The sequence below is a fragment of the Podarcis bocagei genome, assembly GCF_964188305.1.
Source record: "Podarcis bocagei genome assembly, chromosome: 2".
Lineage (NCBI taxonomy): Eukaryota > Metazoa > Chordata > Lepidosauria > Squamata > Lacertidae > Podarcis > Podarcis bocagei.
The window spans coordinates 101,529,725-101,632,218 of record NC_138126.1 but is presented as its reverse complement, the minus strand read 5'-3'; the positions used below and the strand labels follow the sequence as shown (position 1 = coordinate 101,632,218).

General features: G+C 45.4%; 5 protein-coding genes and 3 long non-coding RNA genes across 13 annotated transcripts; 5 read left to right on the top strand and 3 right to left on the bottom strand.

Annotated features, from left to right (window-relative positions):
- Positions 1–5,569: 5,569 nt before the first annotated feature.
- On the bottom strand, positions 5,570–24,760 carry P4HB (prolyl 4-hydroxylase subunit beta). Of its 2 annotated transcripts, XR_014005464.1 has the most exons (12): positions 24,505–24,760; positions 23,236–23,442; positions 19,143–19,276; positions 18,516–18,653; positions 14,533–14,637; positions 14,171–14,296; positions 12,967–13,167; positions 10,546–10,666; positions 10,188–10,369; positions 9,753–9,839; positions 9,336–9,411; positions 5,570–6,621 (listed from the first exon to the last, which is right to left on the bottom strand). XR_014005464.1 is itself a non-coding variant. In XM_081184865.1 (11 exons), exons 1-11 carry the CDS (start codon positions 24,668–24,670, stop codon positions 6,538–6,540), a joined length of 1,551 nt encoding a protein of 516 aa, XP_081040991.1. In that variant the 5' UTR covers positions 24,671–24,759; the 3' UTR covers positions 5,570–6,537. The 2 variants fall into 2 exon arrangements, 1 of the variants encoding a protein (XP_081040991.1); XM_081184865.1 differs by lacking the exon at positions 9,336–9,411 and having other exon boundaries at positions 24,505–24,759.
- Positions 24,761–41,601: 16,841 nt separating this feature from the next.
- On the top strand, positions 41,602–87,967 carry LOC308582081. The gene is made up of 2 exons (XR_014005480.1): positions 41,602–41,669; positions 87,777–87,967. It is a non-coding gene; the product is annotated as an uncharacterized lncRNA (long non-coding RNA).
- ARHGDIA (Rho GDP dissociation inhibitor alpha) lies at positions 51,984–69,959 on the bottom strand. The gene is made up of 6 exons (XM_081184893.1): positions 69,839–69,959; positions 56,598–56,802; positions 55,516–55,599; positions 54,153–54,229; positions 53,970–54,033; positions 51,984–53,611 (listed from the first exon to the last, which is right to left on the bottom strand). Exons 2-6 carry the CDS (start codon positions 56,785–56,787, stop codon positions 53,412–53,414), a joined length of 615 nt encoding a protein of 204 aa, XP_081041019.1. The 5' UTR covers positions 56,788–56,802; positions 69,839–69,959; the 3' UTR covers positions 51,984–53,411.
- LOC308582079 lies at positions 57,266–60,078 on the top strand. The gene is made up of 2 exons (XR_014005478.1): positions 57,266–59,381; positions 59,776–60,078. It is a non-coding gene; the product is annotated as an uncharacterized lncRNA (long non-coding RNA).
- Positions 70,064–73,056, top strand: LOC308582074. The gene is made up of 2 exons (XR_014005470.1): positions 70,064–70,586; positions 72,100–73,056. It is a non-coding gene; the product is annotated as an uncharacterized lncRNA (long non-coding RNA).
- Positions 72,473–77,123, bottom strand: ALYREF (Aly/REF export factor; the record flags this gene model as incomplete). 2 transcript variants are annotated; one of them, XM_081184878.1, is made up of 6 exons in its annotated part: positions 72,473–73,238; positions 74,420–74,591; positions 74,896–74,959; positions 75,231–75,378; positions 76,396–76,527; positions 76,893–77,123. In XM_081184878.1, 6 exons carry the CDS (start codon positions 77,121–77,123, stop codon positions 73,224–73,226), a joined length of 762 nt encoding a protein of 253 aa, XP_081041004.1. In that variant the 3' UTR covers positions 72,473–73,223. The 2 variants fall into 2 exon arrangements, with proteins under 2 accessions (XP_081041004.1, XP_081041005.1); XM_081184879.1 differs by having other exon boundaries at positions 73,184–74,591.
- Positions 77,089–82,054, top strand: ANAPC11 (anaphase promoting complex subunit 11; the record flags this gene model as incomplete). 4 transcript variants are annotated; one of them, XM_081184894.1, is made up of 3 exons in its annotated part: positions 77,089–77,407; positions 80,773–80,916; positions 81,002–82,054. In XM_081184894.1, the coding sequence occupies 3 exons, from the start codon at positions 77,089–77,091 to the stop codon at positions 81,145–81,147; spliced, it is 609 nt and encodes a 202-aa protein (XP_081041020.1). In that variant the 3' UTR covers positions 81,148–82,054. The 4 variants fall into 4 exon arrangements, with proteins under 4 accessions (XP_081041020.1, XP_081041021.1, XP_081041023.1 ...); XM_081184895.1 differs by having other exon boundaries at positions 77,324–77,432; XM_081184897.1 differs by lacking the exon at positions 77,089–77,407 and adding an exon at positions 77,439–77,618.
- Positions 87,968–91,187: 3,220 nt separating the features above from the next.
- Positions 91,188–92,473, top strand: NPB (neuropeptide B). Its single transcript, XM_081180985.1, has 2 exons — positions 91,188–91,480; positions 92,167–92,473. Exons 1-2 carry the CDS (start codon positions 91,205–91,207, stop codon positions 92,293–92,295), a joined length of 405 nt encoding a protein of 134 aa, XP_081037111.1. The 5' UTR covers positions 91,188–91,204; the 3' UTR covers positions 92,296–92,473.
- Positions 92,474–102,494: the final 10,021 nt, after the last annotated feature.

The following is a 102,494-nucleotide window of genomic DNA, read 5'->3' as shown; positions in this document are numbered from 1 at the left end:
TTTGAATAAGCAAGAATATTATGTGGTGGAAATGGTGGAAACTATGAATGTATGCATTTCCTCTTTTCAAAAACATCAATGCATTTCCACCAATTTCCCACTTCAAGTGCTGCCATCTCACAATATGAAACTGGGCTCAGATCCCAAACGTAACAGCAAAGGGTCGTATCCCATCAGGTAGACACCTTGTTAGCCACTCTGATTAACTTCAGTGTGTCTCCTCCATTATGACTGGCACTGGATATAACCCTACGTACCCTAGAAAGGCATCTCCCAACCTTGGAAACTTTTCTTTCTTCAATCAGCCAGCTCAGGACAGAATGGCCATTCCCAATGATATCTGTGCTCCTGCCCCTTTAGAACTGGCCACCAACCAAAAAGCATCCACATCAGAGCAGCCAGATGAGAAGAGGTTTATCTTCCCTCTCTTCCTGAAAAAATATGCCAAGTGTCTGACTCTGTAAAAATAAACTAGAATAAACTACTTTCCTTGGGTACCTCAGCAGGCACTGGATGGTAAACAATGCAACTGCAAGGAGCAGTAATGAGACATCCCACAGCTCTGCTTTTGTTATTCTGGGTTTTGTAAGGAACCCCCTGTTTACAGACACTGTGACAATGAATAAAAGCATGTCCCATTTGCCTTTGGTATTACAAAGCATGAGAACACTACACAATGAGATCAGGATGAGCAAATTACTGGGCTAGAAACTGGCTTTTCATCTCAGAATGAAGGCAGCTAAAACCAACAACCCAAAGACCCATAGCTGGCATGGAGGCCTTATTTCATAAACTAGGCAGACATGGAGCCCTTTTCATATATAGAACTTGAGATGCAGGTATTCCTCATAGCAATGATTTGAAAGTTTGCCTTCTGCAGCTTGAAATGAGAGACATCCTGCTAGTGTCAGAAACTAAAGTGACATATTGGGCAGGGGACCAATGCTGTCACACAGCTCCCCCTGCCTATGGGCCCAACCCTCGGCTCTTACCTAGCCTTGGATCAGTGTACATTTTACACTGTCATTTGAATACTGCCAAACACATTTGTGCATATTTGCATATATATATTTAATTTTGCTGTAGAAAGCCATTTGAAACAATCTACAAAGCAGACCCTATTTTTGGAGGTCCTAGCTTGCCTGGCATCCCAGCTGAGCAGAGCGAGAAAACAGCCCCGCAAACAAGGTCTCCTGCCTTCCCTTCAATCAGCATGCAGCAACTTGTTTTCCTTTGCTAGGGCTGCTGTCGCTCCCCATCATGTGACAGAATTACATATTTGCTTACAGAAATATTTTTCAGCAGAAGCAGCCAGCAAGCACAACACCTGTCAGGATTCTGTGCATATGACAGGTAATAGCTGTTCAGTATATGCGTCTTTGAACACCATTTCTTGGAACGAGAGGGAATTAAAAGCTTCCTGACCTTTAGAATGTTTTCTACACTGAGAATCCTCAACTTGCCCAATGGCTCTGTCCTTTGGCAGGCTGGGCAAGGTTCTTCTGCACACACAGGATTGGGCAACAGTATCCAAGTACTGCTTTCTGGTAATGACCTAGCAGGTGAGAGAAGAACTACAGAAATAAGGTGCTTCCAAGACCCCAACCCTCTGAGTCGTTCCAGAGCACAATGTTCAATGATGATACTAAATGTCTCAGAGATCAAGAAGAATTCACAGGGTTGCAGGGTTTCTCTCCCAATAAAAGTGATCAGTCAGTGTGACCAAACCTGTTTCTGTAGTAAAGCAGCCTGAAAACAATTCTGAAATTGGTCTAGGAGTGATCATATCAATTTCCCTATCTTGCCATTTTAAAATGAAACTAGGGCCTCAACAGAAGCAACAGCCATGCTGCCTGAAAAATCCCCCAGATCATTCAGAAATACATCAGATTTGATCTCTCTCTTGGGTCAGTGGGGTGATAATCACCACCAGATCCTTCCCCAATCACTCAGTAGCAAAGGTGATATTTAGGGCATGACCACCAGTATGTGTTGGGTGCACAATTTATTGAGACAGCCCTATGGTACCCATGAAATTCCAAGCAGGCCTAGGCACAACAGGCCCTGCATGGATCTGGAAGTCCCTCAGCACTAACGTTCTGAAATTCTCCACCAAGTCAGGCAGGTGGGTGGACAGGACACCAACCACATCCCTGTCCTGTATCTGCCACCCAACAGAGGTACAAACCCTCACATCCAGCTCCCAGATGGGCTGGCCCTTCTGGCACGAATGATGAAATTTAATGCAGCAAACACTACACCCCTTCCCTGTTGCTCCAATCTTGCCTGATACTGCACCAAATACCCAGATAGGCAACACAAGCTAAGGTCAGGGCCCTCCAATCCACCTACCCATATTTCAGTTATGCGCACAAGATCAGTCACCTCACCCATGATCAGATCATAGGTGAGTTGTTTTGCCTGGCATTAAGCAACAGCACTGGACAGGTAAGCATGGATACCCAGTTCTGTTGTGGAGGTGGCCGACCATGGATGACACTTATAACACAAAAGGACCAACAGGTGCAGTAGTTCCACTTAACTCAAAGCTCAAGTGATAATGGGTACGATATTGCTTTAGAAAGCACTCTTCAGTTGTGGGATTTTAAGCACATTGTTGCAGTGGAGCCACCAAACTGCCCAAGTAGCTTGGGGCACTTTTCAGAACATGAAATGCCTTTGGACTTGCTATCCAAATTCAGACCTAGCAACTGCATTAGCATCCTCACAATCTTGCCATTGTACTGCAGACTAGAGGGTTGCATGTATTAGTTTTGCCTCTGCAGGCCGAGTCCCAGCGCCTTAAAACTCTACTATATGAGCCCTTGCCATGTTGGCTGAATACAACAAATCCACTGGACATGGGGGTATGTGTTCCCTCCCTCTTTACATAAAGAGTAAATTCCTAGCATACGCAACCACAAAGATATGCTTGAAAGGTGAAATCTCAGAAGTCAGAGCGGTTGCTGAGTAAGGTCTCTAGAAGCCAGGGGAAGAGACTCAAGCCTTGAGGAGCTTCTTGATGCTGCCCAGGATGAATAAAAGAATTATGCAGCGTATGCGGTCATACTAAGTTGCCTAACTTGCCTGATTTATGTGGGTTACGGAGGTCAGGTGACGCAGAATGCAGCTCAGCTTACAGGGGACTGACCATCCAGGAGCACTATTACACCAGGGTTCCTATCCTGCACACCATTCAAAGAGTTGACCATGACGTACAAAGCCCTTTAAATAACTTGGTCCTTACATAACTTGCAGGTCACCCTCTCCCTTAAGAGGAAGCACTTGCCTTTTTTTTTTTTTTAAATCATCCTATCTACTTCAGCAGACATTAGGCACCTACTCTACCACTTACAGAATTCCTTCCCTGTAAAGCTTTGGAAGATAGTTTGGTAGTTTGAAATGCCTCTCAAGATGAATTTAGTTTAAGAGTGGGGAGAGAAACTTCCATTTTGTATTATTTGTATTACAGGCTCTGCCGGGAGCCTATAAAAGATACAAATTTGGGTTGCTCCTGAATTTTACCCTTTCGGTCAATAATGTAGACATTCCTCAGTCTCAAAAGGTACAAGCAAGCAGTTAGGGCTCTGAAAGATCAAGCTACTGTGCCTTTAACAGCCTTCAAGAGGATGTTGGAAGGGTCTGTCACTTCTTACAGAGGCATGGTTTCTTATATCTAATTCTGTTGGGAGTGACATTCTGTTCCACATCTGTTCTTAGAACCATGTTGGAAGTAGATCTAGGAAAGGAAATTTGCCAACACTCATGGGAGTTCTCCTGGTCTTCTAAACTATTCACCTACCTCCTCTAGCATCCAGTAAAATTCACTTAAAATGTACAGATGAGTGAAACTAACACAGTGCTACTTACTATGAACGCCTCCCTTGGTTCTCTTATAATGGCAATGGTGCCTACCTGAGAGGTGCCAGAACAGTTTCAGCTGAAAAGCCCTGGAACTATACCCTAGTGAAAATGTCACAAATCTTGTGAACACCCAAATCCTTCTGCTGGAGGCACTGTGAGGAATGTGGCGCTTATATCCATCCTTTGTGCCTTTGCTCAGCTGTAAAATCTATCTGGATACAGGTACTATAGAAGATGGGTGTGATAATTCATGGCCCAGTTTTAGGCTTTTCATGTTCTGATCAAACCAATAATCTCCTTCCAAAAGAGCTAGTTATCTTTATGCTGGTAGCCATAAGACTGAGTGTAACTCAGAACTGATTTTTTTGAGGGGGCGGGCGGGCTTGAAAATGTGGTATAAGTCCATTTTTTACTGCAGTTTTTGAAACATTCACACATCATTTAAAAGTGCAAAAAGGCAAATCTGGTCTTCAAGATTCTGCAGCTGTATGCTAGCCATTTTTAGCTCCCATGTCTGGTACGCCCCATTAAGCTCAGGTACCAAACCACAAAGTTTTTGCTTGGAACTATATGTAAATATTTCCTCTTCTTCCCCCCCCCTCTTCAAAAATAAATATGATCTATTACTATACTGTCTCCTTCTGCCATAATTTACATTTTATTACCAGATAGAATTCCCAATTTTCCAGGGACACAGCCTGCTCTACCACCTTATTCAATAGTACATACAGTCCGAGCTCATCTCCTGAGTTATAGCAATTAAGTGGAAGTGGAGAGAGTAAGGTCCCCCTCACTTGACTCTGTACATTTCCTGGAAGGTTGCATCTAGGGTTCCCCACCCACCCTACAAGTACAGTTTTGCACACAGCTGAATGCAGATAAAACAATTCAAGCATTTTTTGATGTATCAATGTTTAAATGTAGATTAGTTTTTTTATTATCTATGAACGGTTTGTATCATTCTATATTCCGTACTTAGTAGGTAATTTCCCACTACTGCCATTTTTCTTTAAGGTTTTGCTACCATATAGCATAAACCCACCCTCCAAATACTTGCTATTGGACTTTCATAAGCTGAAGTCAAAACAGCCAAAGATGAAAGTGATAGCATACCTCTGGAGAGTACCATGTTCGCTTCCCATGGGACATCCTGTTCTTCAGATACTGAAAACCTAAAGCAATACTTTGCACAAATTAAGTTACTTTGTTCAAATGTGCATTTGTGCAAAACAGATTTGAATTCTATAGTAAGAACATGCAAAAGGCTGGACAGACGTTTCCCCCAGGAGGGGGGAATATTTATCATGCAAGCAAGTTTCAGCAACAGAAAAAACCTTAAATCCACTTTCATCCCTCCTGGCCTAGATGAGAAAAGAGTTCTCATAGAATCATAGAGTTGGAAGAGACCACAAGGGCCATCGAGTCCAACCCTCTGCCAAGCAGGAAACACCATCAGAGCACTCCTGACATATGGCTGTCAAGCCTCTGCTTAAAGACCTCCAAAGAAGGAGACTCCACCACACTCCTTGGCAGCAAATTCCACTGTCGAACAGCTCTTACTGTCAGGAAGTTCTTCCTAATGTTTAGGTGGAATCTTCTTGTAGTTTGGATCAATTGCTCCGTGTCCGCTTCTCTGGAGCAGCAGAAAACAACCTTTCTCCCTCCTCTAAACCAGAGTTCAAACAAAACAGCCAGATACACAATATAGTATTAAAATCAACTTTTATTTGGCCAATGAGTTCCATACCTTTTAGCATCATAGACGCTCCAAACTAATTCCAATTCTGTCAACATACATTCTTGTCCTCCCATCACTCCTTGGCTCTCAAGTACCCCCACAAAAAAAACCTAGTTATTGAGTGTCCTTTTTGTTTCATTCTGGCAGGCCCTTTCCCAAACAGCTCTGTAAATGCCTGGGAGACCCATTCACAAAGCAAATGCGTAAAGAGCAAGTTGTATTGTTTGTTCAGGGGGCAAGGTGGCAACACCAGTTAAGGTTTTGCCTCAGGAGTAATTGGGTCCTTTCCCCCTCAAGGACAGTCTTTATGCCATCCTAATCTTTGGAAGAGAGAGATACATATACTGTTCAGCATAAAAGGGAAGCAAGACCATGCAATGAGTTAAGAGGACCTGCTCATTTCCCTTTCCACTGCCACCACCGTGGTCAGCCCAGTAGGTTCCTCCACACCGGAGCAGCCCAAAAAGAAATAGTAATTGAAAAACAGCCGAGACAGTATCCTAGACCCTGCTGGGCCAACAGCAGCTTATGACATTTGGACAAGTGTGAGTAAGTTTTAAGGCGGCATTACTGGTGAGGCTCCAAAGTGAGTTAGGCAATGGGACATGTTGCCGTTTCAATCTGCTTCTACCCAGATCACAGAACACTCTAGGAAAAGAAAATGTACATCACAGTGTGTAAAGGAGGGGGGAAAGAGAAGACCCAGCAGGGCTGGCTACCTAGGCAGATCCCTCTTCCAAACTGAAAATAATAATAATAAAAATTAAGTAGAGGAATCAGTTGACAGACAAGTTAGGATGAAGGGTTACTTTAGACCATTCCCTGTACTCTCAGATAGCATCTGCCTTCTGGTTCAAGTTGGTTCTGGACTTGCTTAACTGCATGAAGTGGCAGCCACAGTGTAGTGTCTGGGGATATGCAGATTGGACTTGTCTTTACAGTTCATCTTTTACAGTGTTTGCGTCATCATCGTCTTCTTCTGCATCTGGCTCTTCAGCATCCTCTAGATCTTCCAGATCCTGTTTAAATGAAGAAGCAAAAGCTTGGTCAGCTGCAACTTCTCTCACAGCCAGTGCCAAGGAGGCCAACACACAGTTAGGTCCTGCCAGCGCAGCTGTCATTGCCCTTAATAGCATGAGAAACTCATGTAACCGCCTCTATGCTCAGAACTTTGCTCCTCTGGCAGACAGAGTCCTGCCTCCCAAGATGTGCAGGCCAAGGAAAGTCCATGCATTCCATCAAGTCACTCAAGGCAAAATAAAATAAAAATGGAAACAACCTACAAATTTCCATATACCAGGCAGAAGGAACTTGTAAGACAATGGGGTCAACACCAGGTCTGTTGGCTTTCTGCTTGCCCTATACATCTCAAAATTATTTGAATGGATAAAAAAACCTGCTGTACCAACTTTAGCACATTCTCCATTTATATAGCATTCTGAATCAGATGAATGCTATCACATTTGAAAACCAAGTTGGTGATGTTAACATTTTGCTCAACCAAGAAGTGCGCAAAAGACCTCTAAGAAACTTACTTTAGAATTAAAACTTCATTAACACAACCATGTACAGTGGTAGCTCGGGTTACATATGCTTCAGGTTACAGACTCCGCTAACCCAGAAATAGTGCTTCAGGTTAAGAACTTTGCTTCAGGATGAGAACAGAAATTGTGCTCCAGCGGCGCGGCAGCAGCAGGAGGCCCCATTAGCTAAAGTGATGCTTCAGCTTAAGAACAGTTTCAGGTTAAGTATGGACCTCTGGAATGAATTAAGTACTTAACCCGAGGTACCACTGTACTGTTAAAGTAAAATCTGATCTCACTTTCACACACAAACACACCAAAAATAACAGATAAAGTGAAGCTGCGATTAAGGCAGCTGTTCCAGTATCTGTCTCTGAACTTTCTAAGCAAATATTAGTAGTAGCTCCAGAATAGGTATAATCATAGGAGATGATCCTGACAGGCCACATTCAGGTTCATTATCAGGGAAATGCTCCATTCACAGTAATAAGCAAAACAAGTGGAGATTCAGTCCGAATGACTGATGCAGTACTCTATACTGCAAATCCAATTGGCTGTTCCTTAGATTTGTGATCTAAACCCACCAATGTTCTGTTCTTTCTTCCGAAGTGTTGACTTTCAGTGGCTTGCAAAATCCTCAGTGATTTGCATACCCTCAGCCAATGATTTCATATACACTATGCCAGAGGTGGCCAACTCCCAAGAGACTCACAGAATGAAAAACTGGCAGTAATCTACCCCCTTTTGGGGGGTTCAGGTCATAGTTGTTGAGCTCACCAACAGATCGCTGAGGAAACAACAGCCTCACTGAGTAAACTCCATCTTCCATTCTGCAGATCATGCAGCAATGGAGGGCAGGGTAAGGCCGAATTCTATTTTACCAGCGCTAAAGAAAGGGACCCAGTGATCGACCACAATCTACCAAAACCTCCCGGGGATCTACCAGTAGATCACAATCAACCTCTTGGACATTCCTGCACCATACCATTCCACTGCATTGCCTTAAAGAATATAGACTGGCTACCAGCATACTGACAAGAAGCAAAGAATATAGGCTGTTATCTTCAACAACAGCCTATGCTGAATAACAGACAGATGTTCAGCACTATCCTTTTCTCAGCATCTGGTACCAATGCTTTTTGAATGGAGTACACACTGTGCTGTTGAGCTAGCAACTATGAAAACCCTGCTAGCACACTATTCTTCTCAGAATGAGAAAATGCAAAAGCACTTGCAAGAAATACACAGGGCCAGGCAACAGCCAACACAGCACCTCCAAAAATCAGCCGTGAGGGACTGGAATACCATTCACAGGAAGGACAGAATTTGTTTGCCTCCAATTCAATCACATTCTTCAATTCAAAATCTGTTTCCATGAAACCCAGATTCAAGGACCTGCTACAATCCAAGAAGATTTAATGGCCATTTTTGGCCAATTCCTTTGCTTATGTTTTTATACCCAAACTTCCACCGGTGACATCTTATAGAACACAGATTCAAAAGCTATCTGTCTTCAAGGTGTTGGAACCTGACAAACAACCAAACTGAATACAAATCCAAATTTCCAAAGTGTACAGAGATGATTAAGAAACAAGCTGAAGCAAAATGGGGCCGGCCAGCTCTACTCTGCCAGGTCTCAGCTACATGTTAGTGCCAGGTTTGTGCCTGAAAATCATATACGTGATAGCTAATCATAGTGTCTATCACCAAGATGCTGAATATCAAAGCCAGTTCACTCTTAAATCACAAAGCCTGGTGCAAAGGCTTAAGCTCTAAACAGGGACAAAGGAATCAAATCAGGATATAGTTTCTGTGTATGCATTGCTCATGGTCACTGTACCAAACAGCTGGCACCCTTGATAACTGTAGATCTAGAAGTGTAGTCTACAGAGCTTTAAATCACACAGAACCCACCATACAGGGTCCAGGAACATGCAGAGGTGCAAAGGCTGGGTCACCAGTTGCTCCCTGTATCCAATGGAAATGGAGGAATGACAGCCCTGAATGCACAGCAATTCTAACTTGGGCTATGAGCTTTCCCCCCCCCCCCCAATGTTCAGCTGCTACTCCTGCTGGGCAGCAGCACCCAGATAAGCCTAGCAGTGCTGCAAAGAGCCAGTAGCATTGCTAGCACAGCAACAGAACAAGCAAAAATTGTTACACATGCTGGCAGCAGCGACTACTTGACTCAAGCAAGAGGACACTCGCACCTGGTGCTGGGTGCTGGAGAAAGAGCCAACTCAGTGTAGGGTCATCTCTTGAGAACTACAGATAGTAGGGTCAACGCTGGGAAGAATGTAAAAAAAAGTCATGTTTCTTGAACATTTGCAGTTGATCTGGGAATGGTGGGGCTCTCACAGGCTGACTGCCTGTTTGTGTGGCCTGGTTAGTCCACATGGAATGGCAGGTATTCAGGAACACCCTTCCCCACCACCCCAGTTCATTCTGGGTATTACCAGCTGTGCTTTATTTACAAGTTGCTAAGGAACCAGCATTCTCGGCTGTCACAGTAAGCCCGAAGTAGCTTTGCAGGACAAAACTTCCCTTCCTCGGGGATTGCATCTGAACCCTGCCCTAAAACAGCTACACAGGCCAGTGCCCAACAGGGCCTGGGTTTAGATACTCACATCTTCATCTACACCACCATCCTTTCCGCCGCTTTCCAGGAACTTCTTAAAACCTTCCAGCGTTCTCTCGCCGTTGTAGTCTACAACCTGCAAAAGCAAAGGAGGAAGTGTGTCAGCAGTCGAAAGGCAAAGCTGGGCACTGGGGGCTGAAGAATCACTTTCTGAACAGCTAAGCAAAAAAAAAGGGATTGGAAAATTCACCTTCACCCATATGAGTCGAAGAAGAGCAGCCAGCCACTAGATTCCCATGATCGCTGCGAGGAGAGAATAGCCCGTACATGAGCACCATCCTCTATGAAGCAATCCTCCCCTCTACAATAGCAACAACCCCCTGTGAACCCACCCTCGGCAACTCAAACCAAGGCACACCCTGGGAGGGGAAAGAGAAACACCCAGGGGCAGCCACCTACACAGACTGACCACCGGTCTCCTCACCGTTCTGCCAGGGCCTGCGGGGAAAAACTTGAGGGTAGGGAAGCTGTGGACTTTCACGGCCTCCACTTCATTGGCTGTGGAGTCCATTTTGGCAATGATGATGTTTTCATGGTCTTTGTACGTCTCGCCTAGTTTATCCCAGATGGGAGCCAGCTGCTTGCAGTGGCCACACCAGGGGGCATCTGCAAGTCAGAAAGGGGACAAAACCCAGATTAGCATCTGTTCAACAAGAACCACTCACTCCTCAGTTCCAGTTCCTGCCACCTAAGAAACATTCTTCGCTAGCCGATCCTGTGCAACTCAAGACAGGATGCGCCGAGGTGCGAGTGCATGTGGGCTCAGCTACCGAAATACTTACAGAATTCCACAAACACGTTCTTATTCTCATCAAAGGCCACTTCTTCAAAGTTTTTCCCAACCAGAACTTTGACAGGTTGTTTGTCCCAGTCATCAGAAACATCTTGGCTCATCAGATGGGGCTGAAACAGACAAGCAAAAAGGAACCCACATGAAAGCAACAGCATGGAATGCGCCAACAGGAAACCCTCCCACCCACTGTTCCAAGACAGGGCAGAGCAACTGACAAAAGCCAGAGGCTATAAAAAGTCAGATTAATATAGACTTCCTCCTTCAAAGTCAACCCCCACCCCACCCAATGACCCAGCCATGTCCTTCATGAGCTGCTGCATGAAGGATGCGTGTTTACAGGGAGCTGGCATAGGCATGCTGGGCAGACAGAGCCCACTCTGCTTCAGTTAAAGAACAAAAGAAATGCATGGCAAGGTATATGTACAGCAAGCAAGAGGAGATGGCTGCAAGAGTCAGATTAGTTCCAATATTTTTACAAGAGGGAGTTAGGGCTGGGCGATATCTGGTTTTCAACATCACCAGCTAAACACAATGTCTAAAATAAAGATGGAGCTATGTACAGGCATTGGAGGGCTTCATGGTTTTTCATGCAGGATTATGTTTGCATAGCGCATGTACAAACACACACGAATACACACACACACACACACGATTCACAATATATTGCCAGGTCAAAAATTATGAAACTGATATCACAATACGGATTTATCAGTTTTGGACAATATATCACCCAGCCCTAGAGGAGGTCTAGGATGTTTTCCAGAGCATTTTAAAAATGAAAGTGACCTATTAGACCATTGTGTCAAAATTGTGTTCCAAGGTACAGAGCCAGCTGTCTTGTACAGAAGTCAGATCATTGGTCCATTCAGCTCCCTGATCTCCAGGGTTTCAGACTACCTCTCCCAGACCTACCTGGAGGTGCCAGGGATCGAAGCTGGGACATTCCACATGCAAATAGAGGGTTCTATTAAGTGTTCTATCCTTCCAACATGCTTAACATTCAATTTGTCTTGAAGGCCATCTGAAAAATCCCTTACAACTTCCCCTACGCTACATCTTTCATCTATCAACTGCTTTGAAACTCCCAACTCAAAACTGTTCAACCGTAGATCTACTTTTGCTTGAAGACTGTATCTCATGAATGTGAGGGGTCTTCAAACAGGCCAATGCTGAACATAACCTTCTCTGAGGTTAGAGGTCTTTGGAATGTTTCTATTCCTATCTGCTTTCCAGCACACAAACCATCCCTGTAGTTTTAAATAACTTCAAGTGTCTTTTCAGAAGTGAGGAATGCTGGCTATGCTACACATTAAAAAGGAGGAATATGTTACATCACCTATGGGACAGTACCACCTTTAGTGTGAAGGTGGGGGACTGCATGATTCAATGACCATATGCCCCCAATCTAGCAGAGTGCTACAGAGCAGAACAGAGTTCTAGCCTTTCCTTCTCCAGAAATGCACCAGCTTCCTATCTACAGAGTCTGATACGGGGGAAGCATATAGATATGTAACACTCAGCCTTTACAGCCAAGTGGCAGGGGCTTCGTTGACCACATGCTCGCACTCATATGTTAACAGGCTGACCAAAAGAGTACTACAACATGAATATGTATTAATACAACCTAGAATGTATTTTACCTTTTATGTCATGCAACACTTTACTGTCTATGTGTTCCAAAATAGATCTACCATAGTCCTGTATCCTATTCAAGAATGTCAGTCAAGCCAGGTATCACTCAATACTTTTTCTTCCCTATCATCAACTCAGCTTTCCCAATTAGAAAGGTCATCCTGAACTTTTAGCCTCGTTTAATAATCCCTTCCAGTTTTTCAAAGGACCTGCTGATTTTCTTTAAAGGTGTACTTGTCCAGTCGACTGAGTAATTAAGATGAAGGCTGCAACTTCACTGAACAGGAAAAGGAATAATGGGAGGCAAGGAAAGTAAATGAAATAGGCAGAGCCAAGAAAGAGCCCTGCAAAATTCAGGTGTGGGGCAGGACAAAAGCAGTAGCTGGCTCTGTACAGCTGCTTTCGTCTCCAGATTAAGATGGAAGCCTCCGAAGCGCTCGTGCCACGTGAGGTCAAGGCCATGCAGCCATTAAGGCAGAGGTAGTTCTTAAGGGCTGGTGATGCAGTTCTATGAGCAGCTCCCAGACTTGTCAAGCTCACTTTATCAGCATTTAAAGGCTATTTCCATACTGGCACCGTGCCCCACTGGCTTTGCCCTTTGGGCTTCTCAGCATGAAGTCTAAATACTGGGCTGCTGGACGTGCTGCAAAGCCAGCTTGAAAGACTTCGTGCCACGTGACTGTTCTCAGGTTTCGTGTGGTTCGTGCTGCGGGGATCGCCTCACATGGATGCCTGTCTCAAGAACAAAATGCAAAAAAGGAAGGGAAAAAAGAATTACCTTAACTTTGCCCTCCAAGAACTTATTGCAGAAGTCCCTGATGTTTTCTGGAGTCAGCTCTTCTGAATCCGGCTTGTACTTGGTCATTTCCTCCTCCAGGGTAATGAGGCGGATGGCAGGGCATTCCTCTTTCTTGAGGCCAAAGAACTCCAAGATCCTCTGGTTATCGCCATGGTCACTGTCTATGAAGATGAACAAGATCTTGGCGGAGGAGAAAGGAAGAACAACAGTGGAATTGAGGCATTAGACAAAGGCATGGCACAGGCAAGAAACTAGCTATTTAATGTCCTCCTTAAGTAACTATTCTTTCTCCTGCCACCCTAATTGTGTTTCATGCCCAACTATAAGCCTAAAGCAAGTTCTTGTCCGCTTAATAGTTGTCAAATACTCAGCTCAGTGGTTTCCAACCTTTCTGAATCCATGGCTTTACCAACCACAATCTTTCTGCAGCTTCCCTGGGGGAGTCACTTACACCGGGGTCCCATTACAGGGCTCGAGTCAGTGGGGACTCCCCCATTCTGCCCCTTTGCTTCATATGCCCCATTCTGTCCCTGCCATCTCCCCTGAATGTTCCTCAGAGTAAAAGAGAGAGATAATGCAGGAAGATATGAGCTTGCAAGTTAATGAAAGGATGGTTCCCCGCCCCCCAGGGCCCCCCTGAACATTCCTCAAGTCTCCCCAGGGTGTTTCAGTACAACCATTGACCAAGCTTATTCCATTCAAAGACTTCTTTCTAGAGTTGTCACCTGATTGCTGGGGCTATTCAGGAGCAGTCTATGCTGAAGCAGCTAGTGCTACTTTTCATGTTACTTATCTATATTCTGAAACTCCTATGATCCTAATCCATGTCCTCCCTGAGGAGCCGCAGTATTAGAACTGTACAGTCATACCTCTTGTTATGTTTGCTAAAGGTTAAATCTTTTCAGGTTATATCCCACGGCAACCTGGAAGTACCAGAAAGGGTTACTTCCGGGTTTCACCGCTCGCGCAGGCGCAGACGATCAAAATGACGTTGCGCGCATGCGCAGAAGCGGCGAATCATGACCCGCGCAAATGCGGGTTGCATTCTGCTCATGTTGCAAACGGGGCTCCGGAACGGATCCCGTTCGCAGCCAGAGGTACCACTGTAAGTGCCAGTGTTCACCACCTGGGAAGCCTAGGGAGCAAAGAAATGATTTTTAATACGTCACTTCCTGGTCCTCACCTTCCCTTTGAAGCTCTCTGCTGCTTTTTTGAAGTTATCCAGTTTTCCCTGGTAGTCTGTAACACTCTTGGGCAGGAACAACAGGATGTGGGTCTTGATCTCTCCTCCAAAGATTTTGGGTGCCGTCTGTGGAAGAACAAATAAATGCATGCTAGCGCCAAGAGTGTTACCGGTTGCCAAGATTATGCAAACTCCCCCCTCCCTCATTTACAGTTCATTCTACTTGGTATAATTTGTATGGTTAGAATTCTCCACTCCTGATTGGTAGACACAGATCAAGGTGTGGGTTAGGTCACCCAGCCAACCAACCAACCAACCAACCAACCAACCCACCCTGCCTTGCTAGAGAGCCACTTCCATACCTGTTCAGTGAATTCAATCACCAAGGGCAGTTGGTTTGATTTGATGAAGTTCAACAGATTCTCTTTTGTTATCTCCCCTTCATAGTTGTTACGTCCTTCATCAAACTGGAAACAAGCACAAAGGGACTCGTGAGAATAAATCAAGCCGACTTACGGTTGAGATCAATCAAGAGTTACAGTTGGGTCATCAGCCTACTTATCACCAAAACACAGGTTATGGGTGGACTGAGTGTCTGCCACAATTCTACAGGCATGCAGAATTTGGTATTGAGTAAATCATTTGGTTTCCTGAAAACGTCGGTGGTGGTTTAGGCTTCTAACCCTTATGTCTATGAAAAAATGTGTGCAAGTATGTAGGACTAAAGGCTGGCACAGCAAAACAGAGAATGGCTCAGTTCACATTCAATCCTAAGCCAAGCTATGGCTTGAACACACCTGACTACCAGGGATGAGATTGTGGCCATTTTGCTCCTCCTCCAGTCCTTCCGCCACTGCACTGCTGTAAACCAAAGACTGGTTCAAGCTCCCGTGTTATCCAAACCTGGGCTTGGATTCTTGTGGTGTATGAACCACGAACTCTGGTTCAAACACAACACTGAGCCAAATCACAACTTAGCTCACAGCAAATGCAGGAGGAGCAGAGAAGCAAAACGGCTCTCTCCAGTAGCCCACATGCCATGTCATAGTTTGGACTAGTATTACATGTAAAACAGGTCAATAGTTTGAGGAATGGGACTTTAGGGCCTAACATTTATCTTCTGCCACAACCAGGCTATTATTCAGATTTATGTAAAAAAGGAAAACATGGAGTCCAGCTTGCTTTCTATCCATTATTTCTCCAATTTTTACAAGTACAGAATACACAATCCTGAGTGTTATATCTGTAGGGCTCCCACTGACAAGTCTTGACACAAACTACGGTGCACATTTCACACTGCAAGCAAGGCACAGAATTTCTCAAGTTAAAATCCAGGGTAGAATCTCTGCCAAAGCTCTCATCTTACTAACAAGCTAGGATTCAAGGCTCCATAGGAGTAAACAGAGCAGTGACTAGAAAGGAGTTTGGGACTAAGTGGATTGCCAGATTCTTGTTATATACCCACTACCTCAAAAGGGGTTTCATCAATATTCTACAGTATTTTAAATACACAAATCTCAAAAGTCACAGAAGCAGGTTGCTCATTTCCTGGCAGGCAACAGGTTGTGCAGGTCTGCTGGAAGCAGATATATTTATCTGATCAACAGAACCACTAAAAAGGAGGTAGTGTCCTAGGCAGCAGCACACAACATGGAACCAGTAAATATATAGCAGTTTACTCAGAGGACAACACATCCCTGCAGGGCTATTGTTAGCCAAGCAGGAACAGAAGTCAGGAAGCACGCTATCATTCCTCTGCCAGGAATAATTTTGCTGCAGAGCAACACCTATTACTGTCCAGGTTCTCAAAATCTTTCCTGGCACCCTGGAAAGGGGCAGGGAGTAACAGACATAGGAGAATCAAGGTTATCCACCAAGAAGACATGCAAGGGAAAGCAGCGATCCCATTGGCTGGGCTCCCTAGCGACACAACTCTGGGGGACGCACACATAGGTCACTGTTTGAGTAACTTTTCAGGAACGTTATACAAAGAAATCTACTTCAAGACAACATGAAGCTTATGCAAAAGACAAAGAAACAAAAAGCAAAGTTGGGTAGTTGTAGTGCTGTGTTCAAATCTCACCTTAGCCATGAACTCAATAGGTAGCCTTAGGTAAGCCAGTATTCCCTCAGACACCGTATATATATAGTAAGAGCTACCTGCCTTCACATTGGCAGGTTAACCAAAAATGCTGTTGCCACATTCAGAAGTGTTTTATAAAATGCCAGTTTTTAATAGAACCTCTCCCTGAAGAACAGCTTATTAGAATGCACCTGGGAAGGAGGCACAAGTCAGCGTTCACAAAGAAACAAAACTTTAAAATGTGCAGCCTTACCTGGGACTAGATGTTCTACGGTTCTGCCAATAACCCCGCTGCTTATTTATGGGTGCTACATAAGACTTGTAATAAACCGGTTCCTGGCCTTCATGCACCTCCAGTGAGATGCATTTAGAACAGGCTTCCTCAACGTTGGCCCTCCAGATGTCTTTGGCCTACAACTCTCATGATCCCTAGCTAGCACAACCAGTGGTCAGGGATGATGGGAACTGTAGTCTCAAAACATTTAGAGGGCCTGATTTAGAACCTACCAGCTCTGCTTTTACTATACCCTGTAATCTTAGCAGAAACTAGCCAACTTAGAGATATCTCAAGATTCCAAAAGCAGTCTTGCCACAGTCCAGAGGATTCTGAGTGCCACTCTCACCAGCCCCAATGTTTAGAGGCCTGCTAGCAGAAGACCATACAAAGACTTTGCGAACACAACAGGGCTTTACTCTATGTGTTTGTGTGTGAACAATCCCCAGAACAACATGTGGGGAGGGGGGTATATAACTATCAGCAGGGAAAGAGAGGCAGGTCATTCCATCAGGCAAGCAGAAATTATCGTGCTGACAGAGCTATCTGCTTAGTGCTACACAGAATTCCTCCCAGTGCTTCACCACTTAACAGCTGCAGGGGCATTTCACGTCCTGTCCAATTCTGTAACTGCTTACACGGTTTCGTCTCATTCCAAACAATATTCCCGGGCATCAGTGAGGTCACTTCATGACACTCCAAGTTCTATGGGGCCATGTGCAAATGTGGTAGGAACAGATTCAAATATAGCATCTGCTGAAAGTTTGTTTCATTTTGGTTGGAAGCAAAAAAAAAATAAAAAAATGGCAGCACCAAAGAGTTAACCGTGTGCGCCTGAAGAGTTCAGAAGCTTGGGCAAGTGTCCTTTTGGCAACTAAAAGGGATTTGTTTTTACTTTGGCTGGTTGAAGTCTCAACAGCTCTGAGACTGAGGAGCAAGAAACGGAGAATAAGAGTGAGGAAAGTTCTAAGCCACTCAGAAAAGTACCCCCTTTAGATAGAAGAGCTGGCCAATCAGAAATTTACCTCCTATCCTTTAATAAAAGTGATGGCCAAACACAACTTCCCCACCCCCTTAACACATTGAAAGGTTTCGAAAAGCAAGTATTCAGCTTAACATGCCAAACACTTGAAGGTGGAAAAGACTGTTTGAAGCGGGGAGAATTGACCTTAAAGAGGCAGTCAGGGTATAATCTACAGGCTATAGATGCCTTTACAGCAGGAGAGAGCATGTGTTGCTCTACTCTTCTCAGGTGGAGAGAAGGGTATGGACACTGTGGGGTCTCCATCCACATTGTAATGGCGCTCATTCCCACTATCAAAAGTCAATGCCCGCAACTACAGTAAGTTCTGGAGGATTCTGGAGTCTGAGATTTCCTCCCTTAATGGTTGCTCCGCTGAGGGCCCCATACCTTTTGACATACATCTGAACAGACATAGCTATTATATTAACAAGGTTAACTTGCTGAATAAGCTACTAAGACTGCTTCTTCCTGTTCTGCTTTCACAATCCATCCAGTGTGCTTGGTTTCCACCAACAAGCTCAGCAATGGAAAGACTGGTTTTGTTCCAGAGAATTGCAATTTAAGTGGCAACGAGTCTTGCTGCCAATCATTAAGATTCTCTTGCCTTAATCATCTATACTGACCTTGAAAACAAAAGCCTGGCATCAGTTCCTCTTCACACTACCACTTCAGTTGTGATACTAGAAGTACCCTTTGAGGAAGCAACTGGGTTTTACAAGCTAAAGCCCATGCACTCTTATGATATAAGAACACTTCCAGGAGGGAAGGGGAAGCTGATGAGAAAAAATTCAAGTGATTTCCAATTTCCTCCTTCAAACCAAGTTTTTAGAGCACTATTTGGACCTGTGTGAGCTTTCTACAAATACAGTAACAGTGTGGGTGGATGTGGAATAGAAACATATTGGGGAAGCAGAGTGAAGCCAGCCAGACTTAGCACATAATGGGAATATTTTGCACCACTCACCTTCTTAAAAAGGGCAACTCCATCTTTGCTGAGCTGGTATTTGGCAAAGACATCGCTGTTGGAAGAGATCCCAAAAGGAATGTCATCAATGGACTCTGCTGCCAACAAGAACTGCTTGGCAGCATCAGATTCTGCATCCTAACAGAAAGAAGGAAGAGTTTAAGTTTTAAATACTCTACACCATGCCTTGATTTGATGCATGTTGCTTACTCAGTGATGCAAGAACAACAAAGAGCCAAGATGGGAAAAAGAAATTGGCATCATACTCTAAATGTAATTTCCCTGTGTCCACAAATTCCCCTCCCCGCTGAAATTGGGCACGATTGATTCTACTATAACCAATTGAACAGGTTCTGGTGTGCGATGCCCACAAGTTTCTCTGGTTTGCAAGTTTATTTATTCTATTTTTATCCCACCTTCCCCCTAAGAGCTGAATGTGCCATACATGGTTCTCCTCCTCCCCAATGGGAGGTAGCTTAGGTTAAGAGACTGTCTAGGCTCAGGGAACTTTGTGTTAGACTACCCATGGACCCAAACAGGTTAGCGAGCCCTGGTGTAATCTCTTCCCAGATAAAGGCCTCCAAGAGAGGTCAGCTAAAACAACAGTAACCAAGTGAAGCACTCTACCTTGAAGAACCCGATCACAGCAACTTCACTGGATTCCACCAGTTTCTCAGCAGCAGCTACATCTGCCAGGGCAGTGGCTGCTGGGCCTGTGCGTTTCTTCAACCAATTGACAATGTCATCTGCTTCCCTGCCAGCTGCAATAGGGGGGGAAAGACACATCAGAATCTCTCTCACGTTTAAGTTGGAGCACTTGATCTAATCACCCCAAGTGGAAACTCCCATTATTTCCTGGTTCAGAGGGCAAAGAGTTTCTGTTCACCTTTCTAGGGAGATAAACCACCATCTTCCCTTACCCCTTTGCCTTCCAAGACAAAGTTGCCACCAGAAGGTGCTATTGAGCACAAAGCTGCTTTACTTAGTGCAAAAAATATTTCATAGTAACATTTAAGAGCATGCTGTTTCTATCACCACTTTGGCGCATGTATATTTAGAGCTTGGGCCACATTATAATATCACTGATGCAAAACGTTCTGCAAGATGCAAGCATTTTCATGCTGAAGAATACCACAAAATGGTTGAGTGAAGAAAAAATACAGGAAGCAAGATTTTCTACCACAGTACCAAAGCTTAAAAGCAACAAATAGGTTTTTCAACGCTGTTAAAATTAGATCTGTATTTCTAACTCTTGGGAGGCTCCACCCAAAATTAGCTGCCTTTAGAATCTGCTTGCACTGATTATATACAATGCAAGCTGTTACTATGCCAATCTCCATTTCAAAATTCCCCAAATGTAAGTAATACGAATTGCCCTTCCCTATACCTGCAAACAGAAAGATTCCTAAAGGCAGGAGGGTAGATGCCTGCTCACTGTGACCATCACCCACATTGCAGGGGTGACAAGTGGAGCTGCAGCCCTGGAGCTTGAGGGTGGTGGTGCAGAAACTGTTCCAGTTTTATTGAGCTTTATTGATGAAACAACAGGAAAGAGACATACCCCAGCTGTAAGCTTTGAAGGGGGGAGTTAGGAACAGCCACCACCTTCACCTTCCACTACCTTGCCTCCTTCACTCCCAAAGTTTGCAGCAGGACAGGGGGAGCAAGTGATCGCTCATGATCTCCGGCAGTGCAAGCTCTGAGATAAGACCACCATCCTATGCACATTTACCTGGGAGTAAACCCCACTGAATACAATGGGATGTCTAAAAACATTCAGAGGATTGCACTGAAGGGGAGGGGCTAGATCCTGACAAATATGTGTTTTGGCTTGGCTAGCCAGGTTAGGTGAAGCTGGTACTGAGGACAGAGCCCTGCTTTCCTTACTTGGACATGGCCAAGCAGTGTGAGAAACAGAAGGGCCGTGTACTCCATATTCTCCAGGCAGCTCTCAAAACTCTGCTGGACCAAGCTATACACCCACCCACCAAGTCGAAAATGATGCCCAAAGAATTCAGTTCAAGATGTATGGGATTGCTTATTACAGCTACTTTTACCACACGAGAAAGAAATCATATAACCAAGTCTGTAACATTTAATGCATATATTGATACAGCAACCTGGGGGTGGGTTATTGCTTTTTGTTTTGTTACCATGCAATGTATTTTTGTGTTCTGATATTGTAAACTGCACTGCAATCCTTGGATGAAGGGTAGTTTTGAAATTTAATAAATAAAATAAACCTATTTTTTATATGCAAAAGGTAATAACTCTACCAGCACTCAAAGTGGCTGCACAGGCTGCCTTTCAAGAAAGCCAAAATCAGAGGCAGGACAGTCATACCTGTGGGAAAACTTATCCTACATGTGGCTTCTGTGGCTGCTGCAAGCTCTTCTTCCCATACAACGGAAAGCACTTCTTCTCCTATAACTGGAAGCTCATCTTCCCCTACAACTGAAAGCTCATCTTCCCCTAAAGCTGAAAGCTCATCTTCCCCTATAACTGAAAGCACTTTTTCCCCTACAACTGGAAGCTCATCTTCCCCTACAATGGGATCTAAGGATGGGGGACTGGCCATTGGGAGTGTTGCCCTCCCAATGCAGTTTTTCACCAGCACAAAAAGTTAATAGGTGAAGACCATTCAGCTTCCTAAATGAGATTTTTGTGCCTATTTCTAGGTGGCAGGCTCCTAAGCGTGGAGGGATTCTTCCCAACTGTCACCATGGAATCTTGGGAGAGAATCAGCAGCAATGTCTAAGGAACAGGCTTCTTACACCCCAACCCCACTTCTGAACCTTCCATCAGCCACCACTACCTTTAAAAACTTAAATATTGTTAATTTTTTTAACCTGTGTGATTTTTCTTTTTTAATATGACTAGGAGTTTTAATAACTCTTTTACCTTAAACCACAGGCCTTCCATTATGATATCTGGGTTAGGGAAAAGTACGGTATGTTACAATCAGCATAACCAACCATTCAGAATGATCAGGCATGCTGATCAGCTGTCTGCCAGTAGCTTTGTTGATAAAAGAAGTTTGTCTAGCACTTGTATCATCCACGTATATGGCACAACTCACAGAATCATAGATTGTAGAGTTGAGAGTGACCCTGGGTTTTATCTAATCTGATCCCCTGTAAGGCAAGAATCTCAACAAAAGCATTCAGATGAAGGACATGTCCCTGCCCCAAGGCTCTTACCATTTAGAAACAGATAAAGCTGGCAAACAAAGGAAAGGAAGGGAAAGAGGGATGGGGTAAACATGGGGAAAATTACATTTCAGTTACATGTATTAAAGGCTTAGTTGCAATGGTGCATTAGGAGTAGGGCTCTGTCAAAAGCTTCGTGGAAAAGTGATTCTGCAAATGGTTATGTAGGAAGGGTTTTGGGAGGCAGTTCAAGTCACAAGCATGGAGGAGCTGGCCAAGCAAAAGAGACAGGGAAAGAGATGTGGGAGGATGTGCCAGCAGTGAGGCAAGAGGGTCAAAGCTACTGAGAGCTTTGAAGCTGAATCAGGGAGGACTCAAAAGCAACATAGGGCTGCAAGAAGGGTATTTCTGTGCTCAGAATAATTTTGCCAAGAGTGATGAATATAGGCAAGATTATCAAGTCCAGAGAGCAGAAGCCTGGATGGATCAGAGGTTTTTTGCTGAGGGACAACAGGGAGGAGAGTGCAGGTAATGTTATAAAGCAGCTTTAGTCATCCGCATGTCCTACAGATACTGCTGGACTTCCACCTCAACCCCATTTTCCAACAAGTAACACGTGGAAGAAAAATTGTTACTATTTTTATCATTTATGACATGCTAGTGCCTATGCTTTTGTGTTTTTAAATGCAACTAGAGGTGCATGCTTGGCTCAGTTACACAAAACTGGGAATATGAAATATTTGATAAACTCTCATTTAGTTTTAATACAACTTCAAAAAATAGGACATCCATTTTATATGTAGGAAAGAGGCTGAAATAGCCTCTAGTGAATGAATGGCTATGACTGAGCAGCAGCATGAGCTCAGTGCCTTGAGTCACAGACTTCTCCTTCAAGGCTAGAATGCTGTTCAGAATACAGACACTGAAATAGTCACTGCTTAATAGATTTATTGCCTTTGGCTGTAGCCCTATCTACCTCTTCTTGGCAGCAAGCCTCACTGACCTCCATGGAGCTTACTACTGAATAGATATACACAGAATTGGGCTGTAAGGAATAAACAATGGTGAGGGAGGGTATTACATGCAGCAAATTGCTCCAAGAGCTGCAATTTTGCATTTGATTCCATCATATACAAAGCAAGGAGCAGATATATCCTAAGGGCAACTATTAAAAAGCAACACCAACTTGTCCTTAGTTTGTGTCAGGAGTTCTAAGCTAGAAATGTGAAACCACAGTACCTTATTCCTATTTAACAGATTATCCTTGTCTTTCTAGTGACTAAAATAATTACATGCAAGGACAAAGTTGCAAGTCCTCTACGAAAAACGTTTTTTTGTGGGACTATTTAGCAGACACCTTTTAAACTGGTGAAATATACATACAACATGAACAAACAGCTTAAAGGAGGCAGAGAACTATATGTGAACAACATGAAGTGAAAGCCAACAGTTTAGGCATCAAAACCAAGAAGTATCCTCTTGTGTCACTTTTGCTTTATGTTCCAGGTTTGGTCCCCACCCCCACCTCAATTCACATGTTCCAGACTTTTTAATAATTACCATAGTCTCACCTGTGTATTCTTTAGGGGATGATTTATCGCCATTTTTGAAGAATTTGATAGTAGGGTAGCCTCGAACACCAAACTGTTGGGCAAGCTCTGATTCTTCTGTTGCATCCACCTTGGCCAGCCGGATTTCTGAGTTGTCAGATTTCAATTTTGCTGCCGCTTTCACATACTCTGGGGCCAGAGCTTTACAGTGACCACACCAGGGTGCATCTGAAAAAGAGAAGTACTTAGTATCAAAGCAATTACTGTGCAACCCTCCAACACTGATACTTTCTATCAACAGGAATGCACCCACAACAAAACATTCCATGCAGATAGCATCCAAGTGACGGGTGGGGGTGAAAATTATGGCAAGGAGAGCTTCACTTTTGACTGCCCTGTAGTACTATAACCAGCACCTTTCCTATCACAAAATCCTAACTTGAAGTTTCCCCCTCTTCACCTATTACTTTACAAGCAGTCTCTGCAGTGGAAATGCAATGAGTAGGCAAGACAACAAGGAAGTCTAGAATATCTAGAAAAGCAAGAGACAGGCTCAGTCCTCAATACTGTTGCTCACTTGATGTAAATCTCTCCCCAGTGCATAGTTCAAAGTTTCTTGTTCTGCACTGCCGTCAGCAACAACCTGCAACTAGCACAGCACATCCAACTTTGGGAGTCTTCCAAGACTCCACTGAAGCCTCTTAACTTTACTGGCACGCCCCTTCCAACAGTACTCCTGGTACTATGGCAATGCCACCAACAGACATAACATGGCACAATGCTTTCCCCAATACTTGAGAGAGGTGCATTTCAAACGCACTTTGCACTCTTACAAAATCTTCAGCGGGCCCCTATGCTCTCCTGCATGAGACACTACCAGTGTTTCATAGCCAACTCGTAAGCATCTATCTATACCCCTATTTTCAAGGCTGAAAATATATAGCAACAGTAGCACCGGCCTATTCCATGCATCCGGGACACGCCAACAGCAAAAGACGAGCAAACGCCTACATGCCCCTCTTTGGGCTGGTAAAAGACATTACCGCAGCCGGCGCACGCCAGCTCTCGCAAGTCCCCTTCTCACGTGAACTGTGTAACGTCTGAATAGGCAGGGGTTGTTTCCCTAATGGCGGGGGGGGGGGTCGACCCGCTAACGTGAAAAAGCCTGTTCCCCATCCCTCCCCTAAACCGAACAAGGGGACCCCCCAACCTCAGTTCCCCCTCCCACCCGGCCGGCCTTCCCTCTCCACCCTCATCCGCTCTCCCCCCCCCCGGCGCCCCTCCACTCACAGAACTCCACCAGGATGTTCGGGTGCTGCTCCAACGCCCGCTCGAAGTTGGCCGCCTTGAGCACCAGGACGCCCTCGTCCTCCTCGATATCCGCGTCGCCGGCCAGGCAGGCCCGTCCCAGGAAGAGCAGGCAGAGGAGCGGAGACCAGAACAGAGCGGTCTTCATGGCGGCGCTGACAATGACGGCAGGATCCCAGGCGAACAGACCGGACCACGAAGAGGCGCCGCAAAAGAGAACACTCCGCGCCCGCCTCCCGCTTTATAAACCCGCCCTCTCTCTGCTGCGTCTATCGCCCATTGGCTGCTTCCGCCCTCCTACGCTTCAGCTCCCATTGAACTGGCGTGGAGCCTAAGGCCGCCCTCCGGTCCTGGATTGGTCATCTTTAAAGGTCGCGTCGCCTTTCCTTCCCCACTTCCGAACAGCCGCGAGAGTTTCCTTTGCTCCGCGGGCTTTGATTGGCCGTACCGACCTCTTCGGTGAGTGCGATTGGATAACGCGGCCGCTCTTAGAAACTCGGACCAGCCGTTTCTGATTGGTTGACCTCAACGAAACTCCCTCCTCTCCCCGCCTACTTTCGCCTCTCTTCTTTGGAACGTGGCATTCGAGAGATACGCCCGCCTCGCGCTGCGCATGCGTGTTTGAGTGTGGCATGGAGACCTCGTTCGTGTTTGATTCTGACTGGCCGCATTTAATGAGCGACCCGGAATTGAAAGCTAGCAAGGAACCAAGTGTTTCCGGGACTGTACGAAAGAGGGGGAGGCTTTTGCATAAGAATTGCTTAGATGTGGGCGGGGGAGCGGGGAACTCAAGCGAGCAAGTTTATTACGATGGGAAGTTCTGAAGTGTGTACTTCTGCAGTGCCTTTGTATATGCTTTACTGTTGCGAATTTTTTCTAAGAATAAGCGCATATTATATTTTTGTATTACCATTTTTATTATATATTTTTACGTATAACCTAGCATGTTTACTCAGAAGTACTATAGAACTCTCTTGAGGCTTAGGCTGCAGTCCTAACCCCCATTTACATGGGATCAGGCCCCACTGAATTCAGTAGGAATTGCTTTTGAGTAGACGTGGTTAGGGCTGCGGTGCTGGACTGAAAAGGAAGAGTTTTATTCTCTGCCTTCCTCTCCTGCTTTTTGACTTCACCTTTTACTGCTGCAAGGAATAATGTAGCTATATTACCTGAACAACTACCCCCCCCCCCAGCAATGAGGAGGAGTTTGCTCAAATAGAATTTGTTGATAAATAAAATACAAACATTTTGTGGTTATTTACATGGGAAATACATACCAGTGTCTGGATCATTTGCACTCCCATGTTGTCTGTGTTTCCTCTTCTGTTCCCTGGTTTATAATATAATATGGTAATTATAATAATGTAATGCATTTTATATGTCAATGTTTGAAAGGGCAGGGCAGCAAAGTGGCAGAACCAAGCCAAATAATTTCTAAAAAAACATTCCATCCTTTATACATTAGCATTTCCACTGCCATTCCAAAGACCTGTGCCACAATTGACCACAAGTGGAGCTCTGGGAGAGTGGTCTGCTGCAGGCTGTATGTCATATTGTTTATGCCTAACAGCGTAAGAGATGAGACAGCCAAATTTGCCATTATGTTTAGATTGAGAGTCAAGCTTCAGATCTTTACTAACTTAACTGGAAGAAAGTCCCATTGAAATCTATGTGGCTTATGTCTGAGCTGACATGCATTGTAAACTAAGACTGCAATCTTAACCTCACTCACCCAGGAGTTAGCCCCATTTAATTCAGTAAGGCTTCTGAGTAGGCACTGTGAATAAAATCATTGGGAGACAGCCAACATTAGTTATGCTCAGAGTAGATCCACTGAAATCAATGGACTTAAGTAACCTGATTTAGTGGGTCTGTTCTGAGTATGATATAATTGGATTTTACACAATGGCAGTGCAGTCCTATCTGTGTTTCTACATAAGTAATCTGGCTATATCCAATTGGATTTATTTCCAAGAAATAATTGCATTTAGAATTTCAATTTGCTTTTCTATTTTCAATTTGCTCTGCTTAGGTTTTTTATGCTAAACACAACTCACATTTTATAGCATCCTGTGTTTTTAAGGTGCTTAAGAAATAATAGCTGTTAAGTGGACAGCTGAGCTCTTGGGTCAATTAACATTTTTAACCATTTTTATGGTGCTGGAGGAGACTCTTGAGAGTCCCATGGACTACAAGAAGATCAAACCTATCCTTTCTTAAGGAAATCAGCCCTGGGTGCTCACTGGAAGGACAGATCCTGAAGCTGAGGCTCCAATACTTTCACCACCTGATGAGAAGAGAAGACTCCCTGGAAAAGACCCTGATGTTGGGAAAGATTGAGGGCACAAGGAGAAGGGGACAACAGAGGACAAGATGGACAGTGTTCTCGAAGCTACCAGCATGAGTCTGACCAAACTGCGGGAGGCAGTGGAAGACAGGAGTGCCTGGTGTGCTCTGGTCCATGGGGGTCACGAAGAGTCAGACACGACTAAACAACAACAACAAACCAATCATTTCCTTTGGTCTTAGATGAATCAGGTAAAATATGACAAAATTCCAAATCATGTAATTTTACACTAGCCACCTGCTGATAAACTTTCAAAAAACTTTCCCAAGTACTTAAAGTAGGTCAATTATTTTTCAAATTCCCCCCATGTGCATTTTGGTATGATACAAAGAGATGCCTATCATACAGAACTAGTGAATGGGTGTTTTCATTGTATAAATTTGCATGTCCAGGAACCTGAAGGACAATTGCATCAATGGATCATCCGTGTAGTTGACTCATCTTGCCTATTCACAATTGCCATCAACTTCAGTGGCATTGTTTGGCTTTGTATATGAATGCTGAAATAGTTGTGAGCTGTATAACTTCAGCAAAGTTTAAATGGATGTTTCTGCTGCTGTGCAACATGACCAAACATTTTTTATATTCAAAATATTTAGGCTTGGCAAAACCCAATGTAAGCAGTCCTTTGCACTGAGCTTCTAGACTAGTTTGGTTTTTAGACATTATTTTCTTTCTTTCAGTCTTGGTGTGTGTCTCTAGTGAGTGGGAAATTCCACATTGCTTCAGCCCCTGGAAGTCAGTATGCACACAGTAAGAATCTAGTAGTTTCGCCAGTTTAGGTAGAAATCCAAAGCTGGAGCATCTGTTTTGTGTACCTTACCTTTCTGCAAGACGTAGGATTGCTACCTGGCATTCTGTGTGGAATGGATGGACTCAGGGGACACAAACACTAAGCTTCTAAAAGTATAATAGCATTCCAGCAGCACAGGATTGAACAAGTTTGCAGCAGCACTATTCAACAGAGCATTATAAATTATTTGGGCACACCCAGGGAGAGTATTTCAGCAGGAGCTTCTAGATCCTTTGCCACCAGGAGTAAGCAACTCTACAAGTGGCAAAGTAATTACATATAAGTCTGGAAAGATCCCAAAGCTGGAAGGCTCTCAAATTTCTTCTAGCTTAAACAGTTTTCATGTCAAAATATTCCTAGTAGGAATAACAAATACAAATAGACTACATGCAAGTATATTAATGAATAGAGAAACCTCATGCTAACTTTGGTTAAAAGATCCTAGTTTTGGAAATAATTGTACACACACCCTGTACACATAGCTGTCAACTTTTCCCTTTTCTTGTGAGAAATCCTATTTGGAATAAGGGAATTTCCCTGGAATGTTGACAGCTATGCCTGTACAGTGGTCTTAACTTCTTTTAAAATGTTTCACTTGCTATGGATCGCCAGGGCAGAGTACAAGGAAGGTCTGCTTTGAACTGCACACTAAACTCTTCTAGGGCTCTGCTGCATTTCCATCATGATGTTGTTAACCCACTCAAATGTGGGTGTGTTTCTCTCAGCCAAGCTACTCTAGTTGTGCAAACAGGTCTCTCTTTCTTCATCAGGGTGTGTATGCTTGGGACAGAGAGGAGAGACAGCCTTGTTAGACTTAGTGCTGCTGGGACACGTCATCAGAGATATCCAGCTTTGCAAGATGCCCTCCCTGTAAACGCCAGCCAAAGGCAATTCAGCTCAAAGTCCTACCTTTATTTCTGTCTGATCCATTCATAGGACGGTGGGCCAGCCTGAGCAAGCAGACACCACTGGGTGGGGAAAGGAGTAGAACTAAAATGTGAGGCAGCTCGGTACGGTAATAAAGGAGTAAGAAAAGTTGTTATTTCAACCTTAGGAAGCCAATGCAGTATGTAATACAAAAGGGACTCATTTCTGATAAAACACAGGAGAGGTAGGGGGCTTGTATCATCACAACTGAGAATTTAGAGCAGGCAGGCATAACTGAAGCTGGGGCTTAGTAACCTGTTTTTTCTTCAAAACTATGGAGACTGACAAACACCTACAAGTATGTAATTCATGGATATGTTTGGCTTAGTGGGCGGAGGAAGCACAATCTGGAGCTTGATTCATCTTTGGCTTGTCTGTCAGGGGTCTGCTCAGAGATAAGCCCCTACAACAAGTTCAGTGAATCTCCCTTTCAAGTAGGTATACTTAGAGTCGCACTATTAAGAAAGCCACGGTGCACATTATGGACCTTCTTGCATTTTACTGCCTGCCTTCTAATTGTAGTACTCAGTCCAAGTGTAAGGTAAATCATTCCCTGCATAAAATTATGTAACAATTACTCTTCTTCCTTCATGCAGGCAAATCTGCAGTTAAGCAAATATTTATGCAGAAGGTGCATTCCCTTTCCAGAAGGGCAGTCATCACTATCCTCCTTTCCTATCCCTCCCCCCACCCCCAGTTTGTTTCCTGATTGTGAAAATCTAAACCAGTTCCCTATGTGGTGGCTTCCTCCTTTCTGGGTGGACGTGTCCCAGCCTGTTAGGTTAGAACCCCAGAGCCAGGGAACAAGGCCACCCGTTAGGAAGCTTGAGCTGGCTTGCTGCAATTGGTTGACTTATACTGCCCCTTTACCCTGGGCTGAGCTGTGGCAGAAGGAGATAGGGCTTTTACTCCAGTCTTGTTCTGTTGTTATCTTGCTCTTCCTAGGAGTAAAGTAGATTCTATTGGCTGGGTATAGATAAGGTTTGCTTATCAATCTAGCTGGAGGAACAGATGTTACTCACCTGCCCCAATGTCCAGTGGAACCTAGAATGGGTTTTCCCCTTGGGTGGATATCTTAGCTTGCTGTCTGCAAGCTTGCCCTTCAAGCTTTATTCCAGCCAGCCTGGCTTGCTTTCTTGAGCTTTCCCACTGCATTTTGTGTAGGCACAGCTGCTGTGGTTGCTCCCTCTTTTCTGACAGAGCTGCAGTGTTTTCAGTGGTGGCAGGAAAATATGTTGTAAATAGATCTCTATCTCTCTGGCTCTGTTTTTCATTCTTCATTTTTTTAACAGCTATTTATTCCGCTGTGGATTTATTTTTATGTTTGTTCTGTTTTGATCAGGTTTGTTTTAATTATTATTGTTATCTGAGCTGGGGGCGCCTTTCAGGGTGGATGAACAAGACAAACGTGTTGGGCTGGATTCTAGTAGGAGCCAGCAGAGTTATTGCAACCCCAAATCAGCTCTGGGGGGTCAGGAGAAACCCCCTCCCCCAGAAAAGCACACAGTGTGGTGCAAGGAGATCTTTCCATGTGGCAAGCAGAAATGCTTGTGCTCATGGAACTATCATAATAGTGTGACGTTGAGTTCAAAAGCACTAAGGAAATCCAACCCCGGTAACTGTATTCATTACTCTACTGTGGACTGGTGAACTTGTTGAATTCCTGTCTATTAAAGGCAAAGTAACCGTGTCATGAAATGAGGATCCAGGAAGCGTGTGACATACGAAAACAGGAACAATTTGCCAAACTGGATCAAGGCCAGCAGTCAGTGTGAAGAAGGGTGTCTATGCATGATAAACATAACCAAGGCTTTAAAATATTGTAAATGCTTTTCAGGGAAGACACTCCTGTGTGGAAAATGTTTCTAGTGGAATCCTGCAAGAGCGAGAACAGTGAGGAGAACAGTGACAGGAGATGTTAGCGACTGACCTAGAAACTACCGTATTTATTTCATTTTTGCCTGACATGTCAAAACTCAACAGCTGAAGTTTTTCCCATCACTTCACCTCCATGCCAATATTTTTCTTTTATGAGCTGAATTGCTCTGCATCAGGCCTGCTGTTAAAGGCACAGGAGCTGAGCTATCTCTGACTGGAGTCGGGAACCCCAGACCCAGGAGCCAAATGCGGCCCTCGTGGACTCTCTACTTGGCTGTCGGGAGCAAGCAGTGGTAAATCACACTGTGATCGTTGGCGTCAACTCTTTATTGGCAAAAACATGATCAGCACAGGAGGAGTGCCAAGCTTAATGAGCTCAGGAACCCATCTCTGGTAGGTCTTGCCCTCATGAAGCAGTTGCTGAGACTGAAGGTCCCTGCCTCCTCACATCTACCTAAGCCCCTTTCTCCAGGGTTTTCTCCAAGCAATTGGAGACTGCATCTGCACCTCACCGATCTATTCCCTGCCCTTTTCATGCCTCTTCTGATTCTAGGAGACCAAGGAGGAGAGGAGCTGGTCGCAGCAGGAAAGAAAGACTCCTATGCCTTTAGATCAGCCTGACTCATTTCTGCTTCTTGACCTCCCTCCTCCCACCCTCCTGCTTCAGCTTCTGCCTCTGATTCTGAACTTCTCTCTGCCACAGACTCTTCCAGCTCACTAATCCCCGTTGCCCCTTCAGCTTCTGACACCTCCTCCCAGTCTTCTCCCTCTGACCACCATCCATTCTCGGGCTCTGAGCCTTTGTTCCTTGGGGGTTCCCCCGCTGGTTCCTCTCACCATTCCTCAGTGTCCAGGCAGTCCATGACATCAACCTGCAGAACTCTCTCCAGGCCACAATCTCTCTTCCCCCTAGTCAAAATCCTTCACTGGACCCAGGTGTTTTTGCCTGGCTGGAACATGCCCCTTAAATGAACTCTTGCTTGTCTGGATAGAGGATAGAGGGGTGTATGAGTGTGTGTAGAAACTAAAAGTACAAAAAGAACATTTTATATTCATCACCCACTTTTGCCTTGCTCTGCCCACCACTGGCATGCGGCCCCAAGAAGCTTGCTTTTAAGGGAATGTGGCCCTCAAACTGAAAAGCACTCCCCACTCCTGAATTAAGAGATGTTTGGATAACTGTATTTCAGGCAACTGTCAGGGCTTTCCTATACAGAAAAGGTAAAGGGACCCCTGACCATTAGGTCCAGTCGTGGCCGACTCTGGGGTTGCGGCGCTAATCTCGCTTTATTGGCTGAGGGAGCCGGCGTACAGCTTCCAGGTCATGTGGCCAGCATGACTAAGCTGCTTCCAGTGAACCAGAGCAGCGCACAGAAACACCGTTTACCTTCCCACCGGACCAGTACCCATTTATCTACTTGCACTGGTATGCTTTCGAACTGCTAGGTTGGCAGGAGCGGGGACCGAGCACCCTGTCGCGGGGATTTGAACCGCCGACCTTCTGATTGGCAAGCCCTAGGCTCTGTGGTTTAACCCACAGTGCCACCCGCGTCCCTTCCTATACAGTACATCTACTCAAAAGTCAGCCTCATTGAGTTTTGTGGGACTGAATGGCCAGTACAGTGTTTTAGGATGAGCAAAGTGCCAATGATGCAGCCAGCATTACATTCCTCCGACTCTTTTGCCATCTCTTGGTTAGCACCAGGAATTGTGTGGATTCAGATAACAATGGGAATAGTAGACGGGAACACAAATAAACCAGTGTTACAGCTATTGAAGGAAAGTGTCTCAGCTGCAAGGCAGCTCCTTCATGTGCTGTGCATTTTATAGCCCAATCCTAACAATATTTACTCAGAAGTAGGTCCCACTAAATTCAGTGGGGCTCATTCCCTGGGGAGTGTGTTTTGGATTGCAGCCCTTGATTCACATCCATTGGGTATTTCTCTTGCATCACCTTCTCCAACTCACGCTTTAGTCACCAAATACAAATATTCCGCCACCCTTTCTCTGTGTGCAAGCATTAGGCTGGTCATGGTAACCAGGCTGTACTTTGGAATGGCTGGGCAAGGTTCACTTCTCATGTCCACTTAGAGCAGTCATTAATATTACTTCCCTGCGCTGTCATATACTTATGCAATACAGTGGTACCTCGGGTTAAGAACTTAATTTGTTCTGGAGGTCCGTTCTTAACCTGAAACTGTTCTTAACCTGAGGTACCACTTTAGCTAATGAGGCCTCCCGCTGCCGTCACCATGCGATTTCTGTTCTCATCCTGAAGCAAAGTTCTTAACCCAAGGTACTGTTTCTGGGTTAACAGAGTCTGTAACCTGAAAGCGTCTGTAACCCGAGGTGCCACTGTACTATAACAATACAAGTCAGAATGATGGGGAAGGGGAAGAAAAGCAAGCAAGCAAACAAACAAACAAACAGGGCAAGCAAAAATGCAAAGAAATAATTGGCTCTGCCGGTACATAACATATTGCAGCGTACAATTTGGAGGATTTCTGTTCCGACACATTTTCATTTGCTCGCTAAGTTGACAACAGAAGAATTTACCCCTTTGTGGACTGGTATCACTTTCAGCATCAGAACACACCCCCAAACTGCAGATGGTTCTGGGGTTGGTGATCCTGTAGCAGATGAGCATTAAAGCTGATGCAAATTGGCACTTGCATACAGTAATTGGTACCAACAAAGCACAGCAACATTGCTGATGATTGACTTCCAAAATACTATTCTGCCTTTCTTCAACTGCATGGCAACATTCCAATATGCCCGCTGTCCTTGTCAGCTAGTGCCTCTTTTCTGATATTCCCCCCGGTGAATTATTGCCTCTCCTTTATATAGGGATGTTTCTAACATTTTTGTTAGTATGTTATTAGAGTTGCTATTCTTCAGATCTCAGCTCCCTCCCCTGTGTTTCTCCCTGAGGTGCATCACTCCTATTGAGGCATCTGATGAAGACCTGCATTTTAAAATGAGCTTTAAAAATATATTTGTAAATGTTTGTATCTTTCATGCCAGGCAGAAACCAGCTGGGTGCTTTGGCAGATGTTTATCTTCCTAAACAGAGCCCCTCTGATTTGTATTAGCATTAGCAGGAGACGAGTGCCTCAGGGTTGTAAAAGGAAATTACAGGCTAGGAGCAAAAGATCACACTGACCATACAAATTACAGAATACAATCAAGCTGCAAAGACACAATTAAGAGTTGGTAAATAGTGAGATTTATTGTTTAACAGAAATACCCTGTGCCTCCCATTAAACTTGAGCCACATCTTCCTAAGGTTAAAGGGCAAAAGCTAATAGAAACAGCAGCTGGCTAGGAAAAGGAGTTGTAAACTAAAGAGGCTGCTTTCGAAGATGTTTTACTGAGTCCTTTTTACTTTGAAAAGACCTTTCCTTCTAAAAATCTATCTATGTTATGTATGAAATATATTGGCTTAAATGTAATTATGCAAAGGATTTAGAAAGTAAGAAATGTTAGATTCTTATGTTAGATTCTTATTTCATTGATGGTGTGTGAGAAGGTGAACCCAAGATCTCTGTTTAAGATAAAATTAGAACCATTAGCCATCTGTTTTGGAGTGAATAGGGTAATAGGGCAGCAGGGGCCAAAGGTTATCTGGTAATTAAGGTGCCTGGTCGAGGCAAATGTAAGATATATGGCTACTTGTCTGCCATTTATGGATAGAAGGAAATATAGCTCTTTGTCTCCCATAAAAGGTAATAGGAAATGGGTGTATCTTTTATGATTGGTTCTAGCAAACAGCCAATAGGAATTTCAACCAGGCTGATTGGACAGAGGCAGCCAGAAGAGGAGCAAGGGGGCTGGGCTGAGGGAATATAAGTGCTGGCCAACAGGGCTGGAGTGGGCAGAGCTTTGGTATTCATATACCACTGTGTCTCTCATTTATTTGTCTGACAAATAAATTATTATTTTAATTTCTCTATTGCTGCGTTGAATATTTCATTCTAGCTAAGCGTTAACCACAAGCGGGGTGCTACACTATTGCACACATACATACATCTAAATGTATTCATTTGGACACAAAATGTTTGTGCAAGCATTCCAGACTGCAGTCTGTGGACCACCAATGACCTTTGAGCTTTGTTCAGGTCTGTGACAAATCTGTCACAGGCATTAAAAATAAATATTATTATTATTATTATTATTAATTATTTATGCGCCACCCATCTGGCTGGATTTCCCCAGCCACTCTGGGTGGCTTCCAACAGAATTAATGATAATAATAATAATAATAAAGCGATAAGACATCAGACTTTAAAAGCTTTCCTGAACAGGGCTGCCTTCAGTGTCTTCCAAAAGTCAGATACAGTAGTTGTTTATTTCCTTGACATCTGATGGAAAGGCGTTCTACAGTGCGGGCACCACTACTGAGAAGGTCCTCTGCCTGCTTCCCTGTAACCTCACTTCTCGCAGTGGTCTACCACAAGTAATAATAATAATAATAATAATTTATTATTTGTACCCCGCCCATCTGGCTGGGCCTCCCCAGCCACTCTGGGCGGCTTCCACAGAAACCAAAAAACACTAAAATATCATACATTAAAAGCTTCCCTGAATAGGGCCGCCTTAAGATGTTTTCTGAATGTCAGGTAGTTGTCCATCACCTTGACATCCGATGGGAGGGCATTCCACAGGGCGGGCGCCACCACCGAAAAGGCCCTCTGCCTGGTTCCCTGTAGCTTCGCTTCTCGCAATGAGGGAACCGCCAGAAGGCCCTCGGCGCTGGACCTCAGTGTCCGGGCAGAACGATGGGGGTGGAGACGCTCCTTCAGGTATACTGGGCCGAAGCCGTTTAGGGCTTTAAAGGTCAACACCAACACTTTGAATTGTGCTCGGAAACGTACTGGGAGCCAATGTAGGTCTTTCAAGACCGGTGTTATGTGGTCTCGGCGGCCGCCCCCAGTCACCAGTCTAGCTGCCGCATTCTGGATTAGCTGTAGTTTCCGAGTCACCTTCAAAGGTAGCCCCACGTAGAGCGCATTGCAGTAGTCCAAGCGGGAGATAACTAGAGCATGCACCACTCTGGCCAGACAGTCAGCGGGCAGGTAGGGTCTCAGCCTGCGTACCAGGTGGAGTTGGTAGACAGCTGCCCTGGATACAGAAGTGACCTGTGCCTCCATGGACAGCTGTGAGTCCAAAATGACTCCCAGGCTACGCACCTGGTCCTTCAGGGGCACAGTTACCCCATTCAGGACCAGGGAGTCCTCCACACCTGCCCGCCTCCTGTCCCCCAAAAACAGTACTTCTGTCTTGTCAGGATTCAACTTCAATCCATTAGCCGCCATCCATCCTCCAACCGCCTCCAGGCACTCACACAGGACCTTCACCGCCTTCACTGGTTCTGATTTGAAAGAAAGGTAGAGCTGGGTATCATCCGCATACTGATGAACACCCAGCCCAAACCCCCTGATGATCTCTCCCAGCGGCTTCATATAGATGTTAAAAAGCATGGGGGAGAGGACGGAACCCTGAGGCACCCCACAAGTGAGGGCCCAAGGGTCTGAACACTCATCCCCCACCACCACTTTCTGAACACGGCCCAGGAGAAAGGAGCGAAACCACTGTATAACAGTGCCCCCAGCTCCCAACCCCTCTAGACGGTCCAGAAGGATGTTATGGTCGATTGTATCAAAGGCCGCTGAGAGATCCAGCAGAACTAGGAAACAACTCTCACCTTTGTCCCTAGCTCGCCGGAGATCATCAACCAGTGCGACCAAGGCAGTTTCAGTCCCATGATGAGGCCTGAACCCTGATTGGAAGGGATCCAAATGGTCCGCATCCTCCAGGCGTGCCTGGAGTTGTTCAGCAACCACACGCTCAATCACCTTGCCCAAGAATGGAAGATTTGAGACTGGGCGATAGTTGGCCATACTGGCCGGGTCTAAAGATGGTTTTTTAAGAAGCGGTTTAATGACCGCCTCTTTCAGCGGATCTGGGAATGTTCCCTCACAGAGGGAAGCATTCACCACCCCGCAGAGCCCATCGCCCAGCCCTTCCCGGCTAGCTTTTATAAGCCAGGATGGGCAAGGATCAAGGAGACAGGTGGTTGGTTTCACTCGTCCAAGCAGCCTGTCCACATCCTCGGGGGTAACGGATTGAAATTGATTCCATGCAACTTGACCAGTCAGGGCTCTAGCACTCTCCCGCCCCAGCCCTGCTCCCACGGTGGTGTCTAGCTCCTTCCGAATATGAGTGATTTTATCTGCAAAAAACTTTGCAAAATCGTTGCAGGAGATCTTGGGGTCTTTACAAGGCCCCGATGGTAAAGGTGGTTCCGTTAAATTGCGGACCACCTGAAAGAGTCTCCTGCTACTATTTTCTGCAGATGCAATAGAGGCGGTGAAGAAAGTCTTCTTCGCCGTCGCTATCGCCACTTGGTAGGCTCGACGTTGAGCTCTAACCTGTGTCCGGTCAGATTCGGAGTGAGTTTTCTGCCACCGACGCTCTAGCCGTCTCAACGATTGTTTCATCGCCCTCAGCTCCGAAGAAAACCACGGGGCTGTCCGGGCTCCATGCAATCGGAGAGGGCGCTTCGGAGCCAGACAGTCGATAGCCCTGGTTAACTCCGCATTCCAGCGGGCCACCAGGGAATCAGCTGAAAGGCCATCAACATGGGATAAAGCATCCCCTACCACTCTCTGGAAACCATTTGGATCCATTAAGTGGCGGGGGCGGACCATCCGAATTGGTCCCACCTCCCTGCAGAGGGGAAGGGTCGCGGAGAAGTCCAGTTGCACCAGGAAGTGATCTGACCATGGCACTTCTTTGGTTTCATTTTTACTTAGTGTCAGATCACCCACGTCGCTAGAGGTGAATACCAGGTCTAAGGCATGTCCATGACTATGAGTTGGGCCCAACTTATTCAGGGACAGCCCCATGGAGGCCATGCTTTCCACGAAGTCCCGAGCGGCCCCTTGTAAGGTCGTGTCGGCGTGGATGTTAAAATCCCCTAGGACGACCAGGCTAGGTGTCTCCAGGAGAACATCCGCCACGACCTGAAGCAGCTCGGGCAGGGAATCCTTGGTGCAGCGGGGAGGTCGGTACACCAAAAGGAATCCTGTACTGCCCCTATTGCCCAACTTCCAGAACATGCACTCAGAGAACTGGGTCTTCCCAATAGGACGCCTGGTGCAGACTAATGACTTCCTAAAAATCACTGCAACCCCCCCTCCCCGCCCACATGACCTGGGTTGCTGTGCGTAAGAGAAACCTGGTGGGCAAGCGGCAGCAAGGACGGGCCCATCTGTCTCATTCAACCAGGTCTCTGTCACACAAGCCAGGTCAAATCCTCCATCCACAATCAGGTCGTGGATGGCAGTGGTTTTATTCACCATTGACCTGGCATTACACAGCAACACCTTCAGGTTATGTGGGTTTCCCCTGTTGATTCCAGTATCCATCTGGTCAAGGCCAGACCCGGAGGCAGGGATAGTCTTCAAACAACGACTAAACCTGCCTCCTCGGTAATGACATGGTCTGGTCTTAGCGTAACTCCGCCTCCTGCCCATGATCACTGAGATCGGATGTCCCAGTGCTTCCCCCCCTGTGGAACTTGTCCCAGCCATCGTGTTGGCTGGGGCCTCACTCCCAGGCAGCCCTGATCCCGCCCCTTAAAAACAAAACACAAACTATACAGAACCAATAAAACAACAGAAAACAAAAACAGAACAATTACACTAAAATTAATCCCCAACCAAATATCCATTACACCCACCCACCCCCAGCAAGAGAAAAAAGGAAAAAAGAAATACAAATTTAAATTGCCACCGACTGCTTGAGGACATTTTAAAACACATTGGAACAGGGAAGCAATTGCAGAGCACTTCCCAGCTTCCCCAAAAGTTTGTTCCAAATAAGGGCCTGGGCCACGCCCCCAGGGCCAGTTGGAGAAGGCCCTGGAAGGGAGCAGGCCCTGCAGTCCTCACCCAGCCGATGGTCCGAGGCTTCCCTGCAGCAGGAGTCCCTTTATAGCTGGGAGAAAGGGCCTGGGCCACGCTCCCTGGGCCAGTTGGAAAAGGCCCTGGAAGGGAGCAGGCCCTGCAGTCCTCACCCAGCCGATGGTCCGAGGCTTCCCTGCAGCAGGAGTCCCTTTATAGCCGGGAGAAAGGGCCTGGGCCACACCCCCTGGGCCAGTTGGAAAAGGCCCTGGAAAGGAGCAAGTAGTCCTTGTGGGAACGAAATTCAGTTGGGGGACCACTCTGCTAGTGCACAGTTTCCTCCTCTCCACCAAACCATAACTACCTATCCAGTTAGTAAATCCCTTATCCCTTATCTCGTCTCTTATTGATAAACCCACTTAGAATTGCCTTTGGCTTGCTTTGCTTCAACTTTGAAAGCCACGAACACTTTAGCCCAGGCATCACTAACGGTTTTGGGGCTGTGGGCACATCAGCAAAGTAGATAAACTGTTGTGGGCAACATGCATGCACCGCAACTGTGCATGCACCCTCACTCTAGCTCCCCAACCCTGCACCCATAAACTAGGCTTGGAAAAACGTGCTTTTGCTTCTTCACTTTCCAGACGTGTGTGTGTGTGTGTGTGTGTGTGTGTGTGTGTGTGTTGGGGGCGGGGAGAGTGTCTTCCTAGAGTGTCCAGCTGCAACTTGCAACAGTTTAGCAAGAAAAAGCCTTCTGCTGCCATCAATAGCAGGCTTTTTTCATGCCTAACTGCTCTCCCTTTCTCTCTCTCTCTGAGAAAGAGAGCAAAAGAGCAAGAGATGACCCTTCTCCAGTGGCGTAGCGTGGGTTGTCAGCACCCAGGGCAAGGCAAGTAAATTGCGCCACCTAACCCGTGGATTTGCGCCCCCTAACCCTAACCCCCAGATGTTGCGCCCGGTGCGGCCTGCCCCCCTGCACCCCCCACGCTACGCCACTGCCCTTCTCTACTCAATTGTAGCTCCTTACAGTATTCAAAGTCTAATTGAACCAAGAGGGGCATTTTCAGCAAAGAAGGAGTCACAGCTGGGGAGGTAAGCCTTAATCCTCCCCTTCACAGCTGTGACTCCACCAAATCATAGAATCGTAGAATTGGAAGGGATCCCAGGGTCATCTAGTCCGCTCCACTGTCTTTAAACCTCTGCTTATAAACCTCCAAGGAAGGAGAGCCCACCACCTCCCAAGGGAATCTGTTCCACTGTTGAACAGTGTAAGTTCTTGCGGATGTTAAGCCAGAATCTCCTTTCTTGCAACTTGAAGCCATTGGTCCTATCCTCCATGTGGCAGCCCTTAGACCATGAGTAGGCAAACTAAGGCCCGGGGGCCGGATCTGGCCCAATCGCCTTCTAAATCGAGCCTGCGGATGGTCCGCAAATCAGCGTGTTTTTACATGAGTAGAATGTGTGCTTTTATTTAAAAGGCATCTCTGGGTTATTTGTGGGGCATAGGAATTCGTTCATTTTTATTTTTATTTTCAAAATATAGTCCGGCCCCCCACAAGGTCTGAGGGACAGTGGACCAGCCCCCTGCTGAAAAGGTTTGCTGACCCCTGCTTTAGACAGTTGAAGAAGGCTATCATATCTCTTTTCCAGGTTAAACAACTTATTGTAGCCAACAAAAGGCTTGTAGCCAACAGAAGGCTTCAAAGGAAGCTGATTATGGTGTGGGAAATGATCACAGCCAGGAAAGGGAGAATTAACATCCCCCATTTAAAAAAAAACCCCACAACCCTGTCCCACCATTCCTCAAAACCTAATTTTGAGGCAGAACAAGGAGGATGGGGTCCTGGGAGTGCATAGGGGCCCACAGGCACTATGTTGACAACCCTGCTTTCGCTTTCACTCATTGCGAAGGTGCTCACACCCAGGGGGCTTCTGCATTTTCTGTGTCTGCCTTCCTGCACTCCCATGGGCTCCTGAAGGCAGACTTGTTTAGATAAACACTTCCCTAGTATTCTCAGCTGAACCTGCTGTTTAATTGTTGTTTAAACTGTTTCACTGTTTTAATGGGTTTGTTTATTACACATTTTAATTATGGATGTTTCAATGTTGTGATGAAGCTGTTTTACTATGTATTTTTAATAATAGCTAGCTGCATTTTTATGATCAGTTTTATACTTGCTCGGTTTTATACTTGCTTTTGGATTTTTTTTTTACCTGTTTCTGCACTGCCTTTGTATTTCTTCTGGAAATAAAAGGAGGCATATAAATTATATTGCTATTGTTGTGATGGCAGTGGTTTACCTCAACCAAGCCCACTTCTTCAAGGTCTTTGTATTCATCAACAAAGCCCCATGCAACTGGATATCTGAGAGAATGAGCTTTGAGGTAACACAGCACAAACCCTGTTCCTCTTTCAGGAAAGAATTTAGCTGTTAACGGGTTTGCTTGATCAATAACTGACTTTTGTTGAGGGCAGGAAACCAAGCAGAAAGAAAGCCCACAGGAAACGGGTAACAGTTCAGTTAGTTGCCCACCACTGCAAAACTTAATGTAATGCAGATGAAATGGTGTGCTGTTTTTTTGTTTTTTTTAAAGTACCTTAAGCACTTTGGGACATGTTCACTGAATGCTGCTGGAATACCCCAAAGGATATTTTCCAATCAGAAGCATCCCAGACCCTGAGATTCCAGGGACCAAACCTGAGACATAGTGGAGGCCCCTGATGATGTCACAGGGGCAGATCCTGGAGACAAAGGTTAATTGGGAGAGCGGAGCAGAGGAGGACAGAACCCACCGTCCACTAAATGTCTGTGCTATAATTTGCAGCCAGCCCTGCCACTCCCAAACTGAAGCTTGCAAACTGCATATGCAGTCTTTTAAATTTTTTTATCTTTTAAAAATATTATTAAGGACACTGTCACCCACCTGGAGATTCAGGCCCTTCACTCACTACCTGGAGGTGAACTTGGAGACTTCAAGTCAGACCTCGAGGTCCAGCAACCATACCTTCAACAGACCTGACTTCACCTGCTTATACCGTAGTTTTTGCTCTATAAGACTCACTTTTTCCCTCCTAAAAAGTAAGGGGAAATGTGTGTGCATCTTATGGAGTGAATGCAGGCTGCACAACTATCACAGAAGCCAGAACAGCAAGAGGGATTGCTGCTTTCACTGTGCAGTGATCCCTCTTGCTGTTCTGGCTTCTGAGATTCAGCATTTTTTTTTTTCTTGTTTTCCTCCTCCAAAAACTAGGTGCGTCTTGTGGTCTGGTGCGTCTTATAGAGCGAAAAATACAGTATATAACTGCCTTGGTTCAGCTTGGAGGCATAAATGTGCAGGAACAGGCTTACATGTGGCTCTCTGTAACTGGATGATTATGCAACGACTCCCATGTGGCAAACCATCTCCTCACATCCTGACCCTCACTTGCACTGTCCTTTGTCTAGTTGTCAGGATTGTGGGCAAGATCCAGTCAGAAGAATTGTCAACAGCACCAATTAATTAGAAAGAATGAGAAGCCGGTTTCAATCCCTTCATCCCCCAAACGGATAATTGATCCTAGCTCTACTTACTTGAATAGACTCAGGGCTTTGTTTTTTGTGTGACAGTACTCACTGGCATAGAATATTGGCACTTATTTTTTTGCTGCCCATGGCAGCCATTTTGTGCTGCCGCCCACAGTACTTTTAGCTTACCAGCATTCATTCCCCCCACCAAAAGCACTCCAAAGACTACTTGATTTGGATTATCTCACACATGAGCCTGGATTGGCGCTAAAATATACTGTAATGATTTTACATTTATATTCTGAATTGCCTTGGGTGACTGGATAATCTGGAAAGGCTATCAGTTTAAAAATAATAAGTTGCAATATGCTAGCCTTGGCAAAGAGAAGGTGATGTGATGACAAGAGTGATGTTCTTCCAGCAAACAACTTACGGAAGGCTAAAAATGGGATGCTAAAACTGGACACCCTGATATCTAAACTACTCATTAATATGTATCCTCCTGATGTTGTTCAACTTGCATCAGCTGCAGTCAGCATGGCCAATGGTCAGGGATAATGGGAGTTATAGCACAGCAACATCTGGAGGATCCCCACATTTGCTAACCTAATAACAAGAGCATTGTAAATGGCAGTGAGATACAACTTGTTATATTCTGGTTTTCTTCTGCCATACATGATACACTAGAGATCTCTGAATGCACGCTTGGCCTAGGAATATATTCTGCATATTATAGCACTCAAAGGCTTGCAACAGATTATGCTAAACACTGTGTTTTATTTCCTGGCAGAGCAATAATTGAGAGGGCAACAAAAGGATACTGTTAGCCAAAGATTTTTTCCCCTTTATCTCAGCAGTTAATCTGACATTTTTTTTATTGCTTGCGTTTGGGTTGTCCTGTCCATATACGCCACCAGAGAAAAGTACCTCCTGTTCCTAATTAGTGAATGCCAACCTAATGAGCGTTGCCAAGCATCAGAAAATTGCTTTATTTATTCATGCATTCGTCTATTGTATTTATGCCTGAGCATATAGCCCAGTTGGGCTCTCAGTGCAGCTTACAACAAAGACAGTTGTAAAACTAATCTAACAGGCAGAATTTAAAATCAATCCTAAATCAATAGTTGAAATACTATTTTGGATACAATAAATAATAACTTTAGGTTTGGTATCAGGGATTTTTGCCAGATTAACCAGATATTTTTGAACTAGGCCATGTATCCACAGCAGTAACCAGAGGAGGGATGATCACTGGGAGGAGTGTAAAAAGAAGAAACTCCATGTTACACTTGCATCAGCATAACTGGACACCTTCATCTGCCCCTGCTGCAACAAAATATGTCTCTCCCATATCAGTCTCTACAGCCACAGCAGGTGCTGTAACTCTCCAACCGTTTGACTTCACCCATGAAGGTGCACTCTTCCATTGTCTCCTGTGACACACAGATGCCAACTCCCCATCTGCCTGCCATGATCCCATAACCTGATCCACCCTACTGTCTCCCCAGTTGTACTATACCAGGCACATCCAACTCCCAAGAGACTCTACTCACATTATAAAAATACTGGCTGTGATCTGCCCCCATTGTTATCAACAGGCAAAGTTGTTGAGCTTTTTTAAGGGAGCCAAAGCATTTGGGGGGGGGGAGATCTGTCGCAATCTACCACAGACATCCAGTGATCTACTGGTAGATTGTGATCTACCTGTTGGACATGCCTGGTTACTATACCAAAGCACACAAAGCTGCAGCCCTGGCCCAGCAAAAGTTACCAAGCTCCACTGCCTGAGCCCACTCTGTCTCTGCTCACTTACTTGCTCAAGTATTTATTAAAAAACACAAACTTACGGTCCTGGCCCTTATTTACTAGCAGCTGTCACACAGCTAAAGAGTTTCAGCAGGAGTAGCTGTATCAGTCTGTCACAGCAAAGAAGACAAAGAGTCTTGTTGTGGCACCTTAAGGATTAAGTATAACACAAGCTTTTCCATGTATCTGATGAAGTAAGCACATAGAATCATAGAACCAGGGAGTTGGAAGCGACTCCAAGAGTCATCTAGTCCACACCTCTGCAATGCAGGAATCTCAACGAAAGCGTCCATGACAAATAGCCAGACTATGAGACTTTATTCTGAGATAGCATTTGTTGTTAAATGGCCACAGGACTTTGGGGGCATTCAGATTGGTGAGGGTGCTTGGGGTGCAATAGAAAGCTTTCGTCTTCTTTGCTCTTTCCAACTAAAATTGATGATGACATCTTGTGTTGGCCCCTTAACCTTTGTCTGCTGGAATGCCAGGAAAAACCAATGGCCCAGTTCACACGTAACGCTAAACCATGGTTTATTTAACAATCCATGGCGTAACCATGAGTTGTCCCACAGACAAACAAGCCATGGCTTGTCCTCCAAAGTTTGTTTTGTTTTCCAGCTGCTCTTGCTTTATGCCTGTGTGGCCTGGTGAGTGAAGTGGAATGGTAAAACAAAACATGGTTAAGGAAGGGTGCTGGGTTCACATATAAAGCCAAGCCACAGTGAAAACACACCAAGCTTTGTAAAGCAAAAACCAACCAACCAACCATGGCTTCAGGTTGTGATTGGCTGATAGTAAACAAACCATAGTTAAGCTGCTGGGCAGGGTTCACATATTCTTTTGAACCATGGTTTAGTGTTGTGTGTGAACGAAACTATACAAGCCACATCAAACACAGCTACCTTCAGAGTAAACGTTTGTTGAACCTAGGAACAACATTATGTGAAGCTGTAATGGCATTGCTCTGGCTCAAGTTTAGACCAGTAGCCCTGCTGAGTCACGGGATACTTGGGAGATTGACAATGTCTCATGTGTAGAGAAGGGGCTGTTATGGGACAGAACATTCACACACTCACATTCATACATATATTAATAGAGAGCTGTGACTCAAATGCATATGTGTGTGGAATTGCAGGCTGTTGTGTGCAGTCAACACCCCCTTGCATTTATCATTGATGAGTTTCTTCTGGCACAGTGTCCTCAGAATGGCAGGCACCTTCTGGAGATCATTATGACTTCCAACTGCTAGTCAGAAAGCAGCAGGTAGAAGATTTGGCCACAGAATCAGTTTCACCTGTGATGTAGTACTTCACCTGTGATGTAGAGACCAGGAAGCTCCGCATGGTAAAGAAGGCAAGCGACAGTAGCAATTTTATCCATGGGAGAGGTTTCGGGAAACTGATTCTGTGGCCAAATCTACTACCCGTTGCTTTCTGATTAGCAGTGGAAAGACATAATGATCTCCCAGAAGGTGCTTGCTACTCTGAGGACACCGTGCCAGAAGAAACTCATCACTGATAAACGCAAGGGGGTGTTGATTGCAAGCAACAGCCTGAAATTCCAGGCACATGTCTGCATTTCTTTTTTGGAGTCCTAGCTCTGGCTTCCTTCCTCCCAAGAGGTCAGGATACCATACATGGTCCTGCCCCGCCCCCCTGCGACATGCAGAGCAAGTAACTCAAGACAGCCAAGCCACACATGATGTGAGTCTTATGATCAAGGAGTTATTCCCCTCCCCCAATTATTTTTCATCAAGGAATTAAACATATACAGTGGTACCTCTAGATGCAAACGGGATCCGTTCCGGAGCCCCGTTCACATCTAGAAGCAAACGTAATCGGCGACAGCACGTCTGCGCACGTGTGCGTCGCTTTTCACCGCTTCTGCACATGCGTGTGATGTCATTTTAAGCATCTGTGCATGCGGAAGCAGCAAAATCCGGAAGTAACGCGCTCCGTTACTTCTGGGTTGCCATGGAGCGCAACTCGAATGCGCTCATCCCGAAGCACATTCACCCCAAGGTATGACTGTAAAAGCTTTCAGGGGAAAACCTTCAGTTTCACCGGAATCACCCTCCCATTTCTGTGCTGCTCACCCAACAGTCACTCCCCTTCCCTTGCTGACCCTCTGTGCTGTAGCCCCCTCCCTCTTTTTCCCTAGGCACAACGTACCACAGCCACCTACCATTTTAGTATGCCCAGAGTCCTGGTCAAATTAACACCCTGAGTGGCTGGATCTCAACCGCATTGTGCTTTGCAGTGTGCCACCCAACAAGTAAATTTTCATTTATTAAAAAAGGAAGTTTTAAAAAAATCAGAGCAAGGCAGAAGGGAACAAGCAGATGGCTTTCATTTTGGGGGAAACCAGCCTCATATAACCAACATGCTTAAGTCTAATTAATGCATGGAGGGGTTGGGACCATAGAGTAAGCTGCCCTCCCAAGCTTAGTTCGCTTTGGGAGGCACTAGCTAATCAAGCCTATTGTTCACCCAGCTCCCCTCAGTCTACCAGAGAAAGTCAAGATGTGAAGAAGCTAAGCTGGTTGCTCCAGCTTACTTGCATGGCTATCACAAGCCGTTCTTCTGTTCCTATACCAATAATTTAGGAACTTTCGCCACTTTGGAACTAAGCTACGTTTTACTGCCTATGCAACCTACCTGTCTGATGTATGGAAAAGCACATGAACCTGACCTTGGAGACTTTGTAAGTAAACCATTTTTAACTTACTAAATGTGTGGTCTTTTCCTATGCCGGGGGAAGAATCAGGCTTTTTACCAAAGCACCCTAGCTCAGCTGAAGGAGCACTTTGACATGAAGGATCTTGGTGAGGTATCCAACTATCTTTCTCTGCAGGTGGAGAAGGACCAAGCAGGTAATTTTCTGGTACATCAAACACAGAAAATTGCTGATGTATTAACCAGGTTGAATTTGGTTGATGCAAACCCAGCAGACACACCGATGGTGACAGGTTACCAGGTAGACAGTACTGCTGAAGCGTTTTCTGACACAACGCTGTACAGATGCATTCTAGGCAAACTGAATTTCATTGCCAGGTGTTCAAGACCTGACATAGCTGTAAGCTGTAATCTGCTTAGCAGACATGCCAACAATCCTACGGTTCAGGATTAGAAAGCTCTGAAGCGCAGAAGAGCATAATTTACAGACTTTATTTAGCGTTGTACAGAACAAAGGAAAACATGACCGTTCTGTGTCAGCATCTCTGACCAACTGAAATCGAAAGGAATATCAGAACATAAACATCCTGTGAACAGGACATGCGCAGACTCTGTGACTCTCAAAGCCTGCTCCCTTTTAAGGTGGAACGGAAATATCCCAACAGAGGGGCCTATAGTGGAACTCACTTGGAAATACATATTCTAAAGGTCTAACGGTTTATATTTCTACACTTTACTTTGCCTCATAATTTGTGAGTTTAAATCTCTGCTGGGGTTCTCTCACCAAAGTGTACTTGCCCCAAACTTAGATCTTGGCATCCAGGTGTTCTCCCTTTTTATATACCTATTCTTTCATTGCACCAACATTTATTACATATGCAAACAAGTCGGAACATGGATACACCCTACCTTCATCACATTGCACATTACTGAAGGATGATTTGGGCTGAACATTGGGGCTCCTTGCAGGAGCGAATTGGGGCTGCTGGATCAGACATTGCAAAGCTCTGCTGTACTCCTGATTCTCTTCTCGTTGCAGTTGTTATTTTTTGGTAAAATAAAAATACGAATTTAACACGTTTAAAAAGCAGGGGGAGAGATAGGAGATCCAGGGCCTGGTGCAAAAGACCAGAACTTGGGCCACACCTAACAATGCCAGTGAGAGACAGTGACTGGTCCAGGGCCACATAGTTGAACAGCTTTGCGCTATGCTGTAAGTCAAGCACTGGAGAAATAACTGAATGTCGAATTTGAGAGAAATGCTGTTAACATAAAACGTCACCTGGTTTGCAAATGAGATGCCACTAATTGGCATCTAGCTTTGCAGGGCGAAATGAACCCTTAGGCTGTAAGCTAACCAGGCATGCAAGATTCCCGTGTCACCATCGTGCACTGCAAATAGATGCACTTCAGTCAATTTTTCCTTCTTCTTTATTTAACGGTATTAGTACTCCTTTGAAAAAAAGAGGGGGGGAGTGAGGGGAAGCAGTTCCCTTCTACCTATATAAACAGCAGTTTCCATTGTGATGCAAATACATATCCGTTGGAAAGTAGACCAAAAAGTTTCAAAAGTAAATGCCACAAGAGTCTGCGCCTTGAAATCAGTAGAGCAGCTGCTTCGCGTCATCGCGTTTCTTTGGCGAGAGGTAATTTGCCGCCGCTTGAATACCAACGCTGTTCTTCAGCGGCCTCTGGCGGCTACCTAGGAAACAACAGTGTTTATACAAAGACTGGCGTGACTTTTACTGTCCTGTTGTAAGGAGAACCAAAAGGACTGTGTTTGACGTAGGGCTTTTAAAGAGTAGCAACTGGCCTAGGATTTAGCATAAGTTTGATCTTCTCATCCACAACTACTACACACATACTAGAACACTGCTACAAACTTGGTTCATTAGCATCTGTGGACAAAATTCTTCTATGGAGAAACACTGAATAATTAAATCGTGATGTAGTACTTTGCTTCTCCTTTCAAGCATAAATATATGGTTATATGAGCTAAGTCCTTGCTGCTGTCCCGATACAGTCAAGGAACACAAGCCTCAGGCTTTCCTACATTTAAAATGACTGTGTGATACTGAATGTTCATATATACACCTTGCCCCCGCTCACTGCAACATTAGCTCAATTCCTATCAAAGAATTTCACATGCAGCAAGATTGATCAGGGGGACAAGGCTGCTCCATGGAAAAGGGAATATATAGCAGAAAACCAATCGAAAATGATTAGATGACCAGCAATAACTGGAGGATCCCCACATTTGCTAACCCTATAACAAGAGCATTGTAAATGGCAGTGAGAGAAAACTTGTTATGCTTGTTACGGTATATTTTTATGTTTGTATTTTTAAGTTCTCTGTATTCTGGTGTGTTTCAACGCCAACCAAAAAGTTGTGGTATCTTGGACTAACAAACTGCTTGGGCACTTCTGTAACTGTTAGGAAGCCAAGATTTGTTAGTCCAAGACACCACAACTTTTTGGTTGCTGTTGAAACAAACCAGAATACAGAGAACTTAAAAATACAAACATAAAAAAAAGAGTACAGATGATTCCATCATGAGACAAGGTAAAGAGAAAACATTCTATTTGGGAAAAGAACGTCTAAGGTATGGGAAAGGAAAAAAGCGAAATAAATAGAAAGGCTCAGTTTTGAGCGAAGGTGACAAATGTTTGAGTAAAAACAAAACCGTTGTATTATTGTCATAACGGTATCAAAATGGAATTGTATTTTGATGGAATGCGCCAGCTATACGATTGTCCTGCCACATAAGTCAGAAACAGCCACTAAATGGCAGCAGACTCCTGCAGGTCAGTGTCACCCCAGTAATGCACAAAATGATGGGTTCATTTTTCAGAAATGGTGATACATAAAACCTATTGGAACAAACTATCCCAATAAAAAGTAGAAACATTATTCCATCTTGGGATATAACAAAGTGGGCAGCAACCAAGAGATAAAGCACCAAGAGTTTACAAGTAGTATCAGTGTTTTCGTTAACAAATGTTTACAAAAAAATAGCTTTGGATCTAGTGACGCCTCTCATCCCATCATGAGGCTTATTTCCCTTATAGACATAGTGGCATTTCCACCACATGTGCCAGTAAGTCCTCTTTTGGGTACAGCCATGCCTATAAAAGAGTGGTGATTGCTTGTGTTATGCAGGCCAGACAGACTGGGATCAAAACATACTGGTGGACCGCTTTCTGAGTTTTCTCGTAACACAAAAGGTCCGAAGGACACAAAATTGGCACCATTTGAGAAGATTCACTTTTTATCTTTAAGAACTGACTCCAACCCATTTCAATTTTTCAAAGGGGAAAAACAGAGTCAAGAAATAAAAGTATGCATTACTAAGACTAGGTCTTTGGCATTACCCAGGGATGCCACAGCTTCAGGTCTTGAAAGCTTTTTATCTCCACCTCTTAAAACAGGTTGCAGATTTTCTCTTCCAAGAGAACTGCTGTGTGTTCTAAATCTAGAGAGTTCTCTCCCGCATTGTTTCTTTGTTCTTCCACCTGTCAGTTGGATGATTCACCAAAGAACACTATGGACCTGTTTAATCAGCAAGAGTTGAGAGCAAATACACTATGTGCATTACAACATGGGAACAGAACTTGCGCAGTGGGCTTGCTATCTGTAGGCAACTCTACATGGCTGCCTCCACAGGATCGTGAAGTCAGGTACTGATCGAGGTCCCAGTAAACAGGGTCCCTGCTGGGCCAGACCAAGCGACCATCCATTGCACCATCTTGATTCCAAGAAATTGGGAATGTGGGGACCCACATTATACAATTAGGAAACTGATCCAACTAGCTCAGTATTTTCTACGCTGGTAGTATACCCAGCCAGATGGGTGGGGTATCAACATCATCATCTCTCCAGGATTTCAGATGGGAATCTTTCCCATGGCTACCTGGAGATTCCAGGGCTTTGAACCTGGCACTTTCTGCATGTGAAGGAGATGCTCTCCCACTAAACCACATTCATTCCCCCAATGCTAAGACATAGGAAGCTGTGTTATACAGAGTGGCCCATCTAGCTCATACAGGCGGACATTCAGATGTCTCTGAGAAAACTGCAAGCAGGGAATGTTGGAAACCTGTTTTCCTCAGTGTGTCCAGCACCCAGCATTCATGGAAGACAAATGTCCACAGGCACCACAGGTCAGGTTCAAAGGCAGTAAAACAGCTGCTAAGAGGCAAAAAGCAGGGTAGTCCGCTCCATTAATGGCCTACTTGTAGACTTCTGCAGAGACAGCAACTTCTGGGTAAGGCTCAGTGGAGCTTCAGTCTGATCAAGAATTCATTTGTGAGCGCCCAATGATGGCAATGCCTCCAGCACCACCCTGACTTTTTAGTCCCCTTGTGTTGTACAGAGACAGCATTTGTGTTTACATATTCCAGCTTTCTCTTAAGGGGTCTGCTGAGGTTGCTTTGCCTGAACTGCCCCCTTCCCCCATCCATACACCAGCTCCAGGACTTGAAAAGAGTCTCCACATAGCAGCCATGAAGTGAAGAACAGGATCAGGCTACCTTCTTTAGGCTGAAAGGCTACATTCACTCGCAGTCCACCCTCCAGGTCCTGCATGCCAACAGTGGCTATGGCCACCCCACATGCACAACACACAGCCACCCACCCACTGGATTTGAGAAGTTGGCCATTTGCATCATTACACAGTAGAAAAACTCAGCAGAGACCCCCTGTATGGCATGGAAAATCAGCAGCTTCTACACTAGCAGCAAAAGGGATGCGGGTGGCGCTGTGGGTTAAGCCACAGAGCCTAGGACTTGCCGATCAGAAGGTCGGCGGTTCGAATCCCTGCAACGGGGTGAGCTCCCATTGTTTAGTCCCTGCTCCTGCCAACCTAGCAGTTCGAAAGCACCTCAAAGTGCTAGTAGATAAATAGGTACCGCTCCGGCGGGAAGGTAAACAGCGTTTCCGTGCACTGCTCTGGTTCGCCAGAAGCAGCTTAGTCATGCTGGCCACATGACCCGGAAGCTGTACGCCGGCCAATAAAGCGATATGAGCTCCGCAACCCCAGAGTCGGTCACGACTGGACCTAATGGTCAGGGGTCCAGTAGGGGTCCTTACACTAGCAGCAGGTATTCCTGGCATCAGATGGTGATGGCATGAATGCTCACAGGTCAAGCTGCAAGGAGCTGTTCCAATCAGTCTCCTTGCAGATGGTGCTAACAGCAATCCTCAGTCTCAAAAAGTGTCAAGGGTGGGAATCAGAGAGAAATCCCTTTGGCATATAAGGTATTCATCTATGGATTGTTGGGAAAGAGTCCCAAGTGAAATCTAGATTCCCAAGACATTTCCCCTTCACACGTTTGAGAATGTGCTATCAATAAATGGTATCACTGCAAAAGCTGAGTTTCCTAAGCCACCACTTGGCAATTCTTCCCTGTTGAGTCAGGGACAGGATGCTAGCGGCCCTTAAATGTTGTTGAACTCCCTGCTCCCATCAATCCAGCCAGCATTAAGCAAGGGTCAGGGACGGATGGGTGTTGTAGTCCAGCAACATCTGGAGGCCTTGGATGTTTGAGCCCCATTTCCCCTTACCACACCCCCACTGCTCACAGCAAGCTTGGAAGAACTTTGACGAGGAGGCGAAAACCATGTCAGTTTCAAGATTTTATTTTACCGTCAGAAAAGGGGAAGCTGATGATTCCAAATCTGTTACTCCAGATCTTTAGATTTACAGACAAAAACGCATCAAATCAATTTAACCCCAAAAAAAAAAAAAAATTCCTGCAAGGGACGGAGTGGGGAAGAGGAGTCGGGGGCAGAGACGTAGCTATGAAAGAGAACCGCGCACACACACGCTTGGTCCCAGTTCTAACACAAGTTTGGGACTCGCAATAGCCCCGCTGAGTTGGGCTGCTGAGCTGGAACGTGCCCACCTGACAAAACAGAGAGCAGGCCCTGCGAGGCCTCCTCTTTCCACGCCAGTGGGGTTTCTACTGGGGGGGGGCAGGGCTGCCCGGGCATCATGAAGGAGAAGCATCTAATCAAGGCAATAATAAATACTGACAGGCCAGGCACATGATTTCAAAGGCAGAACAGATACATAAGGCATTCACTGCTCTCGAATATTTGTCCATAGCAAGCTCTTTTGTTCGGATCAGGTGAGGAGCAGCTGAGCTGGGCCAATCCTTCTTCCAGCCCTGAAACCCAGGGACTGCCCTGGGACTGCAGGGCTTTGCAGCCAGTTTAGGTGTGACAGAACTAAGATGGAGATGACAGTGGCACTCGTAACTTCCACGCCCACCAACAGGCCCCACCTCCCTAGCTGGAAGCAAGCGCTTCTCTGGCCACAGGGAGCCTGTAAGGGGTAGCAGCTTAAGCCCTCGAGACATCAGCCTCAGCAGGGGGGTGGTCTGGCCAGAAGATGCAAAATCAGGAGGCGGGAGGGGGATGTGTTGGGGGACAGGACAGGAGCACATATAAAAAGTGTAACAAGGTTGGGGGGGGCCCTCCCTGGAGGATGTATGTTACACACATTAAGGCATCATGGTTACAGGAAACCATCACAAATGGAAAGCCGACCCATGTCTCCGGAGGAGAAGGGGCAAGCCATGAACATGATTGAGCCTGGAAACAATTGGGGAGGGACGGGGGGGGGGCAGCAGGCAGTTCCCAGCTCTGCATGGAATCAATTCCTCAGCGCCTTGCCCATCACCCAGAGACAGGAGTGCCTCCGAATCCTCTCCCCTGCAGGCAGGAATGTTGCTTCCCCTTCAGCACCTGCCTGAAATGTATTCAAAGTGGGTCAGAAGCAGCAGACCTCGTAATCGGGAGGCCAGAGAAAGGAGAGGGAGCACTTCCACCTCTGCGCTTGGGCCAGACAGTGCAGGTTTGGTCAATTTCTTTCAGTGATTCTTGGGAGGAAATATGTGGGGCGCTGAGCCAAAAGGTCTTCCTGATGAGCTTAAGAATGGGGAAGGGGGGAAGGGTATCCAATGCCAGCACTTTGGTACAGGGTGGGTGGGGGGTTTTTCTACTGTAGCCGCTGTCTGAGCAACTCTCAGGATTTGGCTAGGGAAGGGCTAATCCTTCCACTCCTTCTTGATGTTCAGGTTCCACTCCCAGGAAAGGTGGTCTGTCTTGTCGTCGTCTGTAAATTTGGATCGGATGTTGTAGCTGCCCCGAGCCAGCATGCCCTTGGGGGCTTCCTCCATGGGGGTCAGGAACTCGTAGTCTTCGGCCCGTGGCCCGTAGCTCCCAACCATGTAGTCAGTCTTGTCAACTAGAAGGAGAAAAAACAGACACAATACGTGAACCGGAATATCTGAAATACGCCCATGACTCTCCAAAGAGTTTTTGTGGGGAGAGGGAAGAGCCAGCCTTCCAAAGCCATTGGAATCACTCGCTGCTGCTGCTGCTGCCTGCATGGTTGGCATTCAAGCGGAAGCAACACATCCTCTGTATCAGCTCAAACACCAAGTTCCAGTTTTATTGAGGTAACGTTTCAAACTAAAAGTTGACAGAACGCTTCTGAAAAACCATTGCGAAGCCCCCTCCCCCCCTTTTTTTGCTCCGTAAAAAGCAAATGAAAGGTATGGGATCTACTGCACATGACCCCCCCCCCACTCCTTGACACTTACTTTTTACTCCTTTCCTGAATGTGTGCTGAATATACTTCAACCCCGAAACAATCTCTTTATGCACCTAAATAGACAGAGAATTCCATCAGCCAACATGCACTTTTCTCTGACACACAAAATCCTAAAGGCCAGAGCAATGTGCTTAGCGAACCGAAGGCTGACCAATATGACAAAAGACCTCACCCGAAAGGAGATTTTTAGCTGGTATTCAACACCTTCCTTCAGCACAAAGCACTGCTTCTTGAAACTCTCCAGGTCACCTGAATAACAAGGAGAAGGAAGGAATCAAAGACAGGCAAACTTTCCACTGAGAGTTTTAAAGCAAAGAGCAGCAGATTGATTTCCATGTACTATTAGCATAAAAAGCCCTTAACAACTTGGGACCAGTTTACCTACGAGATCCCTTTGCTCCACATGTGCCCATTTGATTACTTAGGATTGGCGCTACTGTGGGAGCCACATAATACCCATTCCTCATTTTTAAGAACTCAATTGTTTAGTGTGGCAGCACCTGCCCTTTGGAACTCCCTGCCTATTGAGGTCAAGCATTTGCCTTCACTGTACTCTTTTTGGTGCCTGCTAAATACATTCTGGTTTAGACAAGGCTACCCAGATGCTTAGAAATCTGGTTTAGCGTTTTAAATTTTATATGTTGTGAATGATTCACGATATCATTGTTTTATTTTTCACTGAGGTTTTTTTGGGTTCACTACTGGCACTACCTTGACTGACAGCACCCATGCATCCTTCTAGCCATGGAGAGTCAAAGCACGACCAGAATGAAAGAACACCAGAATGCCACAAGCCTAAACTGATGTCTGCTGTCCAGTTCAGACAATCCAAAGGCACGTATACTAGGCCATTTTGCAGGCTATTCAGCTGGCACTGCAGCACTCGGTAAAATGGCTGGGTTTGCACTGAGTCCTACCGTAGTCTAATATTTCCTTCTGTCCAAAAAGAAAGAAAAAGAGAATTGTGCATTCAGGTCCAGACTGTTTTTTCTTCTGGCAACCTGCTTATTCCAGCTGGTAGCTCTGCCACAACTCTGCAAACTGCACTCTCTCCTAGCCAAAGTCTGGCAGACCTTTCCCAGAATGCAAAGGTGCAGATGTGAAATGAGGCATGTGCCTTTGTTGGGTGACTGCTCTACCACTGGACCGGTAGGCTGTCTGAACAGCCAAATATAAATTTGGCTGCTCTGAAACTAAGAATTAGTTTATCTCATGGATCATTGCTGAGCCCTAAGATGACTTTAACACACGCCTATTCTGTAATAGGCAAGACGAGCCTTAAACCACATCACAGCAGCAACAGTGCAGGAAAAACTCTCTTCAAATGGCTCTCAGATCTGGCAATGACCTCTTCCCTATCAAAACTGGGTGCAAAGCAAATGCTATAGGGCGAAACTCTGTGTAGTAGTAGATGTTTGTATAGGGCTGGCTATCTGCAGTGAGAATGCAATGTATTGAGATAGAAAGATCCTCTGGTGAGCCAGTCTAGCCTACCTGTACAGGACCGATCATATATTCTGACTTAACCCACTAACCTGTGAGGTCCAACTCCAAGGGTCCAGGAGCAGTAGTGCAGACCAAAGTCAGTTTTGTTACCACCACGTTTGGAGTGCTGGGATCTGAAAGAGAAGATGAGGTATAAATACTAGAGAGTAAGAAGACCAGCCCTTAAGTATCTCATCTGATAGCTGCAGGCATGGGCTGAGAGCAGAGCAGCAAAAAAGCATGGCAAGTATGGATCCACCAATGTACTGCGCAGCAGTCAACAAACCTGCAACCTGGTGAGCCTTTGGGTTGTATCCAATTCAATTGCCCCAATAAGGACCTCTGCCTGTGCAATTGGGCTTGTTCTCCCTCCTTTCTCCCCATGCACCTCCATTCTGGGTTTTCCACCACCAGCTCCGCTGAGCGAATTTGGGGAGACTGAAGGGAAGTCTTATTGTGCAGGCCAAAGTCCTTGTGCTAACAGGTCAACTTCACTGGGTACAACCCTTTGTGTCTAAGTTTACTTAATGTTCTCTTCACAATTGGACTGTACTGAAAGCCACAAGTGGATCCCAAAACTGAGATTAAGAGGAAAGCTTTGTGCCTTTAACTCTCATGGTTCCCTGGTCCCTATAGTTTCCCACCCCCTACCCGCCTACCAGTACCTCTACTTATTCCCCACCATCTCAGGTGCTCCCCAAAAAAGTAATTAGCAGTGTGTGTGAGTATGTGAGTATGTGAGTGTGTGTGTGTGTGTGTGTGTGTGTGAGAGAGAGAGAGAGAGAGAGAGAGAGAGAGAGAGAGAGAGAGAGAGACACTAGAGAAGGCTTACACAAGTTTACTCCTGACTTAGTTCTGCTTACAAACCTGTAGAGTTTATTCAAAGTCTAAAGTTCCAGTTTGCAGAGACAATTCCCCCCTCAAGACCATGGATTTCAGGGCTGGGCAACTCCCAAGCTTCTTTCCTCAGGACATCAGCTCTTGGCTTAGACCAGATGGTTTCCACACCACATCCAAATGGAAGAGGGCCAAATACTTTTGGAGAAGCATGCATGTGTGAGAAAGCGGGGCAGGTTTCAGAAGGCCTGCTTCCCTCACACAGTAGGCACAAATACGTCCTCCAGGGACTCACCGACAGCAATGGCAACATTTCCCAACAGGGCCTCCTTGTACTTGCGTAAACTCTCATCATCCTTGTCCAGTTCCTGAATCTCCTGGATGCTCTTCTGGGCAGGGGGCTTGTAGTTGACAGAGTGCTCGTCCTCCTCATTTTCAGCTGCAATCTGGGCCAGCTGTTCGGGGGTAGGCTCTTGTTCAGCCATTTCTGCAACTATGACCTATTTGGGGGGGGGAGGGGAGAGAAGGAAGGGACACAAACAAGCACATTAGCTACGGCAACTTGGCTAGAAACCACAATGTCTGCAAGGGGAAAACCCTTGCCAAAGCTCAAGGAAATTCCCCAGGTGCTGTAATCCTTTAACTTTCTGAGATTTCTGTCTTGGTGCACAGAATTCCTGAAGGAATTAAAGGCACAGAGACGGAGGTTCCTAGCTGATATGCTCCCCTCCTCCTCCTCAAAAGAGGCACCACAGGATGTGAACCTTTGCACTTTGCCCCCTGCTGCTGAAGTTAAAGAGCTTCACTGCCAGACAGATGTTCTGTTCCACCTCACTCAGGAGCTGGAAGGAAGGGAATCAGCTGAGTGACAAGCTTGCTGCTCCACCCTAGTCTTTATCACTGCATGCTAGCTCCATTAGCCAAATTCTGCCCCGTACAAGCCAACGACCCCCCCAACTCACACAGCAGGCAGGCTAGGGCTGGCAGCACCTGCTGCCCGTCTGAAAGAGAAATGAAGCCAACGCTAAACAAAGCCAGCGAAGGTGGCTGCTGCTCTTGGCTGGGGTGGGCAGGCAGAGGGAGCAGTCATGGAGTGAGGTGGGGTAAGCTTCCTCCAGGCTCTCTCAGGACAGCGAATAGGAAGCTATTATGGTAACCATGGTTAAAGGAGCCTGCTCTCATTATAAAACCCGGTTCAGACACTCCCAACTCCTCCGCAGGCTACAAAAAGCCCTTTGAAGTTGCAACTCATCCCAGGGGGCTCCCTGGAAAGGTTAGAAATGATCTGAGGTGGTGTTCTCAAGCAACAGGGTTTCAAAGGCCTTGGAATTTTCCTTTTGTGCTGTTGGCAACCAGCAAGCTCGGGCCTCTTGTCTTTTTTTAAATAAATAAAAATGGTGGTTCAGGGGAAGTAGCTGTTCCGCTGCCACCAATTTTCTTCCTCTTGTGCCTCTCCTCTCCTCGGATTCACTTTGCATAAATATGCAGAGGTCAGAACAAGGGCTAAAATCACGCCAACAGCCACTACGCAGATGCTAAAAGGACCCAATGAGGGGAGAGTGGAGCGCACTTGAAACCTGGAACAAACTCCACACTAACCAAACTGATTAGTTGTGGACGGCCTGTTGCTTCCAAAGTACAATCTCATTTGAATAGCGTGAAGAGGGAGCAAGACAAGGCCCTGAGGAGCTGTGACAAACAATAAGTTGAAGTGAAGCCAGGTCTTTTGTCTCAAAGCATCACAAACGGGAAAAGAGCATCAGGATGCCAGATGAATCCTGCTAAACATTAAAAAAAACAAAAAACTTTGGCACTTTATTATGAAATCTTATTGGGTAACAAGGCAGAAAACAATATACTCCCCCCCCCCCTCACCCAGTGAGCTTTCAAAGGTCTTCTCTGCTCATAAAAAGCTGCATATAATGCAGCGGACATTGGGCCTATCTAGTTCAGGGCAGCCTACACTGACTGGAAGCAGCTCTGCAGGGTTTTTAAGCCTGCGGTCTTCCCCAGCTCTGCTATGGAGATAAGTCAGGGACTTTTTGCATGTTCTCCACCACTGAGATATGGCTCTTGAGTCCAGCCCAGCCCCCAACTGTGCTCTGAAGTTTGTGTACCTCCAAATTTCAGGACCAGACACCTGGCTGTAGGAACTGCCTCAACAACAGCAGTATTTGCTACTTAGTCCTCTTTGAGTGAAGCACCCGATCTTGCCTGCACCTGCAGGATTTGGATGAAGCAGCAAATCTCAAACTGGGCAAAAGTATGCCAAAGTCAATCAAAACTGTACAGTACAGTCGTACCTTGGATCCCAAACGCCTTGGTACTCGGACGTTTTGGCTACCAAACACTGCAAACCCGGAAGCGAGTGTTCCGGTTTGCGAATGTTCATTGGAACCCAAACGTCTGGTGTGGCTTCCACTTGGCTGCAGGAGCTTCCTGCAGCCAAACAGAAGTTGCGCTTTGGTTTCCAACGTTTTGGAAGTTGAACGGACTTCCAGAACAGATTTTGTTCGACTTCCAAGGTACGACTGTATTTCAATTTTCAGGAAGATTTCTCTGCCCTTGTATTTGATGGAGAACAAATGAAAATGGGGACAGAAATGTTTTTTCACTAATTATTCAATCAGGTAACGGACAGCAGTTCTGGAAGGGATTTGTTCATGTGGCTTACAATGTATCTGATGTTTTGTGATGTCATAATACGATGTCATAATAATTTTTCTAACCTTGGCACAAGCAGTGTTAGAAACTAAAATATATAAGCTAGGTGCCATACGGCTCCTTAAACCAAGGTTACAGTTGCCAAAACGGAATGTCTAGTTGACATTTTTTGGGCAAGACGGCTCTAAAGTCTTATTTTTCAAACGACAGACTGACTGTGATTGATTATTAGTTAAACATCTGGCTAGTTCGGATTACATTCTTGGGCTAGGTTAGGAGCTTTGTGAACTTACAAGAAGAAAAACACTTTATTTAGAGACAGTCCAGATATATATTGGCGTAATCCTACCTCTTTTTCTTAATGGTGACATGAACCATTCATAACATATGAACATTATTCACAACTGTGAGCAGGGTAAGTGAAGACAATCTACAACAAATTAACTATAATGTCGTTCACTGCTCCTGTTCACGTTGTAGAGAAAACATTTCGGTTCCTGAAATTCATTCTGATTGTGCAGATAAAATATAACCAATAGAATTGTACAGGATGGGGTATTGGTATGTGAAAACAGTCAAGATCCAAGGATCCCCAGGTGTGCACCTCCAGATGGTGATGTCAAGCGCCATCCTGTCACTCAGGCATCTTCACTTGGTTTCAAGTGGCCGACAATCAGATGCAAAATGCACCTGGCAAATTTTGTACAATGGCCACAAGTCTCCTTGCTCGTCCTGCTGAAACAGATATTAGCACAGCTAGCTCTCTAGAAAATGAAGCTTATGGGTTGTTGTTGTTTTTAACAATTAAGAGTAGAAATGCCAGGATTTCGATCAACTAACCAGGACTCAGCACAGCTGGAACAACTTTTTATTGGAAGGAAGAACTCCACAAAGATGGCTCAATGTGCAAAACTTTATCCTCTATCAACTGGGAAAGTACAACACATCACATAGGATGATCTGTGGCTTCCATCCGCAAGCATGCGTAACTCTCAAAGGGGAAGCAGACGTGGAAGGAACACTCCAAAGGGCAAACATCAGAAAACTCAACTATGTTTGTAACATAGGCCACTTCTGCACCAGACATATAAAGTATGATTACACCACCTTAACATTTGGTCCTTCCTACAAAGGGCTCTGGGAACTGCAGTTTGTTTAGGATGCTAAGAGCTGCTTTCCTCCTTTGCAGAGGTATAATAACTCACAACTTCCTGAGAAGAGGGACTGGCTGTTAAACCACTCTGGGAGTTGTAACTCTGGTTCCCAGGATTCTTTGGAAGAAGCCACATAAAAGAGCTTTAGTATGGTGCAGATGTGGCCTCCGTGACTATCTCTATGTCTTCAGTATAAAGAAACGCTTGCTTCTCCATAGCAAGTCTCCTCGATTTAAGCTTCTTTCAAAGAGACTGGTGTGGTTGTTCTACCTGAGTCCTTGAAAAGGCGCAAGTACTGATTTAGGGAGGCTAGGTATTACATGGACACAAACAAGTGCTCCAGACTTCTCATAAACACTGACATTTGCTGATGTACATGTGTTGTGAAAGGGCAGGGCTACAATCTTTTTACTAGAGCAGTCTTAACTACTACTACGATTTAAAGTTGACTGAACAAATACACTGACTCCTCACCTTTCACAGGGGAGAGAGTCAAAAGGCAGAGATTTCCAAGATACCAGGCAGCCAATACAAACAGTCTTCTTCATAAATATTCAGTAGCAAGGCATCCGCCAACATGTTCCTAAGCCAAGACAACTATGTTGAAATGAGCAACTAGGCACGCCCCACTTCAGAAGCTGTGTTAGAAACTCAGATATATAAGATAGGCACCAAGTGGCTCCTTAAACCAAGGTTGCAAAATTCACCCGGAGCCTGTCTAATTTTGAACACTGTTCACAAAACCAAGGATAAGGAATAGGAAATGACCTGGGGCAGTTACCTTCCAGAGGAGGAACACCAACCCAAATTGCCCCTGTCCCTCCTTGCATCATAGAACTGCAAAACATACTTCAGCAATCTTCAAAAAAAAATCCAGGAACTGAGGGAGACCTACCTTGGAATAAAAGGTGTAGGAAAAACTACAGTGGTACCTCAGGTTACATACGCTTCAGGTTACAGACTCCACTAACCCAGAAATATTACCTCGGGTTAAGAACTTTGCTTCAGGATGAGAACAGAAATCGTGCTCCAGCGGCGTGGCGGCAGCAGGAGGCCCCAATCGCTAAAGTGGTGCTTCAGGTTAAGAACAGTTTCAGGTTAAGAACAGACCCCAGAACGAATTAAGTTCTTAACCTGAGGTACCACTGTATACCGCGGAAGGGGAGTTGTGTGTAATCTGAAGGCTACACAGAAAAAAGCAGTTGTCTGCCCCCGCCTTGGGAGTTGTTTTCTTGTGTGCACACAGGGTCCACAAGGGGGGAAGCTGTTGGCGAGAAGCATTTTCCTCGCTCCAGCTGGAGTGCCCCTTGAAGGCACAGCGGCTGGCTGTCAGGACTGGAAGTATAAAATGATGAAGCCCTGCCCTACCACTGGAAAGCAGAAATGCCCCTCCCCTTCAAATCAGGAAGCTGGCTCGGGCCCCAAGGGTGTGACCACATGCCTTAGACGTTACTGAAGAGCTGCTGCCACTGGCACAGCTCAGCTGCTTTCCTATGTGGGTTAGGCCCACTTACAGGATTCTGCCTACATCCCACTTCTTTTCCCCTAAAGGCAGCCAAGAAGCAATTTATTGGGGGGGGGAGAGAGACTATCAGAAGTACCTATTATACCACCCACGCTAGCATCATGCAGTCCCAAGTTGTGCTGCTAGGCTCACTGTTGTCCCTGCTTCCACCCCAACCCCGTTAAAAGCAGCTAGTAGGATTCATGTGCAGTCTCATGAAAAATTCCCTGCCATACACAAACACAGCCACACACCACCTCCAATCCTGGAACCGACATCCACATTACAAGTATTGCTGCAGAGCGAGGACCTTGCCATCTTTTATGCACCCCAGAAAACTAAGTGAGGTACACAGCAATAGCAGCAATTATGAAATACAGGGATCGGGGCAATACACACTGAAGTAACCTTGTTAATAAACCCACAGGCCTACAAAAAATGTTAATAGCGTGTGGGTGTCTTCCCTCCTCTGGCAGTCCAAGGGGCTTTTGTGATGGGCACAGAAGAGGGATGTTGTGACTCTCCCATTCACTTGCCTGCATGCAATTCCTTGTTGCCTATGACTACCCAATTAATGCAAGGCTGCACTACAGAAAAGAGTCAGGCAGACAATGGGTCCACTTGGAGAGAGACACCATCGAAAACATCCCCACAACAGCATACCCATTTCTCCAAAACAAACTGAAGAAAATCCCCACAACACAGGTTCACACTGAAGAAAAAAGTAGGCAAACTATCCCAATCCCCATTAACCCCCCCCCCGGCCCATCACCCACATATTACAACACGAAGCACAAAACCTCCAGATAAAAACCTGGCACTGTCTAAAAGACTTCTATGAAAACAACAAACCCATACCAAAACAAGAAATACAAGCCAAACTAGGGGACACGGAAATACCTTGGCTACCACACCATCAACTACATGGCTTCTTAAACAATCCAGCAGTAAAATCAGCAGCGACTAGGCCCTTGATCACCTTAAAAACCTTCTCCTGGCAGCAGAGGGACATGGCAAAGGGATGGTATTCACAATATACAAAATACTGCTCCAAAATCCCACAAACTCCCTTAACGCAATCAAAGAGCAATGGGAGCATGACATAGGCTATGAAATTAACTCCACCCAATAGACTAGAATGTGGTCTAAACCTCCCTTTAAATCCGTATCAGCCAAAAGAAGGGAACTCACTCTGAAACTCACCTACAGGTAGTACTTAACACCACAGAAACTGCTGCTGATACGCCCAGGAACCTCACCAAGATGTTGGAGAGATTGCACCTCCACAGGCACATAGCTCCACATGTGGTGGGAATGCCCTAAAATCCAACCCTTCTGGACAGCAGTCCTACAAGAGATAGGCAAAATAACTAAACAGGTATTAGAACGCACCCCAGAACTGGCGCTACTGAACATCTTCCAAGATCATAATGACCACTCACATACAGAGCTTATATCCTAACCTACTCTCAGCAGCCAGAAGCCTCATAGCCAGACACTGGAGAGACCTGTGTGGAGTAAACATGGACCAATGGTATCAAATTGTATGAGAAAAGGCCTTACTAGAAAAGCTAACCGAAAAACTGAAACTGACACAGGGACAAATAGAAGAGGATGCCTTCACCCCAGTATGGCTCCCCTTTATCACATACACAGCCCAACAAGACAAGAAGAACCCACTGACAGAATACGAATCAGTCTGGCTTACCCGACCCAACAAGCCCTCTCCCCACCTCACAAATGCAAACAAACCCCACTGCAGCCAACCATAGTCACCAACCACACCCTGCCCCCCAATACCTCTCACTACCAAGGAAATGTAATAAACAAATAGAAAGAGAACCTGCCCAGTTGATTCTGACATAAAACCCCACACGTACACTGTATAAAAGAATATAAGCCTGACCACCCCACCCCTCTTCTCCCCAACCTTATACTGTACTCAACGCAATTGTCTCACAACAAATGTAACTGATTTGTAAGAAAGGCAAATGTTTAATAAAAATAAATTTAAATGGGGGGTGGAGAAAAGAGTCAGGCAGGAGCTGTCAGAACTGGACTGCATGATTCACCATTCACAAAGCAGCGCAAGCCCAGCAGCGGCACAGAATATGACGATACTTTGCCACCCCTGTCTCCCCGCCCCAGGCCAGAACGTTAATCCTCTAAAGACTTCTGTCGATATGAGGCTGGAAAGCCATTTCAACTGCCAGGACTTCCAGGGAAGGCAGACACCACAGCCTAGCCCCACCACACACGGGACTAGGCAGTCCTAGAAAGCAGACTTCGCTACCAGTACATGCAGATTTGCTGCAGGCAAAGGGGCCATGCAATTGTAGTATAACAGAGAAGGCTTTGAGGGGGGAGGGCAAGCTCATAGGTCCTTGCCAAGGAGCAGCTTCCCTTCACATCAGGTCACAAAATCCCTGCCTGCATTAAGAGGAGCAGCTTCCAATCAAAGAGGAAGGCCACTTTCTAACCAGCCTCTTAAGCCCCTTCCTTGGAGGAAGGGAGCAGTTTACTAAGGGTCAGCAGGATAAAGACCGCCTAGAGGGAACAAAGGCCCTTTATCGCCATTTCCAGGTGGCAGTCAAAGCAACACCAGCAGATTTGCTTTTAATCATGCTCTCAGACCCTCTGCTCATGAAATCTGCCGCAATGGCTGTGCCCAATACCAGAAATAGCCATTCAAGTTAGACTTTCCAGTTTTTCCAAGCACAGCAGAGGGGAAAAGTGGCACAAACTCTTGCAAGATTGGCACCACAGTATCTTAAGCAGCAGAGAGAACGAATTTTGGGTGGGTGGGGGAGACTCCCATGGAAATCACGCAGCGTTGTTCAAAGTCACAGTAAAGTAACTTGTGCTCCAAAGGACGGCCAGGGTTAGGCTGGTACAGCAAGGCCAAGAGTTTTGTACCATTCTAAAGCAGGACTGGGGAACCTGTGGTCCTCAAGACATTGGTGGACAACAACTCCCATCACGTTTAACCACTGAGCATGCTGCCTGGGGCTAATGGGTGTTGGCATCCAACAAGACTTGAAGGACCATCAATTCCTCACTCCTGCTTTATGGTGCCATGACGCCTTTCGATTCCAGCAAATAGCTAGGTGCAAGTCACATGAGCGAAAAGCCACATACATAAACTGAAATGCGAGCATCTATGTTTAACTACAGCAAGCTTTGTTTAGCTTCCCTTGTATTCACCCTGTCTATACTACTAGATCTTTCCATTATCGAACCACAAAATCATATGCAACAAGCTAAGTATTAGAACCTTTTGTACAACCTTAAATCTTCTACAGCAGAGAGCATGGGCAGGGTGATGCCTGTAAGCTTGCAGATACATGCAAATCATGGAATTTGGCATGAAAGCAAAAGCCAAAATGAATTCATTAGTGTTTAAAGCGCCAAAAGGTTTTGCTTTTGCTTAAACACAGATTAAACAAACACAGTTACCCCTCTTGTTGGGTATTACATTGTTTTAACAGTCATATCAGCACATTAAAAATGTTAAGGATCACCAACAGACCACAATAATATTTAGATACATTGGAACAATTTGTTCATACATGCATGCATAGCCTACACTAGACCATGTAGTGCTAACAGAGTTTAGGTCAAAGTTATGAGTGCATCATTTCAAAATTAGTTCATGTTTTCCACATGAACTACATTACACTTATTATTGGAAAATTATTCTATGCCATCTAGAATGAACAGGAAATTAAAGATGAAAAGAGCAAAAAAAGGGGGGGAGTTTATTTTAACGCTCTATTTGTGTCCTATCTGAACTGGAAAGTGTGCAAAGCTAGGGGGAGAAGATGGGTCAGAAAAAGGGGAATTAACTAGTACTGCAGCTTCAAGGACTATTTAGAACACTTCCCGTACTAATATAGAACTGACAAATTATCTAGGAACTGGAGCACCTCTAGACCTAAATATAGCTCTAGAGCAAGCAGGCATCCTCATGCACCTGAATTTGAGAGCCACTATCATGTTGACATGATTAACTCAGAGGGGTATAATAATCTGAGCCAATTTTGCATCTGAAGATTTCAGGCAGCACCTAAAAGTATCTGAGATTAAAAACAGCCAATTAGTAATACAGAAAAGCTTGCCTGCCCTCAAGTGATTAGGGTACTTAACTACATCCGTATGGTCCAATTCCCAATTGCTTTCACAGCAAATGGCTCTATATATTCTCTGCAGCATTAAAATGACCATCTCATTCCATGGTCAGCACAGACTGACCAATACAACACTGGTTATATCAGTCTGTTACATGCCACCCACTGGTCAGACAATGGGTCAATACAATGGTTCAGGGAGGGGAAACCTGCTTCACACACACTTTCATTCATGGGATAAAATCGCTATACTGTACAGAGGAAAGTAAATGTGTAAGCAATCTTTAGTATGAAAGGGTCAAAACTAATGCATTGGGCTCTATTATACAGCTAACATCTTTCAGGAGCAGCAGGGCAGCTTGTTTGCAACTGCCCAGCCGTACTGCTTGCCGGCACTGCTCCCAGTTTCTTCTACTGACAGACCCTCGCTACTCATCCAGCCTTTTCGCCCTTTGCAGGTTTCTAAAGGGAAGAAGGGGGGCTCAGAGAAGCAAAGACTCAAGGTCTTCCAAGAAAGCACAATCCACATCATTAATCAGACTGCCAGACAGACAGAGGAACATTCAGCACTGCAGGGAAGACACAGGGTTTTGCCACCAGGGAAATTTGCTGCTGATGAGCGGCAAGAACAGAAGCTCCTCACACGAATGGTCCCCAAGGCTGAACCACTAATTCACTTTGGCAGAAGGTTCCATCTGAACGAACTGGAGATCCCATTAGCCTTAGAGCTAATGCACTCTGCTGAGGTGAGGGAGAAAGGGATCAGTGGGGAGTTTGGATTTATCCTTTTTACATGCACAATTGAGCCAGGGGATGCAGGAAGCCATTGATTGCCAGATCATGTAACTCTTGCTGGTTTTGACCACATCTGTTAGCATTTCGTACAGAATTGAAAAGACTTTGTTGCTAACACATTCACAGCCTTTAAAGCTGGGAGAACAGCCTGATACAGAACTCTTTCACAAACTGGCATTTCATAGCCTCCAAGCATTGGTGAGCTTTGCTTGAGTGCTCTGGAGTTCTCATACTGGTGGAGAATTAGGCATGACAGACTCTAATCTGCATCTACCCACTGTACAACGTTCATTTGCCACAATGTGTTAGCTGATAGTACAAGTTTGCTAAGCTGCAGCATACACAAGCACTCACCATGGAAACAGAGCAGCAAATATTGACCAGAGTAAAGGCATGACAGGAGTCCTGGCTTTTACTGGTACTGCTACAGTGCCAATCTAAAACATTACGAAGCCCAAAGCCAGTAGATCACTGGTGCTGAAAGGTCAGAGTTGTGTGTTGGCTGAGCTCTGAATGCTGGAACTGAGAAAGTGAAGACCAAGCTGGCAGGACCCCTTACAGAATAGCGCCACAAGATTGGCAAAGCAGCTGAAGCAATCCAGTGTAAAGTAGGTAGATAGACTGGATAACTTGTAGCACACTGGCAGCTAGATCACTTACCAAAGATCCACTAATCACTGCTTGACTGTAGTCACTGAAATCCTTAATTACAATTCCTTTATTTCACCCACAGCCTGCTGAAAAGGAAAAAAAAAAACACCCTGTACCTTCCCTAAAGCAGAAGGGAGTCATCTTCCTTGCTGAGTTTTTTCATACAGAATGGCTACATCAAGGATAAAGCTTCTGCTTAGAGTGATTCACTGAGTATCAAGCTTGACCAGATTTCAGTCCCCCGGGACTCTCTGACCCAGGGGCCAATCTTGGCATTCTGGACTTCCCCATTTGGACAGTGAGGCCACCTTGGGCAAGCCACTCTTATGTACCTTACCCCACATGAGTAGGGACAGGGCTTAGCCAAAAGGGTGAGGTCTTGTCATAGTCTGCTTAAGCAGCTTCCGAAGTGCCCAACAACCAGCTGGTTGTAAGGAGTCAGAAGCCCTGCACAAAGCAGGAACACAGCACTAAGCAGGATCATCTTCCAACTTTGGTTTGCAGTGAAATAAGCTGCTGAAATGAAGTGGGAAGGGAACCTTGCTTTTAGCATCACCTTGCTGCCTGCTACTTCTCTGGACATCATTTGTGACTGTGACATGTGGCCTGTAGAGCCAAAAAGGTCCCCACCCTGAACCAAATATTGGCTGATTAGATGCAGCCTATAAGAGGAAGCCTACTGTGCAACCAGGCTGATTCAGGAAATGTAGCTAAGATTTAGTGCACTCTCAGAAAGGTTGCAGACAAAATACATGTTGCATCTAAGCAGCTTTACCCATTACAGACATAAAATTACTGTTAGAAGGAATGTTGTTTTACAGCCTTTTTCGTAATTTCCTCCCGAATACGGCATGAATTTATATTCTTATAACTGTTTGCAGGACTGAGAAGTTGGCACTAGATTTACACACACCTTACAGATAAGGTATGACTAACCTGTGCAGATAACATTGTGTCTCCCACTCTGCTACTAGTGGATGCTTTGACAACAGAACACTCCGTAACTAATAGAGTCCAGGTCTGTGGGTACCCATCCAGCATCTCTAGGTCTTTCCAAAAGATTGCTAGAAGAATAGATCAGCCATTTTACCCCAAAAACATTTTATGTGTCATTAATCCAGTGCGAAAAAGTGATACAGCCCTACCTATGGCAACAAAGCCCCACAAATGCATAGTGGTCAAATAAATCCTCTGCATCCAGTGACTTTTAGCCACAAATATGATCATGCTGCCATAAATATGTACCCTATTATCAATCACATCTTGCTATGGAATTAACATTAGCTGCATAGCATGCCGTTAGTCCATAGGATATGCATTTCATCCACATCTCAATGTGCAGACAATTAGTCCCAATGTTTCAATCCAACCCCTTTCTAAGGTTCTATAAGCAGAGCCAACACGAAGCATATACCATGGAGAGAACAGGCTCAAATTAAGGTTCTGTTAATAAAACAGCTTGAGTAGTGACCTTCTTTAGTGATTGCAATATGAACGATCACCCACACCAGGGCTTAATATAAAAAGGAGAGATGCTCTTCAAGCCTGTAGAGTGTTCACATTAAGACTCCCATCAGCCCTAAGCAGCATGGTAAGGGGTGACAGGAGTCCAACAACACCTGGATACCACCACATTGGCTTCCTCTGTGCTAAACCTAGAAACAGAAATATATCAACTCAGTCATGGATGAAATGGTACTCTCTGTACAACACTGAGCCCCCCTTACTCCAGGGGGGAAACCAGTGTCAAAATGCCAAGTTTTAGCTCAAATAAAGCACTGAGCCATACTGAAGCTCACCCATACTCTCTCATACAGCGACTTTCTCAAAGGCCTTGTGTGAAATTTCATGTCACGATACACCAAGGAGGCACTTAGAAAAATAATATTAACACACACTTGCTGCAGGCTTGACTTGAAGGAAATTGCTGAGGAAAAAAATAAGAGCTCCTATGGAGAAAAGACCAGGAAGCCAGGAAGTTGTGAAGGCCAGCAACGCCTACCTAAGCAGCTATAGAGCAGGTAGAGATACACTTTATGCCTATTCCAACAAAACAGACAAAGAAACAAAAGCAATTTATAATGGGAACTGGTCACTTATTATAAAGGAAGGCAGGAACAAGAAATCTGGGTATGAACAGAGTAAAAAATGATCCAGGATTAGCAATCAGAAAGGGAAGTTTATTCCCTCCCGCACCCTATGCGAGCAGGTGCCTACATGGCAGCACTAACAGGCACGGGAGACTATTAAGCGATGGAGAGAGATATTTAACTTGATCTAAGTAATAGCAGAATAAGGAGGAGAGGAAGTCAGCTGCAGAGCTCAATGGACGGCACCCCAACCGAGATATTAACGGGAGCGCGCAGAGGTCGCCCATTCATAACGCAAACCGGCCCTGAGGGGTGCGACTCCCACTAGGGCGGAAGGGAAACCATAAAACCGCCCCGGAGAGGCGACGGCGAGCAGAAACGGCGGGCAACCATCATCGCCAAAGCGAAAGGAGGGTGGGGTGAAGAAGCCGGATGGGGAGGGGGGAAATTCGGGAGAAAAGGAGGCTCCCAGGCACTGCAGCAGCAGCCCGCCCCCAACCCCAGAAGTCCCGACCTCAGCCGCAGCCCCCTTGCCCAGCGCCGGCCTCTACCTTGCGCCGGTGCCGCTGCTCCTGCTATTTCTGCCGCCACCGGTGACAAACGCCGCCCGCCACCGCCCAGATCCACCCCGCGCGCGCGCCCCCGCCCCCACACTTCCGCGATGCTCCCTTGGCGTCACTTCCTTCCACCGGCAGGCAGGCTATCCCGGCTGCCACCCGCCCTCCGTGGAAACGTCACGTCTGGTGAGCGGGCCGCGCATTGGCTTCTAAAGCGGAGGCGGGAAAAGGGAGCCGAGCCCGATCATAGAGAGAGCGCCCCAACTCCTAGAGTATCTACATAATATAGGGAGACGGGAAAAGAGGGCGGGGGGAAATCCCCCTTTTCCCCGCCCGGCGGCCATCTTGGGGTGGGAATGGCGGACTTTTGTCTCCTGTGCGCCGGGCGGATGACGCTCTTCCATTGTGTGCTTTAGGGTCCGAGGCCTTTTCTTCTAGCGCTGGAGGAAGGCAGAGGAGGAGGTGGAGGAAGGGGGCGGTGGCGAGGGGACTATGAGCGGAAGGCTCCCTCTTCTTCACTGCCATCAGGTTTTTGCAGCAGCGGCAAACGTTGAGAGTTCCCTCAATCCACACTACGTTAAGTGACCATCGCACCCTTCCATTGTTCCTCCTATGCATTTTCAGCTAACAGGAATTGTTTTTGCCACCTCCCCACAGTCTGGCTTTTAAATATTATGACCGAATTGCCCTCACCCCATTCCTTCCCCCGTCCTTGTTTGGCGAGCCTCGCTTCCTCATAAACGTAAGTATACTTAGGATTTCAGCGGTAAACACAGGGCATCTCAGCAGAGGATTAGGGTACTTCTCACCGCCATCAAATAAAAACTTTAAATTGTTTCACGCGGAGTTGACGTGCAAGAATACGATACACGGATGTGGAAATGCCGTTCAGCTTTTTGGGTAAACACATAAGAGCGGACCACTGAACAGTTAGGAACTATTAGGCGTAAGCAACTCTTAACGCTTTCTTAAATACAGCCTGCGTTTATGAAGGCATGATCCATTCCAGCGAGTGTTGGCTGCCCGATTAAACTATGCTGCCCGATTAAACTATGTCAATAGATTTTTATTAATTTGCACTACATGAACTGTGTGCCCACCCATAAACAAGTCCAAATCAGGCAATAGCCCACCACCTCATTAAATTTGTTTTTCAAGGAACAACAAACTTAATCCCTATGGTATTTAAAATACTGTAATCCTAACAAACAAAATGCAGTTCTTGCAACTACTAAAACTTAGTGTAGCATAGTGGTGTTCTATAGATGTTTAGCTGTAACTTTAAAATGTACCTGGAAAGGGCAGTAACTCTTTGCTAAGTATGCACATGTGCAGCATGTATTAAAACAATTGTTAAGTACCGTATATTCCCTATTAATTCTGTAGTGTGGGGCTTTCCTCCATTGCCCTTCAGCATATTGCTAAACAGAACCAAAATGGAGTTAAGGGTTAAGAATCTCAAAAAAGCTGGTACTATTCTGAAATGAGAAACTAGTCTTTTATAAAATGAATATCAGTTTAAGCAAAGGTTTTACTATACATACACAACAGTCCCCATTAAATGGGATGCAGGGAACTGATGTATTTGTATATAAAGTTTATTTTTATATATATATATATATATATATATATATATATATATATATATATATATAAATAAATAAAATAGCCTCGATGCAATTGAGCATTAATGTTCTAGGCAGGGTATAATTTCAACTAGCTATGAATACAAAACAGAATGCACACAAGTATCTGGAAATAAGTTGAAAACTTGTTCTTAAAAATATAATTAACACAACCTTCTATGACTATCTGAATTTTATACAGAAAAGTTATTTTTCCTCATTACTTTAAATTGGGAATGGCTAACTATGACTACTAGTCATGTTGGCTCTGGTTAGATAAAGAGCTGGGAGTTCAAAATCGGGAAGGTTACTATTCCCACACCCCCTTCCAGTCATATTTTCTACACCAATGAATCACCGTATCCATCATCACCGCATGCCTTAACTTAGCCAATGCCAAGTTTTCCCAACTGAAATTTTCACCCAGTATTTAGTATCATAATAGGTATTTATGGAGATTAGTTTGATCTTGACAATTCGTTGCACATAATTAGTGACAGATCACAATGTCTAGCAAGTATCTACACTTCTTGTATGCAAAGCTTTCCCCCTTTTGGTTTTGTTAAATGTTTTTCCTTAAATAGAAATGCAATGATCAAAGATACTTCTGTAATTTTGGTACTGTTTCAGATTGATGCGTTCCTACTCTCACCTCCAGCATTAGGAAGCTGTGGTGCTGAAGTGAAAGTGTGCCAAAAACCATGAAGACACAGATTCTTTCATATCCGAAGCTGATAACTGGTGGGGAGAGAGAAACCTGTATGCTTGGGTGGTGGCACTGGTACAATGTCTATGAATCGCTTGAGGTTAATGCCCACCAAACATAGAAGATAAAGATCCCCTTCACCCCACCACAATATTACAATATGTACTCTGCCTTCCGATCTCACAAGACCTGGAAATGACTACAGTATATTATAACCCACTATATCAGCAGTAGTGAAAAAAGACCATAATAAATGCCACCAAACAGATGTACTTGAAATAAGAATTCAATAGGGAATTGCAAGTTGAAAGACTAAATCTTTACTTGGCATGTTGGAGTCACTGAGTTTTCACAGCAACTTATTTTACAGTAAAAATACTGAGGTGGGACCAGCACTGAACTTTGGAATCAAGTGTTAAATACAAAAACGACTTTAACAAGAAATTTACTCCCTCTCATGACCACTGGAGACCACCATCCTCTCCTTGCGAAAGCAGTCACACCGGTTGGCTTTAGCACAGACGAAGAAGAGTCAGCACACAGGAGATGGGGAATATACAGTTTACAAGCCCATACAGAGGCAGAGTGGAGAGAGACCTGAGAGAACAGAATCCCTCCCCTTAGGAAGGGCAATCAGCACCAACTCTTTTGCTAGGGGCCTGCAGCCAGACACCTGCTCCTCTACCTGTCTTGGCTTCTGCAGCCCCAAGACTAGGTTCCAGCTGCAACAGGAAGCAGACATTTACAGCTCTAGACACATTTCTATTTTATTACTGCCAAGGTGAAAAAGCCATCTTGGCCCAACAGGCAACCAGTAAAATTTTTCCCAAAAATAACTCGGTACAAAACAGATCTGTCTCAGAATTTAAAAAAAAGAGAGAGAAAGAAAACTTTACATGAGTTTGAAACCTATTCCAGAACATAAAAGTAAAACAAATTCCATTCTTGATATTAGTAGCCGCTGCCGCCATCCACCCTTCTTCTCCCACTGGGGAACATGGAATGAGATGTCTGCAGTCCTTCCCATGCACAAGATGCGCCAACAGCTTTAACTGGTGTCCATCTAAGAGAAATAAAACAGTTTTAGTTGGCTGCCACCAGCTAAGTACCAAGACAAGAAATCCAGATAGTCAAGGGCACTTCCCCAAGCAGCACAGTACAACCAGAACCTGTGCAGTACTGTTTAACCGTAACAAAATGCTTTTAAATAGCTTTTCGCTGCATCATTAATTTCTGTGCATGTAGGCAAAGTTATTTAGCCAAGAACATACATCTTTATACCTCAGCGCTGAGGAAAATAATTCTCTAATTTTCACTAACAGCAGAAAGTGAATAGAATTCACAACAGCCTTTCCCAACTGGTACCCTCCAGATGTTTTGGACTACAACTACCAGCAGCCCCAACCAGCACGGCCAACAATCAAGGAGGATGAGACACTTAGTCCAGCAACATGTGAAGTGCAGCAGTTTGGGGAAGGCTGCAAACATGGCATGTACATAAATCTCCACTCAAAACTGCAAGCAGTTACAGAATACTAGAGAAGGCTTAAAATCTGCATCCAAGTTGTATTTTGTACTCAGGAAACAGATGGCAGAATCACAATTAGCTGGCCTCTTCTATTAACTAACATGTACTTTACAGTCCTGCATATTTAAATTTAGGTTTGGTTCTTGGATTTCAGTTCCAAGTAATGACTCATGATGGTAGCAGGAGGATGGCATGCAGCAAAGTCTACCCAGATTGACTTCTTTACAGGGCAGAAGTGTTAATAAAGAACACCCATCCATCGCTGAGTTGAACCAGAGTAGCTGTGAAAATAGGATTGTGCAGCATGACTATGAAACATGCCTAGAGCATGACAGCTGATATAGCACAGCAGAACGTGATACACTCCACAACCACAGGCTGTGTCCTATCAAAGATACCAAATCTAGTGAGTCACCAAATTCACCAGACTGAGTAGCACTCCACAAGAATCATAGTTTGCTACACTGTAGGAACTGACTCCACAGTTACGCAGCTAATTCTTGCGCACACAGGAGGGAACACATGGAAATCACTTGGAAACTAAACAAAAAAACTACAGACTGCTCTGCTTTAGTGCTGTGCTATCTCCAAATGTCTTACTTTATGTGAAGTTGCATTTTTTTCTCACAGATGACTAATGCATGTATGCCAGGCTCTGGCATCAGGCTCACCTCCCTCTCCCCACTGCCATCCACCATCCCTCAACTATTACTTACCCTGGCATTGTAAGCATCCAACTGTGCATCCAATTCTTCTGCAGAGAGCTGCTGTTTGGAACTCCTACCAGCACCTCTACCTCTGCCCCTGTTGCCACGGCTGCCTCGTCTGCTGCCACCGCCAAAGCCACCCGAACCACCACGGTTTCTGGTCATGCCTCCTCTATTTACACTAAAAGCAAGAGATAAGACTGAATTACAGCAACCTACAAATAGAAACTGCATTACAGTAACCCACTGAAATACATTTCAATCTACACCCTTCACAAAGAACTTCGTAGAGAAGCAGAGTATGGTAATGTTAACATAACTACAATTTAAAAATCATGCTCCATGTTGTAAAATGACAGTGGGAAGTCCATCTGTTATTTAATCTCTGGGAATCAAAAGTACAAATGAACAGGGTCTGCACTAAAATTGGAGACATCCATATAGTTTATTAATCAATGTGAAACATCAAAAGACAAATCTCCTACCTCTGTATTGGTCTCCTCTGTGTATCTATCTGTGATGTAACCAGCTGGATGTTCATGGGACGTCCTAGGAAAAATAAAAAGAACAAGTGTTTACGGCAACCTTGTAAGCAAGTTCATAAAAATTGCTGATCTGCAAAAAATATATCGGTCTGCTGACCCGAGAGTGAGGCAGGATAGAATTTTTCATCCTTCCTTCACCTGCCTACTCACTTACCAGCATAAAATTCCATGCACTTGGTCAGCATGTTACTGTCGCGTATGTGTATGAGCAGAGTTCTCATTCATACCTTCTCCCACCCACTGAGTAAATAGCTAGGTGAACATAAAATACATACCATCCAGGGGAACTCCGTTGTACTGTTTCATAGCCTTCAGTGCATCTGCCTTTCTCTCAAAATGGACATCTGCTGTACCTAGACTACGCCCAGAACGGTCATAGTGCACTGCTGCCTTCTTCAATGTCCCAAATTCTGCAAAAAGCTCCTAGAAAGCGAGAAAGCAATATCTCACATATGCTAGGACACAGTAAGAGATTCTTGCAAAATATTAATAATAGATGGGCCAAAGAATAGAACAGCAGACCTTTCTGTTCTCCATGACATTTTGCTTTTTATTGTAGCCTCATCGGAAGCAGTAACAAAGTCTAAACTGCATTTAATTCCTTATTTTATAATTACATTTATATTCCACCTTTCCACTGAGGACAAAGGGAGCACGTGTATTTCTCTTCCTCCCCGTTTTATCATCACACATCAACTTATGAGGTAGGTTAGGCTGAGACAATGACTGGTCCAAAGTCATCCAGTGTGCTTTGTAGCAGAGTGGGAACCTGGTCCCCCAGGTCCTTGCCCAACACCCAGGTCCTTGCCCAAGCACTACACCTACACTGGCCATATCTGTGCACTACGCCTCAGCTAATACATTAGGATATCCTTAGTTCAAATATATAACATTAAAGTTTCCTATACTTATATCTCCAAATTTCCTATAAAGAAAAAAAAAGTTTTGCACCAGTACCTCAGATAGGATGCGAAGGAAATTTGAAAGACAGTATACAGACCTGGATAATATGGCTAGAACAAATGCCATGAAATAAGCTTTTTAAAAGGCTCATTGGATTGAGGTCTCCTGTCAATCAAGAATTTCAAGAGGCACCTTTCTCTTCTTAAGACAGTGTCCACATGACTTCAATTTCATAAATGCTTTTATATGTACTCAAAACAGGAGCACCAGAATATGCTAACTGAAGCTGCATGCCATCCCAAACTATTGGGGGGGCGGTTTAAGGGCAATTACTTATTGTCCCGTAACTGCTCTTTTCTGGAAACTTACTGTTGAAAAAGGGTGGGGAAATGTAGTAATGGGTCAGGAAAAAGTTAACACATTACACAAGGGAAATCTAGAACAGCAATAGGAAACTGCAACGTGAGGAAAATAAACGACCAGCTACAACTATCCACTCCTCTTGGCTCCCTCTTATTAAAGACAAGGAAAAAGTACCTGTATATCTGCATCCGATACTCCAAAATCCAGATTAGAGACGAGCAGCTTCCCGCCTGTCTCGACACCAGCCCCAGCACCGAAGCCACTCTCGAAGAGATCGTGTTGCCACTTTTCAGGGAGTTGCTTTGGCTGCGACGAGAGAGAAAACCCGATCAGTACAACGTAGCGTCCCACATAAACGGCGGCCCCATTGTTCTGCATTTCTACTCAACCCGGAGGCGGAGCGGGGGAAACCCCTTCATTTCCTCGCCCCGCTTGCCGTCAACAAGCGCTCCGAACTGGGCCTAGGCGCGCCGGGACCCAGAAGCAACTCCTCCCGCCCAACCCTCTTATCTCCGCGTGGGGGAGACCCCCCTCGACGCTCCCCGAAAGAGACAGAACAAGTCCCGAGTCGCCAGGTTCCCCAAGAAAGTTCACAAAACAAGCGGCCGGAGCCCAGTTCCACCCCGGGTAAAGGGGGGGCTCCGTCCGCGCCCGCTCGCCCAGGGACCTACCCGGCTGTAGGGCGCAGGCCTGTTCCTGCCGCCTCCCCGGGACAGGGCGCCTCTGTTCCGGACGGGACCGCCCCCGCCTGCCCGCCCAGCTCCGCCTCGCCCGGCTCCGCCGCCTCGACCCGCAGCTCCCCTTCCGCGGCCTCGGCCGCCGCCGGCTCGGCCGCCGCCGCCCCGCTGGCTCCGGTTCAGCTTGATAATGTCGTCCAGAGACATATCCATTTTGTCGCCCATGATGGCGGCTCCCTCCGGCTCCCGGGGCCTACACTTCCGGCCGCGCTACACCGGGGACCGGATGCGGATGAGGCGGGGAGGACGCGAAAGCCGAGCAAGACGAGGAGGAGGAGGAGGGTGGGGGCGGGGAGAGAGAGAAAGAGCGCGCACGTGCAGTCTCGGCTGGGCGAAAGAAAGAAGAGGTAGCAGCAGGCGCCGTTGTCGCGCGAGGCTTTATGGGAGCTGGGCCCGCAAGGAAACATGGGAAGTCCCGTCAAGGGGCGGGACTTCCGGTACAAGGGGAGGTGAGCTTGGGTGCGGCGGTTGGAGGTGCGACGGAGGGTTCCGTTGAGTTGGGTTTTTATCCTTGCTACCCCAGAGTCTGGCTGTTCTCGTCGTACCGCTCTACAGAGGGTTGGACTAGATGACCTTTGGGGTTGCCCTCCTATCAATGCTCCCTTACTGCGCATTACACCTGGAATTGGTTCCCAGGCCTTCTAAATACTCCTCTCTTCTGTGAGCTCGACCCCTTAGCCTGCACCCCCAACTGAACCGAAACTTGTGTATTTGCATTTGCTCGCATTCATACTTTGCTTCCATCTCTACTTTCTGGTCTTTCTGTCGTTTCCCTGACTGCTGAAAGTTAAGACGGTATTCTCTTTGGAGCGGCTACTTTTATATGTCTTGTTCCTCTCTCTCGCTTTAGAACCTCATAAAATGATACAGAAGTGACAGTGGTGCAATATTTTTATTTAGACTGTTATAAGAATTATGAGAATAAATCTTCATAAATGCACAAGGTAAACACACATATAGGGATGCGGGTGGCGCTGTGGGTAAAACCTCAGCGCCTAGGACTTGCCGATCGCATGGTCGGCGGTTTGAATCCCTGCGGTGGGGTGCGCTCCCGTCGTTCGGTCCCAGCGCCTGCCAACCTAGCAGTTCAAAAGCACCCCCGGGTGCAAGTAGATAAATAGGGACCGCTTACCAGCGGGAAGGTAAACGGCGTTCCGTGTGCTGCGCTGGCTCGCCAGATGCAGCTTGTCATGCTGGCCACGTGACCCGGAAGTGTCTGCGGACAGCGCTGGCTCCCGGCCTATAGAGTGAGATGAGCGCACAACCCTAGAGTCTGTCAAGACTGGCCCGTACGGGCAGGGGTACCTTTACCTTTAAACACACATATAAGTATATAAACCACATGTCTGAAATAGTACAGGAGAGCAATTCCTGAGGCCATCTTGACTCTTAATAACCCCAACTATTTCCTCTGCAGAAGGAAATAGATTGGAGAAGCGTTTGCCAGGAGTTCTTTTTGCTTACAAACCCTGTATTGACGGCACATTTGTGTATGAATAGGGTGGGCCTGTGAACTAGATGCAAAAACCAAAGTACTAACCATTTCAAAAGAATGGCAAGATTGCCCAGGTAATGCAATCAGTAAAACATCACATATCCTGGAGAGAAACCACACCCTCTAATTTCTGTGGTAGACAACCTCTTTCTGTGATGTGTGTTTGATGCTTTTAGAGTAGTCTTTGGCTAAGAGATTGGGCCATGTCTATTTAAAGGGATTTGCACACCTTTGTTCTGGGCCTCACCTCCTTGAAAGGAGAGCGGAACTGGTGCAACAGAAAAATAAAGATCTGCCAACCCCCATATTTTTCTACAACAGAACTAAAGACAATGCCACAAAACTATTTGCTACACAGATTGGATGTTAGGAGAATGGGAGAGGGGTCCAAAAATATATTCAGGGGCGAAAAATCCATATACGCCTCGTGTGTTTTTTTGTGGATGTGGAGTGTACTCCCAAAATCTCCTTTGCAAATGGGCTCCGTTGCCTAGCGTTTACTCCCCTGAGCCAGGTCACCTGTGGTCTGAAGCCGCTGGGATTTTGTTGAGCGAAGCGTTAAGTCTTAAAGGGTTTACAACTTGCACAAGAACGAAGACAAAGAAACATGGCAGCAATCCCATCAAGCGGCTCCCTTGTGGCAACCCAGAAGGTGTCTGGGTTCCACTTCCAGCAACAGCTCCTGTGGAAGTGCAGAGTATGGGGAGGTCATCCCTCACCATCCAGGTCTCCCCAAGTCTGACCCTGGGCACTGGTGGGCCAGCTTCTTCTTTGGAAAGACGACCCACCCAGTCATGACAACTGTGTCGGAATCCCCAGAGAACTCAGGCACTTTCCAGGTGGCGAACGGCATGATCACATGTGGCCTGGCTCAGGACGTGATGAGGAAGCGCCACGCCAGCGAGCCCAGCAAACCGAACTCGGGTCCCACCGCGTGAGGAGGCTGGCTCCCCCCTGGCCAGACGCTTCTGACTTGAACGCTAGGAGGCAGAGCCCATTTTCCACTCCCCTTCCCCGTAGAGTAGGGCAGGCTGCTTCGAGTATTCCTTAGACGTAGGTTTTTATAAAAGCAAGAAACGGCAACTAAAAAGAAAAAAAAGAAATCTTCTGTACCATCCTTTTCTACAACTTTTTCTTTTCTTTTTTTGGTGCAGCTACGTCTTCTAACCCCTCCCTCCCCACCCAACGAAGCCTTGTTTAACACTTCATTCTTGTTTTGTACTCGTCTGATGGAAACTAATAAATCCTGAGCAGCCTTTAATATATATATATATATATATATATATATATATATATATATATATATATTTATTTATTTATTTTCAGGGGCATATTTTATTGGCCTGTTAGTTGTAGTACGTAAGGTAAAGTGAGGTAAGTAAAGGAAAATGTAGTCCTTTTAACAGTGCTGGAGATGTTATGTTTTTCTCTTTGCCTTTCAAAGAACTCAGGTGCTCCATTTATTTATTTCTATTGTTTAATATCCTTAACTAATTAAGTTAAAATAACTTCGTTTCCTCTCCCCATTTTGTTTGTTAGCTTAATATCTAGCCTCAGAAAGAGTAATGGTGGACTCAAAAGCTCCCTTTCCCTATTTGATGTTTTAGAATGTACTAGTAAAGATACTACTGCTGCTTTTGGACAGACACGTTTACCTGCAAATTTTGTTTGCTAGAAAGCAGTGACAAAATATCAGAGCTAAATGTCTGCAGTCACCTGAACTGCTGCCCCCAAATCTTATGCCTAATAGACCTGTCTTGGTTTGGGACTTCACTATAGGAAAATGGCAAGTAACATTTATGTAGCCATCTGCACTGTTGTGCTCATATCTGTAATAGCTCAGCCTTTCCTATAGTGGAGTTTTAAGATAACAGTACAGCATAGAACTGATAAGGCGGGACACCTAAGAATTGTCCTAGCACTCTTGTGAACTGAGAAAGTGGCCAAATGTTCTTATCTTGCTGTTCCCTATCTGTAAATTTGACATACTCTCGAGTCTTCTTCATAGTGTGAGGTGTTGTTGTTGTTGTTTAGTCATTTAGTCGTGTCCCACTCTTCGTGACCCCGTGGACCAGAGCACGCCAGGCACTCCTGTCTTCCACTGCCTCCCGCAGTTTGGTCAAACTCATGCTGGTAGCTTCAAGAACAGTGTGAGAATAGTGTGAGGTAGTCAAGGTATTTGAGAGAAATTGTGCAAAACCTCTTAACATCTTTAGAGAAATGTGAAGAATGTACAGTTCTGAAGATCGCAGTCTTTTTAACTTGGAAGATCTGCAGAAACAGAAAATGTCTTATTCGACCTTTTACTTCTTCCCTCAGGTGCTATCTTAAGCTTTGTACGTAGTCTGGACACAATGAAAGTGAAAATCAAGAGCTGGCATGGTGTTGCCTCTTGGCTCTGGGTTGCCAATGATGAGAACTGTGGCATTTGCCGGATGGCCTTTAATGGCTGCTGCCCAGACTGTGAGTATCAGTTCACTGCGATTTTCCTTAACCTTTGTGCACCATCTTCTCCCAACTTTGCTCTAATGGAACCTATATTTTGCAGGTAAAGTGCCTGGAGATGACTGTCCCCTAGTGTGGGGCCAGTGTTCCCACTGCTTCCACATGCATTGCATTCTCAAATGGCTTAACTCCCAGCAAGTCCAGCAACACTGTCCAATGTGTCGACAGGAATGGAAGTTCAAAGAGTGACACTGGCAAGATTTCTTCCTCTCCCCAACACCTCTTTGGCTTTTGTGGACTGATTTCCCCCCCCCCCCCACTCCCTTCCCCAAGCTTGGCGAGCTTGCTACTTTATAATGCCACACTTACCTTCATCCTCCCCAGAGCTGCTGAAGAGAGAGGTGGATGTGGGAACACAGCTACTACATGTTACAATATCCTATGTTTTTTCCTCTGTTTGTGCTGTGATCACAAGGTCTCTACAATGTATGAAGTATAAAGCTATGCTGTTTGGAAGGTTAGAATTATCAGACAGGCAAATGTCATGAGAGATTTGTGCTATTTTACAACATCTGAACCACCTCGTTAATGTTTATGTCTGTGTCTTGGTGAATTGCCTTGGTAATGCGCATGAGGTGCTTGCAAATGAGGCCTGATTTCAGGGAGCTGCTTTGCTCAACTGCACGAAAGGTTAAGAAAGCTGTTCTAAATCTTCTTGTTAAACTTATACCCCAACTATTGTAGCCTCTTTAAAATTATTTGTAATTTATATTTAATTATTGTTTAACAATAAGAACAGCAAACATCACCAACTATTGCATTCTGAGGTGTGAAGCAGTTGACCTCTTTTCTGTTCCTTACAAGTAGCACTTATATATGAACAAGGATTCTTGGTTTCCTGTTGCTATGTAGCCCCACTGATATCAGTATAGTTTGGTCCAGAATCTAAGCTTTTGAGTGTAAATAGTGTTAGAGATTGGGGGTTGCTCTAGGCTTGTGTCCTCGTCTTACTACACATTTGGCCTGCAGTACGATAATATGTTTGTTCCCAAAAGGCTGTAATACCAGATCTTTCTGATTGCCAAGTGCTTGCCCACAGTGAGTTACCATTTGTACATGGGATGGTTCCAGTAAATTTTGTGAGTCATTCCTTTAATGTTCCTGCCTCCTTCTTTCATCCACATGGGGGTTCTTCAAGAGTGCAGTTTTCTTATCTGTGGCCAATGCAGTGAGGTGATCGGATGTGACCTGTGGGGAAGGGGGATGTCCTCATTCTTCTTAAAAGCTTAACTAAAATTACTTTTAATGGGAAAAATACTCTTGCACTAGCTTAGCTGTGTAGCCACACAGCCTACAGACCAGCTGTTTGTGATGCTTCATCCTGGCTGTTGGGTGCCCAGTCCTTTCTGCTGTGTATGCTACCCCCGCCTGCAATGTGTAATTGGCGCCCCTTTACGGCACCCAAATGAGAAGGTGGTGTTAGTAAACGGTTCCAATCTGTGACCTTTTGAACACAGAGCATGGTATTGCTAACAAAATGGTAAGCTTACTCTCCTAAAGGGAAAATTTCCAGAGGCAAAAAGGCTACCTCTCAGCGCCCCCAAAGCCCTCCCCAGCTTTGAGAGATGTGTCCTTTCAAAACAACCCCGCTCCAAAACAGTGATAGACTCAAAACAACTTTTTAAAAGGCCACAGAATTTCACTTCAGTTAACCTATGTTCTACCTCAGTGTTTCTAAAATACAATGAGGCCCCACTTTTACACCAAAAAAGTTTATTCTAGGGTGCAACAGGGTGAGAAGTGCCTGCCTGAAGTATAGCCTGCCCTTTGTGTTTTCTCATGAGTCACTGTGTTGTATCTGTTTTGCAGATACACCTGCAATTTATGCAGGGGTTATGTTCTGGGATCGCTCCTAAAGGCAAAGTCATATAGTCATAATGTGTTGGGTTCAGTGGCAGGTGGAACTGCCAGATATTTTTCCCCCTTTTTATTTTTCCCCCTTTTTATTTTTATTATTGCCAAGTGCGTAGACCTGAATGGAAACAAATTAAATGTGTGTAAGTTGTGGGCTTACTCTGCTAGATGAGGGCTAGCGCACAGCTGCAACTCATGCAGAGGCACAGTGGGCAACAGAAACCTCTGAGAATTCTCCCATATGTGAGGGAATGATCCAGCTACATCCAAATGCAGAGATGTTGCACAATTTCCTATCGCCAGCAGTGGCTGGAAGGAAGCAATGCAAGAGCAGAGATGCCAATGTCACCCTCCTGTTTATTATTTAGACTCTGGAATATCTTAATTTATTTCTCATTATATCAAATTTGGTGATTACCGTTCAACCTGTTTATATAGTTACTACAAAAGCAAGAGTTACAGGATTATTCTGTCTAAAATTCTTCACTTTGTTCTCGGTCCCCCAAGAGTTCTGCAATGGTGCTGGTTGACTCCTTAGCTCCAGCTACTGTGGCCAGTGGTCAGGGATGATCAGGGTTGTAGTCCAGTGATACCTGGAGGACTACATTCTGTTTACCTGTTTTAAAGTATTTCACACTTAATGCTTTGTTGCAGGAAAGCCTTGGTAACTTGAAATTTGCTCTTTGTCCAATATATCAACTGAGGTGCCAAGTATGGTTCATGCTGTCATTTCAATCTGCAGAAAGTGTTGGCGTTGTTACAAAGTATGTGTCTGAACCCAAATGCATGTCCAGCACTCACATGGATACACAACAGGTTTAGGGTCTTTTGCTAGAATTATGACATGTGTCTGTATGAATATGTGTTTTCTCCTAACCCCTTGCCCACAAAAAGTTCTTACACAAAAGACTTAAAGAAAACTCGGTTTATTGTTATATGAAATGAAAGTGACAGAAAATATATACCGTATTTTTCGCTCTATAAGACGCACCAGACCACAAGACGCACCTAGTTTTTGGAGGAGGAAAACAAGAAAAAAATTATTCTGAATCTCAGAAGCCAGAACAGCAAGAGGGATCGCTGTGCAGTGAAAGCAGCAATCCCCCTTGCTGTTCTGGCACACAAATTTCCCCTTACTTTTTAGGAAGGAAAAAGTGAGTCTTATAGAGCAAAAAATACGGTAGATCTTGCTTCAGACAGCAAAATTACAAATTAAGCAGGCAGCAAATTCTACAATACATACAAACCTTGATCTAAAGAGTGAAAGAATCCCCAACGTTTCTCAAAATCCTTTAGAAAGTGATTGTGACAGTTTTCCCACAGAACCCACACTAATAGTCAGGAAATGGAGGAGGAAGGATATGCCTGACCTTAAGGGAAAGTGAGTGTGGGTTCCTTGAGAGTACTAAGTTCCTTGTCTGAGCTTGGAGAGCTAACTAACCATTGAAGACCCAAGATTTTTGCACTAATTTTAGGCTATGCATTCTAATCGAGAAGGGGGAAAGGCTTTGAGATGAGCAATTCCTATACTTCCAATCCTTCTATTATTTCTTCCCAGATTTTCCTGCCTCTTTCTCATTTTGTTTATACTGCTTAATGTAACACTGGAAGAATATAATCCTAGTAAGCAATGACTAAACTAGTTACCCTTGTTTGCTTCCTGTCTTACAGTTAATCTTATCATTTTATCTGTGCCACACCCATTCTTTAGCAGGTGTTGATTAGATTTTACTGGGGTGGCTCTGTGGGTTAAACCGCAGTCCAATTAGAATTTAGATAGCACCATGGTTCTCACCTTTTCAAACCAATCTGTAAAAAAAAATTCTAAAAAGGGCACTTGTCCAAATTAGTCAATTTAACTATAAGGGATCATTCCTGCTAAATCAAGGCATATATACCTTCGTGTATCTGGTGTTTTTACGGATCCTGAAGCTTCTCCTTGGTAAAATGAGTTTTAACACATTTTAAAATGGGTAGGGAAGGTTGGTAGAGTGCAGAGTGCCAGGTGGGACAAGGAAATGTGGTCATAAATTGATCTAATCTAAATATTGGACTACACAATAGCCTGATATATTAGAAGACATAAAATGCATGAGAATCCTCCACTGGGGTGTAAAGCAATAAGACCCTATACATTAAACATAAAAACAATTACACACAAAAATTGGGTCACACACCCCCCTTTGTGGAAATAACATATACTGTCAGAGATAGTTCGATGTTTCTGCATAATATCACACAACATAAAACATAATAATTATATATCAATTGCATATCTTGAGGCCAATTCTTGCTGCTTTTACATATCTTTTCAAACCTAGGGCAGAGTCTTGAGGTCAAAAGAGAGAATGTCCTTGCAACTCAACTTTCCCCCCTTTGTCAGCCCCCCACCCCCTCTCAGTCTATGTCCTTTGGAAAGAGATTGCTGTGGCCACTTTGAAAACTCTGGTGTCTGTTGTTGTTGCAGGTAATAAATAGTCTTGTGGTCACGAGGAATTGGGCTGAGGGTTTTCCATCATTGGGTCTGCATTAACATCTGTAGAAGGGATATCCTGTAAGGGGCAGGGTTTTGGGGACTTAAAAACACAGAGAATATCCTTGCGTTTTCTTGGGAAGCTGCAAACAATAAAAAAATCTTAGAGTTAAGCATTTTATTCATTTCAATATTATTATCACCTTTTCATATAATTACTACAGTTATTTTCTCCTCAGTCTGTTTAATTTATTTCACTTAGTTTGGCTGTGGAAGAAACGAAGGGACAAAACTTTTGTTAATTTGGACACAATTGACAAGTTATTAAATATTTTCCTTATGCGGGTTTGAGTCTTTTTAGAGGTTCACGTATCCTGTTTGAAAGGGGAAATTATTTCATGTGAAAATCTCTGTCAGGAAATGCTGTTCCTAAAATGCATAGGTATATACACACAAAACAAAACCTATTCTAAAATTCATTAAAACCCTTTTTTCTTTTTATAAGTAAAAACTACTCAAGAGACAAACTTATAGTAGGACTACTCTGATATTTATACTTGTGGAAAGAATTTGGCATGTTAGATTTGGAACTTGGCAACCTCTTGACTTTTGATGGTCCAGTACTTAACCCCTTTTGTTTTTCCTTAAGTAGCCCCTGGAGCAAAGGGTGATTTCCCTCAGTGGTTCCAAGTTTACATAAATAAATTTGAATAAATTTCTCCTTGCAGTCAGCTGTCTCTCCAAACCTCCTTTCCCCCCCTCTCTCTCCCCCCGCCTCTCTTTTAAGCTGGCATAGCCTCTGTGCATGTGCAGAGTTCATGTTTCAGCAAATCTTTTATACCATTAAAAGTGTTGCATCTTTGGGCTAATTACCATTTGAATAAAGGAAGGGAAGGGTAAGGAATACATTTTAAAATAGGGTTAGATTTAAAACAAAAAGAGAAACCCAGCAATTCAAGTTTTCACCAATGCCAGCAATAGAAGTTGGTCAAATTAAATTTGTTAACTCAGTTCTAAGGAATCATGTTTCCTGCAGCCCAGGCAAAGGGAATTGGAAGTATCTGCCTCCTTTATGTACAGGAAATTAGGGTGCAGGGCTATCATTTTGTGTGCCCCCCCCAGTCATTCATGGAACAATCACTCACTCCCTTATGTATGGGTAAAAATGGCCAGAGTGTCAGATTTCCTAATATCTTTAACATTCTCAGTCATTTCAGCCTTACCATTTGCAGACAAATTTTTCTGCCCTTTATTTACAGGGGCGGTCAAGGCTCATTCTACTTTATTATGAATTTGTATGTGCTTAAACTCTGAATAGACTTTGAAGTCTGATTTTAAATACTAGACAAAATGGTAAAAACTGTTAGAGAATAACTCAAATGCTTGTTATCACCAGCTCTGCTTCAAAACATCATGGCTTTCACCTCTCACCCTTTAAAACTCTCTACTGTATTCTAAACTATGAAAACCAATCTTTCCATCTTTCTGTACCAAAAAGCAAAGCTGGGCTGAATTTCAACCCATCATCTTACACCAGAACTTAAGAATTACCCTCCAGTGCTTGCAGACACATTGCACATAGCCATAAATTGGGATTTGGAAGGGACCCTGGGGTCACCTAGTCCAACCCTTTAAAATACAGGGTTCATAGCAATATTTGCACTACAGCAACCTTCCTGCCTCTTACAATCTGAATTCAGAGTTCCTACTGAATGCTTGAGGTCAATTTGTTCAGGACTTTTTTCTGTGGGGTTTCAGACATGTGGTTTATGTACGTGTTTGCTTGGTATTTTGAACATTTATTACATATCTAAGACCTTAAAATATTTCTCTGCAAGGTCAAAGTGGGAAACATCCCCATTGTCTCTTTCCTCACAAATCCTGTCTTAAGGGCACATTTAAGATATGAATAGGGTGTGAGCCTGTGACTTGGCTCAGGAACTAAGTATTTATCATTACAAAAGACTGGCAAGGCTCCCCAGGGTATCCAATCAAGTAAGCATTAACAGGTAACCTGCCAGACAGGAGATAAACAACGCACTCAGATTTATTTTGATTGAGGTATGATGTGTCTGGGGGGTGGTCTTGAGCTACGCCCTTTCTGTGATGTATGTATGATGTTTCTGGGGGTGGTCTTGAACTCCAGGGCGGGCAATTTAAAATGTCTATATAAGGGCGGACACACCTGGGTTCTGGGTTCTCCTCCTCCTGCGTGTGAAGGGGGCACCTGTTGCAACAGTTCAATAAAGATCCGGCTTACTAGCTGCTTTGCTTCTCAATAGTCTCTGGTTGGCCTCTGATATTTTTCTCTGACCGATGGAGAACCTGCAAAGGACTCTGCATGGGCTCTTGTGTATTCCATAAGGGAATAAGGGCAGATTTCCATTTATTACAGTAAACAGTTCCACCAATGGGGCACTGCCACAGAGTAGGCTCTGCCTTGCTGCTGCCCCATGGGCCATATCTATTTGTGGTATCTGTTAGGATATAGTTCCATTCCACCTTAAAAGGGAACAGGCATGACTGTTGTGTGTCACATGCCTGTTTACTTCCAGCGCTTGCTGGTAACTTCCATTTGTATATAGCTGTTGTATTGCTGCTGTTTTGCTGGACACGAAGGGAAGCAGACATGTTTTTTCCTTTGTTCCTGCTTCTGAATAAAATGCTGTAATATGCTGCTTACATATGACTCTGTCTGCCTCTTCTGCTGTGAGATTTACACACTCTGCTGACAGAGTGTGCACGGGTCTCTAAAGGTATCTGAGGCTCGTGTTGCTGATTGATGCTGTTCCAAGGGAACCCAGTAATCAATCGTCTGGCAGCTGGCTGGTGGCTGGAGCCAGCTGGGGGCCTGCCTGATGCCCCCATCTCCCTGGCAGTATCCCAACAGTATCACCAGCAGGGCCTCCCTGCTGATCTTAAAGCACAGGTTGGTCAGTGTTGAGAGAGATGATCTCAAGCCTATAGGACTTTGTACTTCAACTTGTTGAATTGGGTCTGAAACTCATAGGCAGGCCGTGCAATGCTTTCAAGACTATGGTCCTACCACATTTAATATCTGGCAGCTGCATTGATCCTCTGTTTGACCATGGTTTTGCCAGGCAATTGCTCTGTGGACTGGCAAAAGGAAATAAGTCTTTTCCATGCTACTCTTCCTTTGAGAAGCCTTGAACAGCTTGAGTGGTGATGATTCTATGTGGAAATTCAGTGTTAGCATGACATTTAGATAAATGGGAAGGGTCTTGTGTTTTCAGGCTCTCTGAAGGTCAGAAATCTCTGCTTCAGAAATCTCTGCTTCATCATTCTCCAATCATGTATTTTCTGTATAACTAGCACCGCAAGAGCACCAAAAGGTTGAAAACTTGTATTTGTTTCCTAAACAAAAAGTAACTCATGAGAATTAGTTCTTTTGCAAAAAAATTTTTACATGCAGCCACTAAGGATGTGGTTTGAAGTGGAAGGATCCTGGTACTTTTTTCCTCAACATGGGTAAAAGTGACTCAACAAGTGTTGATGTTTAGTTGGAATAGGACAGGACAGAGAAAGCTGCCTTGTCCTATACTAGGTAAAGGTAAAGGGACCCCTGACCATTAGGTCCAGTCGTGACCGACTCTGGGGTTGTGGCGCTCATCTCGCTTTATTGGCCGAGGGAGCCGGCGTTTGTCCGCAGACAGCTTCCGGGTCATGTGGCCAGCATGACTAAGCCACTTCTGACGAACCAGAGCAGCGCATGGAAACACTGTTTACCTTCCCGCCATAGCGGTACCTATTTATCTACTTGCACTTTGACGTGCTTTCAAACTGCTAGGTTGGCAGGAACAGGGGCTGAGCAACGGGAGCTCACCCTGTCGTGGGGATTCGAACCGCGACCTTCTGATCGGCAAGTCCTAGGCTCTGTGGTTTAACCCACAGCGCCACCCGTGTCCCCTTAAACTTCAACCTTATCAACTGCATAATTTCTAGGAAAAAATAACAGTCAAGACTAAACAATGATCCCAGTCAACTATGCATTAAGATTGCAACCCAAGGATCCAATATGAAATCAATGGTACATCTCTCAATCTAAGTCTTTCTGAACTGTAGCATCACAAATTCGACCTGGTACCGTATCCCTGGGCAAAGGTATTTGTCGTATAAACTAATCGTGGTCAGAAGCTGCCTCTCTTCAAATGAGCTGGTACCATAGCTGCCTGCCTGTGCAAATGAAAAAACGCCACAAGAGGGCATTAGAAAACATGACACCTTTTATTCATCATACGGTATAAAAGCTCTGTACTTTTAGTCCTCTATAAAGAGAATTTTGTTTGAAAGCACCCTCAGAAAAACTTTAAATGAGCTTTTAATTCCAAATTTGACAAGCGACCAGGATTCTCCCGCACAGCGGTGGAGCCGCACGTAAATACTTTGTATTTCCACTCAAGTTAAAGCATATTTCAGCAGCATCTGCTTCAGCAAAGGGACTGCTCCCTCGACCAGAAAACAGGCGACTGGAACAGAGAAAAGGAAGTGAACGTGTGAGCGAGGCAAGGAAACGGGAGAGCACAGCTCATTTCAGAAAAGAGAGAAATTCCAGGGAACATTCAGCTCTTTTTCCTGATTAATTAACCTGGAATAGATACTTAAAATCAAAGCAAATGATAGCATCCCGCAGATGGATAGAAAGGGACTGCCATTGCTTTAGTCCTCTGCGTATGGGTCCTCTTAAGTGAACGATTATTCATCCCAAGGCAGGTGCAAGACTTTAGGGTCAGCTTTAGACACAGAGAAAAAACCCCCCTTAAAAAAAAAAGAAACCACGACCTTTAAATGCTTTTAAATGCCCTATTATAGTAAATTATCCACAAAACTTTATGGAAAGCAGAGATATCTCACTCCTCCCTCCCCCCTTATGTCTAGGGGGGAGATCTTCCGCAATTGCCTGCCTGGCAATTCCGCCTTCTGTGGTCTCCTAACCCACAACGCTTTCAAGGTACAGTGGTACCTCGGGTTAAGTACTTAATTCGTTCCGGAGGTCCGTACTTAACCTGAAACTGTTCTTAATCTGAAGCACCACTTTAACTAATGGGGCCTCCTGCTGCTGCTGCGCCGCAGGAGCACGATTTCTGTTCTCATGCTGAAGCAAAGTTCTTAACCTGAAGCACTATTTCTGGGTTAGCGGAGTCTGTAACCTGAAGCGTATGTAACCCGATGTACCACTGTAGTTAGAAGTTTCTTGGGCGCGGGGGAGAAAGGAAGCCAGTCCCTGCGTTGCCTTCCTCGCTAGCCAGCAGCGAGCTCCGATCTCGGGCTGCGCCAGCTGGAAGGAGCTGGCTGAGAAAGCGATACAGGGAGCAGGACATCCGAAGCGGCGTCCACGACGGGAGGCTGCTCGTTGGCAACCCCCTGCCCGCCCGCCCCTCCGGTTCTCAGTCCTGAGCTGGCGACGTGAAGCTCAAGGGACACGTCTAAAGACCAAGGGAAGGGCCGTCGCGCCTCCAGGGCAGAGCAACTACTTTGCTCGCAGGGGGCGCCCCAGACAGTCCTCAGCAGCATCCTTAAAGGCGAGCTTGTAACCTAAGGTTAAATACGAGGTTGGTGATTCGAGCCCACCCATCGACGGCTGTGGGCTTTGCAGGGGGGGGGGTTGGACTAAATGACCCTCGAGACCCCTCCCAACTCTACCATTCTGAGTGCGCCAGAACCACAGAAGGGCATCCTTCCGAATAAGGCTCAGGATCAGGCCGCCTCCTTCTCTCGACGCAGCCTCGACGCCCCCACACCGCTCCTTTCCCCCCGCCCGTCAGGTCTCCCGCAGCTCCGGGGCGCTGGGGGCTCCGGGAGGAAGCTGGGCGTCCCCGCCTCCGCTCTCGCCTCCCCGATATAAGGAGCCGCCGACGGCGCCGCCTGCCCAAAGAAGCCGCCGTCGTGGCCGAGCGCACCATGCCGGGAGCCGGGACTTCGACGCTGCTCTGCCTCGCCCTGGCCGCGCTGCTCAGCCCGCCCGCCGACGCCTGGTACAAGCAGACGGCCGGACCCAGCTACTACTCGGTGGGCAGGGCGTCGGGGCTGCTGTCCGGCATCCGCCGCTCGCCTTACATGCGCCGCTCCGACGACACCGACAGCAGCAGCACCAGCGCCGAGAGCGGCCCCGGCGCCGCCGCCGCCTCCTTCTTGATGTCCGAGCCGCGCCCGAACCCCAGTGGGCTGCGCAACATGGTGAGCTGCTAGGGGGCGCCCGGGTGGTAGTGGGCAGCGCAAGTGGAGCCCCCTGGAAGAGGGAGGGGGTCCCGGGTGGAGAAGGCAGCTGGGGGGGGGGGAGAGTTTCTTTTATATGCGTTGTGATTTATTTCAATGCATTGCATTGTATATTTATTATTATTGAGTTAGAGCGTACATTAGCCACTCCCGAAAAGTTGTATTCATCAGATAATTATAGTAAGTATCAACCAGCACTTTCTAACTTTTTAAATTAAAAAAGCCTATATGGTTTTATACCTATTTTTTACCTATAAAAATCTGAGAGGAAATATCTATTTTAATTGTTTTAATGTTGTATTTTAATCTTGTTTTTAAGTTGTATTCATGCAACTCGTTTTTATTATTGGTTGTTAGCCGCCCTGAGCCCGGCCTTGGCTGGGGAGGGCGGGGTATAAATAAAATTTATTATTATTATTATTATTATTATTATTATTATTATTATTATTATTATTATTATTATTTGCTCTTTAGCCAAACAGGCCGTCGGGTCGCGCTGTTATCAAGCAGGTAAAGATATTGCAATGACTGAAGGGTCCTGGAGATGCGCAGCTCCGTCCTGGGCACATTGAAAGGCTCCCTCCGAAGTGCTTTAGGGTCGCAGTCGAGCAAGCCTTGCCTTCTCAGTTTTCCCTTTCCCTTTGCAGGCGGTGTGTGTGAAGGAGGTGGCCCCGGAGCTGCAGAGCTGCCAGCTGCTGCCTGGCTTGCCCAGCGTCATCCAGTGCAAAGCCGATGTCACCGTCTCGCTGGACCCCGCGGACTGCGCCAGCGCTTGAGCCCCGACGGGGCGTCCTTCCCCCTGGAGCCCGGAGCGGGGCATCCGGACGGGGCGAGGAGAGGGAGGGAGGCGGAGGCAGCGGAGGGGGTTGCTCTCTAGCCAAAGCGACCGACTCCGTCCGGGAGTGTGTGTGTTTTTCCCCTCCTGCATCTCATAATAAAGGCGCTTTAAACGGCTCTTGTGCTTGCCTGGGTTTCTTGATAGAACAGGCTGAACAAAGTTATTGGCTCCAAAGAAGGAGACACCGGGAAGAGAAGGATGACGCCTCTTTGGTCAAAATCTGAGTAAACATAAGTACAGTGGTACCTCGGGTTACAGACGCTTCAGGTTACAGACTCTGCTAACCCAGAAATAGTACCTCGGGTTAAGAACTTTGCTTCAGGATGAGAACAGAAATTGTGCAGCGGTGGCACAGCGGCAGCGGGAGGCCCCATTAGCTAAAGTGGTGCTTCAGGTTAAGAACAGTTTCAGGTTAAGAACGGACCTCCGGAACGAATTAAGTACTTAACCCGAGGTACCACTGTAATGTGAACTCAGTGGGGCTCCATTCTGACCAGGCATATATCCAGAACAGGGTTTAGGGGTGCTCAGAGGTGCTGCTAGCACCGCCCAGGGGATTTCACATTTGGAGGACAAAGATTTCTCAGCTCCATCCCTCCTGCCGCTGTTGCAATGGGAGAAGCTGCCGCCAAGCCCAGAAAAGGGAAGAGGGTGCCTTTATCTAGGTCAGGGGTAGGCAAACTAAGGCCGGGGGGGCCGGATGCGGCCCAATCGCCTTCAAAATCTGGCCCTCAGACGGTCTGGGAATCAGCGTGTTTTTACAAGAGTGGAAGGTGTCCTTTTATTTAAAAAGCATCTCTGGGTTATTTGTGGGGCATAGGAATTCGTTCATTCCCCCCCCAAAAAAAATATAGTCCGGCCCCTCACAAGGGCTAAGGGACAGTGGACCGGCCCCCTGCTGAAAGTTTGCTGACCCCTGATCTAGGCACTTTCAGAGAAACAGAGTGGGTTTTCACGCTGCTAAAATGGTCCCCAGGTTTCTCCCCTCCTGTTCCCAGGATTCAAAGGCAATCAAGGCTAACCAGGAAGATCAAGTATTTCTAAAAGACTGGAGTAAATTTTTAATATATTTAAAAGACCAGTGTAAACAGTTAAAATCATTGGCGGGGATGTAATGACACTTGTAATGTGGAATCAACTATGGTAACTATAGATATATAACAGATGAATAATGGTAAAAGATGCAGGATACTTTATTTCAAATATGGAACCCATGGAGAGAGGGCAGGAGGTCCACAGGTTTGAAAGAACCTTTTATTTTAATGTTTGCAATGGTTGAAGTTAAAATGTATAAAACTATGTAAAACCAATTTAAAAACAAAAACACGCAAACACACAAAGGCAATCAAGGCTGTAGCCCTCTGCTTGCATTTACCTGGGAGAAAGCCCCACAGAACAGACTGTAATGCATTTCCACAGAAACATGCACTGGATCGCACTGCCTGGCTGCAAGCCAAAGCTTGTTTAGGTAAAGGTAAAGGGACCTCTGACCATTAGGTCCAGTCGTGACCGACTCTGAGGTTGTGGCGCTCATCTCGCTTTATTGGCCAAGGGAGCCGGCGTACAGCTTCTGGGTCATGTGGCCAGCATGACTAAGCCGCTTCTGGCAAACCAGAGCAGCACACGGAAACACCGTTTACCTTCGCCGTTTACCTTCCTGCTGGAGTGGTACCTATTTATCTACTTGCACTTTGACATGCTTTTGAACTGCTAGATTGGCAGGAGCAGGGACCGAGCAGCGGGAGCTCACCCTGTTGCGGGGATTCGAACCGCCGACCTTTTGATCGGCAAGTCCTAGGCTCTGTGGTTTAACCCACAGCGCCACCCGCATCCCTAAAGCTTGTTTACATGAAAGCAAATGTACGGGGATCGGTCATTAGTGTTGAGTAAGCAGGGACAAGTCAGGCTGCAACTTATTTTCCTGCAGCAAGGCTGATCCACGAATATTGGCACCATATGGCTTTCCCTATAGTACCTGCCCAACTTAATCACCCTAATAAAAAATAAATAGGGAAATGATAGTTTGCATTTTTAATAGAAATGCCTTTTTATCTGTGTCGAAAACAATTCCATGTCACAACGGGGACAGGGTGGTGGTACTAGAACAAACTTACGGTAATTCTTTATTTGGAAATTTTCTTAATTGCTTTATTTTTTGAAAGAATCTCAAAGCATACAAAACAGAAGTCAAATGCAATATATTAGTAAATTAAAATAGCACTGTACTATTCAGTCAGTAACACAAAGACACAGCCACCCCAGATGCCTCTATCCAAAATCCTAGCAGGCCACTTTATAGAACAAAGACAGCTGACCAGAAAAAAAATATATAATGGCCATGATGGCTGGGAGTGATGGGAGTTGGAGTCCAGCCACATTTCGAGAAAGCCACAAGTAATCTAATAGGCCATATTCAAAGGTGTAACTGTGGCTCAGTCACATGAGAGAGCTATGAAGATCCTAGAAGGAATGTAGATAGAATGTAGGATCTGCTCTGAACCCATCTTTTATTGGTTCACTTTATTCCTGATGGCAATGGGAGAAGAAGAAGAGGAGGAGGAGGAGGAGGAGTTTGGATTTGATATTCCGCTTTATCACCACCTGAAGGAGTCTCAAAGCGGCTAACAATCTCCTTTCCCTTCTTCCCCCACGACAAACACTCTGTGAGGTGAGTGGGGCTGAGAGACTTCAAAGAAGTGTGACTGGCCCAAGGTCACCCAGCAGCTGCATGTGGAGGAGCGGAGACGTGAACCTGGTTCCCCAGATTACGAGACTACCGCTCTTAACTGGAGAACTTTGTTCTTGGCTAAAGTTTGAATAGTCTTGTCCAGGGCTTTTGCCATTGTAAGTCAAGTCAGGAACTGTGGACTATTTCATAGTTATTATTAATAGAGGCTAAACCCATGTCTGTTATGGAGTGGACACTCAGAAATAATATTTATTAATTTCCTAAATTTTATGTATATAAAATTGACTGTGGAAAAATCTCAAAGCAATTCAAAGAAGATAAAACAATAAAATCAAGAAAGAAATCACAACCCTACTTTAAGTCATACAGAAGTTAAAATATTAAAACAGATTAAAATCACCACAACTTTCTAAGCATCAGGGTAGGTTTGTCTAAACAGGAACGCTTTTTTGCAGGCGCTGAAAAGAGCACAGCGAAGGTGCCTGCTTGCTTTCAATAGGCAGGGAGTTCCAAAGTGTAGTGCTGCCACACTAAAAAACCGAGTTCTTACAAACGTGGAACGGGCATTACTGTATGTGGCACCTGTAGTAGTGCCAATTCTGCTGATCGAAGCAGTCAGCTGGTGATCTCTGAGCTGAAGCAATTGTAGTTATCTTAACACTGTACTTGTAAAAGATACATTTGCAAACGTGACTTTTGCATTTGTGGCACAGCTCCAAACTCTATGTGGCGAACACAATTGTTGCATGTACTTCAGTGTTTACACTGTGTACCCTGCCTGGTTCAGAGCTTCTGCATGTGTACACAGTTATTTCAAAACATCTATGTACATAATAATAAATGCACTTTGGAACTTCCAGCCAGTTGAGATCAAGCAGGCATATTTTGGTGCTTGCTTATAAAACCCTTTTTTGTTTAGGCAAGCCTTGCCAGCCATGTACCGTAGATGCTCTCATGTTTTTATCTTTTCCGTCTGTTGGTTTTTCTCGTTTTTAAATATTTTTAACTGTTTCATTGAAAAATAATATTTCTGGTAAACGGCTTAGAGGTTTGGTGGCAATCAACCTGTATATAAATGTTATAAATGAATGAGTAATCTATACTTTGTGCCCACTGTGCAATACACACACCCTGGTTCTATTTGTCACACAAAGTGGAGCTGCCCACCCTCTTACATCTTTAGACGTGCGCTTACTTAGAGGTGAGATTCCAGATCCTCCTTTGACTGTCTGGGACAATCTAAATCCTCAGAGCGTGGAGGGAATGGATTGATGTATCAATCATGGATCCCCTAGTTTGTGGGAATATCTAATTCCATCATTGTCTCTCTGTCTCTCTCAAACACACACACACACACACACACACACACACACACACACACACACACACACAATATTGGAGCTTCAGGAATTACAGGCCCATAAGGCAGATGTCCTCATTTAATCATCTCAACTGCAGAAATTAACGAACTAATTAGGGAGAGGAATAAGTTCCGCAGCCTAATGTTAACTAATACTGTCAAGCAGAACCAGTCACCTTTCCTCAGAGACAGCAGCAGCTGCAGCTTAATTACAAGTGACAGCACTGCTCACAGATAGAGGAAAGAAATCCCCACCTCCAGGAAGGGGAGATGAGCGCTGTTAGCAGCAGCTTGTTTACTCAGCAAGAAGTTGATTTTGGGGTACATTAGCACATGGGCATAGGCAGGATATTGGGGGGGACCTTTTGTGGGTGGGCAGAACCTCAGTTTGCTATGTATTTTTACTAATTCATATTTATTTGGGCAGTAGCTACCCCTTCTTGCCTCCCCCTTGGCTATGGGCATGCATTAGCATGGTGCAGGGGGGAGATATGATGGCCCCCTTGTAGCCGCTATTGAGAGGAGGACTTGGAACATCCTGCAGGAGAAGGCAGAAAGCGTGTGTGTGTGTGTGTGTGTGTGTGTGTGTGTGAGAGAGAGAGAGAGAGAGAGAGAGAGAGAGAGAGAGAGAGAGAGACTAGACACATATAAAAAACGTTGTGAAAAAAAATATTGAATCTGCCATAGCTCACCATCGCCATCTAGTGTCACATTTGTATAATTCAGTTTAGTAAAGGTAAAGGGACCCCCTGAACTTTAGATCCAGTTGAGGACGACTCTGGGGTTGTGGCGCTCATCTCGCTTTACTGGCCGAGGGAGCCGGCGTACAGCTTCCGGGTCATGTGGCCAGCATGACTAAGCCTCTTCTGGTGAACCAGAGCAGTGCACAGAAATGCCGTTTACCTTCCCGCCGGAGTAGTACCTATTTATCTACTTGCACTTTGACATGCTTTCGAACTGCTAGGTTGGCAGGAGCAGGGACTGAGCAACAGGAGCTCATCCCATTGCGGGGATTCGAACCACCAACCTTCCGATCAGCAAGCCCTAGGCTCTGTGGTTTATAATTCACTTTACAACACACTTAAATACTTTATTTGCAGCTGTATAGCTGAGTCCAGAGGGGACGCGGGTAGCGCTGTGGGTTAAACCACAGAGCCTAAGGCTTGCCGATCAGTAGGTTGGCGGTTTGAATCCCTGCGACAGGGTGAGCTCCCGTTGCTCGGTCCCTGCTCCTGCCAACCTAGCAATTTGAAAGCACGCAGTGCAAGTAGATAAATAGGTACCGCTCCAGCAGGAAGGTAAATGGTGTTTCTGTGCACTGCTCTGGTTCACCAGAAGCGGCTTAGTCATGCTGGCCACATGACCCGGAAAAACTCTGTGGAAGTGGACAAACACCAGCTCTCTGCCTGTAAAGCGAGATGAGCGCTGCAACCCCAGAGTCGTCCACGACTGGACCTAATGGTCAGGGGTCCCTTTACCTTTACCTGTAGCTGAGTCCAGAAATTGCTGAAACAATGCACATAGAAGCCAGTGTAGCATTGTGGTTAGAGCGTTGCACTAAGACCTGAGAGATCAGTTCAAACACCCAGTCTGCCACGAAGCTCACCACTCACTGTATTTTACCCCAACCTACCTCACGGGTTTCTTATGAGGATAAATGGGCGGAAGTAGAACTGTTGTGTAGTTCCTTGAGAAACACTGTGTTTTCATGTGTTCCACCCCCAAACCAGCTGTGATCCGACTTCAAAATGTAAGCCACATGGAGACATCCATGTCCCCACTCTGCCCACTGGTCTGGACAGACAGCAGGAGACGTGGAAACACATTTAACCCTACTGATGTGTACAACAACCAGCAAATGTGCTTTGAAACATGGGTGGGCGGGTGTGATCTCATTGCATTTTAAGCCAGCAATGTGTACACAGCCAAGGAGTGGAAGGGAGATCATCAATGAGTAGAAGCAGGTTCAAGAAGAAAATCAAGTCTAGCTCAATAGTGTCTGCTTCACAGACTGGCAGCAACTGTCCAGGGTTTCAGCCAGAAATCTCTCCCAGGTGCTGTGGCTCAAACCTTGGAGTTTTTATGTGCAAGGTGTGTATTCTGCTACTGAGCCAGGGCAGGACATAAGTAGAATTGGCAGCTCCTTGCCTTCTCCACAAGCGTTAACATCTTTGGAAGAGGAACAGGCAGTTAAGAAGCACTGCCATCCACCCATTTGCTGCAGTCATCTATTCTCTCACCCACAGAGCATTGCTGGAGAGGTGCTTGCAAAATCAAGACAAAAAGAGGATGGACCAGTAGAGTGGTGTACCACCTAAGTGGGAGAAACCATTCCTGAATGTTCTGATGCTGTTTTAAGAGTAGCAGTTGTCATATCCGGGTCCACAGCAAGCAAATCGACATGTGAAAGCACAGCCACCACTCTTCGGTTTGGGAATCCCTTAACCAAATTACTCTTCCCTGTGTAAATGTGTAGAATTATGGGGGTGGAAGAAAGTGGTAGTGGGGAACATCTAAAAGGGATGGGGAGGTTTCTTCGCCCCCTGGGTCATTCCAGGCGGGAGCTTAATTTGCATATGGGTCCATTAGATATTGCAAAGGGATTGTTAGCCTCAGGGTTTTTGTTACATATCTGAAATATACTCAGAGTCGAGAGTGGATTTCATGCTCCTTATTCAGCTCATAGTGGTGAGGAGGAATGGAACTTCCCCCAGAATGTCTGCTTTATATACATTATTTACACAATGGGCCCCACGTGATTGGCTACTTCTGGGATTCACCTGTGGGCCAATCAGGTTGCGGATACACTTTCAACTGGAGCTGGATTGGGTGGCTCCTGTGGACCAATCAGACTGCTGCATTTTGGATCCTATTCAACTCAGTACATAACAATATCATTTCCACCCCCCACCCACCTAGGAAGGGTGCATCTGGATTAAATGGGAGGCAAGGGAATAGAGGTCATTATTTTGATGGCAATGATGTTGTTTGCAAAAAAAACTTGTACACAGGAGCAGGAACACTGATCCCACAAAAACTACAACAACAACCATCTGGAGTATCACCTTTCAGAAATTAGACAAGTCCAGTTTCAAAACCAGCAAAGTTCTTCATTCCCATAGCAATTCCCCTCTGTAACATCCGCCATTTGTCAAGCAGAACTTTTTCTTCTGTACTTACTGACAAGGAAGTGGCTCCATGGCCTCCTGGGCCCCATCAGGCCTGTGACAAGCATGAGTTTATAGGATCCCACCAAGTGCCACCGCTGCTCAGCCAGTGGAAAATTACTGGCTGGAAGCGACTGACAAATTGGTGCTCATAAACTATGTGCTATGTCCTCCTCCTGAGCCCTGGCACTCATGGCTGGAGCAGTGGCTGAAGGGCCATGGAGCAAGGAGGAGAAAGAGATGGCATACATGGAGGAATCAGAGAACTGGGGACCAGGAGACAGAGTGAGGTATGGGTGCTACACAGGAAAATCCAGCACAGTGGTACCTCTGGTTGCGAACGGGATCCATTCTGGAGGCCTATTCGCAACATGAAAAGCCCGCAGCCTGAAGCGCTGTATCTGTGCAGGTGCATGGCACAATTTGGTGTTTGTGCGCATGCGCGAAGCACAATTTAGCGCTTCTGTGCTTGCGCGAGCGGCAAAACCTGGAAGTAACCCTTTCCGGTACTTCAAGGTCACCGCAGGACACAACCTGAAAAAACGTAACATGAAGCAAACGTAACATGAGGTATTATTGTACTTTTTGCAGCCGGAACTCACCGGAACTCAGTTCTGGCATTTCTCAGGTGGGAACCATGGCCATTATAAGAGAACAAGGGAGGCATGCATGGTGAGTTCCAGCACCTCTTTTTCGGGGGGGGGGGAAGCACAGGGAAAAATCCATAGACCACTGCAGGGATGGGGAACCCATGGCTCTCTGGATGTTGCTAGACTACAACCCCCAGCATTCCTCAGTGGCCTTTGGCCATGCTGGCTGGGGCTGATGGGAAGAGGAGTTTAACAAACACAGCCTGGGTTAATGGCCCCATTGCATCCAGTAGCTCCTTAGACTGTTAAGGAAGTTCTCACCTTCACTGCTCTTTCATACTACAGTGGTACCTCGCAAGACGAATGCCTCGCAAGACGAAAAACTCGCTAGACGAAAGTGTTTTTTGTTTTTTGAGCTGCTTCGCAAGACGATTTTCCCTATGGGCTTGCTTCGCAAGACGGAAACGTCTTGCAAGTTTGTTTCCTTTTTCTTAACACCGTTAATACAGTTGCGACTTGACTTCGAGGAGCAACTCATAGAACGCGGTGTGGTAGCCTTTTTTGAGGATTTTAAAGACTTTGGTGATTTTTGAAGCTTTTCCAAAACTTTCCCGACACCGTGCTTTGCAAGACGAAAAAAATCGCAAGACGACAAAACTCGCGGAACGAATTAATTTCGTCTTGCGATGCACCACTGTATATCCATGCTAGCCTGCCCCTCCACTTCCCCAAAACCTGCAACAGCTTTGAGTTTTCCCCCACAAAAATCTGGTATATAAACTTTATGAAATAAATAAGTAAACAAACAAACAAACACACACTGAACTCTGATATTCTCTCTCTCTCTCTCTCTCTCTCTCTCTCTCTCTGTGTGTGTGTGTGTGTGTTACACACACTCACATTCACTCACTCACACACACACACACATACGCACACACACAGATCAGCTCTCCACCCAGACCTCATAAGGTAACATAAAAAGGTAAAGGGACCCCTGACCATTAGGTCCAGTCATAACCAACTCTGGAGTTGCGGCGCACATCTCGCTTTATGGCCAAGGGAGCCGGCATACAGCTTCCGGGTCATATGGCCAGCATGACTAAGCCACTTCTGGTGAACCAGAGCAGCGCACGGAAACGCCGTTTACATTCCCACCGGAGCAGTACCTATTTATCTACTTGCACTTTGACGTGCTCTGCTAGGTTGGCAGGAGCAGGGACCGAGCAACGGGAGCTCACCCCGTCGCGGGGATTCAAACTGCCAACCTTCTGATCGGCAATACCTAGGCTCTGTGGTTTAGACCACAGTGCTACCCTCACTTATTTTCTCTCACTGCCTTACTCTGCCTGTTGGTGGGGACCAGGTTAGCATCTCTTGTGTCCATCTTTTCCCCAACTACAGGACAGCCACACATACTTGGAACTTATCCTGCACTGAAAGTGATGCTCCCTCCAGATCAAAGCTTAAATGCATCCTGAATTGGGTGCCTATATTGGGGGTGGGCAGAGGTGAGAGGCATTTAATCTCATGTGACAAGCCGTTTGAAATGGAAACAAGGTGTTTCCCAGCCTGGCGCACCTAAATCTGAAGGACTGCTAGTTCCTTCCCTTCCTCTCCTCCAGTCAAAATTATTGGAGATTAGAGAAATGTCATGACTGCCCATGAAGAGGGGGCTGGGGCTAATTGCACGACCAGTGCACATCCCACATGGTATTAAGAAATCAATGGGTTTTATCCTAGAACTAGCCTACTCTCCGTACTCAACTCGGTCAATAATATATTGGAAAAGTGTCCATCCCATATCTCGACTGCTCCTGTTCTCTCAGTGGTTGTGTAATTAAAAAGTCAATCAGGTTCTGGAGATCCCTTCATCCATCTCTGCAAGTACTAGTCCAATGTAATCATGCTGCAATGTTGGGGGCAGGTTTTGGTTTTTTTAAGGGTGACTGCAGGCAGTCACACTGAAACTTCAATTCCCTCAATAATATCATCCTATACTGAACACCTTACCCCATATCTTATCTGATAAGCATTTGCTGTTACTGTACAAGGTGAGACACCCCCATTTCATGAATATAAGTTGAAAAGAAGATCACAGCATATATAAGCATAAGCTAAAGTGACCACAGTGTATAGTGGACGCGGGTGGTACTGTGGTCTAAACCACCGGGCCACTTGGGCTTGTTGATCAGAAGGTTGGCGGTTTGAATCCCTGCTATGGAGTGAGCTCCCGTTGCTCTGTCCCAACTTCTGCCAACCCAGCAGTTCGAAAGTATGCCAGTGCAAGTAGATAAATAGGCACCGCTGTGGTGGAAAGGTAAACAGCGTTTC

Bases quoted from the DNA above. Each gene is read 5' to 3' on its own strand.
- P4HB (XM_081184865.1), bottom strand. From the start codon at position 24,670: ATGAAGACCGCTCTGTTCTGGTCTCCGCTCCTCTGCCTGCTCTTCCTG. The intron at 23,443-24,504 runs GTGAGTGGAGGG...TCTCTTTTTCAG, and splicing joins GAACATCCTGGTGGAGTTCT to ATGCACCCTGGTGTGGTCAC. The intron at 14,638-18,515 runs GTGAGTGGTGCA...GCTTGTTTCCAG, and splicing joins GAGTTGCCCTTTTTAAGAAG to TTTGATGAAGGACGTAACAA.
- ARHGDIA (XM_081184893.1), bottom strand. From the start codon at position 56,787: ATGGCTGAACAAGAGCCTACCCCCGAACAGCTGGCCCAGATTGCAGCT. The intron at 54,230-55,515 runs GTTAGTGGGTTA...CTTGTTATTCAG, and splicing joins CTTGGAGTTGGACCTCACAG to GTGACCTGGAGAGTTTCAAG. The intron at 53,612-53,969 runs GTAAGTGTCAAG...TTCTCCTTCTAG, and splicing joins ATTCAGGAAAGGAGTAAAAA to TTGACAAGACTGACTACATG.
- NPB (XM_081180985.1), top strand. From the start codon at position 91,205: ATGCCGGGAGCCGGGACTTCGACGCTGCTCTGCCTCGCCCTGGCCGCG. The intron at 91,481-92,166 runs GTGAGCTGCTAG...TTCCCTTTGCAG, and splicing joins CCAGTGGGCTGCGCAACATG to GCGGTGTGTGTGAAGGAGGT.